Source organism: Loxodonta africana, unplaced genomic scaffold (assembly GCF_030014295.1).
Source record: "Loxodonta africana isolate mLoxAfr1 unplaced genomic scaffold, mLoxAfr1.hap2 scaffold_165, whole genome shotgun sequence".
Classification (NCBI taxonomy): Eukaryota; Metazoa; Chordata; class Mammalia; order Proboscidea; family Elephantidae; genus Loxodonta; species Loxodonta africana.
Genome location: NW_026974913.1, coordinates 38,146 through 182,324, shown reverse-complemented (window position 1 = coordinate 182,324; position 144,179 = coordinate 38,146). Strand labels below are relative to the sequence as shown.

Here is a 144,179-nt window from a genome sequence, read left to right as displayed (position 1 = left end):
ACGCCGTTTTCCTTTTTACATGTCACTGTAAAAGAATTCATGTAGTGTGCTTACAAATACACCTGAGGTGGGGGGGAGGGCCTGGTTGGCAACAAACACATAATGCACAATATTTTCATAATAATATGGTATTGGGGTGTATAATTCCTTAAATTTAACTCGTTGGGGTTTGCTGAGTTTCTTGAATCTGTAAGTTCATGTCTTTCACCAGATTTGGAAAGTGTTAGCCAGTATTTCTTCTAATACTTTTTTCTGTACCACACATTTTCTCCATGTCTTCTGGAGTTCCAATAAAGAAATAGGCTTTTGTTCTAGTTTTTGAGGCTCTGCTCATTTTTTTCTGTATTTTTTTCTCTCTGTTTTCAGAATAGATATTTTCTATTGATCTACTTCCAACTCACTTAGTTTTTTTCTCTGTCATCACCATTCTGCTTTTGAAACTATCAAATGAATTTTTCATTTCTAGCATTGCATTTTTAGCATGTAAAATTTTCCTTTGCAAATAGCGACTATATTTCCACGTATTTAAAAAATGTCCCTGTTATTTCTTGGAGCATGATTAGAATAGCATTTTAAAATACTTGTCTTAAGATTTCAAAGCTGTAAGTCTTGCTTAAATGTTATGGAAAAACAAAATGTTAATTTTGTTTTTCTTAGCATTCAATTGACCCAGATATGTTCAGGCTGCAAGTTCTGTCCTGTTTTTGTATTCTGTGGCTCACATCTTCATTCAATTTTTGAAGCCTTTGCGGTGATACTCGGGTCTAATCTACATGAGTGCCACCCAGACTGGAATCTTGATGGCGTTGTAACCCCTAGTGAGGCTTTTAAAGGATTTGATAACGCTTCTTAGGGTCAGGGCAAGGCATATGCATCTGGGAGGGGTGAACCAGGAGTTATAGCAAGTTTGAGGAATCTCTTTCTTGTGCTGCTTCCTCTCTCTATTTCTCTGATGCTCTCTGAGCTCTGAAGGAGTGCTTTCCTGGCCCACTGGCAGGAATGCTGGGGCTTTAATCTCCTCATTCTGTCGTGCACATAAGTGACCGGTTCTGCCTATGGGGCCAAAATACTCCACAACCAGCCCAAAGGTTGGCAGCATGAGCCTGTCAAGAAGTGCCTCAGAAGACTAGCCTGGTGATCTGCTTTTGAAAAGTCACACCCTTTGAGGCAGAATTGACTAAATGCCAACAGCAGACAGGGAGAGAGAAAACGTAATGGAGCTTCCTCCACACTCTTGGGCCCTTACATACTCTGGTCAAAGAGAAGGAATCTCTTCTTCCAGAGTTTTAAGTTTCTTCCCACCTGCCTACCTGCCCACCTGCCCACCTCTCTCCTTTTACGGACCCTCTATCCCATTTGATATGAGAGAGGGCTTCTCTTGGAGCTGTTTCTGTCCACAGCTGGTATGCAGTTACATGATTTGGACTCATGTAATTTCAGCCTCTGGAATGTTTATACTTTATGTTCTGGTTTCCTACCACTGCCAACCACTTCCTTTGCAGAGTCCTGAGATAGTGGCCCATGCATTTGTCCAGATACTTAGTTGTCAGATACCAGTATAGCCACCGGGGGAAGTGTTGGTTGTGGTAAGTGGGGGAGGGACTGTACACTGAAGGAGCTGCAAGATCTGGCTGTCTTGTATGAGCAGGACGGGGGTGTGCTGAGGATGGGTGCTGAAGGTGCTGAGTCAAGGGGAGTTTAATATAAAGTTGGGTCAAGGAGAGTTTGTTGATATGGGGGAACTCTCTCCTAACAAGGATTTATCGCCATAGCAAAGGCTCTAGAAATGGGTCTCGTAAGCTGTGGCATTGTTCTTCGATGCATGGAAAAGGCAATGGCCCACTATCTATGAAATAGAAATGCCAGACCTGCTGTGTCAGATGTGGGAAGATGAGGTAAAAGTCTCCAATATGTGTCCGTGCCAGAGTTAGTTTCTATAAGACCATTTCTTGGAGGTCCTGAAGGACACCCATTTCATGAAAATAATAAGGAATGCAGAGATGAGGGGAGCAGCAACAACACTGAACTTACTGATATCTGTCTTCTCTTGGGGGTCCCTGGGTGCCACAAACAGTTCAGTGCTCAACTACCAGCTGAAAGTTTGGCAGTTTGAACCCACCGAGGGGTGCCTCAGAAGACAGGCCTGGTGATCTCCTTCTAAAGGGTCACAGCCTTGGAAACCCTATTGAGCAGTCCTACTCTGCACACATGGGGTTGTCATGAGTTGAAATGACTTGACGGCAACAAATGACAACAATTCTCTGTTGGCTGAGATTGTTAGTGGGAGCCGGGCTACCTCATACCAATATAAGTAATGGGATCCTAGCCCAACAGAGGCCAGGTAGAAGTACTTAACTGTCAGAAACAAGTTGTTTGTGATTACAATAATGGTCAGCAGGTCAGAGTATTAGTCACCTATTGGGGCATAATAGATTATCCCCCATCTTAGCAGATGAGAGATAAATGGAAAAATATTCAATTCATGCGGATAAACTTGGAACTAGACAAAGATTTTGGTAAGACTCAACATACTTTTAAGGTGAAGGGTTAAACTAGAAAATTTAAATAACTGGTATAAGTATAAAAACAGATTTTCAAAATAATGATGATATAATTGCATACCCGAATAAAAGACAAGTACTTCAAAATCAATGGTTTCTCTCCCATGTGGACATAAGGGACTGAAATTGGCAAGGGTGGGAAGGGCTGATCGTTCTCTTTCCCCTATTACTTGACTGTAGCAAACTGTGTCCAAAACTATAAAATATTTAGGGAAACATTGTTTTGACCGGAGCAGCAAAGGACATATATAAAGAAAACTAATGTATTAAAGTAAATAAAATGAAACCTGAATATGTGCAAAAAATGTGCCATATTTCCAAATGGGAAGCCTTGTTAATTAAATGGAGGTTCCCAAAACTAATACATAAATGGAATGCATTTCCAATTAGAATATTCAGGTAGTCGTTTTTAATTGTATACATTAATCATAAGCTACAAGTAGTACAATAGGTAACAAAGGATGTTGTTGCTGGAGCCTTGGACAAGATTTTTGACTCACAGCCCTCCCATCTGACTGCCCAGTAGGCCTTTATAGGCCGTAATCTTTATGGGAGCAGACCACCAGGCCTTTCTCCCTCAGAGCCACTGGGTGGGTTCGACCTGCCAACCTTTCTTTCAGTTAGCAGTCAAGCACTTAACCATCGCAACACCAGGGCTGCATTAGCAAAGAATAGACAAGAAAAACCTGAAATAACAGAATAGTAACCGGTGTCTACCTCATCAAGTAACAGAGCAAATCAATATCACATAGCATACAAACTGACAGGTAGACAACTGAAATAGAAAACCTACTAGGAAATCACAATAACTATTCATACAAAGGTGGTGTGAAAATTATATTTATCTAATAAATGGTGCTGACTCAACTGATTGTTCTGGGGGACAAAGCTTGCAAAAATGTGATACACAAATCATAGATTTGGAAAATGATGTGAAATGTAGATGACAAAGATTAATAACAATTTATATTTTACACAAGAAGGATAAAAGTTAAGTACTTGAAAAATGAGTAGTGAATTAAAACAGATCATTCAGAGCAAATTCACATGCCCAGTAAACATAGTCCAAGTTGCTCAAAAACACTGGTAGTTAAGAAAATATCAAAGTCCCAGTGAAACTGGCACAATTTAAAAATCAACACCATCTATAGCTGGCTGGGCTGTGGGGAGAAGGAAGCCCTGAGACATGGCTGGAAAGGTGCTTTGTGACAGCCTTTAGGGGAAAGACATGGCCATGGCTCTGTACTTTTAACATTCTTTGAACTGGAAATCTCACTCTGTGGAGTCTACTCCACATAAGCGAATCCTGTACTATACAAAGGCTGTTTATTATTGATGCTGACAAAACATTGACTGTCCATTGGTGGTGAAATGATAGAGAATATATGGTAGAGCTACATCATCAATAACATAGGGAGTCATTAGCATGAAAAAGAGTTGTAGTAGTTAAGTAGGAGAAATCTCTGTGAAGTATTATGGAAGTTTACTGAAAACATGAAGGTGCAGAGAAGTATATATAAAATGAGCACATTTGGGAAGAACAATAGTAATTGTTTGAATATGTTTGAATACCTGTTTACATGTATGTGTGTGTAAAATGAACAGATGATGGTACATGTATGTCTGCATGTGCTTATTTAAGCAAGGATAAGACAGACTACTTAGCACATGGTCGAAGTGAATTACCTTGGATTCACTTGTGGGAAGGAACAGGGGGTGGAAAGCTAGAATATACAGGAAGAGTGGACTGAAAAAGCATGGGTGATAACGTGTTTCCATTTTACTAGTGTTATGTATGAGACAAACAAATCTGTCTTGAAAGAACCCATAATGTTCCTTAGAAGCAAGGATGGCTTTAGACATGTTATCACAAGGGACCGGTCCCTCGAGAAGGAAACCATGCTTGGTAAAGCAGAGGTCCAGCGAAAAAGAGGAAGACCCTCAATGAGATTGACTGACACAGTGGCTACAACAGTGGGCTCAAATATAGCAACCATTATGAGGGTTGCCCAGGACCAGGCAGTGTTTTGTTGTGTTGTGCATAGGGTCGCTGTGAGTCAGAGCCAACTCGATAGCACCTAACAACATGTCTAAGTCTAGATAAAGTGTACTAAAATTGTTATTATCTATTTAATTTATGTGTGTAACTTAGAAGACATAAAAATATAGAGTTAGTGCTATATCTAATGACTTACAGAGAGTCAAGATAGAATGTCAAGGGAAAGAAGGGGCAAGAGCAATGTGGGTAGAGTGAGACCAAGTTTCCATAAAAGCAAACACCCCATCAGATCTACTTGTGTACCTGTGACTGTGTATACATGTCACAGCAGAGAAACCTAGGGAAGGATACACGTGTCTATTAACTTTGGATACCTTGGGGGAGCAGGAGCAAAATATGAGGGTGGGACTCTGCATGTTAACTTTTTCATTATACAAATTTGTATTCTTAGACATGTAATAAAAAAGAATTTCATAGCTTTGGAAATTAGTAAATGACATAGATACCTATTTTTAAATAGGTGAAAATTCTCTATGACAGACAAAGATTTTAACCTCTGAAAGGAGAGCATACCACAGACGGTAATAATCACAATCAGTGGATTTCTTGCATGTTCTTGGAGCCAATGTGCTCTTCTGGTGTCTGTAACTAGAAATGACCAAAAATAATTTGGGGAAGTCAGTCACCTCTTGCAAACACACGTCCACACCTAAATGAAGGAGAATGGACACCATGTGCAATTCACTAGGTAACTCATGTGCCTCTAGAAGATTCTCTTTCCCGGATATGCTGCCACTACCTCCTCCCCACCTTGCCACACTGAATAACCCACCTTGTGCATTCTAGACCCTTTTCAGGACTGAGCATAGATGACATCAACTGAGAAGATAGTTGAAGAAGAGAAGAGAGTTTGATGAAAAGATTTCAGAAAGCAGTACCTCCCCAACCAGCCTCTCCCCAACCTGGGAATGCCAACCTCTCCCACTCTGATACCTCTGAGAATCTCTTATTTTCCTTTTGGATCCTTAGGAGACTGCCGAATTCACCTGTCCTGAAAGCCTTCACTGCCCTCTACCTCTGACACTGTTCCATGCAGGAGCTGTCTCTGTCACTCTGAGAAATCCACACAGGACAGCCTGTGGTTGGAGGTGCTCATTCTGGAGGTCCTGCCCTCCCTTCCTGTGTCCCCGAAGGCTTCCCTGTGACAGTAGAGGTCTCATCTTCCAGGGAGATGGCTACGCCCCTGTCATGTCCAGACCTGGGACCTGATGCTACGGCTGAGATTTGGGCTTTTCTGTCCACTGCTTAGTCTGGGCCTGAATCTGCCCCTTCCCACCCTCACCTCTGATCACCTGTGTTCTTGCTGTTCTCTCTGGGTTTAGAAGCCTGCCCTCTGCTTCTTTCATCTGAGTCGACCTTTTTCTTCAGTTCTTTGACCTCAGGACATGTCAGGTTAGACCACAGAAAGAAGAAAAAATATTAGCAAGTTTCATTAACATGTCAAAAACCTGAAAGAATAGCTTGATTTAGAGGAGAGGAAAAAGTTCCAAAGCTCTATTCCTTACCTTAGGACATGCTATACAGAAAATATCCTGCAAGCACTGGATCAACTCTTATCCAGAAATGGAAAACACCCAGGAGGATTTTTCTACACCAACTCCCCCTTCCCCTCCCCTAATCCTAATCATAACCCAAATTCACCCTGTGAGGACAGAAGACATGACCGGGGTGAGCTCCTTTTTCTCCACCCCGCCCTCCTGTCCTCCTCCTTTCTCTGCCTGCAGGCTGCTTCTTTCTCTGCCTGCAGGCTGCTGGGAAGGGACCCAGAGGCCTTGGTTTAGGGCTTTATGTTCACTGCTCACCTGCGGGCAGGTTCCGCACAGTCTGCGGCTTCTCTGATTCCTTCTCCTGCAAAGAACTCAGTGACACCCCATGACCATCACACCTCCCTTAGAGCTGTCCTTGCAGGGACCCCTTACCCTCCCAAGTCCCACTGAAATGCCATTTCCCTTTCTCTACTTATGCTATGCTCATCCTCAGAGTTCTGAGACCTCATCATCCAGGTGAGGCCTGTCCTCTCCTCTTCTGGGCCAGGGGAGCCTCTGAGGGGACCTGGTGTCTGCGGTCAGCTCTCTGGGGCTTCCTCCATCCAGATCCTCCTAGGGCTGGAGCTCTCTGTGTACTCGGGGTGGGAGGGTGGGGATCTTCCAGGGGAGCTGGGTTAAACGAAACTGAGTGGAGGTCTCTCCTGAAGGGCCCACACTTCCAGCCCAAAGGCCCTGCTCCTCCTAGTCCGGGGGTGCTAGAGGGTCTTCTGGAGCTTCCCGCTCTGGCCTTGGTGCTGCGCCTGCACCCTCTGCAGCTGAACTCCTGCCTCTGCAGCCTCTCCAGCTGGTTCCTCAGCCTCTTTAGCTCCTCTCTCTGCTTCTGCAGCTGCTCCTCCAGGTGCCTGCAGACCACACTCTTCCTCACCTCCCTCTTCTTGGCGACCATCAGGCAGCATCTGGCCACCTAGTGGCAGCATTCGGGCCTACAGGGGGCTGAGGGTGGAATCTGGAAGGCATTATGCTGAGTGAAATTAGTCTGTCACAAAACGACAAATACTGTATGAGACCACTATTGTAAGAACTCATGAAAAAGTTTAAATGCAGAAGAAAACATTTTTTGGTGGTTAAGAGTGTGGGGAGTGAGGGAGAGGAAAATTCACTAACATTGTGAAAATGTCAGTTCTACCCAAAACCATCTACAGATACAAGGCAATCCCAATTCCAATTCCAAAGACAGTTTTTTAACAGTAACTGTAGACAAATATCATCTTAGGTGAAGGGAAGGACAACACACAATACAGGGGAAGTCAGCACAACTGGACTAAACTAAAAGCTAAGAAGTTTCCTGATCACAACCAAATACTTTGAGGGACAGGAGAGCAGGGGCGGTGGTCTGGGGACCATGGATTCGGGAGACATGTAGGTAATTGGCATAAGGAAGTTTATTAAGAAAATGTTCTGCATCCAGTTTTGGTGAATGGCATCTGGGGTCTTCCAAGCTAGTAAGCCGCCATCTAAAATTCAGAGATAAGAGGTTTGGGAGAAACCACAGCCCATCACACTCCGTTATCATTCCCTGAACTCACATTTCTCTTTCCAATAGAATGGTAACTTCTTTGAAGGCAGGGAAAACTTTCAATTCATTTTTATTACATACTTATTATTAAGTTTTCCCCAATCCTCCCAACACCTCCAAAAGCTGCCATGTTTGTCTTGTTTAGGTTCAAACTGGGCCCTCGAAACTGAACAATGTCAGCAATGATGTCACACAAGTGTTATGGAAGCCTTGGTGCTCACTCAGATCCAACTGCTCTTTGGAGAGGTTGTCGATCTGAGGTCTCCTGTGGGAGAGCAACTTAAGCTACCAGTTCACAGAGAGTGATTCCTCAGTTGGAGCTCCCAACTCGTGAGAGCTTGGAACAGAGGGGTGAACATCCTTTGGGGGACCTTTTTTTTTTTTTTTTTGGTTTACCTTCACCCAGTCAGGATGAAATGGCAATATGGGAAGGAGAAACCTCTAAGACTCGAGGTAGGGGTGGGAGAAAAATTCTTCCTGATTGACAGGAGGTGTGTGGCAAAGAGTCTGATTTCACCAGACAAGATTTGGAGACAAGATATGGATTTTGAGTGAGGAGATGAAGTGGCTCTCCCAGAGAAAGTACTTGCTGTCATTTAGTAGACAACAAAACTGTGATGCGAATAAAGGAATGAGCGAGTGAACCAAAGAACACTACTGTAACTCTAAGGGCCTTTCTGAGTAGGCACAGACTAGCTACTCAATTGTTCGGGCTTGGGAACCTCCTACTTTATGTTAAGGAAGCCACTGGGCAACTGGGACGGGGGTGAAGGGTGTTTAGGGAGATCAGTTATTCATTTGTATCATATTTTCAAATAAGATTGAATTAATATGTCATGTCAGGAATAACGAAAGAAGTAAAATTTCTCAGGAGCTTATGAAAGTGGGTGGCGTGAGGAAGCACTGTATCTGTACCACTGTGAGCTATGCTGTCCCAGCCTGGGCTTGGGCAGAAGAAGGTCAGGACAGACCCCATCCCCCTAGATCCAGGGAATCCCCTTCTCCTCTTCCAAGGCTTAACACCCAGTCACAGCAAAGCCTCACTTCAGGATAGCATTTTAAATTCCTACTCTACTTAGCTTGAAGTATAGGTTAAGGAGGTGAAGGTGCCTAGGTGATGCAGTTTGTGCTCGACAGCTCACCTAAAAGTAGGAGTACTGGGAAGAAAAGTCCTGGCGATCTGCTTCTATTAAGATTACAGTCAAGAAAACCCAATGGAGCAGTTCTACTCTGAAACACATGGGGTCGCCACAAGTCAGAATCGACTTCATGGCAACTGACAACAACAAACTGAACCTGAGCTTCTGTGGTTCCTAATTGTACACCCTTTCATCAGCCAGTGTCTGCCCTCCTCCATCTTTTCAGCTGCTTGCACATGCTGCCCTGGACCTCCCCAGCCCTGTTTCCTGTTTCCTCCTTGGTCCTCTGCCTGGCTGCTAACTTGCTTCTGAGAGCTTTCGCCACTTTCCACCCCACACCACACTCACACACCCAACCTGGCTCCGTCTGTTTTCTCTCTTCATCCTGAGGTCTCGAATCCTTCCCTCATGTTCAGAAATGTACATAGATAGACCTTATGTTGACACACACAACCCTCCTAGACACATACAGGTGAGGTGGTTGTGTCTTAGCCTCTCAGGTTTGTGGCATCAAGGCTTTCGGCCAAACATATGTTTTCTGCATCACTCTGAAGTCACTCATCTAATAAGGACATGGTAAGGGGCTTCTGTTCAATTGTTTTCAAGAGGAAACAATTTTAACCTGTTACTGTGGCTTGGTTAAGAAGGGTACAAGGAAGAGGTATACCTGTCAGAGTCTTAACTAAATATACAAATTATTCTCTAACTTTTAAGTATAATTCCTTCTATGAAAGGCTTCCCTTAAAAAGAGGTGAAAATTTCTCCCATTTGTGTGTTTAAATTTACTAAGAAAATCACTTTCGTAGGAAACTCCTTTTGGAAAAGTCAAGAAATATTATAAAAGTTCAAGAAAATGAGGTCATTCCCATGTTCCAAAGGAGCAAATTGACTGAGCATTCAGCAAAAAAGGGGAGAGGGGGCACATTGGATGATGTTCTATTTACAAATACAAAACCCCAAGACATATTATAGTGTTTTCAGAGTAAACATTTTTGTTATAAGGTACCACTATCATTAGTGTCATTGTGCCCAGGGGATTCTGTCTCCCACAGCAGTGCCCCCAAGAGGAGTGAGGGGTCCCAGGACAGAGGGAGAATTGATGGGAGGATGGTGGTGTTGGACAGGCCCCAGGGATCCCTAAGACCAGATCCTTGGGCTCATAGATGAGTCTTCCCAAGACCCAGAAATCAGGTAAATTAACTCTGTTCTCAGAGGTCTCAACCCAAGAGGAAAGTGCCATGCAGCCAACGATATCCACGGCAAAAAGCCCAAGCTCCGGGCCCAAGAAGATTCCAGAACCATCAGAGAGCTCTTTTCCCTCAGCTTCTGCTGAGCAGACCTCTCACTTATTCAGCTACGGGCCTGCTCCAGAGAAGTAATGGGTCAGGAGCCCTACTTCACCCAGGTGTGCTCAGTCAAGGGTGTGGCCATGGCCTGGGAGACCAAAACCTTTGCCCTCGTCAGCAAGATGCTCCAGGTCTTTGAGGCCGAGCTCTCCGAGGAGAGCACAATCAGCTCTGCCCCCAGTCTGGCCAACACTGAGTCCCTTGTCAACACCCTGGAGCCCTGGCAGGAGGAGGCTTATACCCCAGAGCTCAGTGTACGGGGCAGAAGCATGGGGAGAGGCCCCATGCGGCCACCCTGGAATGGCTGATGACCCGTGAACATGGCTTCCGCTGTGTGGCCTGCTGCCACGTGTTCGAGTCCCAGGAGGCCCTGGTGGCCCACTCGGAGCATGGTGTGAGCCAGGGCTTCAGCTGTCACATCTTCTATGAGGAGCTGCTGAAGAGGTGGCTGCCACCCTCAGCCCAGCACAGGCCCCGACGCTGCCACCAACTGGCCAGGTGCCGCCTGATGGCTTCCAAGAAGGGGGAGGTGAGGGAAAAGAGAACGGTCTGTAGGTGCCTGGAGGAGCAGCTGAAGAAGCAGAGAGAGGAGCTGAAGAGGCTGAGGCACCAGCTGGAGAGGACGCAGAGGCAGGAGCCCTGGCTGCAGAGGGCACTGGTTTAGCACCAATGGCAGAGGCCGAAGTGCCTGAAGACTCTCTCTCCAGCACCCTGGGACTGGGAGGAGCAGGGCATTTTGGCTGGAAATGTGGGTCCTCTCATCAGCTACTACCCAAAAGGTTTGTGGTTTCAACCCACACAATGGCCTGTGGAAGAAAGGCCTGGTGATCTACTTCCTTATTATCACAGTCATTGAAAACCCTACTGAGTGCAGTTCTACTCTGAAACAAGTGAGGTCTCCGCGAGTTGCAATCAACACGACGGCAACAGATTTTTGCTCTATCAAGACCTCCATTCAGGCTCCTTTAACTCACCTCCCCTCTAAGAACTTTCCCTCCTGTCCCTATGTCCCCACTGTCCCATGCCAAGTGCATGGACATCTCCAGCCCTAGAGGGATCCAGATGGAGGAAGTCCCAGGACAGTTGACCGCGGACATCAGGTCCACTCAAAGGTTCGCCTGGCCTAGGAGAGGAGAGGACAGGCCTCATCTGGGTGGTGAGGTCTTGGAACCCTGAGGATGAGCACAGTGTAAGTAGAGAAAGAGAAATGGGGTTTCAGTGGGACTTGGGAGGCTGAGAGGGGGCCCTGCAAAGACAGCTCTAAGGGAGGTGTGATGGTGGAGGGGGTGTCACTGAGTTCTTTGCAGTAGGAGGAGCCAGAGAGCTGGCAGGTTGTGGGGAAACCTGCCTGCATGCGAGCAGTAGGCATAAAGCCCTCAACCATGGACTGCAGTTTCCCTTCCCAGCAGCCTCCTGGCAAAGGAGAAGGAGGGCCTTTCAGGAGGAGAGAAGGACTGGTAAAGCGAGCTCACCCCATGCACTACTGGCCTCACAGGGAGTTTGGGTTTATGATTAGGATGCATTGCTGTTGTCTCTTTGGGCGAGTATAGTGGAAGATGGTATAGAAAATTCACTGGGTGGCCTCCTTTTCTGGAAAACTGTAGATCCAGTAATTACTGGGTAATTCCTGCACAGCATCTCCCAGGAGGTTAGGGGCAAAGTTTGGAACTCTTTCTTTTCTTTAAAACAGGTTTTACCCTCTGACTGTGAACATGTCAAAGACATTTTTGGTTTTTCTTCTTTCTGTGGTATAACCTGACCTGTCCTGAGATCAGAGGACTAGAAGAAAAATCCTGACTGAGATGAAAATAGCAAAAGACAGGGCAAGAAGACAGATGATCAGAGGTGAAGGTGAGAAGGGGCAGATTCAGGCCCAGACTCGACAATGAGCAGAAAAGGCCAAGTTTCAGCCACAACAGCAAGTATTAGGAACTGGGAAACCCTGGAGGTGCCAGGGGTATGTCCTTCCCTCGGTGATGAGACCGCAAGTGGCACAGGGAAGCCCTCAGGGCAAGGAAGGGAGGGCAGAGCCTCCAGGATGGGCATTTCCAACCACAGGCTGCCCTGTTTGTACTTCTCAGAGTGACAGACTCTCCTGCGAGGGACAGGGTCAGAGGCGGAGGAAGCGAGGGCTTTCAGGCGAGGTGAATTCTGCAGTCTCTGATGATCAAACAGAAAGCCCTGGATGCTCAGAGGTACAAGAGAGTGAGGGGGCCGGCATTCCCACAGTGGCCATAGGCTGGCTGAGGGGGTCCTACTGTCCCTGGAGCTATTGGTCGAAATATTTTTCCTTAAAAGCTGCATCTTTCCAGTTAACTTCCTCTATGTTCAGTCCAGGAAAAGGTATAGCATGCAAAGGGTACGTTTTCCAGCAGAGCAACAAGTGGAAGGAAGTGGTAGTGGCATATCAGGGAAAGAGAATCTTCTAGTCGTCTATGAGTTACCTAGTGAACTGCATGTGGTGTCCAGCCTTCCTCCTTTATCTGTAGACATGTACTTGCAGGAGATGTTTGAGGAGTAAGTTCATGGACCCTTACAAAATTCTCGCTGGTCATTTCCGGGTCTAGAGACCAGAAGAGCTCATTGTCTCCAAGAACAAGCGTGAAATCTGCTGGGTCTGACTGTTGAGCAGTCTGTGGTGTGCTCTTCTTCCAGTGATTAAAATCTTTGTATCTGTTGTTAAAGATATTTTCCCCCTGTTCAAAAAAAAAAAAAATCCAACAAAATGTTTTTAAAATAATGTATCTATGATGATGTTTATCAACTTTCAAAGCTCTGAAAGTCTTTTGTATAACACCTCTAAGGGTACAGATTTGTATAATGAAAAAGTTACAGTCATGGTCCCACCCTCATATGTAATTTGGTCCTGCACCCCCAAGGCGTCCAATGTTAATAGACACATGTGCATCTTTCCCTACGTTTCTCAGCTGGGACACATACACACAGTCACAGATTCACAAGTAGATCCCCTGGTTCGTTTGCTTTAATGGAAATTGGGTCATACTCTACCCACAGTGCTCTGTAAATTGCTGATTCCCTGAAGGTCATTAGGTATGGCACTAACACTGCCTTTTTGGGTCTTCTAAGATTGAACTCATATTTACACGTAAAGCATTTAAATAGATGAGAACAATTACTGTATACACTATCTAGACTCATACATAGCACTACTACAGTGGAAACACATATCACCCGTGCTTTCTAAGTCCGCTCTTCCTGCATGTTCTAACTCCCCCCCACCCCGTCCCTTTCCACAAGTGAATCCAAGGTAACTCAGGTTAACAATGTGGTAAGTAGTCTCTCTTACTCTTGCTTATATGAGCACACACAGACACAAATGTATCTTCGTCTGCTCATTTACACACTCACATAAACACAAACAGGTATTCAAGCATACTCAAACAATTGCTATTGCTTTACCCTAATGTGCTCATTTTATACAGACTTCTCTGCACCTTGATTTTCTCCTTCAATAATACTTCACAGAGATTTCTCCTGTTTAACTACTATAGTTCTTTTTCATTCTAATGACTCAAACTTTATTGATTTAGCTCTACCATAAATTATCTATCTTTCCACCATCCATGAGCAGTCGATTTTTTGCCATTATTAACAATAACCATGCTTTGTATACTAGAGGATTTGCTTCCATGGGATAGATTCCAAAGGGTGAGATTTCTAGGTCAAAGAATGTTTCAAAATTACAGAGCCATGTCCGTGTCTTTCCCCTAAAGGCTGTCATAATGCCCCTTTCCAGCCATGTCTGAGGCATCCTTCTCCCCACAGCACCCCCCGGCCCCAGCCATAGGTGGTGTAGATTTTTAAATTGTACCGGTTTCACTGGGACTTTGATATTTTCTTCACTGCCAGTGTTTTTGAACAACTTTGATTATGCTTATTGGCCATTCGTATTTGCTCTGAATGGCCTTTTGAATTCATTGCTCATTTTGCAAGCCCTCTATTTTTGTCTTCCTTGTATAAAACGGAAAACGTTGTTAATTCTTAGCACCGACATTTCCCATAATTTCCCAAATCCATCACTGATGTATCACATTCTTAGAAGTTTTTTTTTTTTCTTTTTGCTGAGAATGATCAGTTGAGTCAGCAGCATTTATAAGATAAACCATAATTTTCCTGAGTTGAAATACCACCTCTGTATTAACGGTTATTATGATAATCTCTGTGGATTCGCTACTTTGTTTCCTTGGTCTAGCTTTCAGTTCCTATGCTATGTAATATTTGTTCCGTTAGTTGATGAAGCAGCCTCCTTCTTTTTCAGGTTTTGTTGTCTGTTCTTTGGTATCTATTATACTATTTGCATCTTAAGATTACTGTATACAATTCAACAAATAACTAGGTAAATATTCTAATGGGAATTGCAATACATTTGTATGTTGATTTTGGGGGACTATCATTGATTAAACAAGACTTCCCATTTGAGAAAACATATTTTTTGCATTATTAAGGTTTAATTTTATTTCCTCCTCTACATGAACTTTCTTCAAATAGGTTCTTTTCTGTTCCGGTCAAAACAATATTTTCCTAAGTAGTTTATGGTTTTGGACACAATTTGATGCAATCGTGTAGTAAAGAAAATTGTCTTTATTCCTCCCACCCTGAAACTTCCAATTTTGGGCACTGTGTCTAGATTGGAGAGAAGTCATTGATTTTGGTATATTTGGCTTGTCAGTTTACCAAAATTTTTATCTTCATTTTCTAGGTATGCAATTATATTATCATCAAAAAAAGAAGAAAATCTGTTTTAATATTTAATTCATTACTTAACTTTTCTAGCTCATTAATTCACCTAGAAAAGTATGTTGGGTCATAAAAGTAATAACAGTGTATTTGTCTACTTCCAAATTTTATTAGCATGAATGGAGTATTTTTCCATTTATCTAATACCTGCTATGTTTTATGATAATTTTTTATGCCCCAGTAGATAATATATTGACCTGCTGACCATTACAGTAATGACATACACCTTGTTTCTGATAGTTAAGTGCTTCCACCTGGCTTCTGCTGCTCTGGGACCCCATTATTCCCATTGCTACTAGGCAGCTGTCTCCTACCCACAACCTAAGCCTCCAGAGGACAGACATCGCTAAGTTTCACTTTGCTGCCGCTCCCCTCCACCGTGCATTCCTTATTGTTCTGATGAGAGGAGTGTCCTTCAGGACTTCTCAAAAATGGTCTTAAGAAAACTCACTGGCATGTCCATGTATTGGAGACTTTCCCCCATTTTTCAACATCTGACACAGCAGTAACGGCATTTCGATTTCATAGATGTGGGCCATTGCCTTTTCCAAGCTTCCAAGCACAATCCCTGTAGCATAGTAAACCCATTTCCAGAACGCTCGCAATGGCAATAAATCCTTTTTAGGAGAGAGTTCCCCCATATCAACAAACTCTCCTTGACCCAACTTTACATTAAACTCCCCTTGACTCAGCACCTTCAGCACTCGTCCCTCAGCACACCCCGGTCCTGCTCACACAAGGCAGCCAGGTCTTGCAGCTCCTTCAGTGTACAGTCCCTCCCCCCAACCACAACCAACACTTCCCCGGTGACTATGCTGGTATCTGACAACTAAGTATCTGGACAAATGCATGGGGTACTATCTCAGGACCCTGCAAATGAAATGGTTGAAGGTGGCTGGGGGAGGAAACCAGAACATAAAAAAGAGGCTGAAATTAAATGAGCCCAAATCTCATAACTGCACTCAAGTCGTGGATAGAAATAGGTCCAAGACAATCCTTTTTTCTCTCATTTGGGGGGAAGACGGTCTGTAAAGGAGAGAGATGGGCAGGCAAACAGGGGGGCAAACACCTAATACTCTAAGTCCAAAGAGTGTAGAGGAACGTCTGTTACGTTTTCTGTCTCTATCATACCATTATTTGGCCCCATAGACAGACCCAGTCACTTAACCGCGTGGCAGAATGAAGAGATTAAAGCCCCAACATTCTTGCCAGTGGACCGGGAAGGTAGCCCCTCAGAAGTCAGAGAGCCTCAGAGAGATAGAGAGGAAGCAGCAGCTCAAGACAGGGATTTCATAAAGTCACATATAAAGTCACCTCTAAGTTGACTCGATGGCAATGGGTAAGTTGCACATGCATAGATCTGATCCTAAGAAGCATTGCAAACCTTTGAGCACTGTATTATGGGTTAGAACACCATGTAGGTCCCAGACTGAGTGGCACTCACATAGATAAGTCCTCAAAATATTTTAGTCCTCTTAAGCTTCGAAAACTCAAAAGACATTTGAGCCACAGCATACAGGAGATGAGACAGAACTTGCAGCCTGAACATAACTGGGTCTGTTTCTTGCTAAAACAAATGAACACAAAAATGACATTTTCCATAAGATGAAAGCAGGACTCATAGCATTGGCATAACAGAAAAACTGTAAAAAGGTATTGTAACCGTGCTCTAAGAAGTAACAGGAACAGTTTTGTTTTTTTTTAACAAATGGCAATATAAATATTATCACTAAAGAAAAAGAAGGTATTTACAAATGCCAGTTTTTGATGTAAGAAAAATTTAGGTATGAATACACTAATAGAAATTAAAAATTCACTTGATGGGCTCAATAGCAGAATGTAGATGGTATTCTGTGTAGGTGTAGAAAAAAGTATTTGAAAAAATCTGGGCTGAACAGTTCCCAATTTTGGTGAAAAACATAAACTTATGGATTTAAGAAGCTCAGGACATGCCAACAAGTTAAATTCAAAGAACTTTATGCCCAAATAAGTCATAATCAACTGCAGAATAGCAAAGAATGAAATGCCTTGGAAGAAGTTAGAGAGAAAACAACACATTTCACAAAGGGGAAAAAATTTTTCAGTTACTCTACAGTTCTTATCCAAAACCATGGAGGTCAAAAGACTGTAACAACATTTTTTCAGTGCTGAAAGAAAAGAATCATTAACTCAGAATTTTACATCCAGTGGAAATATCCGTCAGGAATAAAGGAAAATAATGACGTTCTCAGCTGAAGGAACTCTAAAGAGAATTCATAACCACCAGACTTAGTTTAAGCACTAAAGGTGGCAGACTCGGAATTTCAGGAATTATGGAAAGCAGCACAGTGGTAAGTATCTGGGTGAACATTCTATGCCAACCCTGCTGTCACTACACAACATGGTGCAGGACTGCCCTCTTTGGAAAGTCTTTACAGCTTGGTGGAAACACTTTGGAATACACTCTTGGTGGCGTATCAGTACTAGAGAATGAAATTTACTTCGAAAATATATGAGAGATGTCTGTAGCCACGTCTGGTGAAAAACTGAATAATAACATTTTGGACACCAAATGAAAGATGGTAGCAAACAAACAAAATGAGTCTGAATTCCCATGTGCCCATGAGCCGGCTCTGAAGGCCTTCCCCAGGGAGGCATTTCAAATACATCTGGAGCAATGGCAGCATCAGGGAATGTAGGCTATAAACCTCTCCTCTGGCCTTCTCTGAAGGGTAACCACTTGCTTAAGTGCCAAGCTTAGTGGTTAACATATAGTCATTCTGTAGACAGTCTAGCTAAGAATTACAATGCCTCCTTGAGAGGAAAGCATTTTATACGAATGACGTAAACAAGTGCCTCAAAGACAAAGTAATAGTAAACCAAGGCATTTCCCATCAGTCTTTACCTGAGAGGGTCTTTGTAAGGATTTCCTGTGGCTCAGAAAAAACAACAGAGTAAACTCTGTCTTCTTTCACCTCTTCCCTCCTCAAGAAACAGGAACTGGTGCTAAGATGTTAGGGGTCAAGCCCCAAACTCCTCTCCTGGTCCCGTATCTAAGTTGTGTAATAACACTAGACAATCAGCTATAAGAAGATGAACCCAAGGAGTATTTCCAGTCTGTGACAGGTTTGCCTTCCAGTGAAATCCTGTTTCAAATAGCTAGACCAGCAGAGGAGCTCTGGTCCTCTGACCTGAGAGAAGGACAGGGTGGGGTTGTCAGAGCCTCCTTGACCATCATTCTCCTCAAGAGGTTTTGGAGGCTCATTCATGTCATAACTCAAGGACTATTACTGTCCAGTTGCATAACTGTGAAAAAGACTTTCTCCTTTGAAGGAGCAAAGGGCCCAGGAGGGGCAGGTGTGAGGCTTTTCTCTTTAAGTCAGCTTTGTGTCTTCAGGTCACTGGCCCCTGGCCACCTTCACAACCGGCCTTTTGAACTCATCCTCATGTCTCCCTCCCAAATTCCCCCAGCACCCTGGGCTGTGGCTTCTGCAGGTTTCAATGGTGTCCTTTCAGTAGCTCCTTGCCCCCCGCTGAGGGAGCAAACCCACAGTGCCCTTAAGTGTCCTTCAGTAGGAACATTGCTGAGGGTACACGATGGTCTGACTGATCCTTAGACCCAGATGGGCAGAACTTTGGGCAGGGGGTCATTGTCCAGAAGTCTCAGCTTCCTTTAAGTGGCTCCAAACTTCAGTGTGTTGACTGCCCAATACACAGGTGGGGGAAGCCTGTGGAAGATTCTCAGTCCTAGTTTCACCCAGTACTGGGAAAACCCTAAGGGGGGAGAGCAGTGATATTCCTGAGGATCTTTATTCTAAAACTCTCAAAGCAGCTGATATAGTCTTGAGAGGTGGGAGATGAGAAAGCTTGGGACCATGGGAGGGTGGCAAAAGAAGGAGACTCCTATCACTCCCTCTTTGGTCTTGAGTAGTCCTTTCTTCCTTCCTCCCTTCCTTCCTCACACCCTCCCCCTTCCTTCCTTTCTCCTGCTTTTCCTCCCTTCCCTCCCTCCTCCCTCTGTCGCTTCTTTCCTTCCTTCCCTCCATCCCTCCCTTTCTCCCCCTTTCTTCCTTCTTCTTCTTCTTCTTTTTTTTTTTTTTTTTAATGCATCTCGGGCTCCAAGCAGGCATTTGTTGCTAAAATCATATTTCTCTGTGTTAATTTATTATCCTTAACTCAAATCTGGAGTATGTAGCTCATTTTGATAATTCCTCTTCTGTCTGCACAGAGAAGAGTCTGCTCACAGCCAGTGATGAGAGGGGAGGAAACAGTTTCCCTAGCCAGGGCTGGCTCTGCTTTTTAGCCTACTAGGGGTGAGGCCCCTGGGGAGCCTTTCCCAGGGAAGCAGGGCAGGCAATGAGTCCAGCCTGGGGCTGCAGCCAGGCTGTGTGGCCTCTGTGGCTTTGATTTCTCCTCCTGGAAGGGCACCCTGTGGACTTCCTATGGGAGGACAATGAGTCCATGGGTGACCACAACTCACCCCTCCTTCCTGTCCTCTGGACCCACGTCCTGATAGGCCTCTTGCCCTCCTTCCCAGTATATAAGCGTTGTGATCAAGCGTGGCAGAAAAAGTCCTCAGGGCCAGACCCTGGGCCTTGGCCTCCGTGGCCTTAGGCTTCCCCGAGTTTTGGTGGGACCTGTAGCCTGGCGGGGGTCTGGGGCCTTGAGGTGCTGGACCGACTGGGCCTGTCCCAAAAGGCACAGGAGGCCGGGCTCTGTCCAGCAGCCCCGCGTTTGCGGTGGGGCTGCCCGGGACCTCACGCCACCCTCGCGCCCCTCTCCGCGCAGCCCCGCCCCAGCCCCAACTGCCCAACCGGCACCCTCCCCGCCTTCTGGTTCTAGAAGTGTGTCCTCTTGCCGCATAGATGCAACTGGGCACCGCACTGCACACAGAGTCAATCCCACCTGGGTTGAAGACCTGAACATAAAACCCACAACTTTAATACTACCAGATGGAGGAGGAGGGAAGGGATGAAAAAAGAAAGTAGAGAAAGAAAGTTTTAGCAAAAGAACAATTAGAAAAAAAGTATTAGAAGATTATATGCTCACATTATGGATTCACGGAGCCTGTGCACACAAAATTGCTTGGATAGCATACTGTGATATCTTTCTTTGGAAATAAGACTTAGATACAGGGATTGGTGCCAGGAATAGTTGCAGAGGCTGACTTTGGGAAAAGGGGGGAAAAATTGGCATTGATTAGTTGGTCTGAATGAGGCTGAAAACCGTGAAAATCAAGATAATATTTAAAGATAGAATTCTAGTAGCCTAGAACAGGCAGCAGAAATTTTTCTAATTACTACCAGAAGAGGGCTTTAATCACTAAACAACATGGATCAATAGTTCAAGATCTCTGTACAAAGAAAATAATAGGCCTAGATAATTTTCATTCAGGTTACCATCAAACATGCAAGGAACAGGTAATTTTAAACTTGTACATAGGCAACAAAGAATAGAAAACCATGAGACACTCCTCCAACTGGATCTTAAGGCTAGTTTAATAAGGACAACGAATCACAGAAGGATGGTAGAAGAAGAGTTACAGGACAAGCTGACTAAATAACTGAGATGCAAAAACCTACGTGAAGTGCTGGCAAAGGAAATCCAGCACAGAATAAAACATATAATATGCCATGATCAAGATGGTTTATTGTAGGCACGCAGGTTTGAGAGAACATTAAAGATTTAATAATTTAATTCACCACATGTATAGGTGAAAGAAGAAAAGACATAGGGTCACCTGAAGAGATGGGACAAAGCAGTTGATAAAGTCCAGTCCCTGTGAGAGATAAGAACTCTGAGCAAACACGGAACAGGAAAGGAGTTGCCTGACCTGGAAAACTATCATTAATACGGTATTAATGGGAGATGTTGGACATTTCCTTTAAAATTAGCAATAAAATAAGAATGCTTTGTATTATTTTTATTAAACATTTAAAATGGAGATCTAAACTCATACAATAAAAAAAGACACAAAAAAAGAAAGAAAAGGTATAACTTTTATCATATGTAGATTACAGAGCAGTCTCCATAGAAAAAAATTCAAAACTATAGAAAGTACTGTAATTAATAAAAATTAATCATACATACGAGGAAGCCTCGTGGCACAGTAGTTCTGTGTTCAGCTGCTGAGTGAAGGATGGGCAGTTCCAACCCACCAGCCGCTCTTCAGCAGAAAGATGTGGCAGTCGGTTTCTGTAAAAATGTACAGCCTTGGAAACCATATGGGGCAGTTCTACTCTGTCCTACACGGTGACTACGAGTTGGAATTGACTGGAAAGCAGTAGGTAATCATAAATATAAAATAAGAATATGTGTTTTCACCACAATTAAAAATCAATCAATCAATCAAATTTCTATCCGTCAGCCCGAAGCCGACCCTGCCAACGCTCTCGCGTGAGGGCAGAGGACACTGATAGGGAAAGAGCAGGATTCTGGTGGGCCGCACCGAGGAGGAAGGGGGCAGGGTGGTTCAGTGGTTGAATTCTTGCCTTCCATGCAGGGGACCCCAATCAATTCCCGGCCCATGCACCGCACGCACGGTTACCACCATCTGTCAGAGGAAGCTTGCTTGTTGCTGTGATGCTGAACAGGTTTCAGCAGAGCTTCCAGACTAAGATGAATGAAGAAGAAAGAGGTGGCAATCTATTTTTGAAAATCAGTCAGTGAACACACTACGAATCACAACAGTCCCACCTCATTATGTACAGCATCACCATTAGTCAGGGGCTGAGTAAAGAGCAGCTAACACCAACAACGAATACCAAGGAGGAAAGAACATTATTTTACTTTGGGCTAAATTTATCATCTAGGTGCCTGTAGGAGTTACCATAACAACAACAAATAAACGACTATTGGGTGGCTTTAAAAGAGAAATATATTTTCTCACAGTTTAGGAGGCCAGAAGTCTGAATTCAGAGCATAGCTCCGGGCGGGGAGGGGAGGTACTTCCTCCTCTATTTCAGCTTCTAGAAACTGCCAACAATCCTTAGAGTTCCCGCACTGTAGAGGCATTTGTCTCCACTGTCTGCCTTCCTCTGCCTCGTGTGTATTTCTGTGTCTATTCCACACATTTTCTTAGCTCAGAAGTGACTAGGTTTAGGACCCACGGTACACTGTTATGGCCTCATTAACATAACAAAGGGAGCCCCCTATTTTCAAGCTGGGTCATATTTACAATTGCAGGAGTTAGAATTTCAACACATATTTTTGTGGGACACAATTCAGTCCATAACAATAGTCTTACCAGATATTCTGGATTGAGAGTCCTAGCACGAGCAGCTGAGGATGATTCTAATTCTTTGCTACATTAGTTCGCTAAAGCTTGTAGCAAAGTTTGCCCATTCAAATGTCTAAGCAATTCATTAGGTAAGACCCGGCCAAACTTTCCTAAACATATCCACTGTGTGGAAGAAAACACATACTACCATCATGGAAGTCTGGAGAAATGCATTAATAAAAGTAGAGTAGGGTTTGGGACCAAGAATTATTTCATGGCCTTCATAACATGTGATAACTGTTAGACGTCCACCTGGAGACGTCAGGTAATAATACTAACAGCTAACACTTATTGAGTACGTGCACTGGTGGCACCAGGACTCTTGTAAGAGCTTCTCCTTTCTTAAGATATTTGTTCTGCATGATAGCTGTATGAGGAATGTATCATTATAATGTACATTTTATACATGAAGAGGTCGATACAGAGATTTATGCTGACATTTGGGTATAAGTCTGGGCCCAGGAGGAGTTGAAATGGCTGGAGGTGGAACCTTGACTTAAATAATAAATAAGTGAATAGAAATGGAAGCACTACATCTGTGGAGAGGCTGCCCATGAGCCCAAGATTACAGTGCATTGGTATGGAAAACAGAATTGTGAAGTCCTGAACCCTGTAGCCATATATAGCCCTCAAGGTCTTAGTAGAGCAATAAGGAAAAGAGAGAGAGACAGAGGAGAGAAGAACACATTCCCTGAGTGACATAGGAGGCTGGGCCCTCCGCTATGTTCACATGTCATTCCTCATTTAACCCTTAGATTGATACGGTGTGTGAGATAGGTATTATTATTCACTTTTAACATTGCAAAAGTTTTATTTTCTCTGACTTAACAGTAATGAGTTTTTATGGAAACAAACGAGAAACTAGAGAAAAGTATACTTAAAGGGGAAATCTCGTCAATTGACTACTATTATTTAGTCAGACCACTGAGGAAGTTGTTGTTAGGTGCCATCCAGTCATTTTTGACTCATAGTGACCTGATGTGACAGAATAGAACCGCTCCATATGTTTTTCTGGACTGCAATCTTTATGGAAGCAGATTGCCAGGTCTTTCTCCCATGGAGGTGCCTTGTAGGTTTCAACTGCCAGCCTTTCAGTCAGGGAGCACTTAACCTTTGCACCACCAGGGCCCAGGAGATATGCATGGAAAAAGAAAATAGAACATCATTAAAAGAGTCAAGCAGAGAGGCGGGGCCAAGATGGCGAACTAGGTAGACGCTACCTCGGATCCCTCTTGCAACAAAGACTCAGAAAAACAAGTGAATTGATCACATACATAACTATCTACAAACCCTGAACAACAAACACAGATTTAGAGATGGAGAACGAACAAATACGGGGAACCAGCGACTGTTTTCGGAGCCTGGAGCCAGCGTCCCAGTCAGGTAACCTTGGCGCCGGGCTTAGGCCTGAGCCCAGGGGAGATGAACACAAAATCTTGTGACGGTGCAAACAAGGGGCGCAGCCCTACCCCCTGAACCGACCCCGGGAGGGGGCCCAGCCAGTCCGCGCGGGTGGCGCGGCGACGCGGCTGGTGGGAGAAGTCCCCGGGAGGCAGTGACTGGATTTGGAGCCGGGAGTGCAGCATCCCAGCCGGGGAACCTTGGCGCCGGGCTTTTGACTGGGCGCTGTCACAGCGCAAGCACCGGGCGCAGCCCTACTCCCCTGAACTAACCCCAGGAGGGGCCCCAGCCGGTCCGCGGGGGCGGCGCGGTGACGCGGCTGGCGGGACGAGAAGTCCCCAGGAGGCAGCGACTGATTTTGGAGGCGGGAGTGCAGCGTCCCAGCAGGGGAACCTTGACGCTGGGCTTTGGACTAGCAGCAGAGGATCTGACCACGGCTTCAGCGGGCCAGACCCTCGGGGGCAATCTCCACACAGCCGGCACACATGGGCGACACACCCCGCGGGAATCTCAGATAAAATAGTCATTCCAAGCAAGATAAGCAACTTTGGCTATATTCCGGGGTGCTACTCTCCTGTTTCTCTGAACCCTCCCCCACCCTTCCCAGGCGGCTTCATTAACATTGGAATTTCCTGAGCCAGAGGGAGAATGGCTCCGGCTCCGTGGAAGCTTTGCTTTTCCCTTTTTTTTTTGTTTTGTCTTTTCCTAACCCATTCTTCCGGCCTGAGAGAAGGAACCACAAAAAAACCAGGGACCAAAAATCCATCCCTAATTGGACTAAAAACACAGAACTAGCTACAGCCAAACATATATGATCCAAATCTCGGACTTTCATCCTTACAGGGAACAAGGTGGTAGTTATAATCCAAAGGCAGTTCTGATAGGGATCTGACTGCATTTTTTTTTTAGCGGATTTTCTGGAAAAACAAGTTTCCCTGGTCTGATATCTCTGCTTATTCAACAGAGCCCTAACTGACCCACAACAGGGAACTGAGGGCTGAAGCTCCCCCCAGACCACCTAGCCTCTGGCCTTAGGGGTCTAAGGAGGGTGACACCTACCAATCAGTAGAGGTACTTGCATTGGGGGCCTAAGGTACAGCTGCAGTGCCCTCCCACCAAGGTGCTATAGGAATAGAGACACACCTACCTCACCGACACCTGGGGGAAGCCTGTCAGCATCCTGCCCCCCCCGGAGGGTGAACCCCAGCTGCTAATAAAATCTGGTGCACACAACTGTCACCACTAATTCTCAAGGTGGATAGGTGTTAGGGTGCAGTACACACTTGATGACCCAAAATCAGATTCTACTCAATAATAGTGAATAGACTCAGGCATATATCTGGCAACAGCCCAATCCAGCTGGTAATAGGTCATAAGTAAGTCAAGGGCTACAACAATCAAGACAGCACAATCTAGTAGCCCATCCATGTATATTGAAAGAAAACAAAACAAGACTCAGTGAGCAATTATAGAATAAACCACTAGTATATCTTAGTGATGGCTCGGAGACAGCAGTCGATATCAAACCACAGAAAGAAGCAGACCATGAGAGCTTCTACAACCCCCAAACAAAAGAATCAAAATCTTTCCCAAATGAAGATACAATCCTGGAATTATCAGATACAGAATATAAAAAACTAATTTACAGAATGCTTCAAGACATCAGGGATGATCTCAGAAATGAAATAAGGCAAACTGCAGAAAAAGCCAAGGAACACACTGATAAAACTGTTGAAGAACTCAAAAAGATTATTCAAGAACATAGTGGAAAAATTAATAAGTTGCAAGAATCCATAGAGAGACAGCATGTAGAAATCCAAAAGATTAACAATAAAATTACAGAATTAGACAACGCAATAGGAAGTCAGAGCAGCAGACTCGAGCAATTAGAATGCAGACTGGGAAATCTGGAGGACCAGGGAATTAACACCAACAAAGCTGAAAAAAAATCAGATAAAAGAATTAAAAAAAATGAAGAAACCCTAAGAATCATGTGGGACTCTATCAAGAAGGATAACTTGCGTGTGATTGGACTCCCAGAACAGGGAGGGAGGAAGGACAGAAAACACAGAGAAAATAGTTGAAGATCTGCTTACAGAAAACTTCATTGACATCATGAAAGACGAAAGGATATCTATCCAAGATGCTCATCGAACCCCATTTAAGATTGATCCAAAAAGAAAAACACCAAGACATATTATCATCAAACTTGCCAAAACCAAAGATAAAGAGAAAATTTTAAAAGCAGCCAGGGAGAAAAGACAGGTCTCCTTCAAGGGAGAATCAATAAGAATAAGTTCAGACTATTCAGCAGAAACCATGCAGGCAAGAAGGCAATGGGATGACATATACAGAGCACTGAAGGAGAAAAACTGCCAGCCAAGGATCATATATCCAGCCAAACTCTCTCTGAAATATGAAGGTGAAATTAAGATATTTACAGATAAACACAAGCTTAGAGAATTTGCAAAAACCAAACCAAAGCTACAAGAAATACTAAAGGAAATTGGTCAGAAAACCAATAATATCAGATACCAGCACAACACAAGGTCACAGAACAGAACACCCTGATATCAACTCAAACAGGGAAATCACAAAAACAAATTAAGATTAATTTAAAAAAAAATGCTCAGAACAGGGAATCATTGAAGTCAATATGTAAAAGATCACAATAATCAAAAAGAGGGACTAAATACAGGTGGCATAGAACTGCCGTATGGAACTCTTATACACTGCTGGTGGGAATGTCAAATGGTACAACCACTTTGGAAATCTATCTGGCATTATCTTAAACAGTTAGAAATAGAACTACCATACAACCCAGAAATCCCACTCCTCAGAATATACCCTAGAGAAATAAGAGCCTTCACACAAGCACATATATGCACACCCATGTTTATTGCAGCTCTGTTTACAATAGCAAAAAGCTGGAAGCAACCAAGATGTCCATCAACGGATGAATGGTTAAATAAATTGTGGTATATTCACACAATGGAATACTATGCATCGATAAAGAACAGTGATGAATCTGTGAAACATTTCATAACATGGAGGAACCTGGAAGGCATTATGCTGAGTGAAATTAGTCAGAGGCAAAAGGACAAATATTGTATAAGACCACTATTATAAGATCTTGAGAAATAGTATAAACTGAGAAGAACACATACTTTTGTGGTTACGAGGGGGGAGGGAGGGTGGGAAAGGGTTTTTTACTGATTAGTTAGTAGATAAGAACTGCTTTAGGTGAAGGGAAGGACAATACTCAATACACGGAAGGTCAGCTCAACTGGACTGGACCAAAAGCAAAGAAGTTTCTGGGATAAGCTGAATGCTTCAAAGGTCAGCGGAGCAAGGGTGGGGGTTTGGGGACCATGGTTTAGGGGGCCTTCTAAGTCAATTGGCAAAATAATTCTATTATGAAAACATTCTGCATCCCACTTTGAAACGTGGCGTCTGGGGTCTTAAATGCTAACAAGCGGCCATCTAAGATGCATCAATTGGTCTCAACCCACCTGGATCAAAGGAGAATGAAGAACACCAAGGTCACACAACAACTAAGAGCCCAAGAGACAGAAAGGGCCACATGAACCAGAGACCTACATTATCCTGAGACCAGAAGAACTAGTTGGTGCCCGGCCACAATCGATGACTTCCCTGACAGGGAGCACAACAGAGAACCCCTGAAGGAGCGGGAGAACAGTGGGATGGAGACCCCAAATTCTCATAAAAAGACAAGACTTAATGGTCTAACTGAGACTAGAGGAATCCCGGCGGTCATGGTCCCCAAACCTTCTGTTGGCACAGGACAGGAACCATCCCCGAAGACAACTCATCAGATATGAAAGGGACTGGACAGTGGGTAGGTGAAAGATGCTGATGAAGAGTGAGCTAATTATATCAAGTGGTCACTTGAGACTGTGTTGGCATCTCCTGTCTGGAGGGGGGATGGGAGGATAGAGAGAGTTGGAAGCTGGCAAAATTGTCACGAAAGGAGAGACTGGAAGGACTGACTCATTAGGGGGAGAGCAAGTGGGAGTACGGAGTAAGGTGTATATAAAGTTATATGTGACAGTCTGACTTGATTTGTAAACGTTCACTTGAAGCTCAATAAAAGTTAATAAAAAAAAAGAGTCAAGCAGAATGGTGGTGGGAGTATCTCTAATACAGGGCTTAGCTGCTACCAGTTAGGAAAGCAGACAGAAGTATATGATCTACAAGGAAAAATGGCAGGTTATTTCTGACTCCTACCCCAGCCCTCACCCTCACCTCCCACTTTGGCCTGCCTAGTGAGCAATAAACATAAGAAAAGGGGCTAGACATCTTTGGTCATCATGCAAACACAAATGCAAATATAAAGTGACAATATTACACTACCCCATACCAACCAGGATGGGTAAAATGAAAAAGATACTAAATCTCAAATTTTGAGTAGAATGGAGGAACTGGAACTCTAATCTACTGCAGGGGAGAGTATAAACTGGTACAACCATTTTAAACAATTATTTGAAACTATCTATAATTTATAATTCAGCAAATTTACTTCTAGACAAATACCCATCAAAAATGAAAATATATGTTCACCAAAATACATATACTTGTAAATAACCTCCAAGGCATGAATATATTCCTTATAAATGCCTATGGCTTAGGATGTTACTCCCTGTGGATAGTAAAGTTGATATACAGATTTATCTTCATATGGACAAAAATTCTAGAGCCCTTTGTAGAACAAAATAGCAAATCCCAGAGAAGCATGTTCTCATGGTTTAAGACACCCTTGTGGCTTCTATTTACACCTCTCCTGCTTTGAGGCTGGAACACATAGACCCAGTTATGAAATCACCCTTGCTTGTTAACTTTGCAAAATTCCGTACACCTCAAAATTTTTGTGAGTTTAATAGAGAAAAGATCACAGATGGATAAATGAAAAAAAGAGAAGGGGTATATTTTGCACCAAAGCAATATATTTAAAATGAAGTGGTGAGAATGGTGGGCTTCCTTTTTCTGAAAATGCTTTTCAATTTGTTTGATGGCGGGGAGCAGAGGAACGAGATGTTTTATTCAAGAACTAGTTTTCTGGGCAATTTGGTAACTACCTAAACAATAACCTCTAAAAATAAATATTTTGATCCATTGACTTGCTGCTTACACCTAGTTATTTCCAGTTAGATCACATATTTAAATTTAAAATACAAAAAATAAAAAGTTTTTAAGAAATATGGCATTTTTGCTTAATTTTTTAACTGTTAAAGAGGAAGTGCATTCTAAAATACTCAAAGGCATAAAATAGAAAGGTGATAAGTTATGTGCAAGAAAAGATAACCAAATAGAGAAGTAGTAACTTTGGCGAAGGATAAAAGAGTACAAAATACTGGGGAAACCAGCAGAACTGTATAACTCAGGGTCATGATAGCTCCATAAACACATCCAAACTCCCTGAGGGACCAAATTACTGGGCTGAGGGACCTGGGGACCATGGTCTCAGGGAACATCCAGCTCAACTGGCATAACATAGTTTATAAAGAAAATATTCTACATTCTACTTTGGTGAGTATCATCTGGGGTCTTAAAAGCCTGTGAACAGCCATCTAAGATACTCCACTGGTCTCACCCCTCAGGAGCAAGGGAGAATGAAGAAAACCAAAGACACGAGGGGAAGATTGGTCCAAGGGACTAATGGATCACAACTACTATGGTCTCCACCAGACTGAGTCCAGCACAACTAGATGGTGCCAGGCTACCACCACTGACTGCTCTGACAGGGATCACAATAGAGGGCCCCAGACAGAGCTGGAGAAAAATGTAGGAAAAAATTCTAACTCACGAAAAAAGACCAGACTTACTGGCCTGACAGAGACTGGAGAAACTGCAAGAGTATGGTCCCCAGGCATCCTTTTAGTTCAGTAATGAAGTCACTCCTGAGGTGCACCCTTCAGCCAGAGATTAGAGACTATGGCCCACAGACACTTGCTAACCCAGAACTGAAGATACTCCCAAAGTCTACCTTTCAGCCAAAGATTAGACAGGCTTATAAAACAAACAATAACACACGTGAAGAACATGCTTCTTAATTCAATCAAGTGTATGACACCAAATGGGCGTCACCTGTTCAGGTCAACTGGAGGAATGGACACGGGAAACCTGAGGTGTAAAGGGAAAGTGGGAGCATGCTAATAGATAGTGGGGATTGAAACCAATGGCAACAAAACAATTTGTGTATAAATTTTTGAATGAGAAACTAATTTGTGCTGTAAACTTTCACCTAAAGTAAAATAAAAATGTATCACTCATAAAGGCAAACTTAAATAAACAGAAGCTATATATTTTTTTATACCTCAATCGGGGTTACTATAAAATCCCCAATTAATAAATGGGCAAGGTCAATGATTCCACTTTAAGACAGAAGATTGAATACACATACTTACCTCCTTTAATTCCTTAAAGTCCACTAAAATAGCCATAGAAAAATCATTTTTTAAAGGAATTAATATGCAAGTATAAGACTGGGAGAGACAACCAAGAACATTGATTCCTGAGCTGTCAGTAGGGCATGAGACCTGATTTGTAGTGTAATTACTCAAAAAGGCTCAGCAAGTAATGACACCTCATCCTACTTTTGAAGTGACAGTGAATGTGATGCGAAAAACAATATAGTTGAAAAAACTTAATGTAATGGAAAATGGCAGAGTAGAAAGCACCAAGTATTGGTCTTTCCAGCAAAACAGCATTAAGCTTGAAAAAAAAAATCAGAATCATCCTTTTCAGTGGTCTGCAACCTAATCAGATACTTAGGGCAACCAGAGAACTACTCGATGAAGAGAGTGGCTGCTGAGCTTTAGCAAGAGAGCAACATGGGGGAACCAGCTAACACCACCCATTCCTCAGCATGACCACAGACATGTGGGCAGTAGCTTTTATTCTTGGAGTGGCTAACTGATGCCACCATGGACTATAAGAACCTTGTCCTCCAAAAATTTGGAGTTGTACATTTTGGTGGGTCAGGGGGTTACTTGAGGGAACACTGAGGATGTTTTTGCCCTGTTTTAGCCCCTTCAGGATCCAGTGGCTGAAAGAGATATAAACAAAAAAACAAACATGTTGCCATAGAGTCATTTCCAACCAACAGCAACCCTATAGGACAGAGTAGAACTGCCTCATAAGATTTCTAAGGAGCAGCTGTTGCATTTGAACTGCCAACCTTTTGATTAGCAGCCGAGCTCTTAACCACGGTGCTAACAGGGCTTCTAAAGAGATATACACACCTTAAAAAAAAATCTCCATATTTAAGGAAATATCTGTAAGGTCACAAACTGACCACAGAGATAATGAAACAGATGCTTGACTGACCACTCACAGGTGAAATATAGACTTTACATACATAATTTAAAAATCCACTGTGCAAATGGATGGCTCAAGCCCTCAACAAGCAACAGCAGTAACCATGATGAGGGAGAGAATATAATTTCCAGAACTGCCACATTTTAATAGTCAAAATTTCCATTTCTCAACAAAAAATTCCAGAGCATACAAAAAAACAGAAAAATATGGCTCCTATAAAGTAAAGATAAATATCTGACAGAAACAATCCCTGAGGGAGCCTAGACATTGGAATTACTGGTCAAAGACATTAAATCAAATATCTTAAATATACTCAATGAAATAAAGAAAGCCATGAATAAAGAGGTAAATCACAAGAACAATGTATGAACAAACAGAAAATGTCCACAATGGTATAAATCAAACCGGTTGCCATTCAGTTGAACCTGACTCATTGTGACCCTATAGGACAGAGGAGAACTGCCCCATATGGTGTCCAAGGAGAAGCTGGTGGATTCCAGCTGCCAAACTCTTAACCACTGCACCAGCAGGGCTCTAATAAAGATATAGAATTTTTTTTTCAGCTGTTGTGCTTTTCATCTTCATGATTTCCATTTGGTTCATTTTTATAGTTTCTATGATATAGTCTCACTCATGATGACATAGTTTCTATAATAAAGGAATAGAAACTATAAAAATGAACCAAATGGAAATTATGAAGCTGAAAACACAACGGCTGAAATAAAAATTCATTAGAGTGGCTCAATGACAGATTTGAACAGGCAGAACACAGAGTCATCAAATTTGAAGACAAGGCATTTGGAATTATCCAGTCTGAAGGGGGAAAAAAGAATAAGAAAAATGAACAGAACCTGAGGTTCCCGTGGGACATCAAACACACCAATAAACATATCACACCAAAACCAAACCCATTGCCGTTGAGTCGATCCCAACTCATAGCAACCTTGTAGGACAAAGTAGAACCACCCTCATAGGGTTTCCAAGGCTGTAAATCTTTATGGGAGCAGGCTGCCACATTTTTCTCCCGGAAACACATCATGGTCATCCCAAAAATAGAGGAGAGAGAGAAAGGTGCAGAAGCAAAAATAACAGCCGGACACTATCCAAATTTGATGAAAGACGTAAATCACTGGCCTTGGCTCAAACCCATGAGTTTCCAGGGTTTTAAGAGCAGCTTTATAGGGCAAGCCCCAAAGCCCAAGTCCTTTCAGTTCTCTACTTCTATCAGGTTTGGTATTGGCCAATGGCCAAAGGTGTCATAAGTTCAGTTGCAATTCAAGATGTTAACAGACTTCTGCTTTTGATGAAAGCAGCTTCCAGGTCATTTTTCAAAGGCATGGAAAACAAACAGGAAAAATATGTGGCCATACTGTATTCAGGTACAATAAAGAAAAGCACTTGAGTGCTTTCTGAACTATGGCAAGGAATTTCTTGAGTACAAGAATCTCCCAGAGTAGGACGTAGTTCTGTTGTACATAGGGTCGCTATGAGTCGGAATCGACTCAATGGCACCTAAAGACAATAGCAACAGGGAGTAGGATATTCTACCAGGAATAGTGTCAAGAAAGGCTTCAACCAAGAAGTGATGCTTGAAACATTAAAAGGGAACAGGTACAGAGACAGCAAGAATGAGTGGCCACTTTTACAATCAATCACAAGAAGCAAATAAAATCAAGTGTGTTCTGAGCTATGGCAAATTGTTTCTAAAACACAATGGAGTACACAGCAGGAAGTGAGGAGTTATACCAGTAGTAGGGTCAGAAAAGAGTTTACCAGGAAGTGATGCTGAACCAAATGTGGAAATATCAGTAGCTGGTTAAAAAGTAGGAAATGGCCCAATATATTCAGGAAACCCCAAGTATTCTCCTGAGGCCGCAGTGCAAGGTGATGGGTATCATGAACATAAAAATTCTGAGGAGACAGGGTGAAGCTATTGGGGCATTTTTGCTGCATTTCTGAGCAAGAAACATCTTCTTCTGTCCTTTTGTGTTTAGAGATGCTTGTCCCGGTTCTACCCTTTGCAGTCACACAAAACAATCCCCCTCTCTTCCTCATCTGAGAGCTTTCGTTTTCCTCCAAGTTATCAGATTCCCTTCTGTTCACCAACAAAACTTTCTAAAACCCCTTCTCAAATGGTTTCAACAATTTTACTGGTTACTTTTCTAAATAGCCCTCTAGAACAAAATCAAATGTGCAGCAAAGCAGAGAACAGTGGGCTTTTTCCTGAGGGCTCTGCTAGGCCTCCCACGTAGGTTGACCATGGAGGTCCTTATACTCATTGCTTTTCTGTGAGGCCATAATGCTAACCCTTTTCCAGAAGGCCCAAGAGAAAGCATGGGAAGGGGGTAAGTGTACCATATTCTGGGTCTCAGAGCCAGGAAGGTCAATGAATTTGGGTCAACAGCCTACCCATGAGTGATGGTGCCTTTAGGCACCACATCAAAGAGTTCTATTCTGCGCTGATTTTCTGTAAAGGATGGGTCTTTTGGGGGACTCATCATTCATTGATCCAACTAATATATGTCAAGTATCTACTACATGTCAGGTACTATCCTACTTTCTGGGACTACACATATAAGGCAGACCTTGTGTTTGCCCCTAAGTTGCTTATAATCCTTCTAAAGGAGATAGATTTTTAAATGAGGATCTCACGTGAACAGTTGGGTGGGGTAGGGAGGGGGAGTGTTATCATGTAGGGATTATAGACTGATCTGATATACTTAGAGCACGAATATCAAGTAGTTTAGGCAGACTTAGCAAGCTGTGACATGAAGTATAACAATGTTGTTGTTGCTATGTTCTATCAACTCGATCCTAACTCCTACTGACCCCACGTGACAGAGTAGAACAGCTCCATGAGGTTTCCAAGGCTGTAATCTTTATGATAGCAGATAGCCAGCTCTTTCTCCTTTGAAGCCACTAAGTGGGTTTGAACTGACACCCTTTTCCTTAGTAGCCAACACTTAACAATTGCACCACCAGGCCTCCTCTAACAGTGAGCATTCACACAATCTTAGTCTGTGGCAGTCATTGTTGTTAAAGGTGACATCCTCTCAACAACGGTATAAGAAAGATAGAGTTCTCTTAATCTGACAGGTGATGGGAGTGAGGCATAGAGAGGTTAAATGCCTCATCCAAGGTCATATGGCAGGTATATGGAGACACTGGGACTCAAGCCCAGGAGTTTGGTTGGGGTCTGCTGTCTTCACCATCATGGTTCACCACGGAGAAGAAGGGAGGGGAGAGAACATCTTCCATTCAAAGAGAACAGCCTATGTGAAGCCTCAGCTGCAAAGGAAGCCTGAGAGGGCTTCAGAGTGGACATGTGTTTCTAGGACTGGAGCAAAGTGGTTCAAACAGTGTCAGAGGAGTGGCTTGGGGAACAACGGCCGTTATACTGTTATCATTCCCTGGACTCTCAAGTCACCCCAATGGATATCAACCTGTTTAAGGGCAGGGGAGAGGTTCAATTCATTCTTTCTATATTATTTCCCTTAAAATAACTTCCTAACCCCTGCCAGAAGAGTTGCCACATTTTTCTTGTTGCCGTGTATGGATTCACAATGGGCCCTTGGAACTGAGAGATGTCAACAATGATGTCACACAAGAGTTACTGGAAGCCATGGTGTTCACTCAGATCCCAACGGCTCTTTGGAGAGGTTGTTGATCTGAGGTCTTCTGTGGGAGAGCGACTTAAGCTACCAGTTGCCAGAGATTGTTTCCTAAATCAAAGTCGTCCAGCTAGTGAGAGTTTGGGACATCTTCTCTAACTGGGAGGAGGGAGAAACCTCCTTCAGAAAACCATCCTTTTTGGCTCATCTTTACCCAGGGATGGAGCGGTGGAATGCAACGAAGAGGCCTTTCTCTAAGAATTGAGGTGGGAGGAAAATTCTTCCCAATCAATTAGAGCTGGCCGTGAGGGGTTGTATTTCCCTGAAAAAGAAGGCCACAAGGAGAGAAGATGAAGCCTTTGATGTAGGATAACAGGGTCACTAAGGTTTTTGTTGAGAAAGTACTTCCTGCCCTTTAGTAGACAATTAAGCAAAGTCGGTAATGTGAAGGAATAAATTCGTTAATCATAAAATTCTACTGTAACCTGAGGGTTTTTCAGAGTAGGGAGGAGAAGACACTCAATATTTTAGGCCTATGGTATTCCTGCTTCTATCTCTGGGATTGAAGGAGGCAAGTGGTCACCTAGGGCAGTGGGTGAAGGCCCAGGAAGAAGGGTGGTTATGGAGACTTGTACTTATTTTTAATATGTTCTAATGAGATCGAATTGATAAGTCATGTGATGAACTAAAAGAATTAAAGGTATTTGAGGAGTTTTGGGAGTGGGTGGTGTGAAAGAACACAGTACCCCACGCTGACCCAGAGTTCCCGGTCGCTGTGAGCCCCAACAGTTCCCAGCCTGGACTCAGGCAGCAGAAGGTCTGGGCATGACTTGCTGCCTGAGCTTCAGAGACTTGCCCTTTTCCTCCAAGTTCTAAAGTTCTATTTAGACTTGAAGTTTTAAAATTTTACCACACTGAACTTGAGCTTATGCTGTAAATCCTGGTGGCGCACCCTGATACTATAACCTCTTCCACCACCCACCCCTTTTTCTTCTCTGCTTTTCTCCTGTGCTTACCCACAGTGGCTGAGCCCTGCTTTCTTCTCCCTCTTTGGTCTCTGTATCTCTCTAACATAATCCTGGGAGGTCCCTCCTCTCTATCCTGTGTCTCACCTTGGAGTTTTCTGTCCATCCAACTCACACAACCTACCTCCATCTCTTTCTTCTCTCTGAGCTCTCCAGTCCTTCCCTCAGATACAGAAAAACCTACAGACCTTTAAGCTGACATGGACAACCCACCCAGACACACCCAGGTGAGGTAGTTGTATTTGACCACTGACATTTGTGGAATCAAGACTCTCAGATACGTAGTCATCTGTTTTCTGCCTGAGGACCTTGAAAGAGTTCATCTAAGATGGACCTGTAGAGGGGACTTCTGTTTACAGAAAGATTAGTTTAACCCTCTGTTGCTTGTTTAGGAAGGGTACAAGGAAGAGGTATACATGTAAAACTTTTAACAAAGTATACAAATTTTTCTTTCTCTTTAGGTACGGCACCTCTATAAAAAGTCCTCCCTTCAAAGAGAGTTAAAAGAGATGAGCATTTCTCCTGTTTGAATGTTTACTTGTTAAATATGGTAAGAAAATCACCGGCGTAGAAGAAATCTTTAGGAGAAGTTTCAGACTGTTAAAAAGGTTCAGGGAAATGAGGACATTTACATGTTCCAAAGGAGGGAATTCACTTGGCATTCAACATATCAATGCCACGAAAAAATTAACTTGAAGATTCTTTGTTTACAAATATGAAACCCCACAATACTGTTTTCAAAGGGCGTGAACTTTTGTTACAAGGCACTACTATCACTAGAAGGGGACCTTTGGTGGCACAAACCGTTTGTGCTCTACAGATAAACGAAGGGTTAGTGGTTCCAACTCACACAGGTGCGTCCTGAACGAGAGGCCTTGCTTCTGCTTTCATAATGATTACAGCCAAGAATACTCTATGGAGTGCAGCTTTACTCTGTAACACGTGGTATAGCCATGAGTCAGAATCCACTGCTTGGAAATGGCTATTATCATTGGTACCATTTTGCAGAGATTTTATTGCTCACAGCAATGCCCCCAAAATATGGTAGCTTCTGTGGAAAGAGAGAAGGGACGAGGTCTGCAGAGGTGGAGGGTGCTGGTGATGGAGAGGCCTCCAGGGATTCCTGAGACCAGAGCCTTGGGCTCCTATATGAAGATCAGGGCCATGAGAGCTCATATAAATTAACTATTCTCAGAGGTCTCTATCCAAAAGGAAAATGCCCAAGAATCCACAACATCTCAAGCAAAAAACCCAAGCTCTAGGGCCGGAAAGACTCCACTACCATCAGAGAGGCCTTTTCCCTCAGCTTCCGCTGAGCAGACATCTCATTCATCCAGCTAAGGGGCTACCCCAGAGAAGCGATGGGTAAGGTGTGCATATTTCACCCAGGTGCGCACGGTCAAGTGGGTGGCTGTGGCCTGGCAGACCAAAACCTCCTTTGCCCCCGTGGGACAGATGCCCCAAGTCTTTGAGGCCGAGCTCTCTGAGTAGAGCACCGTCGCCGTGCCCCCAGTCTGGCCAACACTGAGTCCCTGGTGAGCACCCTGGGGCCTTGGAAGGAGGGGCCCCAGGCCCGCACCACCGAGCCCAGCGTCTGAGGAGAGGATCATGGGGAAAGCCCCCACGCAGCCACCCCGGAGCGGCTAGTGACCCATGAGCGCAGCTTCCACTGCTTGGCCTGCTGCCTTGTGTTCAAGTCCCAGGAGGCCCTGGTGGCTCACATGGAGCATGGAATGAGCCAGGGCTTCAGCAACCAGGTCCTCTGTGAAGAGCTGCTGGAAAAGGAACTGCCACCCTCACCCCCATGCAAGCCCAGAGGCTGCCACCAGCTGGCCAAGGCCACTTGATGGCCTCCAAGAAGAGGGAGGTGTGGGAGAGGAGTGCCGTCTGCAGGAGCTGGAGGGGCAGCTGGAGAAGCAGAGAGAGCAGCTGAGGAGGTTGAGGCACCAGCTGGTGAGGTTGCAGAGGCAGGAGGCCAGGCTACAGAGGGTGGGGGCACAGCACTGAAGCCAGAGGAGGAAGAGCCTGAAGACCTGCTAGCAACTTGGGACTGGGAGGAGCAGGGCATTTGTGCTGGGAAATGTGGGTCATCTCATCAGCTGCTACCCAAAAGATATGTGGCCCACGGAAGAAAGGCCTGGCAATCTACTTCTGTACTATCACAGTCATTGAAAACTCTGTGCAGTGCAGTTCTACTCTGAAACACCTGGGTTCACCATGCATTGAAATCAACAAGACAGTAGGTTTTTGTTCTGTTAAGGCCTCTGTTCAGGCTCCTTTAACCCACCTGCCTGTAAGAACCTCTCCTCCCAGCCTGTGCCCCAATCCAACTACTCCAAGTGCATGGAGAGCTGCAATCCTAGGGGGACCTGGAAAGAAGGAGCCCCAGAACACCTGACTGCAGACACCAGGTCTGCTCAGAGGTTCCCCTAGCCTAGGAGAGGAGAGGACAGGCCTGATCTGGATGGTGAGGTCTCAGAACTCTGAGAATGAGCACAGCATAAGGAGGGGGGGAGAAATGGGATTTCAGTGGGACTTGGGAGGCTGAGGGGGACTCTGCAAAGACAGCTCCAACGGAAGTGTGCTGGTGAACGGGGTGTCACTGAGTTCTTTGCATAGAAGGAACCAGAGAGAGAGTAGGCTGTGGCGAGACCTGCCTGTAGGTGAGCAGTGGGCGTAAGGCCCTACCCAAGGACTCTGGGTCACTTCTCATCATCCTCCAAGCATAGAAAGGAGGAGGTCCTGGTTGGGCAAAGAGGAGGAGGTGGTGAAATAAAGAGCTCACCGCATTCAAGTCTACTGCCCTCACTGGGGGAATTTGGGTTTATTGCTGTGATTTAGTGTTGCCTCTTTGGAGGAAACCCTCATGGCGTATTGGTTAAGTGCCACGGCTGCTAACCAAAGCGTCGGCAGTTCGAATCCACCAGGTGCTCATTGGAAACTCTATGGGGCAGTTCTACTCTGTCCTGTAGGGTCACTATGAGTCGGAATTGACTTGGCCGCAGTGGGTACTGGGCCTCTTTGGACTGGAGTGGGAGATGGTTTAGAAAAACTCTCCTGGGTGTCCCTTTTCTGCATAACAGTAGATCTAGTAGTGTCTGCGTAACTCATGCAAAGGATGAGTTCCTAGGATGTAAGGAAACTTTTTTTTTTCTTTTAAAAAAGCTTTTTCTGTTTGATTTTGCACATATCAATGACACTAGCTTGTTCTTTCTTTTTTTCTGTGGTATAATTTGGCCAATCCTGGGGTCAGAGAACGGGAAGAAAAAGACTGGACTGGAAGTATAGGAACAAAGGCAGATGAGGCCTCTTAACCCTGGGAGAACACAGATGGTTAGAGGTGAGGCCAGCAAGGGACAGATTCAGGCCCAGACTGTATAATGAGCAGAAAAGCCCAAGTCTTAGACACATCATCATGTCCCACGCCCTGGAAGATGCCAGGGGCATGTTGACCCTCCTGGGAGATAAGACCCCAAATGGCACAGGGAAGCCTTCAGGAGCAAGGAAGGGAGGGCAGGGCCTCCAGGATGGGCATCTCCATCCACAGGCTGCCCTGTGTATATTTCTCAGTGACAGTAATGGCTCCTGCGAGGGACGGGGTCAGAGGCAGACAGAAGCGAGAGCTTTGAAAAATTTGAGACAGGGTTAATTCTGCCAGTACCAGAGGATGAAAAACGAAAGCCTGTGGTTCTCAGGGGTACAGACCTGCCAGGGGCCTGATGTATACAGGGTGGGCAGAGGTGTCTGGAGAGGTCCACCTGTCTAAAGACTTATGGTCATAGTCTTCATTATCCTAAAAGCAGCAATTTCCCAGTTAATTTCCTCTACGTTTAAACCAAAGCCAAACCCATTGCCATTGAGTCCTGATAAAAGGCCTGGAGTGCGCAAGGTTAGGTTTTCCAGTAGAGCGATGAGGGGAGGAAGATGGTAGTACCATACCAGACAAGGAGACTCTTCTTTGTGCCTTGTGTTACCTACTCAATTGCACATGGTGTTCAGCCCTCATCTTTGCGTATACACGTGTACATGCATTAAGAGTTACTATATTGACCTCGCAGAATTCTTTTTGGTCCTTTCTAGGGATAGAGATCAGAAGAGGTCACTGGCTTCATATACCAAACATGAAATCTGCAGTCTGACTTTTGTACAGTCTGTGTTTGTGTTCTCTATCCAGGGATTAAAATCTCTGATCTGACATTAAAGATTGTTTGTTTTTTCCTACAAGAAAAAGAGGAAGACCCTCAACAAGATGGATTAACACAATGGCTGCAACAATGGGATCAAACGGCAACAATTGTGAGGATGGCGCAGGATGGGGTAGTATTTCCTACTGTTGTACATAAGGTCATTATGAGTCGGAACCAACTTGATGGCACCTAACAGCAACAACAACATAAAAAAATAGTTTTAAAAACATACATGTCATATTTTACAACTTGCAAATATCTTATAATCTTATTATGACATACGTAACAGTACAAATTTGCAAAGAAGTTATAATACAAGCCATCCCTACATGTGTGTGATGCTCCTGCTCCCCCAAGGTGTCCATTGTTCAAAGACACGTGTGTTCTTCCTTACATTTCTCTTTTCTGGGACACATGTTACAGTCGTACGTATCCATGTAGATCTATTTGCATGTTTGCTGTTACAGAACCTTCAACACAGTCTACCCACATTGCTCCTTGCCCCTTTTTTCACTTGACATTTGATCATGGCTCCCCTGTAAGTCAGTAGATATGGAACTAATGCTGCTTAGTTCTTCTAATTTTTTAACTCATATTTATACATAAAGAATGTAAATAAATGGTAACAATGACAATGTGCAACCTATACACTTTCATATAACTCTACAGAAATGAAAACACATAGCAGCTATGATCTTTAAAAAAAACCCACTGCCAATGAGTCAATTAAGCATAGTGTTTTCAGTATGTTCTAGCTCCCCACCCCTTGTCCCTTCCCATAACTGAATCTAAGATAGTTCATATCAACAATCAGGTAAGTGTTCTATCTTATTATTCTTGCTTAAACTATCATACTCACACATGCAAATAACCACATCTACTCATTTATGGACATATATATATATATACACATATATATATGCTTGTATTCAAATACATTTGGTTATTTGTTATTGTTTTACCCATATGGGCTCACTTTATATATATACTTCTCTCTGTCTTGCTTTTTTTTCTTCAATGATACTTCACAGTGATTTCACTTACTAATCTTCTATGGCTCTGTTTCATTCTAATGACTACCATATATTATTATATGATATGGTTATTATATTATTATTCTAATATTACTGGAATATTTGAATATTATGCATTAAAATTTTATTATAATATCACATCCTTAATGGGCAATAATTTTATTTTTCCTTTTTTGTCTTTAACAATAACCATCCTTTGCATATACTACATGGAGCCCTGGTGGCACAGTGGTTAAGAGCCCAGCTGCTAACCAAAAGGTTGGCAGTTCGAATCCACCAGCTGCTCCCTGAAAACTGTATGAGGCAGTTCTACTGTGTCCTGCAGGGTTACTATGTACTACAAGATTTGTATCTGTGGGGTAGATTCTAATGAGTGAGATTTCCAGTTCAAAGAATGTTTTAAAAAGTATAGAGCCATGTCTATGTCTTTCGCCTAAAAGTCTGTAGTAACGCACCTGTCTTTGTCATCTAGTGCTGCTATAACAAAAGTACCACAAGTGGATAGGTTTAACAAAGAGAATTTATTCTCTCACTGTCTAGTAGGCTACAAGCCCAAATTCAGGGTGGCTATCTGTCTCTGTTAGCTCTGGAGAAAGGTCCTTGTCATCACTCTTTCCTTGGTCTGGGAGCTTCTCAGTGCGGGAATCTCAGGTCAATTGCTTCCCTTTCCTTTTATCTCTTGTAAGGTAAAAGGTGGTGCAGGCCACACGCCGGGGAAACTCCGTTTACACTGGATCATAGTAAGGGTGTTAAAATCCCACCCTAATCCTCTTTAATGTAAAATTACAATCAAAAGTGGAGGACAATTACACAATACTGGGAATCATGGCCCAGACAAATTGATATATACCTTTTGGAGGGGACATAATTCCATCCATGACAGCACCTTTCCAGCCATGTCTGAGGGCATCCTTCTCCCCACAGCCCAGCCAGCCATAAGTGGTGTTGATTTTTAAATTGTGCCAGTTTCACTGGGATTTTGATTGACATTTTCTTAACTATCAGTGTTTTTGAAACTTTGATTATTTTTATTGGGGATTTGGATATTTTCTGAATGGTCGGTAATTGCTCATTACCAACAGTTCTGATGAGGGCCACAATACATAGATGCTGAAAAAGTGGGAGAAAAATGAAGAACAGAGCTCAGATTATTAAAAAGTCCAGACCTACCGGACCAGCTGAGACTATATATATACTTATAATACAAACCATCCCTGAGATACTCTTTAAACCTTGTACTGAAACTATTCCCTGAGTTCATCTTTTAGCGAAATAGCAGACTGGCACACAAAATAAAGGGTATTATCCATCAGTATGGCACTCCATTAAAAAACCATTATGTGCAGCCAAAATGTCAACCATTACTCTAAAGCAAAGATGAGATGATAAGGGGGCAGGGAAACTAGAGTACTGGAAATGGAACAACCGGAACACAATTAAAGACACTGTTGACACGCTGTGAAAGATCTGAATGATTTTTGTAGAAATTGTCAGATGGGAACCTAATTTGCTGCGTAAAGTTTCACCAAAAACATAATAAAATATTATTAAAAAAAATCATTGCTCATTTTCCAAGTGCCAAATTTTTGTGTCTCCTTCATCTAAAGTAGGAATAGTTATTAGTCCTTTGTCATCTATGTTTCAAATTTTTAAATCTTTTGCTTGTTTATCTCTTCTTTTTTTTTTTTTTGCAGGCTATTTTCCTCTCTTCAATAATTGAAATGTTTTATGCTCAATTACATCTACCTTTTCTCTTATAATTTCTGGATTTCCTATATAAGTTAAGAAAATCTTACATGTAACTTCCTAATTTTCTGTTAAGATTGTTGTTGATTTATACATTAAATTTGTAATTCAATGCGGTATTTTCGCACACTTTTCTATAAGGACAATCAGTTGAGTCAGCACCATTTATTATGAATTTTCTATTTTGTTCCACTGGTGTATTTCTCAGTTTCTAGTATAAACCCTGGTGGCGCAGTGGTTAAGAGCTATGGCTGCTAACCAAAAGGTTGGCAGTTCAAGTCCACCAGGCGCTCCTTGGAAACTATGGGGCAGTTCTACCCTGTCCTATAGGGTCACTATGAGTCAGAATCGACTCGACAGCATGGGTTTGGTTTTTTGGTTTAGTATAATGTATTAATTTGTTCTATTATTCAATGAAAGAAGGCTGCACTTACTATCCTTTTTCATATTTCAATTGTCTGTTCTTTGGTATAAGGAGCCCTGGCGGTGCAATGGTTAAGCACTTGGCTGCTAACCGAGAGGTTGGCGGGTCGAACGCACCCAGCAGCTCTACAGGAGAAAGACCTGGGAATCTGCTTCTGGAAAAATTACAGCCCCCTTCCTTCCCCCTCAGAAAAAACCCTAAGTGGCAGTTCTACTCTGTGTTCAGTTCAACAGACAACTATTTTGATATTCCAATGGGAATCACATTATATATATATCTTAGTTTTGAAACACTTGACTTGTTTTACAAGTCTTCAGGTTTGGGAGAACAGGCATATTTTTTGCATTCAATCGGGTTTTGTTTTATTTACTTCAGTAGATTATTTTCTTCATATAGGTTCCTTACCGTTTCTATCAAAACATTTCCCTAAGTATCTTATTGTTTTTGACACTATTTGGTACAATCAAATAGCAGAGAAAAAAGAATGGTCTATCCTTCCCATTTCCATTTTTTCGCGTGCTTATTTCTGGACAGAAATATAGAACTGATTTTGGTATATTTGTCCTATATCCTGCCACTTTATCAGCAATTTTATATTCGTCCTCTAGGTTTGCAATTATATCAGCATTAAAAAAGTTTTAAAATCTTTTAATAGTTACCCTCGTTATTTAAAATTTCTGGCTTATTCTTTCACCGTCAAAACTATATTCTGGGATAGAAGTAATTATAGCTATCTTTGTTTAGTTGCAAATTTTATCAAAACGAATGGACTGTTTTGTAGTCTATCCCACATCTGTTAAGTTTTGGGATAATTCGTTGTGCACCAGTAGGTAACAAACACGTTGACCTTGCCGACCATGATTGCATTTAGCTTCGTGGGCAAGTTGGGGAGAGTTTCGTCTTCATCTATTCTTTGATGGATCCTGTCTAAGGCCAAAATTAACTGTTCTTTGCATGTTTCATGAAATCTGCTGAGAGCCAACCAGGCCTGTAATTTTCTTTGCAGGAAGATTTTTAACTCTAATCCCTTTTCGACTCAACGGCAAGTAGCGACAACAACAATCCATTTTGCTTCATGGAATCTTCTGGCAATAATTTATTAGAGAAGTTTCCAATGTGTGCTCTAGGCTGCTGGAAAGCCATCTTTAAAGATTATGTGGATATTCACTCTTTTCAGCCTTATCCAAACCCATTAATCAATCCCAGATTTTCCCCATTTCCACAAAGGTCCTTTCCTGCATCCACTCCTGGTACCAGTTCCCTCCTCTCAGACTTTGTATTTTCTGAAAAGAAATGAACAGTGTGCCACCCAAGCAGTTTCGTGCCCACAGACTCCTGAGTCCAAAATAGGGAGGATACTGTCTTCAAATATTCTTTTATTTTCTATTTTTGTCTGTACTTAATTTCTTTTTCATACCGTATCGTAATTGTTTTAAAGTTGTGTTTTTATGTCTGGGTCTGAAACCCAGCTGGGATTCCCTTTGTGTGTGGTATGTTGTGGTGTCCAGTTGCATGTGGGCATCAAAAGGACACATTTTTCAGGAGGGTGGGGATGGGGAGGGTGCTGACACATTGCGGGGATTGCAACCAATGTCGGGGAAAATTTTTGTATGAATTGCTGAATGGCAAACTAATTTACTATGTAAATTTTCACCTAAAGCACAAAAATGTTATACACACACACACACACACGCACGCACGCACGCACATTGTGAAACTAAAAGGCAGGGAGAGGCAGTTGGGGCGGTTGGGCCAACCACAGTGGGTGCTGCGCGCGGGGAGAGGAGCACTCCAGGGCGTCACGGAGTCCTGCGCCCAGCAGGGCTGGCAGAGGACCTGAGCCTGGGTCCGGTGCCTCTGGCAAAGGGCCAGCTCCCCTCATACCTGCCTGCCAGCCAGGCTCCAGCCCCTGCCCTCATCCCTCTGGGTCTCCCCCACCAGTCTCCTCATTGCTACCACTAAAATTTAGGGGGAGGCCAACGCCACCCAGAGGGTGGCGCAGAACCTGGACTTCAGGAGCTCCACGTGCACCGCCGGGCCCGCAGCACTTCCGCTGCGAATCCGTCAGCTGTCGGGTATCCCTAGGACGCTGGGCACGGGTGAGTGAGTTGCGATCACACATGGGCTTCTAAATCCGTCCATGGGAAACCCCGGGGGGTGCACTTCCAGGAGGAAAAGGCCAGGCCAAAGAGGCCACCCTGTCAGGTGGACCCTCTCTCCAGTCAGGACTCACCGCCTGCACCGCACTGGGAAGAGTCCTCCCAAGGGCTCACCCCTAGATTGAAGGCCACGATCAGACTTTGGGGATCCCCAGGCTCCCAGAGCTGCAGCACCGCACGGGGAGGGTGAAGTGGTGCTTACCGGCCAAGCCCTGGCAGCAGTTCCTCTTGCATGTGACCCCTTTGTCAGCCTGAATTTCTTGCACTGTTTTTCCACCAGCCTGGCATTCTGCAACAGAAGCTGCAGGGAGAGTTGCTTCATGAAGCTGCTTTGCACTGAGGTCCTGAGCCTGTGCACTCCCAGGACGAGGTCCCATGATTTTAGTTGGATGGTTTCTTTCCAATGACATGTTTTCCTAGATTTTCTTCTCAGCCCCATCTAGTTCTTTCTTCTTTTCCTCCCACCTCCATTTTGTTGGCTCCTATGACATCTATCAGTTCTTTTGCCCCCACCCTCCCATGACTCTGCCACTGTAGACCCCACCCTGGAAGACCCCCATGGAAGGTGCTAGAGAGTGGTTCATGGGCCCCTAGCTGCTCAGCAATTTGGGGAGGGGGTATCTAGGGATCTACACTTCTAAGAAGCTCTTCAGGTAATTCTGGTCCTGTTGCAATGGAAGGCTTTATTTTAGAGGTCAGCTGTGAGCAGGCCCCTACTGAGAATGGCTGTGGCAGGTTTCCCACACACCCCTCTGCTTTGCTCAGTCTAGGGGGAGACAGAAGAAGATTGCAGAGCTGAGCTGCAAGGATTTCCTGCAGCAAAGCCTGCCCTGGTGTGGGCTGGGGAATTTGTTTCCCCAATTCTCATCACTAGTGGTGAGCAGACTGTTCTCTGCTCAGACTAAAGAAGAGTTAACAAAATGAGCTTGAAACAATAAATGCCTGCTTGGAGCCCTAGTTGCTAAAAAAAAAGGGGGGGGGGAGTGAAACAAGAATCCAAAGGACGTGAAATGAGCCTCCTCTTTTGACACCCTGCCTGGTCCCTAACTTTCTCATCTTCCACCTCCCAAGACTGTACAAACTGAGTTCAGATCCTGGAATAAAGATCCCCAGGAATATTGCTGCTTTCGTCACCCCGTGAGGGTTTCCCGAGTGCTGGCTGGAATAAGGTCTGAGAATCCTCCAGGGGCTGCCCAGGCCTGTGTACTAGACATTCAACACACCGAGATTCAGAACCACTTCAGTTTTCCAACACTCGGGCTTGACCCCAGGGACCTGACCCTGAGGAAGCTGAGATTTTCTGAAGTCAATACTCCTACCCACTCCTCAGGTTCTCCCCATCTGAGCCTCGGGATCAGTCAGGCCTCATGTCCTCTCAGCAGTGTTTCTGCTAAAGGACAACAGAGGGTACTGTAAGGAGCACTGGTGGCACAGTGGTTAAAGTGCTCAGCGGCTAGCCAAAAGTTTGGTGGTTCAAACCTGCCAGCCACTCCACGGTAGAAGAGGTGGCAGTCTGCTTCTGTGAAGATTTACAGCCTTGGAAACCCTGTGGGGCAGTTCTACTGTGTCGTATAGGGTCTCTATGAGTTGGAATCGACTTAATTGCAGTAGGTTTGGGTTTTTAAGGGCACTGTGGGTTTGTGCTCTATAACTTGAGCTCCTGCCCCCTCTGAAAGGTGCAAGGAGCTACTGAAAGGACACCATCATAACTGGCAGAAGCCACAGCCCATGGTGCTGAGGGAAAGCTGGGAGGGAGAGAGAGGTGGGTGAGTTAGAAAGGCCCGGTCTGTAGGCAGCCAGGGGCCAGGGTGACCTGAAGCCAGAAAGCTGACTGAAGACAAAAAGCTTCAAACCTGCCCCTCCTGAGTCTGTTTCTTCTTTCAAAACCTTTTCAAAGTCTTTCGCTGCTCTTATTGGCTAGGCCTGAAAGGCCTTTGCTTTAACATGAAGGAGCCTCCAAAGCCTCTTGGGGCAAAGGATGGCCCAGGAGGCCCTGCCCACCACACTCCGTCCTTCCTGCAAGTCCGAGGGCCAGTAGTTTCAGCCTTCCAGCTCCTCCACCGATCTAATGACTTGAAACAGGATTTCACTGAAGCTCAAACATAACATAGACTGGAAATACTCCTGGGTTCTCTTCTCACAGCAGCTCATCGCCTGGTTCCTAGTTTTATTAGAAAAGTTAGATAAGGGACGAGAAGAGGAGATTGTGGAATGCCTGACATCTTAGCGCCAGTTTTTTTTTTTCTTGAGGAGAAAAGAAGGCGGCATTTACTGTGTCCTTTTTTTTTCCTTGAGTCTCACAAAATTCTCACAAAGACCCTCTCAGTTAAGGACTGTTGGGAAGTGCCTTGCTTTTCTTTTAAACTTTGTCCTGAGGTGCTTTGATTATGGAGCACATATGAAGAATTTTCCCCTCAGGGAAGCATTCTAATTCTTACCTAGACTGTAAGCAGAATGAGGACATATTAAGTGCTAAGCTTGGTACATAAGGGAGTGGGGACCCCTCAAAGCAGGCCTGTGGAGAGGTTCATTCACGATTCCCTGGGAGGCACACCCGTTGCTCCAGACATCTTTGAAATGCCTCCCTGGGGAAGGCCTTCGGGGCTGGTTCCTGGCCACGTGGGAATTCAGTCCCGTTTTTCTGTTAACACTGCTCATTTGGGGTCCAGAATGATATTGCCCAATGTCTCATTTCCAAGGCCTCTGCTGTGAGTGTGACTAAGAGACAATATGGGAATTCTTAGAAGAAAATCCTGCAAGAAAGGCACTTCTTAAATTCAGTATTTTTCAAACCAATGAAGTCTTCATTCTTACTGAAAAAGGAGGGAAAAAAATGCCACAAACTCGGGGGGGGGGGCGGGCGGGGATATTTGCAATGAACATAACTACGTAAGGATAGGCATTCAGAATATGTTAAGATCTCTCTCAGTGAATAGAGAAAAAGCAAAAACCCAATGGAGAAGAGTCACTAGAAGGCAGATTATAGCAGAGGCACCTAAAATGGCCTATAAACCTGAGCTCCTCAGAAGTAATCAGGGATCATCACAGAGACCACACAGAATAGTCCTTCCCACACAGGGAGCAGTCCAGGGCCAGGCCCCTGAAGGAATGTGTTATGAAGCTATCACTGAGAAAAGAGGATCAGTCTATACCACCACTGGGGCCCACTCGGCATCCTGCATGCCTTTGACCAGAATACCTAGGTTCTGCTTCTGGTTAAATAAAAAAAACAGGTGACCTTATAGGGTGGGGTTTATTTCCCTTAGCCCAGCTTCTCAAAACGGGTGTCTGCTGCCCAAGAGGAGAAAATCAGAGGGAAAACCCATGCAGTGCGCAGATGGGCAGATGACCTATTTCCCTGGGGCCAGCCCTGAAATCCTATAGCCTATTTCAAGGTGGCACAGCATGGCCATATTGAGAGGGAAATCTCCATGGTTCCCTGAGATGAGCTCACAGCTCTGCCCATGCCCTGGCCCATTCCAGCACCACCTCTGGCCCCCAGAATCTAGGATTTAGATGTGACTAATTAGCTCACCATTTAAAATTCATTGCTCAAAATCCATTTCCTTATTAAGGGTTACCCTGACCACCCTTTTAAAATTGCAACCAGAAAATCTCTTCCCTCCCATTCACACTCACATGCTCCCTAGCCCTGCCCTATTTTATTACTAGCACTTATCACCTTTAACTGTCTTAGTCATCTAGTGCTGCTGTAACAGAAATACCACAAGCTGATGGCTTTAACAAAGGGAAATTTATTTTCTCATACCCTAGTAGGCTAAAAGTCCAAAATCAGAGCACCAGCTCCAGTGGAAGTCTTTCTCTCTCTGTCATCTCTGGAGGAAGGTCCTTGTTACCAATCTATCCCTGGACTAGGAGCTTCTCTGTGCAGGAACCCCAGCACTGCTTTCTTAGTGTTATGAGATCTCCAACTCTCTGCTTACTTCTCTTTCATTTTATCTCTTGAAAATAAAAGGTGGTGTAGGCCATACCCCGGAGAAACTCCCTTTACATTGCATCAGGGATGTGACCTTAGTAAGGGGGTTACAATCCCACCCTAATCCTCTTTAACATAAAATTACAATCACAAAATGAAGGGCAAGCACACAATACTAGGAATTATGGCCTAACCAAGTTGAGACATATTTTGGGAAGACACAGTTTGATCCATGACATTCCACCCTTTGCCCCCCAACCAAATGCATGTCCTTGCTACATGTAAGACGCATTTACTCCATCATATCACAGCAAAAGTCTTAAATCAACTCCTAGTCTAAAATCCAAAAATTCCTCTTCATCTGTGAAATCTAGAATATAAGTTTTCTGTTTTCAAATGCAGTGGCAGGACAAGTGCAAGCTGTATATTTCCATTACAAATGGAGAAACTGGAAGAATAGAAGGGATAACAAGCACCAAGCAAGTTAACAGAGCCCATTACATTAGCCCTAAAGGCTTTGCAAATAATCCTCTGTTTTTGAGACCATTTACACAATGGCCCAGCTCTCTGAACTCTAGGTATTGGCCACACTCTCCGGATTCTGAGCGGAGGCCCCAGGGCCCTGGGCTTCACCTCTGCCTTCCTGACCCACTGGGATGGCAACTCTGCTCCCTTGACTTTAGTCATAGCATTCTCCTGGTCCATCTTAGTGGCGACTCAACCCTTAGAAACACCAGAAGCCATGGCTCCACTTTGAAATCCCAAAGGTCAAGGCTATACCTTTTGAGACTAAGGCAGCTCAACTTCCGGTGTTCCTTGTCTCTTTAAACTCTGCTTTTTGGCTTCTTGGCCCTCTGGCCTTATGACCACATCTGTCCTATTGGGGCAAGTGTTCCAAAGCTCAGTAGCTCCCCAAATAAGTGCCTGGAGGCACCCCACTCTGCTAGGAAGCCTCCAGCACACAGGCACTCAGCTCTCTCACTCCTTGGGTTGACTTCAGCACTGCCTGGCCCTGGTTTCCTGGGTGTGCTGCTCCTGGCTCCCTGCTGCTGCTGGTCCTCTGCTGCTGTTTCTCACCATCTGTACCTTCTCTGGTGTTACCAGTTCTCCTCACTTCCTTCTGAGTCTGTCCATTCACAGTTTCAAAACCACTTCCACATTTTAAGTGTCTGTTAGAGCAGCACCACATTCTCTCAGTATCAAATTCTTTCTTAGTCATCTAGTGGTGCTACAACAGAAATACCACAAGAGGATGGCTTTAACAAAGAGAAATTTATTTTCTCACAGTCTAGTAGTCTGGTGGTCCAAATTCACAGTGTCAGCTCCAGGAGAAGGCTTTCTCTATCAGTTTTGGAGGAAGTCTTTGTCACCTTCACTAATTGTGCCCTATTTTATTACTAGCACTTATCACCTTTAACATAATAAATATTTCCTAGTTTATTACATTTATTATCTATTGTCTCTCCACTGGACTATAAGCTTAGTGAGGACAGGAATTTTTGTGTGCTTTATGCATTGATATATCCCCCAATCATAGATAGAACACTTTCTAGTGTAGTATGTTTTAGGTAGTTCAATATTTGTGGAATGGGTGCATGAATCCAAAGAAAGACAGCTCGAACAGGGAAACTCTCTCCTGTCTCTTCTCCCAATAATGGAGGCACAACTGTCACATCTCTGGTGTCTCCAGGGCTTTCCATGCCTCTCATTTGCACCCAAAGCTGTAGACTGGGATTTCCTAACTACTCTTTATGCTGGAGACATGCACGTGAAACGCTCCATGTCCCCCTCCCACCACTGAGATTCAGGTTGACACCCCTCACCCAGGCCCAACCAACATCCCCTCTTTTTTGCTCTTTTGGGCACTCGCTGCATCTGATCTTCCGATGTCAGCAAGGGTCAGAGAGCCCCATGGAAAGAAAGAAAGGCCCCCCCATGTCAAATCTGTGCCCCAAGACAGACATCAAACCCATCAGAAAATCCCAAGCCCACAGATCTTCTCATCAAATTTGTCTCAGAGGTGTCTCCTATGGAAGAATTCAGAGCTGATCATAGGTCATGGAGCCTCACCAGGTCTAGAAGGAGGGAGTCACAAGTTGGGCCTGCATGTATTGAGGTCAACACTCACACCCGTGCTTATGATAGAAGTAGACTCGGCCACTTTTGACTTCATCAATCCCTATTACTCTCCTTTGTACCTTGGTGGGCTGAGCACAGTAAGGAGCTTCTGGGAAGCCAGCCATGGCTCTGGCTACTGCTCTGATATCCCGGTTGGGTTTGGGAATGAAGGATGGTTGCTCTAGGTACCTTTGATCCCCACCCCTCTCAGAGGTATGGCCAGTTTAATTGAAGTAGATGTTTCCTCTTTATTCCCTGAATCTTCTCGTATCTGAATTCTTCATTTGGATATTCTAGGACCTCTCTCCTCAGACTGGGATCCAGGGACCAGCAGCACTGGTAGCACCTGGAACCTTGATGGAAATGTAGACTCTTGGGCCTCAACCCAGACCTCCTGACTCAGACTCATCATTTTAACACGATCCTTAGGTGATCTGGGTGCACAATGAAGTTTGGGAAGCACCATGACTGACCTGGATCTCAGAGAAATCAAATATAATGCATGTGAGTTCTTGGGCCCATTACAAAATGGATTGTCATCCCTGAGGTCTGGTTTGGCCCCATCTTTCTGTCAGTAAGTGAGATCTCTTTGGTTCCTTCTCAGGAGATAAGCCTTCCCAGCCTTCTAGTTGAGGTCTTAGAGAGAAGTACTTAGTACCAAAGGACATGAAAAATAAACTTGAAAGAAAAATGTGTTCATTTCCAGGAGAAAAACTCAGTGCAAAGTGTTGCATTTATACTTGGTATATTTTCAAACTCAGAGGAATTCACAGTTTAAATAATTCTCTTAAAACATTTTTTGTTAATTGACTGCTGAATTAATGTCTACCACGGGGACATGGAAACAACACTGATTTGCTCAACCTTGATAATGTGAATTTATCATTTTATTTCAGGAAGAAAATGCACGTTTCTTCATGAACGTGTAATTTAAATAGGGAATCTGCAGAGTTTTATAACTGTTTAATGGTTTAAGCAAGGATAATGAGATAAACTTAACAGATTCTTAGTGTGAATTCCCTTGGATTCACTTGTCGGAAAAGACAGGCAGAGGAGAGTTAAAACATATAGAAACAGTATGCTTCAAAAGCATTGATGATATGTCTTTTCATTTCTGTAGAGTTGTATGTGACTGTTGATAGTGTGTACTGCCCTGGTGGCACAGTGGCTAAAAGCTCGCTTGCTAACCAAAAGATTGGTGGTTCAAATCCACCAGCTGCTCCTTAGAAATCCCATGGGCAGCTCTACTCTGTTCTATAGGGTTGCTATGAGTCGGAATCAACTTGCTGGCAGTGAGTTTGGGTTTTTTGTTTTTTTGGTATGTTCCCATTTATATATGAGTTAAAAGTTAGAAGAACCAAAAAGATAGTGTTACTGCCATGGCTACTGACTTACGGGAACCAAGATAAATTGTCAAGTGAAGAATGGTGCAGAGAAACATGTGGGTAGAGTGTGACCTAATCTCCAGAAAAGCAAACAAACCATAAAGCTACATGTGTACCTGTGACTATGCATATGTGTTCCAGCAAGCAGGAATGTGTGAAGAGGTACACATGTGTCTTTGAACATGGACACCTTGGAGAAGCAGGTAAAATTTACACATGTGGGGATGACTCTTATTATAATTCTTATAAAAATCTGACTTGTTAAATGTGTTATAATAAGAATACAAGAGTTTTCAAAGTAAAAAAAATCATAGAAATATATATATGTATATATTTAAAACAGTTTTATTGGCTGTTATTTTATATAGGCAAAACACTGTCATCAATACTGGATTCAGAGACTTTCACCACTGGGTGAAGAGCAAACTCAGAGATGGAACAAAGGTCTCAGCAAATTTCTTGCTTGTTCTTGGAGCTAATGACCTCTTCTGGTCTCTATACCTGGAAATGGCCAAAAAGAGTTCTGTCAGGATTAATGCAGTCATTGTTCAAACATCTACTGCATGTACATGTCTTCGGGGTAAGGAAGAATGCTGGACACCATGTGCAATTCATTAAGTAACAAGTGGACCATTAGACAGTTCTTTCTCTGATGTCCCACTACCACGTTCCTCCCCTTGTTGCTCTACTGGAAAACCCACGGTATACATTGTAGGCCTTTTTTCAGGACTCAACATAGAGGAAGTTAACTGGAAAGATACATCTTTTAAAGATAAAGAAGATTTTGTCCACAAGGTCTTTAGACATGTGGACCTCCCAGGCAGCCTCTGCATAGGATGGGAATGCAAGACCCCTCTCACTCAGTATCTCTGAGCATTTCAGTCTTTCTGTTTCTTTATCAGGAGACTGCAGAATTTACCCACTTCAGAACCCTTGCTGCCATCAACCCCAACCAGTCCCATATAGGACCCCTCACTTCCACTCTGAGAAATAAAAGTAGGACAGCCTGCAGGTGGAGGTGCCTGACCTGGAGTCCCTGTCTATCCTTCCTTACCCCTGAGGGCTTCCCTGTGCCAACTGGGGTTTCATTTCCCAGGGTGGACATACCTCTGGCACTTCCAGGGCTTCCCAGGCCCTGGAGCTTGATATTGAGGATGGGACTTGGGCTTTTCTGGGCCTGCAGAGCCTGGGCCTCAAGCTGCCCCTTCCTACCCTCAACCTTTGGTTATCTGTACTCTGGCTGTCTTTACCAGGTTTAGGAGGCCTTGCCTTCTCTTTTGCTCCTTTCATCTCAGTCAGGCTTTTCTCTTCCAGTTCTCTGATCTCAGGGCAGTTCAGGCTAGACCACAGAAAAGAGAAAGATGAAACAAGTGTCATTGATTATGTGTGGAGGCTGCTGGGAAAGGAATTGACTGTCATTGGCTTAGGGCTTTATGCCCACTGCTCACCTGCAGGCAGGTTTTCCCACAGCCTACTGTCTCATTGGCTCCTTCTGTCACAAAGAACGTAGTGATGCCCCCTTCACCGTCACACTTCCCTTAGAGCTGTCATTACAGAGGCTCCCTCTCAGTCTCCCAAGTCCCACTGAAATCCCATTTCACTTTCCCTACTAATGCTGTGCTCATCCTCAAGGCCTCAAGAGCTCACCATCCAGATGAGGCCTGTCCTTTCCTCTCCAAGAGAGCCTCTGAGCAGACCTGGTGTCTATGGTCAGCTGTCCTGAGGTTTCTTCCATCCAGTTCCCCCTCCGGCTGGAGCTCTCCATGCAGTTAAGGGGGTGGAGTGGGGTGGGGAGGAAGGCACATGTGAGGGTTTTACAGGTGTAGTGGGTGAAAGGAGCCTGAAAGGACGTCTTTCCAGAAGGGCCCACATTTTGAGGCCATGCCTGTACCCTCTGTAGCCAGGTCTCCCACATCTGCAGCAGCACCAGTAGATGCTGTAGTCTCTCCAGCCCCTGTCTCTGCTCCTCTAGATGCTCCTGAAGGTGCCCGGCTCTTCTTGCCAGGACTCCAGGATGCTGACCGAGGCTTAGGTATTGTGTAGACTGGAAGCAGAGCCGATGGGCTGTCTTTGAGAACTTGGCCTCAAGACTGGGGGCATCTTGCCTACGGAGGCAGGGGATGTTTTGGTCTGCCGGACCACGGCTACCCCCTTAACTGTACACACTTGGGTGAAGTACACATACTTGACTCATGGCTTCTCTGGAGTAGCTTGATGAGTGAGATATCTGTTCAGAGGAAGCTGAGAAAGAAGACCTCTCTGATTCTTAAGGAGTCTTCCTGGACCTGAAGCTTACGTTTTTTGCTTCCGATATTCTGGCTTGAGTGGCACTTTCCTCTTGGGTTGAGACTTCTGATAATAAAGAGTTAACTTACATGAACCCTCTGGGCACTGAGTTCTCAACTGTGACCCAAGACCCTGGTTTCAGGTGTCCCTGGGAGCCTCTCCATCATCACTGTCCTCCACCTCTGCAGGACCTGTGGGTTCTTCCTTTTTCCCTGGGGACCTTCCATCTTTGGGGAACATCACTGTGGGAGACCAAGTCTCCTCTGGAAAATCTTTTGTGATATTAGCACTTCATAACAGAAGTCTATAGTCTTTCAAAGGACTATAATACACTGATAATTTCTATTGCAAAGAGAGGGTCTCCACATTAATTTTTTTGGCATTTGTTGAATGCCAAATTAAATTGTTCCTTTGGAACTTGAAAATGACCTCATTTGCCTGATCTTTCATAATCACACATGACTTCTCTGAGAGACATTTTCTATGAAAGTGATTTTCATAACAGATTTAGAGTGTAAACAGTGAAACAGGAGAAATTGTCATCACTTTTTAAACTTTTTTCAGCCTTCTTTTAAGGGAAGGGTATTTATAGGAGGAAGCATACTTAGAAAAATTTGTATTTTATATGCATATAAAGCTTCTCCTTGTATCCTTAACCAACCCAGGGTAGAAGGTTAAAATTGCCCTTTTCTGAACAGAAGGCCCTTACCATGCTGCTATGAGAAGCACTCCTTCAGGGTGATGCAGAAACAGATGTCCATTTCTGAGAGTTTTGATGCCACAAACCTCAGGTGGGCAACATACAAGAACCTCACCTGAGTGTGTCTGGGTGTGCTGTAATGTCAGCCTAACGGTCTGTGCACATTTCTGAATATGAAGGAAGGATTGGTGAGTTAACGAAGAAATGAATGGAAGCAGTTTGGGAGGGGAGTGAAAGCTCCAGGGACAGACAGAAGATGGGATGGGGGACTTGTCAAGAGGGTGTCAGAAAACCAGGAAGGAGCAGGAAGCACGGCCAGGGGAGGGCAGCATAGGCTAGGGGGCAGCAGAGATAATGGTAGTGGGGAGAGCAACAAAACTGGCCTGTGATACAGTGGGAAATTAGTAATCCTAGATGAAGCTCAGGTTAAGTCAAGTAGGAATGTAAAAAATTCTATCCTGTAGCTATCTTTGCTGTGAGGGATTTAGGTCCTTGGGGAGAGGTGGGGAGGAGACATAGGAGGAAAAGGCGCATTCCTGGGTCTAGGGAAGGAGTCTGAAAGACCTTCTTCTGCCCTAACAGGCTGGGGCTGCATGGTTCACAATGATGTGGGCCCTGTGCTTCTTCACACCACCCACTCCTAGAACCTCCTGAAAATTTTCTTAGTTCTTCACATAGTATGTTCATTCCATCTCATTAGAAAATATAATAATGCAATACACTTTTCCCTCACCACCCTTTCCTCAGTCCTACATTCTCTGTCCCAGTTGTACACTGGCTTCCTTCCTTTCCATCAGGTTTAAAGGCCAGAACAATTGAGTATTATTTCTGCACTTATTCCAGAAATTTCTCAGAATCCTAAGTTTGATCATTGATTTATTCCTGCATTTCCCATTGACATTACAAACTTTGGTGAATTATCTACTAAATGACAGGAAATGCTTTCTTAGGTCAATCCTCCTTATGACCCTATCTGTTCACCTCAAATCCTTCATCTTCTCCTGTCATAGCTCTGATTTCTGTGGAAATCAGATCCCCTAGTTCCCTAGCTCTCACCCATCTGGGAGATTTTTCCTCTCACCCTTATTTAGAGTCTTAGAGAAAGGCCTCTTCTTTGTTTATCACTGATTCATCCTGTCTGGGTGAAGACATCCAAAAATAATGGTACTCTGAAGGATCTCTATCCCTCCTCCCAGTTACTGATGATATCTGAATCTTTCATGACTTGGAGACTCTGATGTAGTCCTGAATTTCCTGGATTTGCTATCTAAAAACACTCTCCTGCAGGAGACCTCAGATCGGCACCCTCTCCAAAGAGCAGTTGACATCTGAGCGAGCACCAAGACTTCCATAGCCCTTGTGTGACATCATTGTTGACACTGCTCGGTTCTATGGGCCCAGTTTGAAGCAAAGCTGGGCAGCAAGGAAAATATGGCAACTGTTGAAGTAGGGGCTTGGGGGCTGGGAGGAGGGAGATTATATATTAAAAATAAATTAAAACTTCTCTCTGCACTCAAAGAGGTTACCGTCCCTTGGGAGGGAGAGAGAGCATACAGGGAATGAAAATAGTGTGATAGGCAGTTGCTTCCACCAAATCCTCTCATTTAACTCAGTTTGAATCGTCTCTCCAGCCCTGGTCATACAACATCCACTCTGCACCCTTTTCAGGTCTCCTTAGCCTCTGAGGCTTCACACAGGCTCTTCACTCTGACTAGGAGATGTTGTCCCCCTTCCCATCTCCCGGCCTACTCTCCCTGGTGAAGTATGTGGTGAAGAGAACTGACCCTGTTGAAACAGGTTAGGCTTATGGCCTCACCAAAAAGACCTAAGACTCAGGACTTTTATGCAGCCAGAATAGGAGGTTTAGGAGTTGACTTGGGAAAGCCCATGACCTCTGCTTCTTCCAGACTCTATTTTTGTTTTGGATGCCATTTAGAAAAAGATCCTGGAAATGGGGAGATCTATTACGGAAGAAATTAGGAAAGTTGGGGAGGTGACGAGAGAGGTGCTGACTTCTCGGTAGAAAATAGAAATTACAACACGAAGATGCTAGGGGCTCGTTTTGTGTGACTCCCAACTGTATAGGAGGGAGGACTGGTTGGAAAACAGAACAAAAGACGATCTGTGCCTGTTGACAAATGCACCAGTGGCTTCACTCTGTCTCCTCAGAATGTTCTCATCAAGCCATCCCTCACCTTGTACTGAAGCCTCTGGAGAATTCTTGGGGTTTCCTGGATTCTGGGCCTTTGTCATCCCTTAACTATCCAACCATATTCCCAACTTGGTTCAGGCATCACTTCCTAGTTGAGATCTTCCCTGACCCTTTTCCTGGTAAATTTGTCCACTTCTTGCTCTGTACACCTTTGTATTTAAGATACCCTTTACCACCACATAAAACACAATTCCATTTACTTGCCACAGATGATTTTAGGAAGGTCGACACATTCTCCCTCTCTCTGTGTCCATGCCTTCTGTGAGACTCTGGAGCGCCTTTCCTCAGCAGCAGGAGTCTTTCTGCACCCTCAGTTGAGGCTGGCCTTACGGTTGCTTTGGCCATTAGGATAGTAGTGAACCGGATACAAGGTGAGAGTTGAAAGGACTTTGCATTCAGACTTGCCCTTTTGTTGCTCTTAAAGCCTGAGAACCCATGGGAACGGACCCAGGCCAGCCTGCTGGATGATGGGAGACCATTGGAGAGAGGATCCAGCAGTTTCACTGAGTTGATTTTAGATGAAATGGCTCCTAGCTGACCTGGAAGCGAATTGTAGACACATGAGGAAGGCCTGCTGCGAGTCACTGTGCCTGGCCCAGATAGGAAGATCCCCAAATTGACAACCAGAATAACTCTGAGCTTAGTAAGTGGTTGTTCTTTTAAGTGCTACATTTTGGGGTCATTTGTTACACAGCAATACACAACTGATACAACGGTTAACTTGGCTCTTTCTCTGATCAGGCAATGAGGGACCTTCTCTGAGTTATCTTATCATCAAGAGTACATGGCATAGGGTCTGACATGTAGTCAGTATACAGTGAATCTTTGTTGACTTAATGGATAAATGAATAATATGAATCATAAGTGTGAATCTGCATAAAATCCTGTGTGAAAAAAAGCATGATATTTCTTTAAATAAACTGAATTCCAGCTCAGAGCAGCCTGCTTACCAAATTGGGGGGTGGGGGGGGGGACGGGGTGGTGGATTTTCACCTTACTTATTTTTAGATTTCCTCCTCATCCAGATATGCAATAATTCCTGGGGTCTAATGAAGGACCAAGGTTTGGAGACAGGCTTCAAAACACCCATTGCCCCAGCCTACGTGGGTGATTTCTCTAGAAGTATTGGCTCTGCTCCTTCCATTCCTAGCTGGAGCAGGAGAACCTTGGCAGGGCTGCGAACACCATGATGGGGTTTGTGTACCTATGTGCCTGCATTATCCTTTGAGGTGCTGCCGTCTACCCCAGGGCACTGTCAAGAAGCAGGGCCAACCCCTTTCCTATTTCTAGGACTCTGCTATCCGACTCTCACTCCTCCCCTGGGTTTCAATTCACGCAGTGTGATTACTCCAGTGAGCTGAGGCTTTTACAACAGGCTCTTCAGGGTCTCAAAGTTTCAGAGGTTCAACCCTGTGAGTCCAACTACCTCCTTGAAATAAGATAGAGAAGGAAGAAAAATATAGGAAAATTTTATTTTGAATTTAATGTTTCAATAAATTTTCTTGCCATGTGTTTTGAAAGCGTCCTGCCTAAAAATTCCCCCTGTTCTCTTACAATTTGCAAGACAGTGAAAAGGGAATGTTTGATTGTGTCATAATCTGCAGAAGATGTAAAGCACACATGGGGTCCATTCCTCCCGATGCTCACACTAGAGCACCCCACCCACTTGGAAATTTCTGCAAGTATTTCGGAGTCCCTCACACATCCACAATGAACAGCTTTCAAATTCTCCTAAGCAGGAATTATTACTGTCACAGCCTGTGACCCAATAAGCAAGGTTATGCATGGGTCCAGTTGTGCCTTCCCACTAATCTACAGCGCACCATTTCACCTGTCAACCACCACATCAAAGACGTAGTGAAACCCATGTGAAATTGCTCGCCGTACATTGTTGCTGTTGTGTTGTTGTTGTTAGGTGGGTCTAATCAGTTCCAGCTCATACTGACCTTATGGACCACAGATGGAAACACTGCCCAGTCCTGCGCCATCCTCACAGTTGTCACCATGTTGGAGACCACTGTTGCAGTCACTGTGTTAATCCATCTCATTGAGGAACTTCCTCTTTTTTGCTGAGCTTCTACTTTATCAAGCACGATGTCTTTGTCCAGGGACTGGTTCCTCCTGATAACATGTCCAAAGTACGTGAGACAGAGCCTCATCATCCTCGCTTCTAAGGAGCACTGTGGTCATACTTCTTCCAAAACAGATTTGTTTCTACTTCTGGTAGCCCATGGTATATTCAATATTTTTTTGCCAACACCATAATTCGAAGGTGTCAATACTTCTTCGGCCTTCCTTATTTATTGTCCCAGCTTTTGCATGCATGTAAAAAAAAAATGCATATAAGGTGATGGAAAATACCATGGCTTGGGTCAGGCCCACCTTAGACCTCAGAGTGTCATATTTGCTTTTGAACACTTTAAAGAACTCTTTTGCAGCCAATCTGCCCAATACAATAAGACATTTGATTTTTTTGACAGCTGCTTTCCTGGGTGTTGATTGTGGATCCAAGCAAAACGAAATCCTCTACAACTGCAGTCTTTTCTCTGTTTATCATGATGCTGCTTATTGGTTCACTTTTGATGATTTTTGTTTTCTCTATTTTCACCATACTTATTCAATCTGTACGCTGACCAAGTAACCTGAGAAGCCAGACTGTATAGAAGAATTTGGCATCAGGATTAGAGGAAGACTCATTAACAATCTATGATATGCAGATGACAAGACGATGCTTACTGAAAGTGAAGAGGACTTGAAGCACTTAGTGATAAAGATCAAAAACCACAGCCTTCATTATAGACTACACCTCAACATAAAGAGAACAGAAATGCTCACAACCAGGCCGGTAAGAAATGTCATGATAAAAGGAGAAAATATTGAACTTGTCAAGGATTTCATTTTACTTGGAGTGACAATCAAAGCAGCATTCAAGAAATCAAATGACGTGTTACTTTAGGCAAATCTGCTGCAAAAGCTTTCCTTAAAGTGTTAAAAAGCAAAGATGTCACTTTAAGGACCACGGAGTGCCTGATCCAAGCCATGGTGTTTTCAACAGCCTTATATGTGTGTGAAAGCTGGACAAGGAGTAAGGAAGACCAAAGAAGAGTTGGTGCCTTTGAATAATGGTTTTAGTGAAGAATATTTAATGTACCGTGGACTGCCAAAAGGAGAAAAAAATCTGTCTTGGAAGAAGTACAGCAAGAATGTCCTACTGAGCAGTTACATCTCTCTTATAGGGTTGCTGTAAGTTGGAATCAACTCAATAACACTGGGTTTCATTTGGTTTAAGTGGCGTTCAAGGCAAAAATGTTTTATATAAATATCACAAAATACATTTCCTAAATCTAAATTGATAATTTATATTTAGGAAATGTATAAATTTTGTTGCATTTTTGATTTTATAAGAAAATAAAATTTATAACTCTTCAGGGTTATACTTTATCTATATTAATGGGGTGCCAATTATACTTTCTGAGCATTCTTTTTAGTTTATATGATTTTTCACTTGAGTCTAATAGTGTTTCAGGTTGATTATATCATACGTAAATACCATTCATTTTTGCTAGCTTTTCAAAGGTAAGATATTTTTAGTTCCAGTGTTGATATCAGATCTACGATTTCCAAGAAAAATGTTGAGTATTGGATCCTTAATGTTTGATTCTAACATTGATGGAAAACATTAACAGTGTTTTATTTTCCATTTAAACTATGTATGTATTTTATCATATTACAGATTTTTTTCTGCCTCTTCTAGACTATCAAAAAAAAAATTAGTATGTTTGTATTTAGTGTTCTATGGGAATTTGTATTATTTTTTACTCAAAATGTTTCTCCTCCACTGATGTGATGTCAGGGTTTTTCTCTAATCTGGAGTATTCATGGACTTCTCTCTTTCTCTAACATCTTATATACAACACTTTCTGTTGGTTGTATCTTCAGAATAGATTCCATATCTGCCCACTTCTAAATTACTCCCTTGCCAACACCCTGGGCCTGGCTGCCATTACAGCTTGCTCAGACACTGTAAGGGCCTCCTAACTGCTCTCCCAACCTTCAATTTTTCCCTCTAGAGTCTAATCAGACAACAACCAGGTGGAAGTTCTCAAAACATTACTCAGGGGACATGTCTCTCTGATCAAATCTTTTCAAAGATTTTAAATAAATCCAAGTCCTTTAGGCTGCCATGATAATCTTTTGGACATATCTCTCACCTCACTACAGAGCACCCCTCTCTCCCTTGATTTCTGCTGTGCATCCTCCTTGTTTTGTTTCATTGCCTCCAGGCCTTTGGACTGGGGTTGGTTCTCTCTCCTAGTATTTTTTTTTTTTTTTTTTTTGCATATTTTCCTGTTGGTTGTCTCTCCCCTTTCATTCAGATCTCTGCTCAGATATCACTCTTAAGAAAGGACTTTGCTGACCAACTAATTTAACCTATAAATTAACATTCTACTTCAATGCCTTGCTCATTTTGTAAGCATTAGCATTACTTTGAATTTTACTGTATCTCTATTTGTATATGCATTTTTTGTGTATTTCTACATTGGAATGTAAGTTTCTGATGGGCAGAGAATTTGTCTGATGGTTTACTTCCATTTCTATGGGACCTGAAACAGCAGTTGACAAACAATATGCACTTACTTAATATTTTTTAATGAATGGATGATTGTACTGGTCCTATTGTAGGACCATCTTAGGAATTTTGTGATTACAAATATATGTTTAAAATACAGTATCTTTTTATTTACTGATAGCACACATTTTCTGGGATTTTATTTATGATATTAAATAATATGCATAAGTGAGACTTGTCCAACTTTATATTTTTGTTCTCTTTGTTATCAAATGTTTCAGTGATAATGCCATAAATATTCATGATATATTGATAACAATTAAGTAGCAACTACAATATACCAAGCAGTGTTCTACACATTTTGTTTATAATAAGTCACTTAACTTTCACAGGGAGTCCCTAGTTGCACAAATTATTAAGCTCTTTGCTGTTAACCAAAATATTTGTGGTTTCAATCTGCCCAGAGGCACCTCAGAAGAAAGACCTAGTGATCTACCTCCAAAAGGCCACAGCAATTGAAAGCCCTACAGAGTACAGTTCTGCTCTGACAGACATGGGTTTGCCATGAGATGAAATTAGTTGGATGGCAACTCGTTAATCCTCACAACGTCAAGACCTATTACTTCTATTGAATCTGTTACTGTTATTACTGCCATTGTACAGATGACAAAGTTGAGGCTCAGAGAGATTAAGTAACTTGTTCTTGGTCATGCAACTAGAATTTGTATGATTATTATTAATCACAGGGTTTTGTTCTATTTTATATTCTCCATTGTCTAAACAGAAGCATAGCAAAAGGGGGGCAGAGGAGGGCACATGCACCAGGGTCCAAGTCCAAGGGTGCAGCAGACAAGGTACAGAATGCTTTTAGGTGCCACAAATATGAAAGCCAGACAAGAGGGGGAGACATTTCTGCTGACTCATCAACATCTATTCGTCTTGAAATTTGGGATAGGGAAAGGCTGAACTTAGAGATTGCCCCTGGAAATGCCTTACCCTCACTATGCCCTGTGTCTGAAATTTATTACAAAGTATAAGAATTGCAAGTTTCTTGCTATTTTGATAAAAGTAACATAAAAATTATATGACAGTGATTTGCTTTGGATTTTAATGGTTCAGTAGCTTTCTAGTTTAGGTATTTTCTATTCAGTATTTTTTTGGTATTTTATTGATTATATTTTGTTAATGTATATCTTTGAACAGACTTACACGCGTGTATATGAACACACACATGCATGCACACATTCCTACACTCATGAACACACATATCCACTCAAGGATTTCATGGATAAAATTATAATATTGACATGAAGGTAGACCTCAATAATTCTTGAGATATAGAAAGTTAATGGTTAAGAAGACCAAATTCAACCAATACTGTTTATATATTCTATGCAAATCTAATAAAAATCACAACAAAATTTGTAAAGAAAATGACAACCTAATTCTAAAACTTATGTAGGTATGTAAAGGCCCAATAGTAGCTAGAGTAGTACTAAAAAATAAGTAACAGCCCCTACCAGATACCTGACATTTTGTAATAAATGAACAGTGCTGTGTCCTTACCTAAATAAACAGACTTCTCATTTGACTAAATCTAGTTTATGTCATTGTTTAATTTCTATCTCTATGCTTACAACTACCAAATTTATATCTCCAAATAGAATCTCTTCCCTGAAATCCATGGTTGAATATCAACTTCCAAGTTAATCTCTCCATGAGGTTATATATTAAGTATTCAAAATTGACTTATTTGAAGTTTAAAGGTTGATTAGGCTCTCCAAGATATTTTCCTGCCCAATCTTCATCCTATCAATAAATGATGCCTTTATTCAACCAAAGCTTTAGTAGCATCCCTGACTCCACTGTTCTCTCAAAGAATGCATTATTCAGCATTTGCTCATTGTCTTCAGGATTTTGCTACTTTTGCTATTTTCCATACTTGATGGTTCAAGTCATCATACTTACTCACCTGTACTTTTGTAATATCTATCTAAATGGTCTTACTGTGCCCATCTTTGTACCATGTGCTTTATGGTACATGGAATAATCCATTTAAAGTATGTTAGATTTTATTAAGGTTCTATTCAATTTTACAAAAACCTGAGTTGAATGGAAAGCTCTTAAAAAACTCAAGGCCCAACTCCACCTGGCCTCCATTATTGTATGCTCCTCAATTCCTATTACATCACTGGGCTCTTTCATTGTATTACAGCTATATTTTGCTGAGGTTTCTTCTATTTTAGGGCTTTAGCCAGTTCATTTGCTTTGAGCAGTCTGCTTCTAGAAATGATAGAGAGACTTCATCCCTGAACCAGTTACTATCTTGTCCTTTTACCCTCCTTTTTAAATTTTTCTTCAGATAGCAAGGCACCATCTAACTATATATATGTAATTATGTGTATCTATTTCTGTCTATCTACTACTAGAAAAAGAATTGATGCATGCAAACTCCAGCGTTGATGAAGAATATTGAATATACCATAGACTCCCAATAGAATGAATGTTTACTCATTCAGTCTTAGAAGAAATACAACCAAAATGTACCTTAGAAATTAGGATGCTGTCTTAGTCATCTAATGCTGCTATATCAGAAATACCACAGGAGGATGGCTTTAACAAAGAAAAATTTATTCTCTCACTGTCTAGTAGGCTACAAGTCCAAATTCAGGTCGTCAGCTCCAGTGGAAGGCTTTCTCTCTCTGTCTGCTCTGGAGGAATGTCCTTGTCATCAATCTTCCCTTGGTCTGGGAGCATCTCAGTGCAGGAATCTCAGACCCAAAGGACATGCTCTGCTCCAGCACTCCTTTCTTGGTGGTATGAGGCTCCCATGTCTCTCTTCTCACTTTGCTCTTTTGTATCTCAAAAGAGATTCACTTAAGACACTACCTGATCTTATACATTTCATCAACATAACTTCTGCTAATCCATCTTATTACATCATAGTGATAGGGTGTACAACACTTACGGAAACCACATCAGATCGTAAAATGATAGGCAATCATAGAATCACACAAGGTAATCATGACCTAGGCAAGTTGACAGATATTTTCGGGGGGGGGACACAATTCAATCCATGACAGACGGTGAGACTTCAAATTGCTTACTTTGAACATGTCATCAGGAAAAACCAATTGCTAGAAAAAGGTACCATGTTTGGTAAAGTAGAGAGCCAACCAAAATGGGGGAAACCCTCGTGAGACGGATTAACCCAATAGCTGCAACAACGGACTCAAAATACCAAAGATCATGAAGATGTTACAGGACATGGCAATCTTTCATTTTATTATGCATAAAGTCACCGTAACTCGGAACCAACTTGATGGCAGCTAACAACAACTAGAATGCATATACTTTGAATCCTGCTTTGGTATCTGAAAAAAATATTTGTGTCCAGAAAGTATTTCTTGGATGAGTGAATGCAACTTGTGTAGATTAGATTATTAGTCACCAAATATTGACATTATTCCCCTGCTTGCCCCCACACACATAGATCTACACTGTCTCCGTGGGAGGAGTATATTTCCTGACCCACTGACACTAGTCTTGGCCATGGTACTTGGTTAATGGAATGTGGATATGAGTGTGAGTGTGGTGTTTCCCAGCCTAGTCTGTAAGAGACTTCTCCTCTGAAAGCTTGAAGTTCTACCATGAGATGAACATGCCTCAAGTGTCTGCTGCCCCTTCAACTTGTCCAAGGAAATTAAGAGATGCATGGAAACAACCTGAACTCAAAACCTAGCTGATCTGTAGACTTGCATGAAATACTTTTTATTACATGTCACTAAGATTTTGTGGTTGTCTTTTATGCATCATTATTGTAGTAAAATTCTGACTAATATCCCAACCCAGTGCCTTCGAGTCGATTCCATGACTAATATAGGAACGTGATATGGAAGCCAAATACAGACCTAATGGTATATGAAATATATGATTAATTCACTATACCTAGAAACAAGGGAAAGGGTTATCCTTGGTGCATCCTGAGTAGCGGGGTATTTCTCATCTCTTTCACGTCAGGATTTGCCATATGACTTGCTGGGCAAATGGAATATGAGTGAAGTGAAAGATTCCACTTTCAAACAGAAGAATTAAGTGCCATTTACCTGGTTCCATCCATATTCCTATGCATTTGCCATGATAGTGACTAACATAAGAGCTGCTAACCAGAAATGAAATAGGAAAGATGATAATTCAGAGCAGATTTGCACTTGACTCACACCCAAGAGGTATTATAAATGAGAAATATCCCCACATTTTAAGTCAATGAAATTTGTGGATTGTCAATCAACTAGGATAGAGTTCAAGCCCAGTTCTAAGGATATAACCCAACCATTTCACCAATAACAGTAATCCCATTTGTCGTGATTATTTCTGGAGCATGATTTAAACCAGATGTTGTCTAATTAGGTCAATTGTTTATTTATTCTAGAAGGGGTTCATGCACCTGTAATTATTACACAAGTTTGAACTCAGGTTTTTTTTTTTTTTAACCCAGTTAACACAAATTTTAACTGATTTAGTGATAATGCAAAAAAAGTGCTGCTGCTGATGATAATGGTGATGATATACACCCGTCCCAACCCATATGTATTTTATATAATTAATACTGACAGAAGCTTGGGTGAAACTTTGACTTGCTCTACAAGCATGACTAGAAACCAGTGAGATATCACAGGTGTCTCCTATGAACAATAGGCATATTGGTTTTGACAGACCCTAAACCAAAGATGTCCCTATAATAGCTGACTTGAATATCATATTTTTAATACCATTAGGTGACCATTTATATATATATATATTTATTAACTTTTATTGAGCTTCAAGTGAACGTTTACAAGTCAGTCTGTCACATATAAGTTTACATACATCTTACTCCGTACTCCCACTTGCTCTCCCCCTAATGAGTCAGTCCTTCCAGTCTCTCCTTTCGTGACAATTTTGCCAGCTTCCCACTCTCTCTGTCCTCCCATCTCCCCTCCAGACATGAGATGCCAACACAATCTCAAGTGTCCACCTGATATAATTAGCTCACTCTTCATCAGCATCTCTCCCCCCCGCACTGTCCAGTCCCTTTCATGTCTGATGAGTTGTCTTCGGGGATGGTTCCTGTCCTGTGCCAACAGAAGGTCTGGGGACCATGGCCGCCAGGATTCCTCTAGTCTCAGTCAGACCATTAAGTATGGTCTTTTTATGAGAATTTGGGGTCTGCATCCCACTGATCTCCTGCTCCCTCAGGGGTTCTCTGTTGTGCTCCCTGTCAGGGAAGTCATCGATTGTGGCCAGGCACCAACTAGTTCTTCTGGTCTCAGGATGATGTAGGTCTCTAGTTCATGTGGCCCTTTCTGTCTCTTGGGCTCTTAGTTGTTGTGTGACCTTGGTGTTCTTCATTCTCCTTTGCTCCAGGTGGGTTGAGACCAATTGCTGCATCTTAGAGGGCCGCTTGTTAGCATTTAAGACCCCAGACGCCACATTTCAAAGTGGGATGCAGAATGTTTTCATAATAGAATTATTTTGCCAATTGACTTAGAAGTCCCCTTAAACCATGGTCCCCAAAACCCCGCCCTTGCTCCGCTGACCTTTGAAGCATTCATTTTATCCTGGAAACTTCTCTGCTTTTGGTCCAGTCCAATTGAGCTGACCTTCCATGTATTGAGTGTTGTCATTCCCTTCACCTAAAGCAGTTCTTACCTACTAATTAATCAGTAAAAAACCCTCTCCCTCCCTCCCTCCCTCCCCCCCGTGAAATATTTCATAGCTTGGAGGAATCTGGAGGGCATTACGTTGAGTGAAATTAGTCAGTTGCAAAAGGACAAATATTGTATGAGACCACTATTATAAGAACTCAAGAAATAGTTTAAACAGAGAAGAAAATATTCTTTGATGGTTATGAGGGTGGGGAGAAAGGGAGGGAGAAGGATATTCGCAAATTTAAATAGTAGACAAGAACTATTTTAGGTGAAGGGAAAGACAATATACAATAAAGGAGAGGTCAGCATAACTGGACTAAACCAAAAGCAGTTTCCTGAATAAACCAAATGCTCCAAAGGCCAGAGTAGCAGGGGCAGCAGTGGGGGGACCATGTTTTCAGGGGACATCTAGGTCAATTGGCATAATAAAATCTATTAAGAAAACATTCTGCATCCCACTTTGGTGAGTGGCATCTGCAGTCTTAAAAACACTATCAAGCGGCCATCTAAGATGCATCATTTGGTCTCAACCCACCTGGAGCAAAGGAGAACGAAGAACACCAAAGATACAAGGTAATTATGAGTCCAAAAGACAGAAATGGCCACGTAAATCCAAGACTACATCAGCCTGAGACCGGAAGAACTAGATGGTGCCCGTCTACAACCAAAGACTGCCCCGACAGGGAACGAAACAGAGCATCCCTGATGGAGCATGAGAGCAGTGAGATGCAGACCTCAAACTTCCGTAAAAAAATCAGACTTAATGATCTGACTGACACTAGAGGAACCCTGGAGGTCATGGTCCCCAGACCTTCTGTTGGCCCAAGACTGGAATCATTCCCAAAGCCAACTCTTCAGACAGGGATTGGACTGGATTATAGGATAGAAAAAATAGTGGTGAGGAGTGACCTTCTGGTCTCAAGTGGACACATGAGACTATGTGGGCAGCTCCCGTTTGGAGGGGAGATGAGAAGGCAAGAGGGGGACAGAAAGTGGCTGAATGGACACGGGGAATACAGGGTTGAGAGAAGGAGTGTGCTGTCTCATTGGTGGGAGAGGAACTAGGAGTACATAGCAAGCTGTATACAAGTTTTTGTATGAGAGACTGACTTGATTTGTAAAGTTTCACTTAAAGCACACACACAAAAGATGGAAAGAATACACAGAGTCACAGTACCAAAAGAAATGGTCGACTCTCAGTCGTTTCATGAGGTGGCATATGATCAAGAACTGGTAGTAGTGAAGCAAGAAGTCCAAGCTACACTGAAGGCACTGGCAAAAAACAAGGCTCCAGGAACTGACAGAATACCCACTGAGTTGGTTCAACAAACAGATGCAGCACTGCAGATGCTCACTCCACCATGCAAAGAAATTTGGAAGCTAGCTACCTGGCCAACAGACTGCAAGAGATGCACGTTTGTGTCCATTCCAAAGAAAAGCAATCCAACAGAATGTGGAAGTTATCAAATGTAAATCATAGTATTAGTAAATATGGTAAACAAACAAACAAAGAAACTCTATCTATTCTACAGTGAATATGACATTCTATCCCCAGGAGATCTAGTGAGTTTATGATGTTGTTGTTAGGTGCTGTTGGGTCAGTTCCAACTCATAGCGACCCTGTGTACAACAGAACGGAACAGTGCCCAGCCCTGGGCCTTTCTCATTGCTATGTCTGAGCCCACTGTTGCGGCCACCGTCTCAATCTGTCTCATTGAGGATCTTTGTCTTTTTCACTGACCCTCTACTTTACCAAGCATGATGTCTTTTTCCAGGGACTGATTCCTCCTGATAATATGTCCAGAGTACGTGAGACCAAGTCTTGCCACCCACCTTTCTAAGGAGCATTCTGGCTGTACTTCTTCCAAGACAGGTGTGTTCATTCTTCTAGCAGTCCATGGTATATTCATTATTCTTCACCAACAACATAATTCAAGTTTCAGTTCTTTTGCCTTCCTTATTCATTGCCCAGCTTTAGCTGCACATGAGGCGACTGAAAATATCATGGCTTGGTTCAGGCACACCTTAGTCCTCAAAGTGACATCTTCGATTTTTAACACTTTAAAGAGGTCTTTTGTAGCAGATTTGCCCAATAAAATATGTCGTTTGATTTCTTGACGGCTGCTTCCATGGGTGTTGATTGTGGATCCAAGTAAAATGAAATCCTTGATGACTTCAGTATTTTGTCTGTTTATTGTTCCAGTTGTGAGGATTTTTGTTTTCTTTATGTTGAAGTGTAATCCATACTGAAGGCTGAAGTCTTTGATCCTCATCAGTAAGTGCTTCAAGTCCTTTTCACTTTCAGTAAGCAAGGTTGTGTCATCTGCATGTCTAGGCTGTTAATGAGTCTTCCTCTAATCCTGATGCCCCTTCTTCTTCATATAATACAGCTTCTTGGACTGTATGGATTATACGTTTTTTTAAAGACACTCAGTTTTTGGTAATTTACTGTGGCAGCCCTAGAAAATGAATACAGAGCCCTTCACCAAGAACAAGTCAAGTTAGCACCAAAAATGCTCCTGTAAGGGTAGCCGCGTAGCATGAGACATGGCAGTTTTAAAAAGTATGAAGTAAAACTCTCAGCTTTGACAGACAAAGAGCTCCTCTAAGACTAAGTTCATTGCTGTTGAGTCGATTCTATCTCATAGCGACCCTAAAGGACAGAGTAGAATTGACCCATAGGGCTTCCAAGGAGTGGCTGGTAGATTCGAACTGCTTGAATAAGTATTGTGAAAAAATACAACCCTGACACACAACTTTTCTGAGCTTAGTATTAAAACAAAACAAAACAAAACAAAGTCGCTATCGAGTGGATTCTCACTCACAGGAACCGTACAGGACAGAATAGAGCTTCCCCACAGGGTTTCCAAGGAGCGACTGGTAGATTCAAACTGCAGACCTTTTGGTAGCACCCAAATGCATAATCATCGCACCACCAGTGGCTTTCAAATCAGCTATAGGCTGATGATCTCCAAATTCTTAGAACCCAGAAAAGTACTCTACCTCAGAGTGGTATCCACAGCTGGGAACTGTTCTCCACACTTGGATGACCTCAGACATGCAAATCTAACATGTCCAGAAAAAATCTTTTGGTCATTTTCTCAAGTTTGTTCCTCCATGGTTTTCCACATGGTAGAGAATGGCTCTGGTGACCATGCGCTCATGGTAGCCTGAATTCTAGAAGTCACCTTTGATTCTCCATCCCCCTCATCCCATACGTCTGATCCACCAGCAATTCTTGGCAGCTCAAGCTCCAAAGTACACCTCAAGCCTGCCCACTGTTCCCACCTGCACTACCACCATCACTCCTCACCCTGACCACTGCAGAAGCATCCTGACCGGTCCTCTGTATTTGCTGTCTTCAAGTTCTCCTGGGCTACAGTTAATTCCTGGGACACATTCTTTCTCAAGACCATTGAACAATAGGAGAAGGGCATTTAGTTGTATGCTACCTCCTCCGCTTGAGCTGCATGTCCCTCAGAAATCACTTTTCACTGTCCACTCTATAATGTCTCTATTCCAATTTCCTGTCTTTGGCCGCACTGCTTTGATAGCGTGCATGCATGTGTGCTTCAGGGGTCATGTAGACAGCTGCTTGGAGGAATTTTTCTTAGTACAATCATGGTTGTGTGCCATCAAGAGATTCTGACTCATATCAACCCTGTATGACAACTTAGAACTGCCTCACAAGGTTTCCTAGGTTGCAGTCTTTATGGCACAGCCCTGGTGGCCCCGTGGTTAAGAGCTCGGCTGGTAACCAAAGGGTGGACAGTTCGAATCTACCAGTTGGTTCTTTGCAGAAAGACATGGCAGTCTGCTTCTGTAAAGACTTATAGTCTTAGAAACCCTGTGGGGCAGTTCTGCTCTGCCCTATAGGGTCACTATGAGTCAGAATTGATTCAACAGCAACTGGTTTGGATTTTGTTTGGTTAGAATCTTTATGGGAGCCCATCTCCAGATCTTTTCAACCCCTGAGCTGGTGGGTTCCAACAGCCCACCTTTCAGTTAGCCAAGCACTTAACCGTTGCACCTCCAATACTTAACTCTGCACGCGAGAGGGCCCTCTCCTGACATCTCCCGTCTCCTCACCCCGCACACTTTGGCGTTGTCCTTGCTTCTAGACCCCGCCCTCCCCTCTGGAGGCCCAACCCCCCCACGCCCGCCCCACACCCAGGCCGCTGGGGGGGGCCGGCAGCCATGTTCCTCGCCGTCCAGCCAGTTACTCCCGGAAGCGCTGGGACGGGTGGTGAGGGGTCCGGGCCGGATGGCGCGCCTTAGAGAGGATGCTGTTCGTGCTGCTTTCCGTGCCGTGTTTTCTGAAAGGTATGAAACTCCGGCAGCTGGACGGAGGGGCCCGCTCCCAGACTGAACAAGCCTGGCCCCTCGAAGGTGTGGAGGGAAGGCGCCAGGAGGGCGGGTCCCAGTCCCAGCATCCCGTGGGCTCCAGAGGTTGGGGAGTCCGGACGTTGGTTTAGCAGCTTGCATCGCCCCCTCCGGCGTACCCCGTCCCAAGTGATCCCCAGGAGCGGACGCGGCGTGGGGCCGGGTGGACGCAGCCACTCTAGGGGCTGCGAGAGGGAGCCTCTGGCCCGGGAGACGCAGCTGGTCTGCGAAATTTGCATCCCCATGGATTTGCGGGGGGGGGGGGTTCCAGCCGCGGGATCCAGCTGCGGAGTGCCCTCGGGCCTGGGGGCTTGAAGGGCTTGGGGAGAAAGTCCGTGTCCAGGGCTGCACCAAGGTCCCTACTCTGCCCGGGGCAGGTTTGCGGGCCAAGCTGGGGGATGGGCGCCTGCCCCCCACGCCCCCCACCTGCTCCCTGTGCCAGGGGGGAAACCAAGGCCCAGAGTTCGCCCGGGCGGGTGAGACTCCAGACTGAGGGCGGGGCACTCGCCCCCATTCCTCCTCCCACCCCCACCAGACTCCGTAGGGTGCCAGGGACGGGGAGAGAGGGATCCCCCGCCCAAGGCCATGCTGCCCCTTACTGTTTTGGGCGCTGTGCCTGGGAGGCTGAGGCACCCCGCGCCCTCGCCCGCGCCCAGCTGGTCTACTCTCGGGGCTGGGGCGTCGGCGCGGCCCCACCGGGAAAGGAAGGGGTCCTGGGAATCTGTGGAGCAGCGCGGGGATCCTACTCCTTGTGGATGCAGCGATTCAGTGTCTGTTAACAGTGTGGATGCCGGGTCCCGCTCCCCCTCTGGGTGGCGGGGTGGGGGTAGCAGGAAGGGGTCCTGAGCAACCAGGTCATTTGTTAACTTAAACATTTGTGCAGCGCTGTGTACCGGTCGCTGTGGACGCGGTCTCTGGTGCTGAGGGGATTTGAGGGTTCCTCACACTGGCGGGATTTGGAGCCTCTACCCTAGTGGCAGTGGGTTCGTGGGTTACCCTGGTGGTGTAGTGGTTAAGTGCTAAGGCTGCTAGCCAAAAGGTTGGCAGTTTGAATCCACCAGGCGCTCCTTGGAAACTCTGTGGGGCAGTTCTACTCTGTCCTATAGGGTCGCTATGAGTCAGAATTGACTCGAGGGCAACGGGTGTGTTTTTTTTTTTTTTAGGTTGGAGGAGATTAGGTGTCTCTCGGGCTGACACTTGAAGGTCTGGAGCTGGCCTTTTATGAGGGTTTATAAGGGTTTTAAGCGCTCCGGCCATGGGCGCCAACCCGATCTTCCAGCCCCTGCGGACGGGCGACCTCCCCCGCCCCGGGGGGATTGGCTGCTCTGGGACCCTGAGCCCAGAGGGCGGTGAGAAGCTGACAAACGTGAGTGATGTCGTGCAGGCTCCAGTCGGCGGGGCAGCCCTGCTCACACGATCTCAATATGGGCAGTGGGCTTCGTGCCTGGGGTGTGGTTTCCGATTGTTCACTCGTGTCCCCCCACCCCGTGCAGGGCGACAACTCTCCTCTGGGCGGGGACCTAGTAGAGGCCTGCAGGGCATCAGGGTATGGAGGGGCAGAGCTTGGGCGGGGAGGGCGCGGCCCTGCAGGTTCCTCTACGTGACCACGGCAGGGGGGTGCGGGTCGTGAAGGCTGGGCCTGGTCGAGGACCCACTAGGTCGCGCAGAAGGAGTGGGTTAGGATAGTAACAGCATTAATGGGAGTATTGAGAGAGCGCCCTGGGGCGTTGGGTCCCTTGGGAAGAAAAGCTTCTGCTATCGCCACTGGAGCAGTACCCAGGTCAGTCCCGGCTTAGGTCCAGGAGGTTCCCATGCTCAGAGGGTCTGGTGGGCAGAACGGAACCGGCGGTGCGCGCGCCCTCTCGCGGCCTTGCACCGAATCGCTGAAGTTCAGTGTCAGGCGATTCTAAGCCATGGTTTTGGAACTGAATAGTGAAGCAGAGCAAATGATGCAGTGCCTTGATGGGACCGGTGGAGACAACAAGAAGCAAAGCACAGCTGAAACTTCAAAATTCCACTGAGTGTTAGTAGGATTTGGAGGAAGAAAATAGACGGAGAGTCGAGAGGCCCAGAGATGCAGAAGGGTTAGAGGATTAGGGTTAGGGGTTAGGGTTTGGTGTTAGGGGTTCAGGTTGGGGGGTTAGAGGTTTGGGAGTTAGGTTTAGGGGTATAGGTTTTAGGTGGTTGGGGGTTGGGGTTACTAGGCTAGGGCACAAGAGGTTTAGGGTTATGGTTAGGGTTAGGGTGAGGCTGAGGTTGATTTCCCAGTCTTGTGTACTGTCTCTTCCTTCACCAGAGTTACCACATATCTGTCGTTTGGTTGGAAACCCTGATGGCGTAGTGGTTAAGAGCCACCGGTGCTAACCAAAGGCCTGCAGTTCAAATCCACCAGGCGCTCCTTGGAAACTCTATAGGGCAGTTCTAATCTGTCCTGTATGGTCGCTATGAGCTGGAATCGACTCGACGGCAGTGGGTTTGGTTTTTTTGGTTATTGTTTAGTTAGCTTTTCTCTACCCGCTCTTCGTCTCCCTGGTGAACATCAAGGATTGTTCCTGTGCGTAAATGTTTTCATGAGTTTTTATGATAGTGGTCTCTTACTGTATATGTCGTTTTGTGACTGACTTAGTATGATGCGCTCCAGATTCATCCATGGCGTGAGATGTTTCGGAGATTCATCATTGGTCTTTATTGTCGTGTAGTGTTCCACTGTGTGTATGTACCATAGTTTGTTTATCCGTTCCTCTGTGGATGAGCACTTAGGTTGTTTCCATCTTTTTGCTACTGTGAATAATGTTGCAGTGAACACGGGTGTGCATATGTCTATTCCTGTGACTGCTCATGGAAACCCTGGTGGCTAGTGGTTAAGTGCTACTGCTGCTAACAAAAAGGGTTAGGGTTTGGGGTTAGGGATGTTAGGGTTAGGGTTGTTAGAGTTAGGGTCGTTAGGGTTTGGGGTTAGGGGTTGGGGTTTGGGGGTTAGAGTTTAGGGCTGGGTTTTTTGGTTAGGGTTTTTGGGATGGGGGTAGGTGTTAGGTTTAGGGTTTGAGGTTAGAGTTCGGAGTTACAGGTTAGGTGTTAGGGGTTGCAGTTTGGGGTTTAGGGTTTTGGGAGTTTAGGGTTTTGGGGTTTAGTCATTAGGGTTTGGGTTAGGTTTTAGGGGTTTAGGTTTAGGCTTGGGGTTGGGTTTGTTTGGGATTTGTGGTTTGGGGTTAGAGGGTTGGGGTTAGAGGGTGGGTGTTAGAGGGTTGGGGTTTAGAGTTTGGGGGTTAGAGATTGAGGGAGTCAGGGTGAGGGGTTAGAGGGTGAGGGGGTTAGAGGTTGAGAAGATTATAGAGTGAGGGAGTGAGAAGGTGAGGATGTGAGGGGGTGAAGGTTAGGGTTTAGGGTTAGAGGGTTTAGGCTTAGGGTTCAGAGGCTTAGGGTTGGGGGTTAGGGTTTCGGGGTTCAGAGGTTGGGGTTGGTGTTGTGGTTAGGGTTAGAGGTATAGTTTAGAGGTTTAGGGTTACGGGTTAGGGCTAGGGTTTAGGGGTTCAGGTTTAGGGGTTTGGGATGGGTTTGGGGTAAGGTTTTGGGGTTTAGGGTTAGAGGGTTAGGTTTAGGGCTTAGGGCTTAGAGTTTAGGGTTTTAGGACTTAGGGTTTAGGGTTTAAGGCTTAGAGTGAGGGTTAGGGCTGGGGGCTGGGGTTAGGGTTTAGGTTTTAGGGTTTAGAGTTAGGGTATTAGGGTTAGAGGGTTAGATGACTTAGGCTTTAAGTTAGGGTTTAGGGGTTAGTGGTTGGGGTTAAGGGTGTTAGTGTTTAGGGTTTTGGCATTTAGGATGTTAGGGTTAAATGTGTTAGGGCTAAGGGTGTTAGGGTTTTAAGTGTTATGGTTTAGGGTTTAGGGTTGTGTTAGGGTTAGGCTTAGGCTCATTCTTAGGTTTAGGGCTAGGGATTTGAGGTTTAGTGTTTGGGGTTGGGTTTGAGGGTTGGAGGTTGAGTTAGAGGGTTAGGGTTTCAGGTTAGCCTTAGAGGGTTAGGGTTTGAGGGTTAGGGCTAGAGTAGTTAGGGTTAGGGTCGTTAAGGTTAGGGTGGTTAGGGTTTAGGGTTAGGTGTTAGGGTTTAGGGCTTACGGTTAGGTTTTGGGTTTGGGCTTTGGGGCTTGAGGTTTGGGTTTAGGGTTTGGGGCTTCGAGTATAGGGTTTAGTGTGTATGGTTTTTGTGTGTAGTGTTTTGGGGTGTAGGTGTTTAGATTGTAGGGTTTAGGGTATATGGTTACAGTTTGGGTTAGGGTTAGAGTTTAGGGCCTTGGTGGTTAGGACCTAAGGGCTTAGGGTCTTAGGGGCTTTGGGGCTCAGGGCTTAGGGGCTAGAGTTAGAGGGCTAAGGCCAGAGGGCCAGAGGGCCAGAGGGCCAGGGTTATGGTTTGATTCCTGGATGGCAATTTTTTTCCTTCAATATTTTGTATAAGTCATCCCATTGCCTTCTTGCCAGCATGATTTCTGCTGAGTAGTCCAAGTTTATTATTATTTACTTTCCTTTGTTGGTGACTTCTTTTATCCCTAGCCTCTCTTAAAATTCTCTTTATATTTGATTTTGGCAAGTTTGATTATTATATGTCTTGGTCACTTTCTTTTGAGATCTACCGTATGTGGAATTCGATGAGCATCTTTCATGATATCAGGGAAGTTTTTTGCCAACAAATCTTCAACAGTTCCCTCTGTATTTTCTGTTAGCCCTCCCTGTTCTGGTACTCCAATCACTCATACTTATTTCTCTTGATAAAGTCCCACATGATTCTTTGGATTTCTTCATTTTTTAAATTCTTTTATCTGGTTTCTTTTCAAATATATTGGTCCCAAGTGTTTTATCTTCAATCTCAGTAATTCTGCCTTCCAGTTCTTCAATTGTGCTCTTCTTACTTTCAGTTGAGTTTTCTAACTCTGTAATTTTATTGTTTATCTTCTGAATTTCTGATTGCAGTCTCTCTATAGTTTCTTGCTGCCTATTAAATTTTTATTATGTTCTTGAGTAACCTTTTTAATTTCTTCAGCTGCTTTATCTGTGTGTTCCATGGCTTGTTCTGCATTTTGCCTCATTTCCTTCCTGATGTCTTTGAGAGTTCTGTATATTAATCTTTTGTATTCTGCATCTGGTAATTCCAGGATTGCACCTTCATCCAGAAGATTGCTTGAGTCTTTGTTCTGAGAGCTTGTTGAAGCAATCATGGGTCAGCTTCTTTTTTTTTTATTTTAATAATTTTTGTTGTGTTTTACGTGAGAGTTTACAAATCAAGCCAGTCTCTCACATGAAAACTTATACACAACTTCTTACATATTCCCAATTACTTTCCCCCCAATGGGAGAGCCCACTCCCTCCTTCCACTCTTTCTTTTCGTGACCATTTTGCCAGTTTCTAAGCCCCTCTACCCACCCATCTCGCTTCCAGGCAGGAGATGCCAAGATTGTCTCAAGTGTCCACCCAAACCAAGTAGCTCACGCCTCACCAGCATCCCTCTCCAACCCATTGTCTAGTCCAATCCATGTCTGATGAACTGGCTTTGGGGATGGTTCCCATAGTGGGTAAACGGAAGGTGTGGGGGCCATGATCACTAGAGTCCTTCCAGTCTCAGTCAGACCATTAAGTCTGGTCTTTTTATGAGAATTTGGGGTCTGCATCCCACTGTTCTCCTGCTCCCTCAAGGGATCTCTGTTATGTTCCCTGTCAGGGCAGTCATTGGTTGTGGCCCAGCACTATCTAGCTCTTCTGGTCTCAGGATGATGTAGTCTGTAGTTCATGTAGTCCTTTCTGTCTCTTGGGCTCGTTATTATCTTATGTTCTTGGTGTTCTGCATTCTCCCTTGATCCGGGTGGGTTGAGAATCATCGATGCATCTGAGATGGCCGCTTGTTAGCATTTAAGACCCCAGACGCCACATTTCAAAGTGGGATGCAGAATGTTTTCTTAATAGATTTTATTATGCCAGTTGACTTAGATGTCCCCTGAAAACATGGTTCCCAAACATCTGCCCCTGCTTTGCTGACCTTTGAAGCGTTCAGTTCATTCAGGAAACTGCTTTGGTTTAGTCCAGTTGTGCTGACCTCCACTGTGTTGAGTGTTGTCCTTCCATTCACCCATAGTAGCTCTTGTCTATCTCTTGTTGTCCTTCCATTCACCCATAGTAGCTCTTGTCTATCTCTTTAGTAAATACCCCTCTCCTACCCTCCCTCACGCCCCCCCTCATAACAACAAAGGAATATGTTCTTCTCAGTTTAAACTATTTCTCAAGATCTTATAATAGTGGTCTTATACACTATTTGACCTTTTGCAACTAACTTCACTCAGCATAATGCCTTCCAGGTTTCTCCATGTTATGAAGTATTTCACAGATTCGTCACTGTTCTTTATCGAAGTGTAGTATTCCATTGTGTGAATATACTATAATTTATCCATTCATCCATTGATGGGCACCTTGGTTGCTTCCATCTTTTTGCTATTGTAAACAGTGCTGCAATAAACATAGATGTGCATATATCTATTTGTGTAAAGGCTCTTATTTCTCTAGGATATATTCTGAGGAGTGGGATTGCTGGGTTGTATGGTAGTTCTATTTCTAGCTTTTTAAGGAAGCGCCAAATTGATTTCCAAAGTGGTTGTATACCATTTTACATTCCCACCAGCAGTGTATAAGTGTTCCAGTCTCTCCACAGCCTCTCCAACATTTATTATTTTGTGTGTTTTGGATTAATGCCAGCCTCGTTGGAGTGAGATGGAATCTCATTGTAGTTTTGATTTGCGTTTCTCTAATGGCTAATGATCGAGAGCATTTCCTCATATATCTGTTAGCCGCCTGAATGTCTTCTTTAGTGAAGTGCCTGTTCATATCCTTTGCCCATTTTTTAATTGGGTTGTTTGTCTTTTTGTGGTTGAGTTTTAGCAGAGTCGTGTAGATTTTAGAGATCAGGTGCCAGGGGGAGATGTCTTAGCTGAAAACTTATTCCCAGTCTGTAGGTGGTCTTTATACTCTTTTGGTGAAGTCTTTAGATGAGCATAGGTGTTTGATTTTTAGGAGCTCCCAGTTATCTGGTTTCTCTTCGTCATTTTTAGTAATGTTTTGTATTCTGTTTATGCCATGTATTAGGTCTCCTAATGTTGTCCCTATTTTTTCTTCCATGATCTTTATCGTTTTAGATTTTATGTTTAGGTCTTTGATCCATCTGGAGTTAGTTTTTGTGCATGGTGTGTGGTATGGGTCCTGGTATGGGTCCTGTTCCATTTTTTGCAGATGGATATACAGTTACGCCAGCACCTTTTGTTAAAAAGACTGTCTTTTCCCCAATTAACTGACACTGGGCCTTTGTCAAATATCAGCTGCTCATATGTGGATGGATTTATATCTGGATTCTCAATATTGTTCCATTGGTCTACGTGTCTGTTGTTGTACCAGTATCAGGCTGTTTTGACTACTGTGGCGGTATAATTGGTTCTAATATCAGGCAGAGTGAGTCCTCCCACTTTGTTCTTTTTTAGTAATGCTTTACTTATCCGCGACTTCTTTCCCTTCCATATGAAGTTGGTGATTTGTTTCTCCATCTGTTTAAAAAATGTCATTGGAATTTGGATCGGAAGTGCATTGTATCTATAGATGGCTTTTGATAGAATGGACAATTTTACAATGTTGTCTTCCTATCCACGAGCAAGATATGTTTTTCCAATTACGTAGGTCCCTTTTGGTTTTTTTGCAGTAGTACCTTGTAGTTTTCTTGGTATAGCTCTTTTACATTTTTGGTAAGGTTTATTCCTAAGTATTTTATCTTCTTGGGGGCTGCTGTGAATGGTATTCATTTGATGATTTCCTCTTCAATGTTCTTTTTGTTGATATAGAGGAATCCAACTGATTTTGTGTGTTTGTATTGTAATCTGAAACTTTGCTGAACCCTTCTATTAGTTTTCTTGAGGATTCCTCAGGGTTTTCTGTGTATAAGATAATGTCTTTGGAAATAGAGATAATTTTATTTCTTCCTTACCAATCTGGATGCCCTTTATTTCTTTGTCTAGCCCAGTTGCTCTGGCTAGGACCTCTAGCACAATGCTGAATAAGAGCAGTGATAAAGGGGATCCTTGTCTGTTTCCCGTTCTCAAGGGAAATGCTTTCAGGCTCTCTCCATTTAGGATGATGCTGGGTATTGGCTTTGTATCAATACCCTTTATTATGTTGAGGAATTTTCCTTCTATTCCTATTTTGCTGAGAGTTTTTATCATGAGTGGGTGTTGGACTTTGTTAAATGCCTTTTCTGCATCAATTGATAAAATTACGTGGTTCTTGTCTTTTTTTTATGTGGTGGATTACATCAATTGTTTTTCTAATATTGAACCAACCTTGCATACCTGGTATAAATCCTACTTGGTTATGGTGGATTATTTTTTTGATATGTTGTTGAATTCTACTGGCTCGAATTTTGTTGAGGATTTTTGCATCTATGTTCATGAGGGATATAGGTCTGTAATTTTCTTTTTTTGTGTTGCCTTTAGCTGGTTTTGGTATCAGGGTTATGCTGGCTTCATAGAAGGAGTTAGGTAGTATTCTGTCCTTTTCTATGCTTTGAAATACCTTCAGTAGTAGTGGTAAGTCTTCCCTGAAAGTTTGGTAGAACTTTGCAGTGAAGCCGTCAGGTCCAGAGCTTTTTTTTGTTGGGAGTGTTTTGATTACCTTTTCAATCTCTTTTTTTGTTATCGGTCTATTTAGTTGTTCTACTTCAGTGTGTGTTAGTTTAGGTAGGCAGTGTGTTTCTAGGAATTCATCCATTTTTTCTAGGTTTTCAAATTTGCTAGAGTACAATTTTTTGTAGTAATTTGATATGATTGTTTTAATTTCAGTTGGATCTGTTGTGATATGGCCCGTCCCATTTCTTATTCGGGTTATTGGTTTCTTTTCCTGTATTTCTTTAGTCAGTCTGGCCAGTGGTTTATCAAATTTGTTAATTTTTTCCAAGAAGCAGTTTTTGGCCTTGTTAACTCTTTCAATTGTTTTTCTATTCTCTAATTCATTTAATTTTGCTGTAGTTTTTATTTTTTGCTTTCTTCTGGTGCCTGACAGTTTCTTTTGTTGCTCTCTTTGTGTTTGTTCAAGTTGTAGGGACGGTTCTTTCATTTTGGCTCTTCTTTAATATGTGTGCCTTTATTGATATAAATTGACCTCTGAGCACTGCTTTCACCATGTCCCAAAGGTTTTCATAGGAAGTGTTTTCAGTCTTGTTGAATTCTGTGAATTTCTTTATTCCCTCCTTAAGGTCTTCCATAACCCAGTCTTTTTTGAGCAGGGTATTGTGCAGTTCCAAGCATTTGATTTCTTTTCCCTGGTTTTTCTGTTATTGATTTTTACTTTTATGGTCTTTCATTCAGAGAAGATGTTTTGTAATATTTCAATGTTTTGGGTTCTGCAAAGGCTTGTTTTATGACCTAATATGTGATCTATCCTAGAGAATGTTTCATGTGCACTAGAAAAGAAATTATAGTTTGCAGCTGTTGGGTGGAGTGTTGTGTATAAGTCTATGAAGTGAAGTTGTTTAATTGTAGCAATTAGATCTTCTGTGTCTCTATTGAGCTTCTAACTGCATTTCCTACCCTTCACCGAGAGTGTTGTGTTGAAGTCTCCTACTATAATTGTGGAGGTGTCTATCTCACTTTTTAATTCTGTTAACGTTTGTTTTATGAATGTTGTGGCCCTGTCATTGGGTGCATAAATATTTAATATGGTTGTATCTTCCTGGTAAATTGTCCCTTTAATCATTATGTAGTGTCCTTCTTTATCCTTTGTGGTGGATTTAACTTTAAAGTCTATTTTGTAGGAAATTAATATTGCCTCTCCTGCTCTTTCTTGATTGTTGTTTGCTTGATATATTTTTATCCATCCTTTCAGTTGTAGTTTATTTGTGTCTCTAAGTCTAAGGTGTGTCTCTTTTATGCAGCATACAGACTGATCGTGTTTTTTTATCCAGTCTGCAACTTTCTGTCTCTTTATTGGTGAATTTAGTCCATTTACATTAAGTGTAATTTTAGATAAGTATGAGTTTTTTTTTTTTTATGAGTTTAGTGCTGTCATTTTGATGCCTGTTTTTGACAATTTCATTTTTCCATTTACTTTTTTGCGCTGAGTTTTTCTTTGTAGAATGTGTGTTCCTCCTTTTTATAGTAGTTGAATTTATTTTGCTGAGTCGTTATGTTTATCTTGGTTTTTATTTTGAAGTATGGAATTGTTAGACCTCATTGTGGTTACCTTAATATTTACCCCAGTTTGACTAAGTAAAAACCTAACTTGTTTCACCCTATATCACCTTGGTTTCCTCTACATATGTAAGATCTATGTCTCCTGTATTTAGTCCCTCTTTTTTGTCTGTTGTAATCTTTTACATAATGACATCAATGATTCCCTGTTTTGAGTAATTTTTTTTTAATTAATCTTATTTTGTTTTTGTGATTTCCCTATCTGAGTTGATATCAGGATGTTTTGTTCTGTGACCTTGTGTTGGTATCTGATATTATTGATTTTCTGACCAAAGAATTTCCTTTAGTAATTCTTGCAGTTTTGGTTCGTTTTTTGCAAATTCTCTAAGCTTGTGTTTATCTGTAAATATCTTAATTTCACCTTCATGTTTTAGAGTTTTGCCGGATGTATGACTCTTGGCTGAGAGTTTTTCCTCTTTGAGTGCTCTATATACGTCATCCCATTGCCTTCTTGGCTGCATGGTTTCTGCCGAGTAGTGCAAACTTATTGATTCTCCTTTGTAGGTAACTTTTCGTTTATGCCTGGGTGCTTTTAAAATTTTCTCTTTATCTTTGGTTTTGGCAGGTTTGAGGATATGTCTTGGTGATTTTCTTTTGGGATCTATCTTGTATGAGGTTCGATGAACATCTTGGGTAGATATCTTTTCATCTTTCACGATGCCAGGGAATTTTTCTGCCATCAGATCTTCCACTATTCTCTGTGTATTTTCGGTTATCCCTCCCTCTTCCGGAACTCCAATCACACGCAAGTTATTCTTGATAGAGTCCCCCATGATTCTTAGGGTTTCTTCATAGTTTTAAATTCTATTTGATTTTTCTTCAACTATATTTGTGTCAATTGCCTTATCCTCCAGCTCCCCCACTCTGCATTCCAGTTCCTCGAGTCTGCTCCTCTGACTTCCTATTGAGTTGTCTGATTCTGTGACTTTATTGTTAATATTTTGGATTTCTGAATGCTATCTCTCTATGGATTCTTACAGCTTATTAATTTTTTCACTATGTTCTTGAATAATCTTTTGGATTTCTTCAACTGCTTTATCCGTGTGTACCTTGGCTTTTTCTGTAGATTGCCTTATTTCATTTGTGAGGTCATTCCTGATGTCTTGAGGCATTCTGTATACAATTTTTTTATATTCTACATTTGGCAATTCTAGGAATGTATCTACATCCGGGAATGATTTTGATTCTTTGATTTGGGGGTTTGTAGAAGCAATCATGGTCTGCTTCTTCATGTGATTTGATGTTGACTGCTGTCTCTGAGCCATCTATAAGCTATTGTAATATTTTCTTTTATATTTGCTCACTGAGTCTTATCTTCTTGTTTTGTTTTGTTACAATACACCCAGATGGGCTACTGGATTGTGGTATCGTGATTGCTGTAGCTTTTGAATCACTTACGTCCTGTTACCAGCTTGCCTGAGCTGTTCCCAGGTATGTAAGTGTATGAGTCCATTCACTATTCTTGAATAGAATCAGCTCAGGTGTCCTGATAGCTGGTCACCTAGTGTGTGGTGTAGGCTCTCACCTATTATCTTAGAGGAGTAGTGGTGATGGTTGTATGCACCAGTTTCTATTAGTGGCAGGGGGTCACATTTCGAGGAGGGCAGGATGCTGACAGCCTTCCTTCAAGTGTCAGTGAGGTAGGTGTGGCTCTATTCTCTAGAGTGCTCTGGTGGGTGAGCTCTGCAGCTGTATCTTAGGCACCCAATGCTAGGGTAGACATCACTATTCTCAGATCCCTCTAGCAGGTGGCTAGGTGGTGTGGGTGGAGTCTCAGCCCTCTTTTCACTGGTGTGGACCAGTGAGGTCTCTGTTTAATAGGTAGAGAGGTATCTGACCTCCAAAACTTGCCTTTCCACTGCTGAGCTAAAACAATTATGGTCAGATGTCTATCAGAATTGCCTTTGCATTATAATAGCCACCTAGTTACCTGTAGGGTGAAAGCCAAAGACTATGGGTCTCTTAATGCCTGGATGGAGCTGATTCTGTATTGTTAATTGCAGTTTAGGGAAGTCAGGGAAGGATTTTTTCTTTGATTGCTAAATGGTGCTTTTCTCAGGCCAGGAGAACGGGTTAGAAAAGAAAGAAGAAAAAAAATCGAGCAGTGCACTTCACTCTCTGGCACAGGGAATTCCAGTCTTAATGAAGCTGGCTGGGGCAATGAGGGGTGGAATCAGATATATAGAAGAGAGTAGCCTGGCAAAATATACAAAGTTACTTATGTTGTTTGGTGAGGACTGTTTTTTCTGAGATTCCAGAGCATTGTGTAGCTTGCGTGTGCTGGCTGTATCCCTGCTGAGACTGTCCCAGAGGGTTAGGGTTGCGTCCATGCTCACACCATCTCAGGAAGCTGCAATCAGCTCCCCCACACTTAGTCCAACGCCCAGCACCAAGGTTTCCTTTCTGGGGTGCTGCACTCCAGGCTCCAAAACCAGTCGCTGCTTCCCCGTGGTTTTTCATTTCCCTGCCAGCCACGTCTGTGTGGAGCCTGCGTGTGCTGCCTGGGTCCCCTCCGAGGTTGGTCCTGAGGGTTAGGCCTACATCCGTGCTTCCCTGTCTCAGTAAGCCACAATCAGCCCCACCACTCTGGCACCAGGAAACTGCGAGGGCTCAAGGCTGTGGCGTGGGACACTGGCTCCGGAAGCGGTCGCTGCTGCAGTGTGGCTTTTCACTCCCCTGTCACTCAGGTCAACTCCTTAGTTCTGTGTTTGATGGTCAGGGTTTGTAGATTGTCCTTTATGTAATCAGTTCACTTGTTTTTTCGAGTCTTTGTTTCAAGAGGGATAAGCGGAAGCTTCTACCTAGTCAGCCATCTTGGTCCTGCCCCCGTGTCTGCCTCTTTATGTGATTTGATATTGACTGTTGTCTCTGAGCCATCTATAAGTTATTGTATTGGTTTATTTTATGCTTGCTTTTTGTATCCTAGCTTCTTGCTTTGTTTAGTTTTGGTATACCCAGATAAGCTGCTTGAGTGCACTAGGTTGATTATTTTCACCTTTGAAGCTCTAATGTACTATCACCAGATGGCTAGCACTGTTACCAGGTATATGAGCCTAGGAGTTCATTTACTTTTCTTGTATGGATTCAACTCAGGTGCCCAGGTAGTTGGTCATAAAGTGTAAGGTACAGGCTCTGTCCTACAGTCTTAGAGGGGCAGGGGTTATTGGTGTAGGCAGAAGTATCTGGCTGCAGTAGGGGGTCAGGCTCTGATCAAGGCAGGGGTCTGACAGCTGTCCTCTGAGTGTCTGTGAGGAAAGCACATCCCTGTTCTGTAGAGCACACGGGTGGGTTCTGCAGAAGGGCGATGGGTACCCAATGCTTTTGGTTGTAAGTTCTGGGCGGTACTACTTATCCTTGGAGCTCTGTCACAGGTGGCCAGGTATTGTGGGTGGAGCCAGCAGTCCTTAGGCCCCTGATGTGGGTAGGTGAAGACGCCGTTTAATAGGCAAAGCAGTGTCAAACATCAAACACCCATCTTTCCACTGTCCAGCTGAAACCATTGCAGTCTGGCAACAAGGGCCTATTCTCCTGAAATGGGCCCACACAGGTCCATGCTGGGGTGAAAGGTATTCAAAGCCCATGGACCGTTTGTGCCTGAACAAGAGCTACTTCTGTCCTGAGCTCCCCAGCTTAATTGAGCTGGCAGATTACCTTTCCCCCAGTTGTGAACTTATACCTTCTTCAAGGACGGAAGAATGGCTCAGAGTGGTACCGGGGCCTATCTCAGGCCCAGGGAAATTGACAGCCACTGAAGCCAGCTTGGGGGTTGGGGGCGTGGTAAAATAAACACAAGTAATTAGCTTTTGCTGCGAGTGCCATTCTTCTCTTGTTCTGGAGGTGTGAGTAGTCTGTGCAACTTGCTGTCTTTCCCTGAGTGAAGCGCCTCTGGAACGCTACTGCCAGCCCCACTGCACTCGCTCCAGGGAACGGTGCCTGAGGGTTCCTGGCTATTCAGGTCCAGTAACTCCTCTCCACTTCTGAATAGTCTCTCCCTCCCCCTGCCGTTGAGTCCGTTTTCTAACTTTGCCTTTGATGTTCAGGGCTCCTAGCTTGTCATAAATATAATTGCTTCACTTGTTTTTTCGGGTCTTTTTTCTAAGAGGGATCACTGGCAGCGTCTCACTACTCTGCCATCTTGGCCTCGCCTCTCTAATATAATCAACAATTTTTTTAAAAAAGAAAGAAAAGAGTGAAACCTGTAGAAACAACAAATAACAGAATGAGATCCACAGAAAAACTAGATATTGGAGCTATCAGACAAAGACACTGAAATAACTCTATTATGTTCAAAGAAATAAAGGCAAGACTTAGAAATTTGGCAAAAAACTAGAAACTACAAAACAGATCAACTTAGAAAGTCAACTGAAAACTATAGCTGAAGTTAAAATCTTAATGTATGTATATAACAGCAGATTACAAATGCTGAAGAGAGATTTAGTGGAAGACATGTTGGAAGAAAATAGAGGCATAGACAAAAGGAAAAATATATATAATATAAAAACAAATAAGATACAGAGAATACAATGAAAATATCCAGCATAAGATACTTTAAGAAGGAAGAAAAAGAATGAGGCAGAAAAACTGAGATTATGGCTGAGAAGTTTCCTCAAATGATTAAAGATATCAAGTTACAGATTCTAGAAGACTTACAAAACCCAAACCAAAAAAAAAAAAAAAAAAGGAACCAAGCCACTGCCGTCGAGTCGATTCCGACTCAAAGCGACCCTATAGGACAGAGTAGAACTGCCCCGTAGAGTTTCCAAGGAGCGCCTGGTGGATTCGAACTGCTGACCTTTTGCTTAGCAGCCATAACGCTTAATCACTACGCCACCAGGGTTTCCTTATAAGACCCATGTAGGGTAAATACAAAGAAATTCATAGTAGGACTGCTGAAGCTAAAGACAAAAAACCCCACAAAAAGCAAATAATTGAACACTACTAAAGAATGGAAGAGATTATCTTTAAAGGACAAACAAAAAAACTGACCGATGACTTCTCTACAGAAATAGTGAAAACCCTAAGACAATGAGATGATATATTTAAATTACAGAGAGAAAATCCATGGCAACCCAGAACTCTATGCTGAGGAAAAACATCCTTCATGAATGAGCAAAGACCTTTGTTTTCAGACAAACAAAACCTAGATAAGTTAACATCAGCATGCCCACATTAAAGAAAATTCCAAAGGTATTCTTCAAGCAGAAAGAAAATAAGGTGAAAGGCTTAAGATGCAAGAAGGAATGAAAGTTAATGAAATGGGTAAAAATAGAGGATTACTGACTGCATAACATAATAAGAATAGACTTTATTGGGTCTAAAATATGTAAGAAATTAAAATGTATGAGAACGACAGCATTTTGACTTTTATGGCTTTATGGTCAGGAAACATGCTGTGTAATATTTTGATGTCTTGGATTCTGTTAATGCTTGCTTTGTGGCCTAATACGTGGTCTATTCTCAAGAATGCTCCATGAGCGTTAGAAAAGAAAGTTTCCTTGACTACCGTTGGGTGAAGTGTTGTGTTTAAGTCTATGAGACCAAGTTGGCTGATTGTGGTATTTAGATCTTCCGTGTCTTTATTGAGCTTGTTTATGGATATCCTGTCTGTCATCAGAAGTGGTATGTTGAAGTCTTCGACTATTATTGTGGAGCTATTTCTCTTTTCAATGCTGTTTGAGTTTGTTTTATGTGTTTTGGAGCACTGTCATTGGGTATGTAAGTATTTATTATGATTTTGTCTTCCTGGTATATTGACCCTTTAATCATTATATAGTGTATTTCCTTTTCCTTTGTGGCGGATTTTACTTTAAAGCCTGTTTTATCAGAGATTAATATTGCCACTCTTATTTTTTATTGTTGTCTGCTTGAGATATATATATATATATATTTTCATTCTTTGAGATTTAGTTTGTTTATGTCTTTGAGTCTATGGTGTGTCTCTTGCAGTCTGCATACAGACGGATCATGGTTTTTAATCCATTCTGCTACTCTCTGTCTCCTTATTGGTGCAATTAAACCATTTACATTTATCGTAATTATTCATAGTTATGAGTTTAGTGCTGTCATTTTCGTCTTTTTTCTGTATGTCTTTTTGACATTTTCCTTATTCCACTTAATTTTCTCTGTTGAGTCGTTGTTCTTTGTGCATTTTCTTTCCATCCTCTTCATTTTTGTTGCCTTTGTATTTACTGCTAATTAATTTTTTCTGTGCTGAATCGTTTTTCTTTTTAGTCTTTCATCTTTTTCCTTGTTGTTGCTTTTGTATTTGCCGAAAATTTATGTTTTCCTTGTTTTTTTTTTTTATTTTAATGTGTAGGATTGTTAGTTTCCTTTGGGTTACCTTAACATTTACCTCTGTTTTTCTAAATTTAAACCAATCTTTTATTTCTTTATATCGTCTTGACTTCCTCTCCATATGAAAGATCTATGACTACATTATTTAGTCCCTCTTTTTTGTCTTAATGTTGTCATCTTTTACAGATCGATGTCTCTGTTTCTACATTTTCAGTGTTTTAGCTTTGATTTATTTGTGACATCTCTACGTGGGTTGCTATCTGGTTGTTCTGTCCCGTGTTCTAGTCTTGGGTTGTTAGCTGATGTCATTGATTTTCTAACTGGAGAACTCCCTTTATTATTTCTTGTCATATTGGTTAGGTTTTTAAAAATTCCCTAAACTTCTGCTTATCTGGAAGTGTCCTAATTTCACCGTCATATTTGAGACACAGTTTTGCTGGATATATAGTTCTTGGCAGGCAATTTTTTTTTTTTTTTCCTTCAGGGCTTTGTATATGTGCTTCTTGCCTGCATGGTTTCTGCTGAGTAGTCCGAGCTTAGTCTTACTGACGCTTCTTTATAGGTGACTTTTTGTTTATCCCTAGCTACTCTTAAAATTCTCTCTTTATATTTGGTTTTGACAAGCAAGATTATAATATGTCCTGGTGACTTTATCTTGGCATCTACCTTGCGTGGGGTTCAGTAAGCATCTTGGGTAGATATCTTCTTATCTTTCACAAGATCAGTGAAGATTTTAGCCAGGAAGTCTTCAACAATTCTCACTGTGTTTTCTGTTATCCTCCACCCCCCACCCCGATTCTGGTGTTCCAATCACTCTTGATAGAGTCCCTCATAATTCTTAGCGTTTCTTCAATTTTAAAAAATTACTTTATCTGATTTTTCCTCAAATAAGTTGGCGTCAAGAGCTTTATCTTCAGTCTCACTAATTCTGACTTCCAGTGCCTCAATTCTGCTCCTCTCATTTTCTATTGGGTTGTCTAATTCTGAAATTTTATTGTTACTCTTTTGGATTTGCTTGCTGTCTTTCTATGGATTTTTGCAGCCTGTTACATTTGTCATTATAGTCTTGTGTAACTTTCTTAAGTTCCTCTATTGTTTTATCTGTGTGTTCCTTGGCTTGTTCTTCGTTTTGCCTGATCTCCTCCTGGATCTCTTGAAGGGCTTGGTCTATTAATCTTTTAAATTCTACCTCCAGTAATTCCTGGAATTTTTCTTCATTTGGAAGATTTCTTGATTTGTTGTTTTGGGAGCTTCCTGAATCCATCATGGTCTGCCTCTTTATGTTATTTGATATCTACACTTGTCTCTGAGCCATCAATAAGTTATTATATTCATTTATTTCATGTTTGCTTACTGAGTCGGAACCTACTTGATGGCACTGGGTTTGGTTTTTTTTTTGTTGTTGTTGTTGTATTGTGTCCTAGCTTCTTGTTTTATTTTAATATGCCCAAATAGGCTGCTTGGTTGAGCTAGTTTGATTATTGGCACTCTTGAAGCTCTTACATCCTGTCACCAGGTGATCAGAGCTGTTAATAGGTATGTGAGCCTAGGAGCCCTTTTACTTTTCTTGTATGGATTCAGCTCAGTTGTCCATGTAGTCGGTCACCAAGTGTGTGGTTTAGGCTCTCACCTACAGTCCTGCATAGACAGGGTTGATTGGTGTAGGTACAGGTGTCTGGCTACTGTGGGGGGAATGACTGCCCCTGAGTGTCTGGGAGGAAAGCATGTCCCTGTTCCCTAGAGCACATAGGTGGGTGGGTTTTGCAGCCAGACCATGGGCACCCAATGCTGTTGGTTGTAAGTACTGGGATTCACCACTTATTCTTGGACTCCTGAATTGGGTGGCTAGGTGACGTGGGTGGAGCCACCAACCCTCAGGTCACTGATGAGGGTAGGCGAGGACCCTGTTTAATTGGCAGAACGTTGTAAAATATCACGAACCTGCCACTCCACTTTATAGCTGATACAGTTGAAAATAAAATTGTAGTGTGCTAATGAGGGCCTACGCTGTTGAAATGGGCCCACACAGGTCTATGCAAGGGTGAAAGGCATTCAGAGTCCTTGGACCCCTTATGTCTGTGCCTTCCCTGAGTTCCTAGCTTAGGGAAGCTGGCAGATTATTTTTTGTTGTTTGTTCCTGCTCCAGGGCATGTGATAGTTCCTACTTCTGGCCCAGAGGACCCAGAAATAGCCGAAGCTGGTCTAAGACTAAAAACAGAGAGGGAGGAAGCAGGTAAATGGGAGAGATGTTCTTCCCAAAGGGGATGATTTTTGATTTGTGTGGCATTTTAAATGCATGTACTTATCTTTTGCCAACTTGGCACTGCTTTTCACTGGTTCTGGAGGCTTGTGTAGACTTTCTACCACTCGGTCTCTTCTGATGTGAAAAACATGTCCCGAGCGTCACTGCTTGCGTCACCGCACATGCCATCCGATCCAGCCTGCAGGGTGCTGGTTTCTGCCGGGTCAGATCTGTCAACCTCTCACTGCTTCTGAACCACATCCCCCTCCCCCTGCCACTAAGTCCAATTCTGTGACTTCACCTTTGATGTTCAGGGCTCCTAGATTGTCATATATAATCGATTTACTTCTCTGGGTCTTTGTTATAAGAGGGGCTACACAAAGCATCTGACTATTCTGCCATCTTGGCCCCACCCCTACAAGAGACATTTTTCATCACATTCCTGAATCTGACACTATCACAGAAACTTATCTCTGAGAAAATGAAATAGGGATGAGGCAGTAGGCAGAACAAACCTGCTGGGTTGGAGTCCATTCTGATGCATAATGACCCTATAGGTCAGAGTAGAACTGCCTCATAGGGTTTTCAAGGAGCGGGTGTTGCATTTGAACTACTGGGCCAGAGTATATTTGGAGCACTGGTGGTGCAGTGGTTAAGAACTCAGCTGCTAACCAAAAGCTTGGCAGTTCGAATACATTAGCTGCTCCATGGAAACCCTATGGGGGCAATTCTACTCTGTCCTATAGCGTTGCTATGTGCTGAAATCAATTCACCAGCAATGGGTTTGGTTTTTTGGTTTACACGCCTACATAAGTAAAATTTGTCTTGAATCTCTAAACTTAATTCTAATGTGAGAATGAAATTGTAGCACTTCTCCATGAAGGTTTATCTTAAGTCATCAGGATAAAAACGAAACCCACTGCTGTCGAGTCGATTCTGACTCATCCTGCCCCTATAGGACAGAGTAGAACTGCCCGATAGAGTTTCCAAGGGGCACCTGGTGGATTTGAACTGCCGTCCTCTTGGTTAGCAGTCGTAGCACTTACCCACTGTGCCACCAGGGTTTCCTCGTCAGGATAAGCCTGTGCTGGTTTATTGGGTACCTTCAGGAATTCTTCATCAGTTATATTCACATTAAGAAGGAAAAAAATATCAGAAGGAACTTCATACATCTTCACCCTTCATTTCATGCAAGATTCAAGTGTGTCAGTGAGGATGGTTGTGTGAAATTGATCCCTGGCACTCAATACTTCTGGAGCATTTCTGTCATTTACTTGTTTCTTTTAATGCTTCTGCAACAAGGAACTGCTTGATAATCAGTATTTGGCAGTATTTGTTTTATTGTGTTTTCAAAATATTCTCTTATGTAAATATCTTGTTAATAGCTGGTAGAGATCTATGCATGTCTATAAATTTATTTCTGAATCTTGGAGAATTGACTCATCAAATGAAAATGATGCTATATATTATTATACATAACAAACATAAATATATGGGCTGTGTTTACATTTTGTTGGTGACGTTTTAAGCTTCTGTTCTGGTATCTCCTTTTTGTGACTGGTCTTCAGCAATATTCTCTATGGAACCTAGAATCTGAGCGTGTGATTCCAGGATTGCATTCGTTGCTATAGCATGTGCTTCCCAGTGGGTATTAGAAAGACATTTTAATGCTGATCATGGCCTATGAACAGCTCATCGGTGAATAGAGATGGCAAAAAATTTGTAAAATATCTGAATAGAAGAAAAAAATCATTTTTTGGACAAAAATCCATTGTGATACATCCTACAAAATTAAGTGAATATGCAGCACCTTGGTATGAAAATGGCATATTCATTACATTCCAGAATTTTCTGTTGCATGCCTTTATAATGCAGTGACATTTCTCAGCATTGTCATAGGATTGGTCTCTGCACTTAGAAAAATCAATTTTGCAAGCTTCATCTAATTAGTGAAACACTTGGTTTGCAATGTCTTTGAGGGCTAATGCGATGTGTTCTCCTGACTCGCTTGGTGCATGTTATGCCTTCTTTCCCTCAAGTTCTTCAGTTTGTAATGGAAATGTCTAGCTTGTTCCTTTTATGCCATTGTACCTTTGGAAGCAGATAACTTGTGTCCTAGATTTCACAGATGAAGAGGGGTTTTTGAATTTTGGACTTGGACTTGATTTAAGACTTTTTCAATGCTATGATGGGATGAGGAAACCCTGGTGGCGTAGTGGTTAAGTGCTACAGCTGCTAACTGAAAGGTTGGCAGTTCGAATCTGCCAGGCGCTCCTTGGAAACTCTATGGGGAAGTTCTACTCTGTCCTATAGGGTCGCTATGAGTCAGAATCGACTGGACGGCAGTGGGTTTGGTTTTGGTTTGTGATGGGATGAATATGTTTTCCATTTGCAAGAATGTGATTTTGGTGGGGCCAAAGGGTAGAATGTCATGGATTGAATTATGTCCCCCCAAAATGTGTGTATCAACTTGGATAGGCCATGTGAGGTTGTCCTCCATTTTGTGATGGTAATTTTATGTTGAGAGGATTAGGGTGGGATTTTAACACCTCCCTGATTTGAGATACAGGGAGTTTCCCTAGGGCGTGGCCTGCACCACCTTTTATCTCCCAGGAGATGAAAGGATAGAGAGTTGGGGACCTCATACTACCAAGAGTAGAGCATGTCCTTTGGACCCGGGGTCCCTGCGCCTGAGAAGATCCTTGACCATGGGAAGATGGAGGACAAGGACCTTCTTCCAGAATCAACAGAGAGAGAAAACCTTCCCCTGGAGCTGATGTCTTGAATTTGGACTTGTAACCTACTAGACTGTGAGAAAATAAATTTCTCTTTGTTAAAGCCATCCACTTATGGTATCTGTTGTGGCAGCACTAGGTGACTAAGGCAGCGATGATTTTAGCTTCTGTTTTGGAGTTTCCTTTCTGTATCTGGTCTTCAGCAATATTCTGTGTGGCGCCTAGAATTGTACTTGTTGCTATAGCATGTGCTTCCCAATGTGTATTAGACATTTTAATGCTAAATCATTGCCTGAATGTGTTTTAAGAACAGCTCATCAGTGAGTAGAGGTGGCAAAAAATTTGTAATGTAACTGAATATTAGAAAAAACATCAATTGCTTTTGGACAAAAAAAATCTATTGTGATACATCCTACAAAATTAAGTGAATGTGCAGCACCTTGGTATGAAAAGGGCATATTAATTTCATTCCAGAATTTTCTGTTGTATGCCTTTGTAATGCAGTGACGTAATGGCAGCATTGTCATAGGATTGGTCTCTGCACTTAGAAAAATCAATTTTGCAAACTTCACATAATTAGTGAAACACTTGCTTTGCAATGTCTTTACCAGTATGATTTTTTAGATTTTTTAAGCTAGCAAATGTGATAAATCACCACACAGGTTTTCTATCTGTTGGAGATACGGATCTTTAAACAATCCTTAGCTGGCCTGTATGAGAAGGCTCAGAAGTGGAATCCACAGACAAAATCAAATATCGAGCTATACTTATTTCACTGACAGTAGTTGATTGAACTTCATCACTTATCAAGATTATAAATTTTTTACACATTATTTTAGAATTATGGGATGGATTGCCCTTTCCTGTGTTACCGTGTTTTGAGATGTGACTTGCTAAAAATAGATCAAATGAGCAGCAAGTTGAAGCCAACTTTAAAATTTTCCATTTCGTGGGGACCCAAAGACTTCATTTCTTTTTCACGAAGATAGTCCACTTTCAGTGATTGTTATGACAACAACGACACATTACAAAATGGCTTTTCAATACTGATGTTCATTAATTTGTGATTCCAGTTCATAAATTAAGCCAGAACAATGTGTTTGGTTTAAATATGATAACATAATCTCTGTGAATTGAACTATTTTCATGTTTACCGATCCTATTCAATTTGCACCAATTGCTAAATTCATCTGTAACAATTCGAGAATTAAATGAGGATGACGGGTTTGTTTGTTTGGTTAGTAGGTTTGCAAACAAAGCAGTACACAGAGCTGACTGATGGAGATTGCAGTAGCCACTCCCTCTTATAATTTTCATCATTAACTTTGCACTCTAGAAAAAATTCTGGCTGCAGAACTTTGTTTACCGTCCAGGAATTTTCAACACGAATTTACAAGTGGACAACTGTGATGTTGACAATCACTTGGGCCTCTTTTGATCCAGTAATTTACTTCATTAGAAGAAAATTATTCCACAAGGCAGGATCTGCATTTCTGTTATTTATGGGGTCTGCAGATGTGACAATTTAATATTCTTAGTTTCACTTTCTAGATCATTACTAATTTCTTTTTTTTTTTTACTACAGCAAGAAATGGATGCAGAATTTGGAACAAATTCTGTTATATTTGTATTGCCATCGTTAATTTCAGCACTAGTGGTACTAGTAGGATGATTCCCACCCATTAAGCACGTACCTTTAATGGAAGAAGTCTCTGCTGATTTATTACATTCTAAAAACGAATTTTGGAATAGTCTTTAGGGATTCACAGATCATTTTCTTTTTATCTTCTGCAGGCTTCCATTTTTGCACTGCACTTAGTTATTGCCGTTTCATTTTGCCTGGATTGAAAATTATGTCACTTTTTAAATTTGATTCTGCCATAACAATAAATTTGAATAATAGAAAATAAATTTATAAAACCAGAAGTTTATAAAATGAAATTTACTTTAGAATTTAGACATTAACACAAAAAAATTTATATTTGAAAATTAAATAACTCATTGCTGTGGATTAAATTTTAACTAACAGTGACCCTATTGGACAGAATAGAACTGCACAGTAGGGTTTCTAAGGAGAGGCTGGTTGAAACCTTTTAGTTTCAGCCAGGCTTTTAACCACTCTTCCACCAGGGCTACATTTGAAAATTAGTAAGTAAAAACGTTAATTTGGACCATGAGATTTTGTTCTTCAGGTCTTAGATAGTCCAAAGAAATAGTACATGATATCCTTCTCCATGGACTAATTCCTTCTGAAAACAGGTCCAAAGTATGTAGGATGTAGTCTAGCCATTTTGCTTCTAGGCTAGGGTACATTCTGGTTATACTTCTTTCAGGATAGATTTTTTCGTTCTTTTGGCAGTTCATGGTATATTCAGAATTCTTCACCAACACAATTAAAAGGCATCAATTCTTCTAGAGTCTTCCTTATTCATCGGCCAGCTTTCCCACACATACGAGGCCACTGAAAACACCTTGGCTTGGATCAGTTGCATCTTAGTTTTCAAGGTGATGTCTTTGCTTTTCAACACTTTGGAGGTCTTTTGCACCGATTTGCCTGATGGCAGTGCATCTTTTGATTTCTTAACTGCTGTTTCCATGGGTGTCGATTGTGGATCCAAATAAAATGAAATCCTTGACAACTTCTATCTTTTCTCCGTTAATCATGATGCTGCTCATTGATCCAGTTGTGAGGATTTTTGTTTTCTTTATGTTGAAGTGCAATCTCTACTGAAGGCCGCGGTCTTTGATCTTCATCAGTAAGTGCTTCAAGTCCTCTTATCTTTTAGCAAGCAGGGTTGTGTCATCTGCAAAATGCAGGTTGTTAATGAGTCTTCCTCCAATCCTGATGTCGTGTTCTTTGTATAGTCCAGCTTCTCAGATTATTTGCAGATTAAATAAGTATTGTGAAAGGATACAACCCTGACACACACCTTTCCTGACTTTAAACCACGCAGTATCACCTTTTTCTGTTTGAACGTCTACCTCTTGATCAGGTTCCTCATCAGCATAATGAAGTGTTCTGGGATTCCCACTCTTCGCAATGTTATCCATAATTTGTTATGATCCAAGCAGTCAAAGGCCTTTGCATAGTCAATAAAACACAGGTTTAAACATCTTTCTGGTATTCTCTGCTTTCAGCCAGAATCGATATGACATCAGCTGTGATATCCCTTCTTCCATGTCCTCTTCTGAATCCTGCTTAAATTTCTGGCAGTTCCCTATTAATGTACTGCTGCAGCTGCTTTTGAATGATTTTTAGCAGAATATTACTTGCATGTGATATTAATGATATTGTTTGACAATTTCCACATTTGGTTGGATCACCTTTCTTAGCAATAGGTGTAAATATGGATCCTTTCCAGTTCATAGGCCAGGTAGCTGTATTCCAAATTTCTTGGGATTAGACAAGTGAGTGATTCCAGTGGTGCATCCATTTGGTGAAACATCTCAGTTGGTATTCCGTCAATTCTTGGAGGCTTTTTTTTCTCACCAATTCCTTCAGTGCAGCATGGACTTCTTCCTTCAGTACCATCGGTTTCTGATCATATGCTACTTCCTGAAATGGTTGAAGGTCGACCAATCCTTTTTGGCATAGTGACTGTGGGTATTACTTTCATCTTCTTTTGATGCTTCCTGCGTCGTTTAATATTATACTCGTAGAAACCTTCAGTATTGCAACTCAAGGGTTGAATTTTTTCTTCAGTTCTTTCAGCTTGAGAAATGCTGAGTGTTCTTCCGTTTTGGTTATCCATCTCCAGATCTTTACACATGTCATTATAATACTTTTTCTTCTCAAGCCACCCTTTGAAATCTTCTGTTCAGCTCTATTACTTCGTCATTTCTTCCTTTCACTTTAGCTACCCGACATTCAAGAGCAAGGTTCAGAGTCTCTTCCGACATCCGTTTGGTCTTTTCTTTCTTTCCTGTCTTTTAAAGGACCTCTTGCTTTCTTCATGTGTGATGTCCTTGATGTCATTCCCCAACTCACGTGGTCGTCAGTCGTTAGTGTGTAACATGTAAAATGTATTCTTGAGGTGGTCTCTAAATACAGGTGAGATATACTGAAGGTTGTACTTTGGCCCTTTTTGACTTATTCTAATTTTCTTCAGTTTCAACTTGAACTCCCATATGAGCAATTGACAGTCTGTTTCACAATCGATCCCTGGCCTTGTTCTGACTGATGATATGAGTTTTCCCATCTTCTCTTTCCACAGATGTAGTCAGTTTGATTCCTGTGTATTCCATCTGGTAAAGTCCACGTGTATAGCTGCCGTTTATGTTGGTGAAAAAAAAATAGTTGGATGAGTCACTGGTCTTGCAAAATTCTTTCATGAGATTTCTGGCATCATTTCTATCAGCAATGCTGTATTTTCCAACTACTTTTCCTTCTTTGTTTCCAACTTTAACATTCTAATGACCAGTAATTATCAATGCATCTTGATTGCATGTTTGATCAATCTCAGGCTGCAGAAGTTGTTTAAAATCTTCAATTTCTTTGTCTTTGGCATTAGTGGTTGGTGCATAAATTTGAATAGTCATATAAACTGGTCTTCCTTGTAAGTGTATGGATATTAGCCTATCAGTGACAACATTGTACTTCAGGCTAGATCTTGAAATGTTCTCTTTGATGATTAATGTAACGTCATTCTTTTGACTCTGGTGGAATATCCGTGTTTGTAAGACTGCTCAGAGACTGTTTCACCAGAGAGTTTTCTGGTACTGCGATATCTACCACTAATCTCTGTGATCCCTGTGAATTGGCAAAATAAGAATAGTGCTATAGATTTCTTCCAAATACAGAAAACATAATTATGAAAATGTTCTTGCTATTGATTATGTTCTTTATCAATCCGTTCTGATGGGATTTTTGATACTTCACTCGAAAAATGAGTCCAAGGTACTGTGATGTGATTGTTTACTTCGTGTGGCCTTTCTAGCCATGGTCTTATAACATCTACCCTGGTACTTGGGCAGGACTGTGTGATAGGGTAATTGTGGCTCACCAAGGGGATTGTTTAGTTTTCCCTTCAAAGAGAACCAGTTCCAGAGCAAAGAGGAGGATTCAACTCCCATCAAGGAAGAACAGCCAGGAGCTGAGCATATATTATGGACCTGAGATCCCTGCACTGAGAAGCTCCTAGAAGCAGAGACTGAGATAGAGAGAGGAAGCTGTAACCCTGAAGACGGTAAGATGCCATGGCAGGAGAGACCAAGCAACAGGGACCCGGCTATAGGAGATGATGGCCCAGGGAGAAGGAAAGCTGAGTGCCTTTGGAGAGAGGCCCAAGGCCAGGCAGAGGCACACCTATGAGCACAGGAGGGGAGAGGCTGTCCCAATAGAAGAACTGTATTCTGAGTGTCTTTGAGCCTGAGTTATAACTGTTACTTCCCTAATAAACCCCATAATCATGAATATGGACTGCGAGCTCTGTGTGGCCGTTGCAATGAATTATTGAACCCAGCAGAGAAGTAGGGAGTGCTGTGTGAGGGACAGTTGGTGTCAGAGTTAGTGAAGATGGTGGAGAGAGGATAGTTTTTTCACCAATGCCTTCAATGCAGCTTTGATTTCTTCCTTTTATACCATCAGTTCTTGATCTTATGCTACCTCTTGAAATGGTTGAAAATTATCCAGTTCTACTGCAGTACTATATTAATATCAGACAAATTATACTTCAGAAAAAGGAGTATTATTGGGAATAGGTAGGGACATAACATAATAAAGGTTCACTTCTCCAAAAAGATACAACCATCCTAAATGTGTACATATTTAACAACAGGGCTCCAAAATACAAAAACTAATAAATCTGAAAGGGGACATGGACAAATACGCATTTGTAATTGGTATCAGTACTTTTCTATCAATAATTAATAGAGCCCTGCTAGTCGAAGTCCAAAGCATCTGTATGAACCACTCATGGATGTCTATGTGTCTGTGTATGTATATAGTATAAAGACAAGTAATACAGAAATAAACATAGAGTCCTTGGGAGGTGCAAACGGTTAATGCATTCAGCTGCTAACCAAAATGTTGGAGGTTTGAGTCCACCCAGAGGCACTTCGGAAGAAAGGCTTGGCGGTCTACTTTTGAAAAATTAGCTGTTGAACTGACACACTTGAGTGTCACTACTACTCTGACACACATGGGGGGAGGGGTCACCATGAGTCAGATCAGCTTGATAGCAATTGAATGATTTTTTTATTCATTCTGCCAGTGTTTGTCTTTTAATTGGTATCTTAGGCTGGGTTCTCTAGAGAAGCAAAACCAGTGAGATATATATATGTATGTATTTATATATAAATAGATTTATATCAAGGAAATGGCTCCCAAGGCTATAGAGGCTGGTAAGTCTCAAGTCCATGGGTCAGGCTGGTGGCTTCTCCTGACTCACATAGATGCAGGGACTGCAGAACTCAAGATCTGCAGGTCATACAACAGGTCTGTGGCTCACAGGCTGCAAAGGCTGACAAATCTCAAGATCGGCAGGTAAGCTGGCAGGCCGTGCCTCACAGACTGCGGAGGCTGATGAATCCCAAAATTGGAAGGTAAGCTGAGAGTTCGAGTCCCAAAAATTTGAGATCAGATGACGAGGAGCCAGCTGCAGGATTCAGAGTGAGCAAAAGCTCAAGAGCCTTGCCAGAAAGTCCACCTATATTGGATGCAGTCCACACCCCTGAGGAAACTCCTTTACATCTGATTGGCTACTCACAGCAGATCCCATCATGGAGGTAATCACATTATATCACATCTCATCATGGAAGTGATTGCATCGTTTTACGACTGCTAAACTACATCATAACTGCCAAAGCACTGAGAATCATGGTCCGACAAAGTTGACACACAACTTTAATGATCCCAATTGTGAATTTAATCTATTTATATTTAAAGCGATTAATGATAAGGAAGGACTTATATCTTCTACTTTGTAATAGTAGGTCATATACGTACTTTGTTTCTCATTTTCTTCACTACTGTCCACTTTTGTGTTTGACTGATTTTTTTTTCAAGTGTACAATTTTGATCCTCTCCTTGTTTCCTTTCCTTATATTTTTTAACTTCTTAGTGGTGAGCATGAGGATTACAATTAATATCTTATATTTATAACAATCTTCTTTTAATTAATACAAATTTAGCTTCAACAGTATAGAAAATTCTGCTTTTATTCAGCTCAGTTACCTCCCCTACTTACGTTGCTGGTACAAAAATTGCATCTTTATACATTGTGTGTCCATTAAGAGAGATGTGTAAGTATTTTTATGCATTCGTGCTTTAAATCATATATGAAAAAAAGAGAGGCGTGATATAAAAATATTACTGACTTTGTTTTATCTAAGTAGTTACCTTTACGGAGTCTTTGTTTCTTTTTATGGCTTCCAGTTACTGTCTAGTGTCCTTCCATGCCAGCCAGAATGATTCCCTGTAGCGTTTCTCATAAGGCAGTTCTGCTGCTAACACACTCCCTCAGGTTTTGTGTATCTGGGCATGTCTTAATTTCCCCTTCATTTTTGAAAGATAGTTTTGCTAGATATTGACATCTTGGTTCATAGTTTTGTTTCTGTATTTTTTTTCCAGTATCTTAAATACATCATCCCACTATTTTCTCATCTCAATGGTGTCTGATGAAAAATCAACAGTTAAACTTGTTGAGACTCTCTTCTTGTACATTAGGGTCACTTATCTCTTGCTATTTTCAAGTTTCTGTCTTCGTCTCTTGACATTTTGATTATGTCTCTCTGTGGATATCTATGTATTTATTGTCCTTTGAGTTTATTGAGCTTCTTGGATATCTAGATGACATTTGGGAACCTTCCAGTCATTACGTTTTCAAATATTCTTTCTGTCCTTTCATCTTTCTTTCCTTTCTGGGACTCCTTAATGAGTATATTGGTATGCTTGATGTTGTCCCGCAGGTCCCTTAGGCTCTGTTCATTTTCTTCATTCTTTTTCCTTTATGCTCCTCAGTTAGAACAATTTCAGTTGTGCTTTTTCAAGTTTACATTTTCCTGCTTTCTTGCTCAAATCTGCTGTTGAGCTCCTCTAATGAAAATTTTATTTCAGCTATTCTACTTTTCAGCTCTATAATTTCTATTTGGTTCTTTTGTATAATATTTCTTTATTAATATTTTCTACTTGTTCATGCATTCTTTTGGTTTCCTTTTTTTTTTGTCTATGGTTTCTTTAGCTCTTTGAGGAAATTTAAGACAATTGGTTTAAAATCTTTGTCTAGTAATCCCAATATCTGTGTTTCCTTAGGGATGCTTTCTGTTCATTCTCTTCTTTCTTTCTTCTTAACAAATGAACCATCCTTTTCTTTTTCCTTTTATGACTTAAAATAGTGTGTTGAAAACTGGATATCTTAAATATTATAATGTAACTCTGGAAATCAGAGTCCCTCCAGTCATTAGGGTTTGCTTTTTTTTTTTTTTAATTGTTGAGGACCAGTCATCCATTTGCTTAGTGATGTTTCCAAACTATTTCTGCAAAGATTGTATGTCTTCTCATGTGTGGACACTGAAGTTCTGTTCTGTTATGTCAGCAGTCAGTTCATGACCTGACAGTGATTTCTTTAAATGCTTGTAGCCAAAAAGAAAAAGGAACATTATCCCAGTCTTTGCAGATTGGCTCTGAACTGGGGTGTTCTTTCAGTGCTAAGCAAAAGCGCCTAAAACTCTGCCTTAGCCTTCACTTCCTGCCCCCGTGGAGCCCAAAGATCAGCCAGAGGTGCAAGCCTAAAGCTTTGTCAGGATCTTTATGAGCATGTCTTCATCCTTAGGCAAGAATATTGCACTCCAGATTCCTCAGTATATGTGGTAGCCCTTCAAAGCCCTTAAACCACCAACCATTGTCCTCTCAGCCCCCTTTTTTCCAAGCTTTTGGATGTCTCTGCTGTTTTCTCTGTCCTTCATCCTTTGACCCTGGAGGTAGGACCAATTCTTATACCTTCGTACTGCTCAGTTTCCATTACATCATACATTTTTTCTTATGTGCTGATGAGTCAATTCTGACTCATAGTGACTATAGGATGGAATAGAACTTCTCCAAAGGGTTTCTAAGGCTGTAATCTTTATGGAAGGAAATTGTCATATCTTTCTCCTGTGGAGTAGTTGGTGGATCAAATCAAAAGGTTTAACAGCTGAGTGCTTAACCACTGCACTACTGGGGCTCCTTTTGACATCATGCATCATAATAGATTTTTAACACACCCCTCAGAAACATAGAAGTCCATAAATTGTCAAGGGTACAGAAGATTTAACATGTATAAAAATACCAAATTGATATATGTGTATGTGTGTGTATTATCTAACCACTAAAGAATATACATTCATCTCATGCACATACATAGTGTTTATAAAAATTGACTGTATACTGTGTTATAAAGCAAGTCTCAACAAATTTCAAGAGTCTGCAATAATATAGAGGATACTGTGTAAGTACAGCATAATTAAAAAAAAACATATTAGAAAAAGAAAATACAAAATCTCCATGTGCTTGGATATTTTAAAATACTAGGCATTAAAAAAGACATCATAATGAAAATTAGAATATATTTTGAAGTGAACAATTATGAACATAGTGCATATAAAAATTGGTGCAGTACAGACAATATAATATAGGAAACTTATAGCCTTAAAAATATAATTGGAAAGAACAAATTTTGAAAAATAAGTGAGTTAAACATCCATTCAAAATGTTGGGAAAAAAACAGAAACAAACATTCATAGGAATTTTTGTTTCTATTAATGATTGGATACATGCAACAGACGATCAACAAAGACTAAAGTTGATTCTTAGAAAATGCTGGTAAAATTGACAAACTTTAGGCAAGATTGATCAAGTGAAAAAGAATGAAGGTATAAATAACGAATATCAGGAATTAGAAAGAAAATGACTACAGATCTTGCAGAACTTAAAGATAATGTGAGAATGTTATGAACCATATTAGCTAATAAATTTGCAAATTTAGGTAAAGTAGGCAAACGTATCATACCATGTAAGTTAATAACAACGATTCAAGAAGAAACAGGAAGCAAAAGTAATTCCACAATTGTTAATAGAATTGAATTAGAGCTCAAACTATTCTCAAAAAGAAAACTTCATGTCAGATGGCTTTTCCTGCAAATTCTGCCAAATATTCAAGAAATACTTCACAAATTCTTCAATATGAAATGAAATATATGCCCAAACTCATTTTATAAAGCTTGTAGAATGAATATTGATACCAAAACCTGACAAGAGCAGCACAAGATGGGAAAATTACAGGCCAATGTCACTGATGAACATAGATGCAAAATATAAAAAGAAATAGGCAAAACAAATCCAGCAATACTCTAAAGAAGAATATAGTATGACCAAGTTGGGTCTATCCCAAGAATTCAAGGTTAGTTTAACATTCAAAAATGAATCAGTATAATTTGCCATATGTACAGGAAAAATAAATGTGGTTATATTAATAGGTGTAATAAAATAAGTATTTGATAACCTCCAGCATCCACTCATGTTTTTTAAAAGAACATCTAGCATGCCATGAGACCAGAAGAACCAGAAGGTTCCCGGCTACTGTCACTGAACATTTTGATCAAAGAGTCCACAGCAAAGCCCTGATCAAAAGGGGGAAAATGCAGAACAGAATTTCAAATTCTCATGAACCCTAGACTTTTTGGAGCCATTGAGGGTGAATGAACTCCTGAAACTATTGCCGTGAGATAATCTTTAAACATTACACCAAAAGCATTCCCTTGAATCATCTTAAAACTGAAGTATAAAAAAGAAAACACCATACTGTTGCTGTTGAGTTGATTCTGACTCAGAGACCCTATAGGACAGAATAGCACTGCCCCATAGAGTTTCCAAGGTGCAGGTGGTGGATTCAAACTGCTCTTCTTTTGCCTGGCTACCGTATCACTTAACCACTGTGCCACGAGGGCTCCAGAACATTAGCTACTTAACTAATAAAAATGGTCTACCTTGAGCATATGCTCTTTTAAGAACTGTCTATATGGCATCAGATTGACAACAGCTACTGAAAAGATTAGATAGGAACCTTAAGGAGCAGTGGGTTTATGCTAATGACAGAGGAACTACTCAGAAAAGGAGGGTGAGAATGGTTGCACAACTTGAATGTAACCGATGTCATTAAATTGTACAGGTAGAAACTGTTAAGTTGGTGTATGTTTTGCTGCATATATTCTCAACCACAAAAAACACATTTACAGGTAATAATTAACAAAAAATGTCAAGGACAGCTAAATATTTTGAAAATAAGACAGAGTTGCATGTGAGGGAATGAGTGGGGTGAGCTGTTTTAGATTAATAGTTAGTAAAGGCTTATGGGATCAGGATATTTGAGGAGATAACTGACCTATATCAAAGGAGAGAATAGCTGTATGAAGTTCTGGAGGGAGGATATTGCCAATAAAGGAAAGAGTTGTTTCTGAGGCCCTTAAATAACCAAGTGTTCTGGCATGTTTTGAGGAAGCTCAGGAAATAAGTCATGGCTAGTGTGGAGTGAACCGAGGGAAGACTGTTAGGAAATGAGGTTAGTATGGTGGGCAAGCCCCGCATCATGAAAGACCATGGGAAGGATGTGGGAATTTTTCCTAATTGCCATGAGAAGCCACTGAGGTGATGCTGTTATGTAGACTGTAAGAGGGAAGATCGGTGGCACGGAGTCCAGTTTTAACCAAGAGATGATGGTGGCTGTAAGGTGGAGGTAGTGAGAAGTGGATAGAGTCAGGATTTATGTTAAGGTAGTGCCAAGAGTCCAGAATATGTGTCAATGGATTGGATGCAAGATTTGAATAAAGGAGAGAAATCAAGGATGATTTCTAGGTTTTTGTCCTGAACAACCCAGAGGATAGTGAGAACATTTGCTGAGATAAGGAAGACTGGGAGGTAGATAAGACACTTGGACGAAGAATTTTATTTGAACCACATAAAGTTTGAGATGCCTAGTAGACATTCAAGGGAAGATGTGAGGTCAGCCATTGGTGAAGGAACAACAGGGCAGAGTATGTAAATGAGGGTATCCTAGGGCTCAGGTGGAATTGACTGCCATGAATTGGCTCAGATAACCTAGATAGTGAGAAGTAATGAATGATGTTACTTAAACAGGGCATGGAAATCAATGAAAAAGGTTTGGGAGTGGCAGGGAGGCTAAGGTAGAGAAGTTTCTCTCTTCCTAAACCTGATTGGCTGGATTTGAAGACATCATAAGTTCGTGTATGAGAAATATCCAGCAAATTACCAGTTGATTTAATAAATTGATAACAAAGTCCACCTTTCAGCCAAAGATTGAAAAACAAACAAACCAATTGCCATCCAGTGAATTCTGACTCTTAGCAACCCTCTAGGACGGAGTAGAACTACCCCATACGGTTTCTAAGGAGCAGCTGTTGGATTCAAACAGCAGACCTTTTGGTTAGCAGCTGAGCTCTTAACCACTGCACCACCAGGCTCAAACCAAGAATAACACAGATGAGGAACTTACTCCTTAGTTCAATCAAGTATGTAGATATTCAAATTTGTGATTTTGGAGATTCCCCCTCTTTTTTTTCAAAGTGGGGGGCATTGAGATGGAGGATTTTCCTATGACCACCATCCTAAGGGATTTAATTAACCCATAGTTGAGACATTGTAAACATCTCAAGAAATTATTACCTTTGAGAAACTTGAGGGTGAGTAGGCATATCACCTGGCTCCTCTTAAACTCCTTTTAAAAACCTGACTTGAAGACTCACCTGCCTTTTTGAATAAGTGCCAGCTTGAATAGGCAGGGTTCAGGGAATTGCCAACCAAAGGTATGGTTTCTCCAGAGGCCTCCAAGGGGTGTAAAAGAAGAGTGGAGCCAGACCCCGCGCTTGGGACACACCCTTGGTAGGAAATATTTGAGTGTGTGTGTGGTGAGGGGAGCACTCGGTGTGGGAGAGTGGGGTGGGTGGGTAATAGGGAAATGCCTGTTTTTTTTTTTTTTTCTGGTTTTAAGAAACAGTTTTTTACTTTTTTTTTTTTTTTAATTACAACGAACAGTTCAGTGGAGACATGTTCCTTATCTGCAGGGGCTAGTGGAATTGCTGATAGCTGAGAATGTAGCCTGCTCCCCAAGTGCGAGTTGGCATTTTGGAGAGAAAACTTGATATTTGGAGCACTGACTGGCACTGCGTTTTCTAAATAATTAAGGGTGGTGGGGTGGTGGTGCAAGAAAGAGGATGGTCTATGAACACTGACCCTGGAAAATTAACTCCCGAGTGTGTGGGTTGTGGATAACAGGAAAAGAACATCACCCGCAAATGACAGCAGTGCCTTTATTTATTTATTTATGCTTCTTTTTAGTTCTGAGTTGTTTTTAAGCCACAAATTAATGGGGCCACCATGAGTTTTCAGAGAATGAGTTTTACAAAAATCTAAGTGTTTTAAATATTGCAAGGATTTACTTATATATGCTGTATATGAGAAAAGTCCTTCCAGTTACAGGGAGGAGAAAGAAAGTATATTCAGGAATTAAATTTTCACAGTTCTCTGAATTCTTATATTTCTCTTGTTGTCCATTTTTCTTTTTTTGTCCTTCATCCACCCCTTCCACCTTGACCCACTGTCTTCATCATCTAGTGCTGCCGTAACAGAAATACCATGAGTGGATGGCTTTAACCAAGAGAAATGTAATACCTCACATTAAAGTAGGCTAATAGTCCAAATTCAAGGCATCAGGTCTAGGGGAAAGCTTTCTCTCTCTTTCGGCTCTGGAAGAAGGTCCTTGTCCTTAGCCTTCCCATGGTCAAGGAGCTTCTCAGGTGCAGGGACCCTGGGTCCAGAGGACATGCTCTGCTCCTGGTGCTGCTTTCTTGATAGTCTGAGGCCCCCAACTCTCCGCTTGCTTCCCTTTCCTTTTACCTCTTGCGAGATAAAAGGTGGTGCAGGTCACACCACAGGGAAAGGTGACCTGAGTGAGGGTGGTGTTACAATCCCACCCTAATCCTCTTACAGTAAAATTACAATCACAAAATGAAGGACAACTAGGCAATAGTGGGAATCATGGCCTAACCAAGTTGAAACACACGTTTTTTAGGGTCATAATTTAATCCAAACCAAATCAAACTTGTCACCATCAAGTTGATTCCAACCCATAGAGACCCTAGTTGATATTAACTCATAGAGACCCTATAGCATAGAGTAGAACTACCTCATAGAGTTTCCAAGGTCTAGTTGGTGGATTCGAACTGCTGACCTTTTGGTTAGCAGCTGAGCTCTTAACCACTATGCCACCAGGCCTCCTCTTGATCCACAGTCCACCCTAATTCACCACTGTGTTAGAAAAAGGCTTTGCTATTCTGAAATAAGAACTTTTTACTATACTTTTGTGTTCGTGGTTGCTTTTGGTATGTCTTTAAGCACTGAACAGTTAACTCATACCCATTAAAAACCCATTGCCACTGAGTCTATTCCAACTCATAGCGGCCCAATAGGGCAGAGCAGAACTGTGCCATAGACTTTCCAAGGAGTGCCTGGTGGATTTGAACTGATGACCTTTTGGTTAGCAGCCATAGCTCTTAAACAGTACACCACCAGTGTGGGAGGGGTTTAATTGATAACATGATGTCTGGGCTCCAAGGGAGATGGAATGGATGTGCAGGAGAAGGGCATGCAGAGTCAGCCTGTATAGTCCCCTGAACTCTGTTCAAGATCATAACACACCTCAGTAATCACTTGAATCTAAACATACAACTTTAACAGTTGATATAAATGACTTTACACATGAATTTTGGAACGGAACTATTTCTCAATGGAAGTTTCTTCAACTAAGCTGTTTGTATTCCCTTAATAATTGTGAAAGCTAACATTTATTGTGTTCATTCTGTGTGTAAGGCCTTTTTCTAAGTGCCTTGTGTGTTTTATTTAACCTGCGTAACAACCTTTTGAATAAGACCCATTTTAGAAATGGGAAACTGAGGCAGTGAGAGGTAAAGTAACGTGCCCAGATCAACCAGCTGATAGATTGAGTTAGGATTTAAACCCAGGCAGTTTGTTTCAGAATTTGCTTATGTAATCACTGTACATGACAGCAGTGAGCCCTAGTGGCTGTGTGGCTAAAGAACTTGGCTGCTAACTGAAAGGTCAGTGGTTCGAACCCAACCGCCTCTCTGCAGGAGTCAGATGTGGCAGTCTGCTTCAGTGAAGACTTACAGCCTTGGAAACCCTATGTGGCAGTTTTACTCTGTCCTTTGGGGTCACTATGAGTTAGAATCGACTTGATGACAGTGGGTTTTGGCACATAATACTAATGTGCAGTGTATTCTGTATGCCGTGTATATGTTCAGAAACTAATTTTCCGAACATTTATGCCATATATAGATTACCAATCCAGTTGCCGTTGAGGAGATTTTCACTCCTGAGGACCCCGTGAGTTTTCAGAGTAGGACTGCCCTCCATACGGTTTTCAACAGCTGTGACCATTTGGAGGTAGATTGCCAGGCCTTTCTTCCAAGGCAACTCTGAGTGGATTTAAACTGCCAACCTTTCAGTTAGTAGCTGAGCACTTAACTCTTTGTGCTACCTCATACATATATATACTAGGAGGTTTTCCTCCTTATTTGTACTTTAACGTTTTTTAGACTGTTATGAATACATGTTCCTGGCAGTTAACTACATGCTAAAGAACAGAATAGGCACATGTAACCCTCTCTCACCTTCTCCCTCCCCTCTTTCACAGAGATGAAATGAAAAGGAATTAATGAGGACAGATTATTGGATTAGGGCCCATACTCAGGGCTCTAACAGCATGGGGGGTTTCTCCTGTCACTTCAGTTCTTGTTCAGGAATTGGCACCTGCTTTTTGTGAATCACAAAAACCAGTGCTTTATATCAAGCCATTTAGATTTGGGCTATGGAGCAGTGACTTAAAAAAATTAAATTTTATTTTCAGAGATTTTTTCTATTAATTGTTTACATTTATTTTAATTGTATATTCTGAAACCGCTACAAAAAGGCATGAAATAATTGTTTAAATTTTAATTCGTATGGGTCTAAATGTATGTTAAACTACCTATCGTCGCCGTCACAGTCGTTGTTATGTTTGAGCCGATTGTTGTGGCCACTTGTTACCAAGTATGACTTTCTTCTCCAGGGACCGATCTTTCCTGACAACGTGTCCAAAATATGTGAGATGAAGCCTCGTCATTCTTGCTTCTAAGGAATATTCTGGCTGTACTTCTTTCAAGACAGATTTGTTCATTCTTTTGGCAGTCCGTGGTATATTCAATATTCTTTGCAAATACCGTAATTCAGTGCCTTCAATTTTTCTTTAGTCTTCCTTATTCATTGCCCACCTTTCGTGTGCGTATGAGGCGACTGAAAGCACCATGGCTTGAGTCAGGTGCACATTAGTTTTCAAGGTGACATCTGTGCGTTTGAACACTTTAAGAGGCCTCTGGCAGCAGATTTGCCCAATGCAATGTGTCGTTTGATTTCTTGACTGCTGCTTCCATGGGTGTTTATTGTGGATCCAAGTAAAATGAAGCCCTTAGTGATGTCAACATTTTCTCCATTGTCATGATGTTGCTTATTGGTCCTGTTGTTAGGCTGTTGGTCTGTAGTCTTTGATTTTCTTCAGTAAATGCTTTAAGGCCTCTTCACTTTCAACAAGCGAGATTGTATCATCTGCATATCTCAGGTTATTAATGAGTCTTCCTCCAATCCTGACGCCTTATTCTTCTTCAGACAGTCCAGCTTCTCGGATTATTTGCTCAGCATACAGGTCGAATAGGTATGGTGAAAGGATACAATGGAGACGCATACCTTTCTTGACTTTAAACCATGCAGTATTCCTTGTTCTATTTAGATGACTGCCTCTTTTTCTATGTACAGGTTTCTCATGAGAACAATTAAGTGTCCTGGAAATCTCATTCTTTCCCATGTTATCCATAATTTGTTATGAGCTGGAGTAGGTCTCAGAAATAATGTGCCATTTCTTCCAGTTGGTTGTGCACGGCTGCCTACTTCCCTAGGTGGTATCAGGTAAGGCCTGTCTCAGAAACACTCCCCTCCTCACTAAGCATGATTCTTCACACTGCTCCATCTTCTTTCCCGTGTGTGTCTCCTGCCCTCCTCAGTGGCCGGGGAAAATGATAGTAGTCCACTATGAGATTTATTCTTTTATTATACTTTATTTTATCATTTGTTTTTATAACATAGTTCCGTTAAAATCAAGGGTAATAAAAATGTTTGTGTGATGGAAGTGGATAATCCCACCCATTGTGTCCATCTAAAGTTTCATGAGAAAACTGTGCCCACAACAGAGGGCTCCCACTCCTCTGGCTCACTGTATTTTCTCCTTGTTTATTTGCTCTTCCCTCTTTCCTGATGCATGCATGGGACCACTGAGCTTCAGGACTCCACAATTCTCCTTTTCATACCAGTGTTACTGTAATCTTGGGTTCATGGGCTGCCTTGCCACAGATTTACTCATTCTGTTTCTGTTAATTATTTCATTACTTAAAAATCTCTCATGAATTTTTCCAGAAGTACATTCTATTCCTCAAAAACTTGGAAGCAATGGGAAAGTATGCAATAAATAACAAGAAAACATACGTAATGCATAGAATAAATTATTAACGTTCCGATATGTCTGTTATCTTACTTACATTGGCATGTATGTGTATTAGAGTCTCTGGTTGATGCAAATGGTTAATATCTTGAGCTGCTGACAGAAAGTTGGAGTTCAGGTCCACCCAGAATTGCTGTGAAAGAGAGGTCTGGCAGCCTACTTCCGAAAACCCAAACACTGAAACCCCTATGGAGTACAGTTCTACTCTGGCACACTGGTGTCATCATGAATCAGAACTGACTCAGTGGCAACTGGTTTTATGTGTGTATTAGCACACACATTTATGTATATTAACACAGATATTATATCCTGATATTTTCGTTCATCATTAGTCTTTTCTCATGATAAATTTTTTTTGTTTTTTTTTAATGAGGGCATTAAATTACTTTATAATATTCTGTGTGCATGTAGTATATGTTTTTTAACGATTTGACTATAGTTGCAATAATAAATGTGCATGTTTCTAGTAATCTTCAACCTATACTTACATCTTTTTAACATACATCTCTGCCATTAAATCTCTTTGTTTAATTATTGTTTAACACTCTTTACGCCTAAGAGATGGTCTCAGAAGCAGCCCTGATCAGTTTTTCTCCCTCTTACTCATGAAGCCCCTTAATGTATCCCAAGGTATCAACTACGAAGGATTTTACGTACTTATCGTTTGTTTATTTTTCTTTCAGTCAGTATATTCCATGGGCCAGAAATAGTCTATGTTATGCAGATACAGTGGTGAAAGGTACACACTGTCCCTGTCCTCATGAAGGGGACAACCCAGTGCAGGTGGGAGGAGCACTGGGGAAATGCAGCTGAGAGCAAGGACAGACAACCCTCCAGGAACCACACTGGACTTCAGAGAGGCTTGTTGGCTGCTGTTCACCTGGCAGGCTTCTAGATACCCGAGTACCCTTGGGCTTGGTGCCTGCTCCTCTCTCTATTGACACCCTCCCTCTAGGATGCCTCAGTGAGTTCACTGCTGTCTATTTGTAGCTAAGGACCTGAGGTTTATACCTCCATCCATTCAAACTCCTCCTGGGTCCAGACTCATATATTGAAATGTCAGCCTAACTCTCTGTATTGACCTCTTTATGCATTATAATGATACATTCCTCATATGGCCATCATGAAAAGCAAACATGAAAGGAAAAGCACAGGAGTGCCTGGCACCAGTGTAGGTACTCAATGAACATTAGCTGTTGGTATTATCCTTGACATCCCCGTGTGGGGTGAAGTTTTATTACCTGACATCTCCATGTGAATATCTAACACCTACACCGTGTTATCTAGGCTATGAAACAATTCTTTGTTCCAGCCACTATTCTTTTCTTATCCATGAATTTCTCAAGGCTTCGGTGATGGGATTGTGTGTTTTTCCACACAATGGATGTGATTAGGAATGGTTGGCCAGGTCCTACACAATAAATTGCTCCAGCGTTCCTTTGGGTGACCATTGAGACAAGTTTCAGCCAACGAATGTAGCAAAGAATTGGAACCACTCTGAGCTGTTCATGCGAGTACTCTCAATCCAGAATATCTGGTAAATCGACTGTTAGGGATTGAATTGTGTCCCTCCAAAATGTATGTGGAAATCCTAACCCCTGTACCTGTAAATCTGACCTTGTTAGGAAAGAGGGGGCCTGCTTTTATTATGTGAATGAGGTCATACCAATGTAGGGTGGGTCCTAAGCCTAACTCTTCTTAGTTATAAAAGGAGCAGAATACACACAGACACAAACAGGTGAAAAGGAAGACAGACAAAGAAGACAGATGCTTCTAGAAGGCCAGGAACACAAATGATTGCTGGCATCTACTAGAAGCTGAGGTAGACAAGGAAGGACCTCCCACTACAGCCATGCCCTGAATTCGAACGACTACCTGCTAAACTGTGCGAAAATAAATTTCTGTTCTTTAAAGCCATCCAGTTGTGTTATTTTTTGTTATGGAGGGACTAGGTAACTAACACACATACCCGTTCTTATAAGTTCAGCCCAGTGCAGAATAATTTTCTTCCCTCCTTGGTCTAGACCACCCGAACCTGCTCTTTCCCTATCAGTGTCCTTTGCTTTCACCTAAGAGCTATGACAGAGTCAGCTCGATGGTGATGCATTGAAATTTCAATTTATTTTTTATTTATGATTACTATTAATTCCAGTATTTTCTACAGTTTTCAATGGAGACAGTCCTATAATCTATGAATAGCAGTTATACTTTTTCTCTTTTTGTACTAGCTTACACTTCCAGTGTTCAATGTTTAATAAAAGTAATGATAGAAGCACCCTTATTTTATTGTTTATTAATTTTAAAGAGAATGTCCCACACGTCACCATGAACTATCGTGCTAGTTGTAGTTTTCCATGTTCGGGAACTCCTTTTCTGTTCCATATTTGCTCCTAGTCCTTATCTCTCCGTGTGATTGGATTTTATCAACCTGCTTTGCCCCCATCTCTTGAGGTGAGCATATGTCTTCTCTTCTTTCACCTATGCATGTGGTGAATGAAATTACTAAATCTTTAACGTTCACTCAAATTTGTATGCCTACAATAAAACGCCTTGATCATGGCATGTTACGTGGTTTATCCTTTGTTGGATTTCCTTTGCTGGCATCTTACATAGGGTTTTGCATCTCAGTTACTGAGTGTGCTTGTCCTCTAACTCTTCTTCTACCATCCTTCTCTAATTTGTTATCATTTTTAAACTAGCCTTAAGGATCAAGTTAGGGGAGTATCTCATGGTTTTCTAATCTCTGTTGACTATGTACAAGATTAAAATGACTGTTTCTTGCATGTTTGCTGGAACCTGACTGGAAACGATCTAGGTCTGCCGTTTTCTTTGTAGGGAGATCTTGAACTACTGACCCATTTTATTTAGTGGTTAAAGGCATCTTCTGGTGCTAATTTACTTAGAAAAAATTCTGATGCATGTTCTAGGTTGCTCGAATCTCATCTTCAAATATTGATTATCAGGGCTTGTAGCCTCATGGAAGGCAATTCATCAATCCCAGATTTCCCCAAAGTCAGGCTCTGCAACTCTTCCCGGTACCAAATTCCCTCATTTAAGACTTATTTGCAAAGAGACAACAGTATGCTATCTGCGCAGTTGTTTATCCACAACCTTCTTGAGTCCATAATGTGAGGATATAGTCTTCTAATACTTTTTTTGTAATTGTTCTCTTTCTTATTTTTTTTTTTCCTTTTTTCACTGCCAATACCCCTGCCCCCCGCCAGTCTAGTAGTTTTAAAGTTGTGCGTTTCAGGTTCAAGTCTGTAATCCAACTGAGCTTCTGTGTGTGCTGCATGTGTGCATCAAAAGAACACGCTTCTAGAAGCAGAAAGCAGGCAGTGCGACTGTTGGGTGGTTGGCGGGGGAGGGGGAGGGGAGCTGCTGCTCAGAGAGGGCGCCCGAGGGAGGCAGGAGATGCCGGGCTGCCGGCCGCAAGCCTGCAGGCTCCAAGGAGGCGGAACCCGCGTGCGCCATGAGCCTTTTGAGACAGGCCCAAGCCCACCCAGCCGGGTGCTAACCTCGCATCCGCCAGGCTTGCAGGTTCCACCAGGACTAGGGGAAGCCTAAGGCCAAGGAGGGCAAGGTCTAGGGTCTGGACCTGAGAACTGGTTCTGCCACTTGTGATCGCAGCGCTTATGCTGGAAAGGAGGGCAGGAAGCATATCGCAACGTGTGTCCGGACGATGACCCAGAAGGGGGGAGTTGTGGTCACCCACGGACTCTGGGTCTGCATATGGAGGCCCCCAGGGTGCAATTCCAGGAGCAGAAGGCAAAGCCACAGAGGCCAAAGTGCACCTCGCCGATGCTTCCCAGGGGCATTTCCCCAAATATGGGGAGCAGTCCCTCCTCTGGGCTAGGGACTTTGTTTCCTCCATTGTCATCACTGACTGTGAGCAGACTCTAGTCTATGCAGACTAATGAGGAGTTATCAAAATGAGCTCCAAACTCCGGATTTGAGTTAAGGATCATAAATTAACACAGAGAAATACGACTTTAGCAATAAGTGACTGTTTGAAGCCCAAGTTGCCTTAAAACACGGAATTTCAGTCTTTCAGCTCCTCTGCTAATCTAGTGACTAAGAACAGGATCTCACTGGAGCTCAAAGATGTGGGGCACTGGGAATACTCTGGGTCTGTCTGCTCACGGCTGATTGCCTGATCCCAGTTTTATTATACAGCTTAAATACAGACCAGAAGAGGAGTTTGGGGCTTGACACCTGACATCTTAACACCAGTTCCTGTTTCTTGAGGAAGGAAGAGGTAAAATAAATCAGCATTTACTGTGTCCTTCTCCATCCCCGGAAGTCTTCATGAAGACCCTCTCAGGTAAGGATTGACAGGGAGTGGCTTGGTTTACTATTCGACTTTGTCCTTCAGTCACTTTGTTTATGTCCTGCATGTAAACTATTATGCATTGACAGAAGCATTCTAATTCTTATGCAGAATGACTAGACCTGCTGCAGAATGACTATATTGTGCCTCCCTTGGGCACCCCTGTCTGCGCAGCACCCCCCACCCCCAACTGCCCAACCGCCTCTCTCCTGGCATTCTGCTTCTAGAAGCATGTTCTTTTGATGCAGAGATGCAGCACACACAGAATCCCACCTGGATTACAGACTTGAACCTGAAGACCTTATGCAGAATGACTATTTATGAACCCCTAAGCTTAGTACTAAAGCAGGTACTTACTCCTCAGAGAAGGCCCTGGGGGAGGTTGACACCTGCATTCCCCAGCGCTCCTGCTGCTCTAGAAGTGCCTGAAATGCCTCTCTGGGAAAGGCCTTCAGATTAGGCTCATGGCCCACGTGGGAATTCAGGCCTATTTTTCTGTTAGAACATCTCATTTCGCTCTGAAAATTTTATTATCCAGTTTATTCACCAGACATGAGTACAGACATCTCATATTTTCAAAATAATCCCATTCTCTAATACTAATTTGCCACCAAGAGTATATTCCAAAGTGTTTCCAATAGGCTAGCAAGTCTTTCCAAAGAGGGGAGTCCTGCACCATGTTGTGCAGTGACAGCAGGGTTGGCATAATATGTTTACCCAGATACCTACCACTTTTTAAAAATTTTTTATTGTGCTTTATTTGAAACTTTACAGAGCAAATTACTTTCTTGTTCAGCCATTTATACACAATTGTTTTGTGACATTGGTGGCAATATTCATGATGTGTCAATATTCTCTTCTATGCTCCGGTTCCCCGTTTCCATCCGCCATGATTCCTGTTCCGTCCTGCCCTCTTTTCTGTGCTTTTGGGCAGGTTTTGTACTTTTGGTCTCATACACACAATTGAACTAAGAAACACTTTCTTCACGTGTGTTATTGTTTGTTTTATAGACCTGTCTAATCTTTGGCTGATCGGCAAACTTCAGAAGGTACTTTCGACTTTGTTGCTTTCCATAACTCCTGAAATTCCAAGTCTACCACCTGAAGAACTTCCTTAGTGTTTCATTTAGAACAAGTCTGGTGGCGATGAATTCTCTTAAGCGTCCTTCACCTGAGAATGTCAATATTTTTCCTTTACTCATGAAAGAAGTAACAGCCTATAGAACACTGGGTTAATGTTTCTTTTCTTTCAGTGTTGAAAAAATGTTGTTTTCACAGCCTTTTGGCCTCCATGGCTTCTGATGATGAATACGGAGTCATTCCAATTGTTTCTCCTGTGTGAGATGAGTTGTTTTCTCTCTAGCTTCTTTGAAGATACTTTCTTGGTCCTTGTTATTCCACAATTGACAGTGAGGCATTTGGGCGTAAAATTATGTGAGTTTAACTTGCTGGAGTTTGCATAGCTTCTTGAATCTGTAAGTTTATGTCTTTCAACAAATTGGGAAAGTGTTCAGCCAGTATTTCTTCAGATACTTTTTTCTACACCACATATTTTCTCTACACCTTATGGAATTCCAATAAATAAATGTTAGATATTTTTGGATTTTTTTGAGGCTCTGTTCATTTTCTTTTCAATATTTGTCCTCTGTTTTCAGATTGGATATTTTCAATTGAACTATTTTCATCTCATTGATCCTTTTGTCTGTCAACAGCATTCCGCTGATCAAGTGAATTTTTTATCTCTATTTTTCCTGTCTAAAATTTTCATTTGTGAATGGTTTCTATGTATTTTTCTATTTTTCTAAGGTGTGCCTGTTACTTCTTTGAGCGTGGTTAAAGTAGCTTTTTAAAGTTTTTGTCTATGATTCCAAGACTATGTCTTACTTCAATCTTACAGAAAATGTTGATGTTGTTTGTTTTAGCAATCACTTGACCCAGTTATGTTCAGGCTGCAGGTTCTTTCCCAACTTCTGGATGCTGTGGCTCAGATGTCAGTTCAGATTTTGAAGACTTTGCAATGATATTTGGATGTAATCTATGGGAGTGTCACTCAGTCTGGGACCTTGTTGGTGTTCTAACCCATAATGCAGTTCTCAAAGGATTGATCTACTTCTTGGGGTCAGAGCAAAGCATATGCAACTATGGGAGTGGAGGGGGGTATGAAAAACAACTTTATGGTATCCCTCTCTTGAGCCGCCTGGTCTCTGTCTCTCTGAGGCTCTCTGATGTCTGAGCAGCTACCTTCCTGGTCCACTGGCAAGAATGTTGGGGCTTTAATCTCTTCATTCTGCCGTGCAATTAAGTGACTGGGTCTGCCTATGAGGCCAAATAACGGTAAGATGGAGAAAATGTAACAGAGATTCCTCTATATTATTTGGTCCTTATATACTTAGGTCAGAGAGAAGGCACACTGTTTCTGGTGATACTTCCAAACAGGTATGGAGAAAAAGGCATTAACAGGTCGATAGCTGCATACTAGGTGTTACGGATTAAACTCTGTCTTCCCAAAATGTATATATCAGCTTGAATAGGCCATGCTTCCCAGTATTGTGCGATTATCCACCATTTTGTCAGCTGGTGTGATTTTCCAATGTATTGTAAATCCTACCTCTATGATGTTAATGAGCGAAGATTTGAAGCAGTTATGTTAAGGAGGCAGGGCTCAATCTACAAGATTAAGTTGTGTTTTAAGTCAGTCTCTTTTGAGATATAAAAGAGAAAAGAGCAGAGAGACAGGGGGACCTCAGTGCCACCAAGAAAGAAGTGTCAGGAGCAGTGCATACTTTGGACCTAGGGTCCCTGTGCTGAGAACCTTCTTGTCCAGGGGAAGATTGGTGACAACGACCTTCCCCTAGGAGTGACAGAGAGAAAAAGTCTTCCCCTGGAATTGGCACCCTGAATTTGGACTTATAGAGCCTCCTGGACTGTGAGGGAATAATTTTCTTTGTTAAAGTCATCCATTTGTGGTATTTCTGTTACAGGAGCACTAGATATCTAAGACACTAGGTACCAGGAGATGTCCATTTCCCAGCTCTTTCACTCCCAGGGCCACTATGACTAAGTAGCCATTGCCATAAATCCATGTGAGCAGACTATTCTGATTACTGCTTTGACTCTACTGTCTGTTATGGTAACCACACACACCTTGTCTTTGTTGATTGAGTGCCACCACTTGGCTGCTACCACCACGGGGTCCAGTCAACTGCATTGTAGTTAGGTGTCTTAATTCAGTTAGGGCAGTTCTCACTGTGGACTCTTACTTACATAAAATAGCAACCACAGAAGTCTTCAATAATGCTGGGGCTTGCTTCCCAAATTTGTACCTCACCGCTATGGTACAAAGAGAGCCCTCTGGGCACTCCGTGTGTGGATCTGTGGGTCCAGCCTAATAAATCCATTCTAACCTGCCAGTTTCCCTCAGCCTTTGGTTACCTTCTCCTACAGTATACAATGGCAGATCTGCCATTTCCACTTGATTTATTGTAGGCCACCACTTAATCCATGCTTCAGTAAACCAACCAAATAAACTATGAGATCCTTTTCTAACCTCTGAAGCTGAAACACTGAATGAAGAATCTATGCTTCCTGGGTCTATATCAATAAACTCAGACTAATCCACCTTTATGTCGCTTGCACCATTATCCCACACCCATAATAGCCATTCCCACACATATTCACCAGGTTTCTGTATGTATGTATGTATGTATTAGAAAAATCAAGCAGTTCTTTTGGAGTTTAGCATACTTTCTCTTGGGTCACACTTCATAGTTCACCTTTTGGGGCTTGTTGGGACTGAAGTCTAGGTATAGGTCTAGAAGCAAAAATGGGCAGTGGCAGTGGGATGTTCAGCCGTGTCTTATAAGACATCTGCCTAAGGTGATGCCCCAGGCAATGCCCCAGATACCACCCCAGGAGATAATTCAAACAAGACACTTCAGGCACAGCTGAGGGTAATCTCATTAGATGGAGGTGGAAGGGATAATTGTTTTACTGGGAAGGGTGCCTTAGCAGGCAAAGTTAGAGAATCTCTTCAGATGGGAGTAAGAGGTCTGGTTCTGTTAGGAAGAGTGATTCAACAGAAATTGGAGGTTCATTGTCCCCCACTTCCTGACTGTCTGCCCATATGTCCTCATCCCGAGTTTCAGGATCCCATTTCTTCCCAATCAGTACCCTCACTCTAACTTCAGACACCATTTGAGGCTGGATATTCAATTGGCGCTTTAATTCAGTCACTCTTATGATAAGAATCTGAGTTTATTTTTGGCAGCATTAGCCTTGTTACTATAAGAAATATGGTTTTCTTTCTGGGCACAAGTGGCAGCTTTCAGATCTTGTATGTGGTGCTTCAGCTTTGAGCCCATTTCTTTCATTCACCAGTGTGACTAGCAAAAGCAGGACTAACCAAGCAGCTTCCTTATTATTCTTATTCTGACAAAATTATAGAAAAGTATCAAATATGTAATCAGGCAGAGCCTTGTCTCTCACAAATATTTGATCCAGTGGTAGTAGTATTTTGCGTATTTCTATTGTCACCTCCCACCATGGATTAGCAATAGCCTGTTTACTACTGGAGACAGTCATCAGTGCCTTTAAGACTAGCCAGACTTGAGAATCAATTCAGAAAACTCATCCTTAAGATTTGGTTCCTCTAGAACCACAGTAGGTACCAAATGTCTTAGCCTGGGATCTCTAGAGATGCAAAACTAGTGAAGAGAATATATATATATATATATGGAAACCCTAGTCGCATAATGGTTAATAGCTATAGCTGCTAACCAAAAGGTTAGCAGTTCGAATCCACCAGGCGCTCCTTGGGAACTCTGTGGGGCAGTTCTACTTTGTCCTGTAGGGTCACTATGAGTTGGAAACGACTCGATGGCAATGGGTATATATATATACACACACACACATACACACATACATATATATATGCATACATATGTTAGTTGTGGATGTTAGATGCCATCGATCCTGTGTAAAACAGAATGAAACACCGCCTGATCCTGAACCATCCTCACAATCATTGCTATGTTTGAGCCCATTCTTGCAGCCAGTGTGTCAGTTCATGTTGTTGAGCGCCTTCCTCTTTTTTTCTGACCCTCAGCTTTTCCAAGCATGATGAGCCTCTCCTGGGACAGGTCCCTCCTGAAAATATGTCCAAGGCACGTGAAACGAAGTCTCGCCATCCTTGCTTCTAAGGTGCATTCTTGGTGTACTTCTTCCAAGATGGTTTTGTTTATTCTTCTGGCAGTCCATGGTACATTCAGTATTCTTTGCCAACACCATATTTTAAATGAATCAGTTCTTCGGTTTTCCGTATTCATTGTCTAACTTGCTCAAGCATGTGAGGTGATAGAAAATATCATGGCTTTGCTCAGGCACACCTTAGTCCTCAAAGTGACATCTTTCTTTCTCAACACTTTAAGGAGGTCTTTTGCAACAGATTTGCCCAATGCAATACATTGTTTGAATTCTTGACTGCTGCTTCTGTGGGCATTGATTATGGATTCAAGTTAAATGAAATGCTTGATGACTTCAGTATTTTCTCTGTTTATCATGGTGTTGCTTACTGGTCCAGTTGTGAGAATTTTTGTTTTCTTTATGTTGAGGTGTAATCCATACTGAAGGCTGTAGTGGTTGCTCTTCATCAGTAACTGCTTCAAGTCCTCTTTACTTTCAGCAAGCAAGGTCGTATCAGCTGCATATCATAGGTTGTTAGTGAATCTTTCTCCAAAACTGATGCCATGTTCTTGTTCTTCGAAACCAGCTTCTCAGAATGTTTGCTCAGCATACAGATTGAGTAAGTATGGTGAAAGGATACCACCATGACACATAACTTTCTGATTTTAAACCACACAGTATCCCCTTGCCCTACTCAAATGACTGCCTCTTGGTCTACGTAGATATTCCGCATGAATACAGTTAAGTGTTCTGGAATTCCCATTCTTTGCTAAGCTATCCATAATTTGTCATGAGCCACACAGTTGAGTGTCCTTGTATAGGAAACAAAAACAGGTAAACATCTTACTGATATACTCTACTTTCAGCCAAGATCCATCAGACATCAGAAATGATATCCCACATTCCATGTCTTCCTCTGAATCCAGCTTGAATTTTTGGTAGTTGCCTGTCTGTGTACTGCTGCAACTGTTTTTAAATTATATTCAGCAAAATTTTTCTTGCGTGGGATGTTAATGACATTACATTGCTCGATAATTTCCACATTGCGTTGGACCACCTCTCTTTGAAATGGGTACACATATAGATCTCTTTCAGTCATTTGGTCAGGTAGCTGTCTTCCAAATATATTGGAATAGTCAAGTGAGTGCCTCCAGCACTGCGTCCCTGTGTTGAAACATCTCATTTGGTACTCCATCAGTTCCTGGAGCCGTGTTTTTTGCCAATGCCTTCAGTGCAGCTTGGAGTTCTTCCTTCAGTACCATCAGCTCTTGATCCAATGCTACCTCCTGAAATGGTTGAATGTCGACCAATTCTTTTTGGTGTATTGAGTCTGTGTATTCCTTCCGTCTTCTTTTGATGTTTCCTGTGTTGTTCGATATTTTGCCCATAGAATCCTTCCTTCAGTATTGCACCTAGAGGCTTGAATATTTCCTTCAGTTCTTTCAGCTTGAGAAATGCCAGGTGTTTTCTTCCCTTTTGGTTTTCTAACTCCAGATCTGTTCACATTATTATTATCATACTTTGTCTTCTCCAGCTTCCCTTTCAGGTATTCTGTTGAGCTCTTTTACTTTATTTTTCCTTCCATTCTCTTTAGGTACTGTACATTCAAGAGCAAGATTCAGAGTCTCTTGTGACATCCTCTTTGGTCTTTGCTTTCTTTCCTGTCTTTCTAATGACTTTTTGTTTTTTTCATATATGATGTCCTTGTTATCATCCCACAACTAATCTGGTCTTCGATCATTAGTGTGCAGTGCATCAAATCTATTCTTGAGATGGTCTCTAAATTCAGGTTTGATATACTCAAGGGCATACTTTGACTCATGGACTTGTTTTAATTTTCTTCAGCTTCTACTTGAACGTGAATATGAGCAACTGATCATCTGTTCTGCAGTCAGCCCCTGGCCTGATTCTGACTCATGGTATTGACCTTCTCCATCATCACCTTCCACAAATTTGATTCCTATCTATTCTGCCTGGAATGGTTCACGAGTATAGTCACCATTTATGTTCCTGACGAAAGGTATGTGCAATGAATAAGTCATTGGTCTTGCCAAATTCTATCAGGTAAGCTTCATTGTCATTTCTATCATCAATACCTTATTTTCCAACTGCTGATTTGTCTGCTTTGTTTTCAACTTCGCATTCTAATTACGTAATTATCAGTACATCTTGATTGATGAATGCATCACGTTTGATCAGTTTCAAACTGCGGAACTTGGTAAAAACCTTCAACTTCTTCATCTTTCACATTCATAATGTGTGTGTAAATTTGAATAATAGTCTTATTAACTGGTCTTCCTGGTAGGCCTGTGAATATTATCCTATTGTTCGTAGTGTTCTACTTCAGAAAAGATCTTGAAATGTTCTTTTTATCGATGAATATGATGCCGTTCTCTTCAGTATCTCAATCCTGGCATAGTAGAACATATCATTGTCTAGTTTAAAAGGTCCAAAACCAAGTTATTTCAGCTCACTAATGCCTTGGATTACTGACCTTTATGCATTCCATTTCATTTTTGATGACTTCCAATTTCCCTAGATTCATACTTCCTTCATTCCACGTTCTGATTATTAAAGGATATTTGCATCAGTTTCTTCTCATTATGAGTTGTGCCCCATCAGGAAACGTCATTAAAGTGGGATCTACTTTGAGGAGGTAGCTCTTCCCCACTTGTATTTTGAGTGCCTTCCAACCTAAGGGGTTATCCTCTGTCATTCCATCAGACAGTGTTCCAGTACTATTTGTAAGATTTCACTGGCCAGTTGTTTTTAGAAATAGGTCACTAGGTCCTTTTTCCTAGTCTGTCTAAATCCAGAGCTCCACTCAAACCAGTCTACCATCAGTGAACCTGGTGGTATTTGAAATACCGGTGGCATAGCTTCCAACATCACAGCAACATGCAAGCCACCACACTACAACAAACTGACAGAAGAGTGGTGGGAGTTAAAAATGAGAAGAACCAAAAAGAGTGCTTCTTCCATGTCTGCTGATTTAGAGGATCCATGAAAAATTGTCAAGTGAAGAGTGATTCAGAGAAAAACATGGGTAGAATGTGACCTAATTTCCATAAAAACAAACAAATGAATGTACTTACACGTGTCCCGGCAAAAAGAAGTGTGTAAAAGGGTACATATGTATCTTTGGACACTGGACACTTTGGGGGAGCAGGTACAATATACTTATGTGGGGATGGCTCTTATTATCACTTCTGTATACAAATCTCTGTTGTTAAATGTGTTATAAGAATGTAAAACCTTTTAAAGTTTAATAACATCATACGTGTGTGTGTGTATTTGAAACATTTTTTTTTTACTATTTTATATATGTGTTTTTTAGTTATCTAGTGTGGCTATAGCAGAGATAGCACAAGTGGACGGCTTTAACAAACAGAAACTTATTCTCTCACAGTTTAAGAAGCAAGAAGTTTGAAGTCAGGGCGCCAGCTCTAAGAGAAAGCTTTCTCTCTTTGTGGCTCTGGGGGAAAGTCCTTGTCATCCATCTTCCCCTGGCCTAGGAAATTCTCAGCGCCTGGACGCTGGGTCAAAAGGACATGCTCCACTCCAGGCACTTCTTCCTTGGTGGTATGAGGTCCCTCTCATTTCTGCTCACTTTTCTCTTTGTATCTCAAAAGAGACTGACTCAAGACTCACCCTAATCCTGCAGATTGTGTCCTCCCTCATTAACCTAACTGCCTCTAATCCTGCCTCATTAACATCACAGAGGTTAGAATTTACAACACATAAGTAATCACATCAGATCACAAAATGCAGGACAACCACACAATACTGGGAATCATGGCCTGGCCAGGTTGACACACATTTTGGGGGACACTATTCAATCCATAACAATAGAGAAAACACTGTCTTCAATGCCAGATTCAGAGACTTTTATCCATCTATGAAGGGCAAACACAGAAATTGAACAAAATTCAGACCAGCGAATTATTGCTTGCTCTTGTAACTAATGACTTCTTCTGGTCTCTATGCCTCGAAATGGCCAAAAAGAATTCTGAGGATTAATTCAGTTATTGCTAAAACATCTACTGAATTTGCATGTCTACAGGTAAGGAAGAATGCTTGACACCGTGTGTGATTCATTAAGTAACACAGGGACCCTTAGACTATTGTTCTCCTTCTCTGATATGCCACTATCACCTTCTCCCCTTGTTGCTCTCCTGAAAAACCCACACTTGTATATTCTAGGCTTTTTTTCAGGATTGAATTTGCAGGAAGTTAAAGATATATCTTTGAAAGATAAAGAAGACTTTGGCCACGTTGTCTTTAGACAGTCGAACTTCCCAGCCAACCTCTGTGCAGGATGGGAATTCACAATCCCTCCTACTCAGTACCTCTGAGCAGGACGGGATTTCTGTTTCATTATCAGGCGACTGTGGAATTCACCCCTCTTCAGAAAACTTACTTTCCTTTGCCTCAAACTGTCCCTCTCAGGATCTGTCACGGTCACTGTGAGAAATTCACATGGGCAGCCTGTATGGAAGTGCCCATCCTAGAGGCCCTGCCCTCCCTTCCTTGCTCCACAGGGCTTCCTCTGACACTTGGGGTCGCATCTCCCAGGGAGTACACACCTCTGGCACTTCCAGGGATTCCCAGGCCCTGGGATACTGTGGATGGGACTTGGAACTCAATCTGTTTCTTCCCATCCTCACCTTTGGTTATCTGTGTTCTGTCTTCACCAGATTTAGGAGGCCTTGTCTTCTCTTTGCTCGTTTCATCTCAGTCAGGCTTTTCTATTCCAACTCTCTGATCTCAGAACAGATCAGGTTAGACCACAGAAAAGAGAAAGACCAAGCAAACATCACTGATCTGTGCAGAAGCTGCTGAGAAGGGATTCGATTCTCATTGGTTTAGGGTTTTATGCCCACTGCTCACCGGCAGGCAGGTTCCCCCCAGAGTCTGGCTTCTGTCTGGTACCTTGTACTACAAAGAACTCAGTGACCAGACCACCTTCACAATCACACCTCCCTTAGAGCTATCTTTGCAGAGGCTCTTTGTCAGACTTCCATATCCCACTGAAATCCTATTTCTCTTTCCTTACAAACATTATGCTCATTCTCAGGGCCCTGAGACCTCATCTGCAGATGAGTCTTGTCCTCTTCTCTCCTTGGCGGGGGAAGCTTTTGAGTGGACCTCATGTCTTCGGACAGCTATCCTGGGGCTTCTTCCACCCTGGTGCCGTAGGGCTGCATCTCTCTTTGTACTAGAAGGGGTGTGGAAGGGGCACAAGGCTAAAAAGAGGATGGATTTTCCAGGTGAGGTGGGTTTAAGAAGCTTGAATGAACTTCTTCCCTGAAGAGTGCATATTTTGCAGTCCAGACATCCTGCTTCTCTCAGTCTAAGGGTCCTAGCACGTCTTCAGGTGCTTTCTCCTTTGACCCTGAGGCCATGCCTGCACCCTCTGCAGCCAGGTCTCCCACATGTGTAGCAGCACCAGTAGGTGTGGTAGCCTGTTCAGCCCCTGTCTCCTCCTCCAGATGCTCCTGGAGGTGCCTGGCTCTTCTTGCCAGGACTCCAGGATGCTGACCAGGGACTCAGTGTTGGTTAAAGGATGTCGGCCAGTGACCACGTGTCCTCATTTCCTTTGAAGGCTTAGGCTAGTTGCCTGGGCAGAAGACAGCCAAGGTCAGTCTGAGCCTAGACACCTAGTGACCGACCTGTGACACTGCAGCGAGTGATAGATGTTAATTTCCATACTCAGGTATCCGCAGGTGGTGGATTCAGAGTGGTCGGAGGAGAAGTGTAACTAGAGATAACACACTCATGAGGGCACGGGCCAAAGGTCAGGGAAAATAGCTGAGGTCGTGGAGCTCTAGCGGAGCCAGTCTAGGGCACAGGCCTCCCTCCTGTATGTGGCAAAGAGGCGATCCATGTGCCGCCTTCTGCAGACTCTGGACTGCTGGGGCCCTGGTTGTCCAGAATTCGGCCTTGTCTTTGGAGAAGTGACGCGCATGCAGTGTGCCACCGGGGGCTGTGGCCCAGCAGAAGCAAAATCTTGACAATGGGGGCTTCAGTTGACTTTGCCTGTGCTCTCCTTTGGCTGAGTGACATCGTGTGTTTCCTAGCAGGTGAAGGCATTCGTGGAGAGAGGCGATTTCCATGCGTGCAGCAAAGTGTGTGCTGAGATGATGAGTCGCTGGAGACCGGGGTGGACTCTTCAGACCCAGGATAGGCCTCTGGCAGGTATGTGTCAATGTTTTCTGCCCATGGCACTCACCCGGGTATTTGCATAGAATGTCGTCAGCGGAATTAGTAGTCTCCGGAGAGGCTGCCACATGTCAACAAGCTTCACCTGGCCAGAGTACACCCGTGATGTAGCTCCCCAATCAGTCACCTTCCCCCTTTGCTCTTTCGTCTCTAGGCACTCTATGAGGCACTCCAAGCTGTGAAGTGACTCAGGGAGAGAAGGAAGAGATTTCAGAGAATGAACACATACAGAGAGAGAGGCAAGAGATGCTGAGTGAGGATGTCTTGCGTACTGATATCCTGAGGAAAGTGGGAAAATTGGACCCTGGCCTGCTCTGCCAATGCCGTGAAGCAGTCCACACCAGGGGCTCCCTTGTGCCTGCGTAGCCTTTCCCAGGGTGTGCTCAAATCCTGTGGCCACTAGGTGTCCTAGGTCACAATGGAGGACCCTGTGTCATCTGCCTGGTGGACTGGATCTCTGCCATTGGCTGAGTCTTGTCACCAGGCCCATCATAAGCTCTGCCCACTCTTCCGGTGGGGAGACTCTCTCCATGGTGATGGCAAAGAAACCTTAGTCCCGCCCACCTGGCCTTGACTTCACCTACCTGGCCTGCTGACCCTCACTCAGACCTCTGTGTCGATCAAAATGAATGTTCACCAGTTGCCCGGTGTCAGCATCTGGTATAAAGGATTCGGGACCTTGCCTGAGGCAGAAGGCAGCCTAGGTCTGCGGGTACCTGGAAGTCTAGTGACTTGTGACGCTGCTGCCAGTGAGAAATGGTGACTCCCATACTCACATATCCCCTGGTGGCAGAATGATAGTGATGGGTGGAGAAACATGGTTCCGGAGCACACGTTCAGTCGGGCACCGGCCAAATGCCACGGCCAGGAGTGGACGTTGTGGAGCTGCATGGCGAGCCAGTGAAGGGCCCAAGGATTTCTCCAATGAGGCAAAATGCAGATCAAGCCAAGGAACATAAAGATAAAGCAGCTGAAGAAATTAAAAAGGTTACTCAAGAACATAGTTAAAAATTTAATAAGCTGCAAGAAACCATAGAGAGACTGCAATCAGAGATTCAGAAGATTAACAATAAAATTACAGAGTTAGAAAACTCAATAGAAAGTAAGAAGAGCACAACTGAGGAATTGGAAGGCAGAATTACTGAGATTGAAGGTGAAACTCTTGGGACTAATATATTTGAAGAGAAAGCAGATAAAAGAAATTTAAATGAAGAAATCCAAAGAATCATATGGGACTTTATCAAGAGAAATAACTATGAGTGATTTCAGTACCAGAACAGGGAGGGCTAACAGAAAATACAAAGGGAACTGTTGAAGATTTGTTGGCAGAAAACTTCCATGATATCATGAAAGATGCTCATCGAATTCCACATAAGGTAGATCTCAAAAGAAAGTGACCGAGACACATAATAATCAAACTTGCCAAAATCAAATATAAAGAGAATTTTAAGAGAGGCTAGGGATAAAGGAAGTCACCAACAAAGGAGAGTAAATAATAAAAAACTTGGACTACTCAGCAGAAATCATGCAGGCAAGAAGGCAAAGGGATGACTTACACAAAATATTGAAGGAAAAAAATTGCCAGCCAGGAATCAAACCATAACCCTGGCCCTCTGGCCTTCGGGCCCTCTGGCCTTAGCCCTCTAACTCTAGCCCCTAAGCCCTGAGCCCCAAAGCCCCTAAGACCCTAAGCCCTTAGGTCCTAACCCCCAAGGCCCTAAACCCTAACCCTAACCCAAACCCTAACCCCTATAGCCTAAACTCTACAACCTAAACACCTACACCCCAAAACACTACACATCAAAACCCTACACACTAAACCCTATACTCTAAGCCTCAAACCCTAAACCCAAACCTCAAATTCCAAACCCTAAACCTAACCGTAAACCCTAAACCCTAACACCTAACCCTAACCCCTAACCACCCTAACCCTAATGACCCTAACCCTAACCCTCGAACCCTAACCCTCTAACGCTAACATGAAACCCTAATCCGAAACCCTAACCCTCTAACTCTAACCTCTAACCCTCTAACCCTAGCCCTAATCCTAACCCCAACCTCCAAACCTAACCCCAAACCCTAAACCTCAAATCCCTAGCCCTAAACCTAAGAATGAGCCTAAGCCTAACCCTATCACTTAACTCTAAACCCTAAACCATAACACTTAAAACCCTAACACGCAAAACCCTAACACCCTTAGCCCTAACACATTTAACCCTAACACCCTAAACGCCACAACCCTAAACACTAACACCCTTAACCCCAACCCCTAACCCCTAAACCCTAAACTTAAACACTAAACCGTCTAACCCTCTAACCCTAATACCCTAAACCCTAACCCCAGCCCCCAGCCTTAACGCTCACTCTAAGCCTTAAACCTTAAGCCCTAAACCCTAGGCTCTAAGCCCTAAGCCCTAAACTCTAAATCCTAAAACCCTAAACTCTAAGCCCTAAGCCTAACCCTCTAATCCTAAACCCTAAAACCTTACCCCAAACCCATCCCAAACCCCTAAACCTGAACCCCTAAGCCCTAGCCCTAACCCCTAACCCTAATCCTCTAACCCTAACTCTCTAACCCTAACCACAACACCAACCCCAACCTCTGAACCCTGAAACCCTAACCCCCTAACCCCAAGCTTCTGAACCCTAAGCCTAAACCCTCTAACCCTAAACCCTAACCTTCACCCCCTCACACCCTCACCTTCTCACTCCCTCACTCTATAATCTTCTCAACTTCTAACCCCCTCACCTTCTAACCCCTCACCCTCTAACTCCCTCAATCTCTAACCCCCAACCCTCTAGACCCCAACCCTCTAACACCGACCCTCTAACCCCAAACCACATATCCCAAACAAACCCAACACCAACCCCAATCCTAAACCTAAACCCTAACCCCTAAAACCTAACCCAAACCCTAACGACTAAACCCCAAAACCCTAAACCCCAAACTGCAACCCCTAACACCTAACCTGTAACTCCAAACTCTAACCTCAAACCCTAAACCTAACCCTAACACCTAACCCCAACCAAAAAACCCTAACCCTAAACTCTAACCCCAAACCCTAACGACCCTAACTCTAACAACCCTAACCCTAACATCCCTAACCCCAAACCCTAACCCTTTTTGTTAGCAGCTGTAGCACTTAACCACTAGCCACCAGGGTTTCCATGAGCAGTCACAGGAATAGACATATGCACACCCGTGTTCACTGCAACATTATTCACAGTAGCAAAAAGATGGAAACAACCTAAGTGCTCGTCCACAGAGGAATGGATAAACAAACTACGGTACGTACACACAGTGGAACACTACACGACAATAAAGACCAATGATGAATCTCCGAAACATCTCACACCATGGATGAATCTGGGGCGCATCACACTAAGCCAATCACAAAACGACATATACAGTAAGAGACCACTATCATAAAAACTCCTGAAAACATTTATGCACAGAAACAATCCTTGATGTTCACCAGGGAGACGAAGAGCGGGTAGAGAAAAGCCAACTAAACAATAACCAAAAAAACCAAACCCACTGCTGTCGAGTCAATTCCAGCTCATAGTGACCCTACAGGACAGATTAGAACTGCCCCATAGAGTTTCCAAGGAGTGCCTGGTGGATTCGAACTGCAGACCTTTGGTTAGCACCGGTGGCTCTTAACCACTACGCCATCAGGGTTTCCAACCAAACAACAGATCGGTGGTAACTCTGGCAAAGGAAAGACGGTACACAAGACTGGGGAATCAACCTCAGCCTCACTCTAACCCTAACCCTAAACCAATTGTGCCCGAGCCTAGTAACCCCAGCCCTAACCCCAACCCCCAACCACCTAAAACCTATACCCCTAAACCTAACTCCCAAACCTCTAACCCCCCAACCTGAACCCCTAACACCAAACCCTAACCCCTAACCCTAATCCTCTAACCCTTCTGCATCTCTGGGCCTCTCGACTCTCCGTCTATTTTCTTCCTCCAAATCCTACTAACACTCAGTGGAATTTTGAAGTTTCAGCTGTGCTTTGCTTCTTGTTGTCTCCACCGGTCCCATCAAGGCACTGCATCATTTGCTCTGCTTCACTATTCAGTTCCAAAACCATGGCTTAGAATCGCCTGACACTGAACTTCAGCGATTCGGTGCAAGGCCGCGAGAGGGCGCGCGCACCGCCGGTTCTGTTCTGCCCACCAGACCCTCTGAGCATGGGAACCTCCTGGACCTAAGCCGGGACTGACCTGGGTACTGCTCCAGTGGCGATAGCAGAAGCTTTTCTTCCCGAGGGACCCAAGGCCCCAGGGCGCTCTCTCAATACTCCCATTAATGCTATGATTATCCTAACCCACTCCTTCTGCGCGCCCTAGTGGGTCCTCTACCAGGCCCAGCCTTCATGACCCGCACCCCCCCGCCGTGGTCACGTAGAGGAACCTGCAGGGCTGCATCCTCCCCGCCCAAGCTCTGCCCCTCCATACCCTGATGCCCTGCAGGCCTCTACTAGGTCCCCGCCCAGGGGAGAGTTGTCGCCCCGCACGGGTGGGGGGACACGAGGGAACATTCGGAAACCACCCCCAGGCACGAAGCCGATTGCCCGATTGCCGGTATTGAGACCATGTGAGCAGGGCTGCCCCGCCAACTGGAGCCTGCAGGACATCACTCACGTTTGTCAGCTTCTCACCGCCCTCTGGGCTTGGGGTCCCAGAGCAGCCAATCCCCCGGGGGGGGGGCGGTCCGTCCGCAGGTGCTGGAAGATCGGGTTGGTGCCCATGGCCGGAGCACTTAAAACCCTTATAAACCCTCATAAACCGTCAGCTCCAGACCTTCAAATGTCAGCCTGAGAGACACCTAATCTCCAACCTAAAAAAAAAAACAAAACACACCCGTTGCCATCCAGTCAATTCTGACTCATAGTGACCCTATAGGACAGAGTAGAACTGCCCCACAGTTTCCAAGGAGCACCTGGTGGATTCAAACTGCCAACCTTTTGACTAGCAGCCTTAGCACGTAACCACTATGCCACCAGGGTAACCCACTAAACCTACTGCCACCAGGGTAGAGGCTCCAAATCCCGCCAGTGTGAGGAACCCTCAAATCCCCTCAGCACCAGAGACCGCGTCCACAGCGACCGGTACACAGCGCTGCACAAACGTTTAAGTTAACAAATGACCTGGTTGCTCAGGACCCCTTCCTGCTACCCCCACCCCCGCCACCCAGAGGGGGAGCGGGACCCGGCATCCACACTGTTAACACACACTGAATCACTGCTTCCACAAGGAGTAGGGTCCCCGCGCTGCTCCACAGATTCCCAGGACCCCTTCCTTTCCCGGTGGGGCCGCGCCGACGCCCCAGCCCCGAGAGTAGACCGGCCGGGCGCGGGCGCGGGGTGCCTCAGCCTCCCAGGCACAGCGCCCAAGACAGTAAGGGGCAGCATGGTCTTGGGCGGGGGATCCCTCTGTCCCCTGTCCGTGGCACCCTACGGAGTCTGGTGGGGGTGGGAGGAGGAATGGGGGCGAGTGCCCCGCCCTCAGTCTGGAATCTCACCCGCCCGGGCGAACTCTGGGCCTTGGTTCCCCCCCTGGCACAGGGAGCAGGTGGGGGGCGGGGTGGGCAGGCCCCCATCCTCCAGCTTGACCCGCAAACCCGCCCCGGGCAGAGTAGGGACCTGGGTGCAGCCCTGGACACGGCCTTTCTCCCCAAGCCCTTCAAGCCCCCAGGCCGGAGGGCACTCCGCAGCTGGATCCCGCGGCTGGACCCCCCCCCCGCCGCAAATCCATTGGGATGCAAATTTCGCGGACCAGCTGCATCTCCCGGGCCAAAGGCTCCCTCTCGCAGCCCCTAGAGTGGCTGCGTCCGCCGGCCCCCGCGCAGCGTCCGCCCCTGGGGATCAGTCGGGACGGGGTACGCTGGAGGGGGCAACGCAAGCTGCTAACCCAACGTCCGGACTCCCCAACCTCTGGAGGCCACGGGATGCTGGGACTGGGACCAGCACTCCTGGCGCCTTCCCTCCACACCTTCGAGGGGCCAGGCTTGTTCAGTCTGGGAGCAGGTCCCTCCAGCCAGGTGTCGGAGTTTCATACCTTTCAGAGAACACGGCAGGGAAAGCAGCACGAACAGCATCCTCTCTAAGGCGCGCCATCCGGCCCGGGCCCCTCACCACCCGTCCCAGCGCTTCCGGGAGTAACTGGCTGGACGGCGAGGAACATGGCTGCCGGCCCCGCCCAGCGGCCCGGGTGGGGGGCGGGCGTGGGGGGGTTGGGCCTCCAGAGGGGAGGGCGGGGTCTAGAAGCAAGGACAACGCCAAAGTGTGCGGGGTGAGGAGACGGGAGACGTCAGGAGAGGGCCCTCTCGCGTGCAGAGTTAAGTATTGGAGGTGCAACGGTTAAGTGCTTGGCTAACTGAAAGGTGGGCCGTTGGAACCCACCAGCTCAGGGATTGAAAAGATCTGGAGATGGGCTCCCATAAAGATTCTAACCAAACAAAATCCAAACCAGTTGCTGTTGAATCAATTCTGACTCATAGTGACCCTATAGGGCAGAGCAGAACTGCCCCACAGGGTTTCTAAGACTATAAGTCTTTACAGAAGCAGACTGCCATGTCTTTCTGCAAAGAACCAACTGGTAAATTCGAACTGTCCACCCTTTGGTTAGCGGCCAAGCTCTTAACCACGGGGCCACCAGGGCTGTGCCATAAAGACTGCAACCTAGGAAACCTTGTGAGGCAGTTCTAAGTTGTCATACAGGGTTGATATGAGTCAGAATCTCTTGATGGCACACAACCATGATTGTACTAAGAAAAATTCCTCCAAGCAGCTGTCTACATGACCCCTGAAGCACGCATGCATGCACGCTATCAAAGCAGTGCGGCCAAAGACAGGAAATTGGAATAGAGACATTATAGAGTGGACAGTGAAAAGTGATTTCTGAGGGACATGCAGCTCAAGCGGAGGAGGTAGCATACAACTAAATGCCCTTCTCCTTCTATCGTTCAATGGTCTTGAGAAAGAATGTGTCCCAGGAATTAACTGTAGCCCAGGAGAACTTGAAGACAGCAAACACAGAGGACCGGTCAGGATGCTTCTGCAGTGGTCAGGGTGAGGAGTGATGGTGGTAGTGCAGGTGGGAACAGTGGGCAGGCTTGAGGTGTACTTTGGAGCTTGAGCTGCCAAGAATTGCTGGTGGATCAGATGTATGGGATGAGGGGAACGGAGAATCAAAGGTGACTTCTAGAATTCAGGCTACCATGAGCACATGGTCACCAGAGCCATTCTCTACCATGTGGAAAATCATGGAGGAACAAACTTGAGAAAATGACCAAAAGATTTTTTCTGGACATGTTAGATTTGCATGTCTGAGGTCATCCAAGTGTGGAGAACAGTTTCCAGCTGTGGATACCACTCAGAGGTAGAGTACTTTTCTGGGTTCTAAGGATTTGGAGATCAGCCTATAGCTGATTTGAAAGCCACTGGTGGTGCGATGATAATGCATTTGGGTGCTACCAAAAGGTCTGCAGTTTGAATCTACCAGTCGCTCCTTGGAAACCCTGTGGGGAAGCTCTACTCTGTCCTATAGGGTCCCTATGAGTCAGAATCCACTTGATAGCGACTTTGTTTTGTTTTGTTTTAATACTAAGCTCAGAAAAGTTGTGTGTCAGGGTTGTATTTTTTCACAATACTTATTCAAGCAGTTCGAATCTACCAGCCACTCCTTGGAAACCCTATGGGTCAATTCTACTCTGTCCTTTAGGGTCACTATGAGATAGAATCGACTCAACAGCAATGAACTTAGTCTTAGAGGAGCTCTTTGTCTGTCAAAGCTGAGAGTTTTACTTCATACTTTTTAAAACTGCCATGTCTCATGTTACGTGGCAACCCTTACAGGAGCATTTTTGGTGCTAACTTGACTTGTTCTTGGTGAAGGGCTCTGTATTCATTTTCTAGGGCTGCCATAGTAAATTACCAAAAACTCAGTGTCTTTAAAAAAACATATAATCCAAACAGTCCAAGAAGCTGTATTATATGAAGAAGAAGGGGCATCAGGATAGGACGAAGACTCATTAACAGCCTAGACATGCAGATGACACAACCTTGCTTACTGAAAGTGAAGACGACTTGAAGCACTTACTGATGAGGATCAAAGACTTCAGCCTTCAGTATGGATTACACTTCAACATAAAGAAAACAAAAATCCTCACAACTGGAACAATAAAAAAATCACAGTAAACAGACAAAATACTGAAGTCATCAAGGATTTCATTTTACTTGGATCCACAATCAACACCCATGGAAGCAGCCGTCAAGAAATCAAACGACATATTTTATTGGGCAAATCTGCTACAAAAGACCTCTTTAAAGTGTTAAAAATCGAAGATGTCACTTTGAGGACTAAGGTGTGCCTGAACCAAGCCATGATATTTTCAGTCGCCTCATGTGCAGCTAAAGCTGGGCAATGAATAAGGAAGGCAAAAGAACTGAAACTTGAATTATGTTGTTGGTGAAGAATAATGAATATACCATGGACTGCCAGAAGAATGAACACACCTGTCTTGGAAGAAGTACAGCCAGAATGCTCCTTAGAAAGGTGGGTGGCAAGACTTGGTCTCACGTACTCTGGACATATTATCAGGAGGAATCAGTCCCTGGAAAAAGACATCATGCTTGGTAAAGTAGAGGGTCAGTGAAAAAGACAAAGATCCTCAATGAGACAGATTGAGACGGTGGCCGCAACAGTGGGCTCAAACATTGCAATGAGAAAGGCCCAGGGCTGGGCACTGTTTCGTTCTGTTGTACACAGGGTCGCTATGAGTTGGAACTGACCCAACAGCACCTAACAACAACATCATAAACTCACTAGATCTCCTGGGGATAGAATGTCATATTCACTGTAGAAAAATAGAGTTTCTTTGTTTGTTTGTTTACCATATTTACTAATACTATCACTTACATTTGTTAACTTCCACAGTCTGTTGGATCGCTTTTCTTTGGAATGGATACAAACGTGCATCTCTTGCAGTCTGTTGGCCAGGTAGCTAGCTTCCAAATTTCTTTGCATGGTGGAGTGGGCATGAACAGTGCTGCATCTGTTTGTTGAAACAACTCAGTGGGTATTCTCTCAGCTCCTGGAGCCTTGTTTTTCGCCAGTGCCTTCAGTGTAGCTTGGACTTCTTGCTTCACTACTACCAGTTCTTCATCATGTGCCACCTCATGAAACGACTGAAAGTTAACCATTTCTTTTGGTACTGTGACTCTGTGTATTCTTTCCATCTTTTGTGTGTGTGCTTTAAGTGAAACTTTACAAATCAAGTCAGTCTCTCATACAAAAATTTGTATACAGCTTGCTATGTACTCCTAGTTCCTCTCCCACCAATGAGACAGCACACTCCTTCTCTCAACCCTGTATTCCCCGTGTCCATTCAGCCACTTTCTGTCCCACTCTGCCTTCTCATCTCCCCTCCAAACGGGAGCTGCCCACATAGTCTCATGTGTCCACTTGAGACCAGAAGGTCACTCCTCACCGCTACCATTTTCTATTGTATAATCCAGTCCAATCCCTGTCTGAAGAGTTGGCTTTGGGAATGGTTCCAGTCTTGGGCCAACAGAAGGTCTGGGGACCGTGACCTCCAGGGTTCCTCTAGTCTCAGTCAGATCATTAAGTCTGATTTTTTTATGGGACTTTGAGGTCTGCATCTCACTGCTCTCGTGCTCCGTCAGGGATGCTCTGTTTCGTTCCCTGTCGGGGCAGTCTTCAGTTGTAGACAGACACCATCTAGTTCTTCCGGTCTCAGGCTGATGTAGTCTTGGATTTACGTGGCCATTTCTGTCTTTTGGACTCATAATTACCTTGTATCTTTGGTGTTCTTCATTCTCCTTTTCTCCAGGTGGGTTGAGACCAATTGATGCATCTTAGATGGCCGCTTGATAGTGTTTTTAAGACTGCAGATGCCACTCACCAAAGTGGGATGCAGAATGTTTTCTTAATAGATTTTATTATGTCGATTGACCTAGATGTCCCCTGAAAACATGGTCCCCCAACTGCTGCCCCTGCTACTCTGGCCTTTGGAGCTTTTGGTTTATTCAGGAAACTGCTTTTGGTTTAGTCCAGTTATGCTGACCTCTCCTTTATTGTATGCTGTCTTTCCCTTCACCTAAAATAGTTCTTGTCTACTATCTAATTTGCGAATATCCTTCTGCCTCCCTTTCTCCCCACCCTCATAACCATCAAAGAATATTTTCTTCTCTGTTTAAACTATTTCTTGAGTTCTTATAATAGAGGTCTCATACAATATTCGTCCTTTTGCAACTGACTAATTTCACTCAGCATAATGCCCTCCAGATTCCTCCAAGCTATGAAATATTTCACGGATTCATCATTGTTCTTGATCTATGTGAAGTATTCCATCGTGTGAATGTGCCAAAATTTATTTATCCATTCATCTGTTGATGGGCACCTTGGTTACTTCCATCTTTCTGCTATTGTAAACAGTGCTGCAATGAACATGGTTGTGCATATATCTGTTCATATAAAGGCTCTTATTTCTCTAAGATATATTCCAAGGAGTGGGATTGCCATATTCTATGGTAGTTCTATTGCTAGCTTTTTAAGGAAGTGCCAGATTGATTTCCAAAGTGGCTGCACCATTTTAAATTCCCACCAGCAGTGAATAAGTGTTCCAGTCTCTCTACAACCTCTCCAACATTTATTATTTTGTGATTTGGGATTAATGGCAGCCTTGTTGGAGTGAGATGGTATCTCATTGTAGTTTTGATTTACATTTCTCTAACGGCTACTGATTATGAGCATTTCCTCATGTATCTGTTACCTGCCTGAATGTCTTCTTCGTTGAAGCACCTGTTCCTATCCTTTGCCCATTTTTAAAATGGATTATTTGTCTTTTTGCTATTGAGTTTTTGCAATATCATGTAGATTTTAGAGATCAGATGCTGATCGGAAATGTTATAGCTCAAAACTGTTTCCCAGTCTGTCGGTAATCAGTTTACTCTTCTGGTGAAGACTTTGGATGAGCATAAGTGTTTGATTTTTAGGAGTTATCCAATTTCTCTTTGGGTACTTGTACATTGTTAGTAATGTTTTTGTCACAATCCCACCCTAATCCTCTTTAACATAAAATTACAATCACAAAATGGAGGACAACTACAGAGCACTGGGAATCATGGCCTAACCAACTTGATACACACATTTTGGGGGGGACATAATACAATCCATGACATGCACCTTTTAGTATATTTTGGGGACTGGCCCTTTTAGTCAGAAATAGGTTGAATAAAAGTGCTTACTTACCAGCAGTTTCCCAACAGTGTTGGTGACGGATCCCCAGTTGGATACACACAATCACACTGACTGCATTTGCGGTGCCTCAGCAAGTCCCACTTGCCTTCATAACACTGATCTCTAGAACAAAACACAGCTCTGTAAGCAAGTCAATTGAAAATAAAGGCATTGGCTATTGAACATCACTAAAGACATAAGTGCATATTGGTTCTGTGCTGGTTGCCAGAATCTAATTCTCTTGATTAATTCATATTTTTTGTAGATATTTTTCTTGCTTCATATACCCAGAGTTCTGTGTACATATAATGAACATTCTACACGTAGTTTTCTCACAAATATTACCCAATATCATTCATTTTTTTGACCATTCACTCAATGTTCAAGAATAAATTGAAGTATAGGAAATATTCTTACGGTTATTTAACTCTAAGGATGAAGAAATTGCATAGTGGGTCTTGGCTCCCTTTAGAAATTCTCTACCTGATGCAGTTCCACACAGCAACACGGACCTTCATCTCAGCACAGGAAGAAAGACAGCTTTGTCTCAATATTTGCCACTGCTCTTCACCTTCTACTAAGGTAAAAACTCTTCAGCCTGCCAAGAGCATTGTTCAAGAATTGGCTCCAAATCTCTCCTTGAAAATTACAGTGAAAAATCTTATAAAAATGTTAAGTTTTGTTATTAGGCAAACCACTATTTCATCAAATCATCGTCTCTATATAAATTTTTCACCACTATGTTTTTTTTTTATGTGGCTTAAGACAACAATCAGGTGTGTAATAATGTGTATATCATTACATTTCAAATTATAAAGTGATGTTCCAATGGTTTAAAGAGTTGGAGGGACTATTGTGGCTAGGGAATACTGAATCAAAAAATATTTTGACATGAAAGTTTCAACAACAAATATGTTCCATAACTATAGGTGTACTTGTAGGTAAATGTTTAATGTAATAATTCGGACGGTTAAAAAAGACAAAAACAAATAAAAACACATTAAACAGCAGAATAAGTCAATAGATATCTATTGTCATGACAGATACAAACAGAAAACAAAGAATAAAAAATAAGTGCAGCAGAGGTTACCAGCGTTATGTAAAAGAGAGGAGCATCTTGACACCGAAATAAAATAGCTAGATGCTTCAAAATGTGCATCCAGCAGCTTTTCCCTTTAGCAGGTGTTGCAATTTCTGATTTATTGGAATTAAACTAGCTGTCCATGTCATTCAAGTATTATTTTAATGCAATAAATCATTTTACAAGTCCCATGCTGTAGAAAAAATGCTTAAATCATTACATAAACATAGCTTTGCTCACAACTCTTCCCATTCTGAATGCATTACTTTCCCTTTACCACTTCCTAAATAGCTTTGAAAATCTTCACAGTGCTGTAAACCCAAGTTCTAGTCCCACCACCATTTTATGTGATACTGATCACTGTGTGTCCCTGTGAAGTCTTTTTTTTTTTTTTTAACATCCTATATATATTTTTTTTTTATAGCACTATGGTCACTATTGTCGACTCAACATGTTTACTGCCTTATTGCGCTCTTTACCTGTTGTTGAAGCCTTGTTATTTACTTTTAAATGTCTTTCTTATTTCTCTACCTTAACAGTTAAAAGAGTGTTTCATTTTATTTGCTGTTGTTGTTTTCTTTTATTATATTCTTGTCCACTCAGAGTTCAGGCATGATTAAAAAGTAATTACATTTTTGTGGAGACAGAATGGGATTTAGAATCAAGTTTTAATTACCTGGGTTTTACTTCCTTCGTTGACTAGCTGTATATCGGCAATACTTACTGACTATAAAACTTAATTTCAACATTTGTAAAACAGGTTACAATCTATCTATGCTTTTTTTAGATATATACATTTCTTTTTAATTTCAAAATATAAATTCACCAAAAATGATGTTAACATTTAGATTTTTCTTGTGTTAAAAAAAACTAAACCAAACCTGTTGTCATCAAGTTGATTCCAACTCATACCGACTCTGTAGGACAGAGGAGAGCTGCCCCATAAGGGCTTCCAAGGAGTGGCTGGTGGATTTGAGCTGTCGGCCTTTTGGTTAGCAGCCAGGTTGGAATCCGCTACATCACCAGGATTCCTTTCTTGTAATAAGTCAGATAAATTGATAAGCTTATATTCCAGCTATGTATTTAGTGCATGAAATATGTCAAAGAGAATTATGTAATGTTTAAAATTTTAAATGTAAATTGATCAAAAATTATAATAAATTCCAAATAAGTAAGATAAAGTGATTAGCTCCAGTTCTCAGTAGGGGTTTAAATGCCTTTGAGACCAGTTGGTGCTCCTGTTTTCACCCATTCTCAATGGCACAAACTCAGCATCAGTCTCTGAATAGTGATTATGATACTAACATAGTAGACAGTCAGGAGTGGTTGGGCTACTATTTTCACATGTTTTGCTGGCTAATAGATTTAAATTATCTTTACTGTCTAATATTTCTTATCTTTTACTTTTGGAGAACGAAGTCAATTGTTCATGTTGTATTACGTATGGTACAGCCCAGAGTGTTTGTAGTGTTCAATACTTTAAATTTCTCACCACTTTCATCATTACTTTTTTGTATAGGAAACTCAGGAATCAAATAGGTATTTTATACTGTCCAGCAATGCTTACCTTGTAAGTATAAAGTGGGAGCCATTATAAAGTTAAGGGAAATATCATTGATACAATGTTGGCTTTTTAATTACGCAGATTTGTATTTGTAATCCCACTCTGCCCTTAATTGGCTGATGACTTTAAGTATGCTTCTTTACTTTCCGTAGCCTTGATTTCCTCACCCACAAAATGGGATGATGACCCTCATCTGGAAAGAATATACATATATATATATACATACATATGAAACTTACTTCTGACAATGGATGAAACAAAGCCAATACTAACAAATATTGCTATTTCTTCTACCTACCTTCTTTACTCACTCCAAGCTTCTAGACAGTTTGCTCAGATACGTTTCCTTCCTTCCCTTCTTCTTTCTTTCTATGCTACCTCTTTTTGTTTCCCTTTCAGTTTCATTGTGAATTCACAAACACTAGGTTGAATTTCAGTGTTTATATGCTATTGGGGGTATGCATCTAAGTAAGCAATTTACCTTCCTGAAATTAAAATATAGATAATTCCTGCACTGCCTGCCTCACATGGCATGCGAAAGTTATTTAAAATAGTAAGAAAATATAAATATGTTACTTATTATCTATTGAATCCATACATCAGGCTAGATAATTTAACTGTCATGTTGAAGTGATAAATTTATAAATATAGATATTAATATTTTGTTATTAATGTAAGAAGAGTAAGTTAGAAACCTAATATGAAGAGCAGGTGAGGATTTCAAAAGGATTGGTTCTCAGAAGGGTAGGACTAGAACAGTAATAATCAAACAAAATGTAAAATATGTTCATAGCAGGAACATACAGAAGATTGCTTCTACAATGGTGTTTAAAATAGAATAATGTATATTTGATTAGACAATCATTTATGGGAATAAAAAGATTAAGAAAATTTATCCTTACCTGCAAAATCTTAGAACCAAAAAACCAAACCAAACCCAGTGCCGTCGAGGTGATTCCTACTCATGGCGACCCTATAGGACAGAGTAGAACTGCCCCATAGAGTTTCCGAGGAGCGCCTGGCAGATTCAAACTGCTGACCCTTTGGTTAGCAGCTGTAGCACTTAACCACTATGTCACCAGAGTTTCCACAAAATCTTAGAAGCAACAACATATTCATCATATTTCATCCAGAACATTCCTGATGTCCTGCAGTCAAGCATTTGAACTCATTTGTGCAGAAACATTCGTTTTTATAGCTACTTACCTTCCTGGTGGTTACATCATTGGCTCCTAAAGACCAGAAAAAGAACCAAATGCAATTTGGCTGTCTTGACTGGGTCCCAAAGAAGACTCTTAAAGTTAAACAAATGAACAGAAATATCTTAAACAAGCAATATCTTCTAGGTGCAACTGCTTGTGTGTGGCACGAGGAAAATAAACACTAATCAAGGTAACTTAATTCTCAGTGAAATGAAACCTCATATGGAAACATGGGAATTTTACTCTTCCTTGATAATTACATCATCTAGAATCATCTCATGTGAGATTTTTATCATAAAGGAAGGGTTCATGGAAAGGAGATGCCTGACTGGAGCCAGCTGTGGATTATTCTTAATTGCCTCTCCACTCTCACATTCCCAAAAGGAAGGAGGATATCAGGGCTTAATATGACTCAAGTAAAGCATGAGAAAACGGAATATGTTTACAAATGTCAACACAACTATTTGTAAAATAATTCGATATTTATTAAATCTTTTTGTGAGAAATGAAGTGGCTCTAATCAGACTTAAATAAATGGGTTGACTAATTTTTTTTGTGTTAATATTTGAATGTACCATGCAACTAGGTTGATGGAAGTTGTATATAAAAGTTATCCAAATCACTCAGTAGGATGATTTCGAAGAATCTGAAAAAAGTTAGGAAAATAAATTTGAAATACTGTGGCACTATGAGTCAACCAGAATTACAGAGCGTTCAGTAAATTGGAGTAAAAAAGAACTGAAGATATCATTTTCAAATTGATTGTTGTTGTTAGGTGCCATCAAGTCTGTTCTGACTCATAGCCAACCTATGTATCACAGAACAAAACACTGCCTGGTCCTGTGCCATTCTTAAAATCGTTACTATCCTGGAGCCCATTGTAGCACCCACTGTGTCAATCTCTCTCTTTGAGGGTCTTCCTTTTTTTCCGCTGATCCTGTACTTTACCAAGCATGATGTCCTTCTCCAGGAGCTGATCTTTCCTGACAACATGTACAAAGTATGTAAGACACAGTCTCGCCATCCTTGCTTCTAAGGAGCATTCTGGTTGTACTTCTTCCAAGACAGATTTGTTCCTTCTCTTGGCAGTGCATTCAATATTCTTTGCCAACGCCACAATTCAAAGGCGTCAATTCTTGTTTGGTCTTCCTTATTCATTGTCCAGTTTTCACATGCATATTAGGCGATTGAAAACACAATGCCTTGGGTCAGGCACACCTTAGTCTTCAAGGTGACATATTTGCTTTTCAACACTTTAAAGAAGTCCTTTGCAGCAGATTTGCCCAATGCAATGCGTCTTTTGATTTCTTTCTTTTTTTTTTTTAATTTTTGTTGTGCTTTAAGCGAAAGTTTACAAATCAAGTCAGTCTCTCACACAAAAACTTATATACACCTTGTTACATACTCCCAATTGCTCTTCCCCTAATGAGACAACCTACTCCCTCCCTCCACTCTCTCTTTTCATGTCCATTCCTCCAGCTTCTAACCCTCTCTACCCTCTCCTCTTCCCTCCAGACAGGAGATGCCAACACAGTCTCAAGTGTCCACCTGATCCAAGAAGCTCACTCCTCACCAGCATCCCTCTCCAACCTATTGTCCAGTCCAATCCCTGTCTGAAGAGTTGGTTCCTGTCCTGGGCCAAGAGAAGGTCTGGGGGCCATGACCACCAGGGTCCTTCTAGTCTCAGTCAGACCATTAAGTCTGGTCTTTTTACGAGAATTTGGAGTCTGCATCCCACTGCTCTCCTGCTCCCTCAGGGGTTCTCTGTGTTCCCTGTCAGAGCAGTCATCAGTTGTAGCTGGGCACCATCT

The 144,179-nt window shown here is 42.7% G+C and overlaps 1 long non-coding RNA gene across 2 annotated transcripts; it reads left to right on the top strand.

Annotated features, from left to right (window-relative positions):
* Positions 1–72,221: 72,221 nt before the first annotated feature.
* Positions 72,222–127,394, top strand: LOC135229212 (uncharacterized). 2 transcript variants are annotated; one of them, XR_010319995.1, is made up of 3 exons: positions 72,222–72,330; positions 115,691–115,838; positions 122,871–127,099. It is a non-coding gene; the product is annotated as an uncharacterized LOC135229212 (long non-coding RNA). The 2 variants fall into 2 exon arrangements; XR_010319996.1 differs by lacking the exon at positions 72,222–72,330 and adding an exon at positions 127,106–127,394 and having other exon boundaries at positions 112,817–115,838; positions 122,871–123,045.
* Positions 127,395–144,179: the final 16,785 nt, after the last annotated feature.